The 142,738-nt window shown below is 46.4% G+C and overlaps 4 protein-coding genes, 1 long non-coding RNA gene and 2 other non-coding genes across 10 annotated transcripts; 3 read left to right on the forward strand and 4 right to left on the reverse strand.

Moving 5' to 3' along the window:
* Nucleotides 1-10,877: 10,877 nt before the first annotated feature.
* ACP7 (acid phosphatase 7, tartrate resistant (putative)) lies at nt 10,878-27,122 on the reverse strand. Of its 2 annotated transcripts, XM_043436374.1 has the most exons (14): nt 26,623-26,736; nt 25,630-25,904; nt 21,212-21,412; nt 20,731-20,913; nt 19,498-19,621; nt 19,209-19,271; nt 18,989-19,103; nt 18,793-18,900; nt 18,645-18,702; nt 18,483-18,550; nt 18,288-18,359; nt 13,848-13,988; nt 12,402-12,431; nt 10,878-11,928 (listed from the first exon to the last, which is right to left on the reverse strand). In XM_043436374.1, exons 2-14 carry the CDS (start codon nt 25,748-25,750, stop codon nt 11,536-11,538), a joined length of 1,677 nt encoding a protein of 558 aa, XP_043292309.1. In that variant the 5' UTR covers nt 25,751-25,904; nt 26,623-26,736; the 3' UTR covers nt 10,878-11,535. The 2 variants fall into 2 exon arrangements, with proteins under 2 accessions (XP_043292309.1, XP_043292310.1); XM_043436375.1 differs by lacking the exon at nt 26,623-26,736 and adding an exon at nt 26,952-27,122 and having other exon boundaries at nt 11,791-12,431; nt 13,848-13,985.
* On the forward strand, nt 25,991-81,297 carry LOC122421280. Its single transcript, XM_043437145.1, has 14 exons — nt 25,991-26,020; nt 26,491-26,557; nt 26,834-26,920; nt 27,008-27,058; nt 60,160-60,567; nt 60,704-60,812; nt 60,898-60,993; nt 64,464-64,593; nt 65,278-65,392; nt 77,002-77,382; nt 77,586-77,697; nt 77,773-77,868; nt 80,196-80,331; nt 80,905-81,297. The coding sequence occupies exons 1-14, from the start codon at nt 25,991-25,993 to the stop codon at nt 81,043-81,045; spliced, it is 1,959 nt and encodes a 652-aa protein (XP_043293080.1). The 3' UTR covers nt 81,046-81,297.
* Nucleotides 81,298-108,177: 26,880 nt separating this feature from the next.
* LOC122421884 lies at nt 108,178-108,284 on the reverse strand. The gene has a single exon (XR_006263685.1). It is a non-coding gene; the product is annotated as a U6 spliceosomal RNA (small nuclear RNA).
* A 262-nt stretch (nt 108,285-108,546) lies between these two features.
* Nucleotides 108,547-108,653, reverse strand: LOC122421878. The gene has a single exon (XR_006263679.1). It is a non-coding gene; the product is annotated as a U6 spliceosomal RNA (small nuclear RNA).
* A 3,992-nt stretch (nt 108,654-112,645) lies between these two features.
* On the forward strand, nt 112,646-116,734 carry LOC122421281 (F-box only protein 27-like). The gene is made up of 7 exons (XM_043437146.1): nt 112,646-112,725; nt 112,995-113,372; nt 113,575-113,689; nt 113,772-113,867; nt 115,124-115,259; nt 115,930-116,058; nt 116,639-116,734. The coding sequence occupies exons 1-7, from the start codon at nt 112,719-112,721 to the stop codon at nt 116,732-116,734; spliced, it is 957 nt and encodes a 318-aa protein (XP_043293081.1). The 5' UTR covers nt 112,646-112,718.
* A 9,782-nt stretch (nt 116,735-126,516) lies between these two features.
* Nucleotides 126,517-130,651, forward strand: LOC122421282 (F-box only protein 27-like). The gene is made up of 5 exons (XM_043437147.1): nt 126,517-126,532; nt 126,795-127,236; nt 127,520-127,615; nt 129,663-129,798; nt 130,466-130,651. The coding sequence occupies exons 1-5, from the start codon at nt 126,517-126,519 to the stop codon at nt 130,649-130,651; spliced, it is 876 nt and encodes a 291-aa protein (XP_043293082.1).
* Nucleotides 130,652-136,745: 6,094 nt separating this feature from the next.
* On the reverse strand, nt 136,746-140,456 carry LOC122421702. 3 transcript variants are annotated; one of them, XR_006263565.1, is made up of 4 exons: nt 140,056-140,456; nt 139,651-139,733; nt 138,559-138,654; nt 136,746-138,431 (listed from the first exon to the last, which is right to left on the reverse strand). It is a non-coding gene; the product is annotated as an uncharacterized LOC122421702 (long non-coding RNA). The 3 variants fall into 3 exon arrangements; XR_006263567.1 differs by lacking the exon at nt 139,651-139,733; XR_006263566.1 differs by lacking the exons at nt 139,651-139,733; nt 140,056-140,456 and adding an exon at nt 139,537-139,592.
* Between the last annotated feature and the right edge of the window lie 2,282 nt (nt 140,457-142,738).

Here is a 142,738-nt window from a genome sequence, read left to right on the forward strand (position 1 = left end):
TTTCTTTGTCGTCTGAGCCACCAGGGAAGCCCAGTCAGTGGGTTTGCCCTTCCCCCTCCCCGCAAAAAACTCAGGTGCTCTCCCACTTCAAGGTCATTACATTGATTATTCCTTTTTTCTGGAATAGACTTCCCCCAGGTACCCTCATTTCAAAATGGGGAAAATCAGTATGATAATGCATGCAAGGTGCTTGCTGGTACCTGGAATTTAGTAAGCACTCAATGCATATGGGGCTTCCCAGGTGGCACCAATGGTAAAGAACCTTCCTGCCAGCGCAGAAGACATGAGAGACATGGTTTCAATCCCTGGGTTGGGAAGATCCCATATTCATTTGGGATCGCCTGGTGTCTGAGACAGTAAAGAATCTGCCTGCAATGAGGGAGACCTGGGTTCGATTCTTGGGTCAGGAAGATCCCCTGGAGGAGGAAATGGCAACCCACTCCAATATTCTTTCCTGGAGAATTCCATGGACTGAGAAGCCTGGCAGGCTACAGTTCATGGGGTAGCAAAGAGTTGGACAGGACTGAGCAACTAACACATTAACACTTAACAGAGGTACCCTCATGGCTTCTTCCTCCCTTCTCTCCTTCAAGGTTTACTCAAATGTCACCTTATCAGGGGAACTGTTCCAGCCCACCCTGACTAATGCAACAAACACTCCTCTCTCATGCTACTAAACTCCTTACCTTGTCTGCTTTTATTTTCTGTTGCTCAGATCACCTTCTAACATACTATCTAATACACAGAATTAGCAATCATAGTTATCATTTTTTGGTCATCTGCCTTGCTGGCATGTCTCTCCATGAGAGCATGGAGTTTTGTTTTGTTCACTGTGCATGCCCATTTGTTGAATGGATGGTTGGATGAGTTGTAAATCCACCTCTGCAGAAGTACTCTTAAATGTTTAGTGCATATCCCTTGCCCCAGCACAGTGTCTTACAGAGTAGGCATTTAATTAATATTTGCAAAAGCAGTGAATGAATGATGCATAATTTCTTTTTTTCCTCTGTACTTTCAGTGTGCCTTCTCAGTCACGTCCAACTCTTTGCGACCCTACGGACTGTAACCTGCCAGGCTCCTTTGTCCGTGGGATTCTCTAGGCAAGAATACTGGAGTGAGTGGGTTGCCATTTCCTTCTCCAGGGGATCTTCCAGACTCAGGGATCAAACCCTTGTCTCCTGCATCTCCCACATTGGCAGGTGGATTCTTTACCACTGAACCACCTGGGAAGCCCTGTACATTCACCTACCTTTTAAAACAGAATCAGTTAAAAAAAAAAAAAAAAAGATAAAATAAAAAATAAAACAGAATCAGAAACACATTTATAAATAATTTTGTATCTTTTTAAAACAAGACTATAAATACCACTGGTATCTTTCCATGTCATTAAATATTCTTCAAGAACATTTTAATGTTCTTTGTTTTAATGGCTGCATAAGATGCCATTCTGTCAATGAACTCTAATTCGTTTGAACCATTCATTGAACATCTAAACTGTGATAAATATTTTGCTATTATAAATACCCCCCCACCCCAAATCCAAGCAGCTAAACGTTTGTGCACGTCTCTAATTATTTCCTTTGAATAGATCAGCACAAATGCATCTGCTGGGTCAAAGGAAATGTACATCTTTAAGATATAATAATAGCAGCAGTTCCCATGCCTCAAACATTTCTATGCACCATGCACGATGCTAAGCTGTGTAATTTAAACAGCAGGGACTGTGATTATATCTGCTTTGCAGAGGAGGAAACTGAGGCTTAGAGAAGTAACTTCATTTGCTCAAAATCACACACCGGGCTCATCTCCAGCTTTAACTCCCAGGCAAGGCTCTCACTAACTGCCCTCTGCTGCCTCTGTATGGCCTGGGACACACATTGCAAGTTGTGCTGTAGTTCTGTTCAGTTCAGTCGCTCAGCGTGTCCAGTTCTTTGTGACCCCATGGACTATAGCATGCCAGGCTTCCCTGTCCTTCACCATCTCCCAGAGTTTGCTCAGCTTCATGTCCATTGAGTCGGTAATGCCATCCAACCATCTCACCCTCTGTCATTTCCTTCTCCTCCTGCCTTCAATCTTTCCCAGCATCTGGGTCTTTTTCAATGAGCTGTCTCTTCACATCAGGTGGCCAAAGTATTGGAGCTTCAGCTTCAACATCAGTCCTTCCAATGAATATTCAGGATTGATTTCCTTTAGGATTGACTGGTTTGATCTCCTTGCTATCCAAGGGATTCTCAAGAGTCATCTCCAACACACAATTGGAAAGCATCAATTCTTTGTCCTCTTGATGAAAGTGAAAGAGGAGAGTGAAAACGTTCACTTAAAACTCAATATTCAAAAAACTAAGATCATGGCATCTGGTGCCATCACTTCATGGCAAATAGATAAGGAAACAATGGAAACAGTGAGATACTATTTTGGGGGGCCCCAGAATCACTGCAGATGATGATTGCAGCCATGAAATTAAAAAACACTTGCTCCTTGGGAGAAAAGATATGACCAACCCAAACAGCATGTTCAAAAAAGCAGAGACATTACTTTGCCAAAAAAAGTCTGTGTAATCAAAGCTATGGTTTTTCCAGTAGTCATGTATGGATGTGAGTTGGACTATAAAGAAAGCTGAGCACCGAAGAACTGATGCTTCTGAACTGTGGTATTGGAGAAGACTCTTGAGAGTCCCTTGGACTGCAAGGAGATCCAACCAGTCAATCCTAAAGGAAATCAGTCCTGAATATTCATTGGAAGGACTGATGCTGAAGCTGAAACTCCCATACTTTGGTCAACTGACTCATTGAAAAAGACCCTGATGCTGGGAAAGATTGAAGGCAGGAGAAGAAGGAAATGACAGAGGGTGAGATGGTTGGATGGCATCACTGACTCAATGGACCTGAGTTTGAGCAACCTCCGGGAGTTGGTGATGGACAGGGAGGCCTGGCGTGCTGCAGTCCATGGGGTTGCAAAGAGTCAGACATGACTGAGTGACTGAACTGAATTCTTTGGCGCTCAGCCTTCTTTATGATCCAATTCTCACATCTGTACATAACTACTGGAAAAATTATAGCTTTGACTATGCGAATCTTTGTCGGCAAAGTGATGTTTCTACTTTTTAATACACTGTCTAGCTTTGTCATAGCTTTTCTTCCAAGGAGCAAGTGTCTTTTAATTTATGGCTGCTGTCACCATCCACAGTGATTTTGGAGCACAAGAAAATAAAGTCTGTCACTGTTTCCATTGTTTTCTCATCTATTTTTCATGAAATGATGGGACTGGATGCCATGATCTTAATTTTTTTGAATGTTGAGTTTTCCATCCAATTAACACTTCCACCAGCACTCAGAGGGAATACCCTCTTTAAATATCCTCACCAGCATTAAACATTCCTGTTCTTCTGCTCTTTTGAAATCTTTATGCCTTACTGGGTCTCCATGTTTAATACCAAGTATTGGAAATTCCCTGGCGGTTCAATGGTTAGGACTCTGTGCTTCTAGTGCATGGGGCCCAAGTTCGATCTAATCCCTGGTTGAGGAACTAAGATCCTACAAGCCAAAAAAAAACCAACAAGTCTAGTAGCTGAGATGATGGCACTTTATTTAAGTCACAGTGACGGGAGGATGGCCAGGTGCAACCTTTGCCTTTTTTTAAAAAAATTATTTTATAATGGACTATAGTTGGTTTGGGCTTCCCTGGTGGCTCAGATGGTAAAGAATCCACCTGCCATGGGGGAGACCTGGGTTCAATCCCTGGGTTGGGAAGATACCCTGGAGGAGGGCATTTCAGCCCACTCTAGTATTCTTGCCTGGAGAATCCCCATGGACAGAGGAGTCTGTCGGGCTAGAGTCCATGGGGTTGCAGAGAGTCGGACACAACTGAGCTACTAAGCGCAGAAGAGCTCAGCATTGGTTTACAATGTTGTGTTAGTTTCAGGTATACGGCAAACTGATTCAGTTATACATATATCCAGCCTTTGCCCACACTGAAGACTGTCAGGTTCTAGAACCCATATGTGGGGAATCCCTCTTACAACTTAGTTGGGGATCCCATTAGCAATCAGAGCCCTGGAACAAGCCCAGTGGCGGATCTACTCCTAGGGTTTCCCCAGGATGGGCAATCAGGTTCCCCTACTTCAGTGTCCTCAGAGGGGAAATCAGACCCCAGTAGAGGACTCCTGGAGGGGTTAGTGAGGAGGTGACCCTCCAAGAGATCAAAACAGAGGAGAAGAGTGAAGCGGATTTGGCCTTATGAAAGTGATAAATTTCAGTACATCAAAGGAAAAAAGATTAGTGACAATATATAGATGGCAAACAAAGTTTTCTACCCTTTATATGTAAAGAGCATTTACAAATCAACAAGAAAGGTGAATATACAACAGAAAAGTAAGCAAAGAATGTGAACAAAAATTTGAAACTACAGACAATAAGGAAAAATGGAATTGGTGAACAAGAAATTAATAAAAATGGACATCAGACTCTTAAAAAGATCTTTTTTGGTCTCTCACAAAAATATTTATTTAATATTATAATCAATGCTGATGAGAATATAACAACCACTCTCATAGCCCACATGTAGAACTATGATCCTGGACAGGTTTTGACAATATTCATCCAGAGGCTTAATAAGTGGTAAGGAACCTGCCTGCCAATGCAGCAGACTCAGGTTCAGTCCCTGGGTCAGGAAGATCCCCTGGAGAAAGAAATGGCAACCTACTCCAGTATTCTTGCCGGGAGAATCCCATGGACAGTGGAGCCTGGTGGGCTACAGTCCACGGGGTCACAAAAGAGTCAGACACGACTTAGTGACTACACAACGACAAACAGCAATTTTACTTCTAGTAATTATTAAAGGAAAATGTATACACAAAGGTGTATAGGTGAAGATATTCGTCTTTAGTGTTATTTTAGAAATAATTTTGGGGGAATTCCCTGGCTATGGAGTCATTAGGACTCCGTGCTTTCACTGACAAGGGTGCAGGTCCAATCCCTGGTTGGGGAACTAAGATACTACAAGCCATGAGGTTAAAAGCCGTGCTGCTTCCCTGGTAGCTCAGCTGGTAAAGAATCCGCCTGCTATGCAGGAGACCCCGCCTCAATTTTTGGGTCAGGAAGATCCCCTGGAGAAGGGGTAGGCTACCCACTCCAGCCTTATTGGGCTTCCCTTGTGGCTCAGCTGGTAAAGAATCTGCCTTCAATGCGGGAGACCTGGGTTTGATCCCTGGGTTGGGAAGATCCCCTGGAGAAGGGAATGGCTATCCACTCCAGTATTCTGGCCTGGAAAATTCCATGGACTATATGGGGTCGCAAGGAGTCAGACATGACTGAGCAACTTTCACCGAGGTTATAAAAGGAATTTTTTATCATCATTTTAACAATATTTATTTTTATTTATGTATTTGACTGCACCTGCGTGTGGGATGCAGCATCTTCGACCCTTGTTTTGGCATGGGGAATCTATAGTTAGAGCCTATGAACTCTCAGTTGTGGCATGGGCAATCTAGTTCCTTGGCCAAGGATTGAACCTGGGTCCTCTGCATTGGGAGCTTGGACTCTTAGCCATTAAACCACCAGGGAAGTCCCTCACTATTGTTTGTTAATTGTTGATGTATCATACTGTACTGAACAGTTCCCCTATTCTTGCACATTTAAGTTGCTTCTAGTTTTTTTCACTGCTTGCTATGCCAGATGCCCTGTAGACTCTTTATCATCTTCTCTAATCCTTACCACATATCTGTAGGATGGGATCCTTAGCCCCTCTTAACAGACTTAGAAAACTGAGACATGGAGGTAGGGTAGGAAGTGGGACAAAGTTCCACCACTTGTAAGCAGCTTTGGTGGAATTTTAGACAGGATGTCTGACTTCAAAGCTGATGCTCTTAAAGACGGCTCAGATTCATTCAGTAAGTATATTCGTTGCCATCTGCGTGCCAAGCATAATGATAACTGAAAACACTTATGGAGAATTATCTGTATAGCTGGCCCTGTGCTAAACCCTTCACATATACTACTTCATTTAATCCCCACAATAACCCTATGCACTATTGCTATTTTCTTTCTACAAGCATGCAAAGTGAAGCACAGAGAAGTTAAGTAACTTCTCCAAAGTCACACAGGCAGCCTTGTTGCAGGGTCTAGGGTCCTAACCATTTTTCTTCTTTTTCAGAGAACAAATGCTTTAGAGATAGATAATAAACCCACGAACAATTAAATAATAAACATAAAATAAGATGCTGAGTAGAACACAAAATATGTCACAGGTTGCATCCAGACAGCCGTAAAAGATTGTGAAAGACACAGGTTCCTGTGATCCCACTCCTAGGTGTTTATCAAGAGAAATGAAAACATGTATTCACACAATGACTTGTGCAGGAATGTTCAGAGCAGTTTTCATCATCACCCCGAACTGGGAACAATCCCAAACATCCATCAACTGGTAAACAGATAAATATGCTGCAGTACATTCATTCCATTGAACATAGATGTACTGCGTGGTTCAGCAACGAAAAGAAAGGAATTTGTGATAAGGAGGACAGCTTGGACGAACTGCAAATGTGTTAGCCTGGGTGAAAACAGCCAGCCTCAAAAGATACCACAGTCCTCTCTCTGGATCTGTGGGGGATTGATTCCAGGAACCCTGGAAATCCCCAAATCTGTGGATGTTCAAGTCCCTTTTATAAAACAGTGTACTATTCGCATTATAATCTATATACATTTTCCTGTATGTATACCTTATTTTTAAAATTCTATTTAGAACTCTTTATGACCCCATGGACTGAGGCCCACCAGGCTCCTCTGTCCATGGGATTTCCCAGGCAACAATACTGGAGTGGCTTGCCATTTCCTCCTCCAGGGCATCTTCCTGACTCAGGGATCGAAACTGTGTCTCTGGCATTGCTGGGGGATTCTTTACCACTGAGCCATCTGGGAAACTATATTTAGGCTGCGCTGTGTCTCAGTTGTGGCCTGTGGGATCCAGTCCCCCAACCAGGATTTGAACCTGGGCCTCCTGCATGGGGAGAGTGGAGTCTTAGCCACGGGACCACTAGGGTAGTCCCCTGGTATGTATACTTTAAATCATTCCTGGATTACTTGTAGTACCTAATACAATGTAAATACTATGTAAATAGTTGTAAATGCTATGGAAATAGCTGCCAGGATCCAGCAAATTCAAGGTTTGCTTTTTGGAACTTTCTGGACTTTTTTTCTGGATATTTTCCACCCATGGTTGGTTGAATTGAAGGATGCAGGACTGTAGCCAACTGTGTACAATTCCACTCAGAGCATTCCAGGCAAAGCAAATCTGATCTACAGTGACAAAGAACAGATGAGTTGTTGCCTGAAGCTGAGAGAGAGAGGGAGGCATTAACTGCAGCTATGGGGGATGCTTTGGGGTGCAGAGATGTTCTGATTCTTGATTTTGAGGGTGGTTTCATTGGGAATACACATCTGTCAAAACTCATCATGATGGGAGGAGACCTATGGCTGATTCATGTTGATGTTTGGCAGAAACTAACACAATATTGTAGAACAATTATCCTCCCATTAAAAATAAATAAATTTAATTATTATAAAACTCGTGGCTGTTTCTCAAACACACAGGTTCAGTCCTGCCTCAGGGCCTTTGCACCTGCTGGTCCCTCTGCCTGGATCACTCTTCCAGGTCTTTACTTTGACTGACTCCCTGTCCTTTGGCTCAAATGTCTCCTCTCCAGAGAAGCCTTCCCTGGACACCACATCTAAAGCACTCATTCCATTCCCACACTTTAATTTCAGTGTATTTTCTTCACAGTGCTGAGCATCATCTGGAACTATCCTGTCATGGCATTTTGATTTTCATGATTTCTTCTCTACACCCCTCTCCCCAGTAGAAGTCAGGCTTCACAAGGGCCACCACTGTGTCTCTAGCACGTGGTCATAGTAGGCGCATAGTTGTTTTTTGGTTTTGTTCTTGTTTTTGTTTTTTTGGCTATGCCATGTGGCATGTGGAACTTCCCTGCCCAGGGACTGAACTCCCACCCTCTGCATTGGAAGTGTGGAGTCCTTACTATTGGACCACCAGAGAAGTCTCACATGGTTCTTGCCATCCACAGAAACCATGTCTGGCTGATTTAAGCAATGCAGGACTTTATTAATTAAAACATTTGTCAATGACTGAATCTAGAGACCTGCAGCTTCCTCCTTTGAATCTCTCCATAGTGCCCCACCCCCCACAACCAGACAACCCAGAAGCTTCCCAGGCCCTGCTGCTCTTTTTGGGAGCACTCACAGCCCCCTTCCCATTCAACCTCCCTACACCTCCCTCTCTGCCCCCACCTGCCAGGCAGGCATCTGTGTAGCTTGAGCCTTGCTCAAGCTTTGCCTCCTTGAAGCCTCAGGGTCTCTGGCTTGCAACCTGTCACTTCCTGTGTGGGTCACATGTCACAGGTGTTGCAATGAGCCATACATGCCTTGTCTCCTACGTACCCAGCCGTGGCAGCCCCTAGGGCTGAGCAACTTTATCTGATTCACCGAAATCACTATCATTCCTGTCATTCACCTGCTCGCTCAGCATCAGGTGCCATGATAGAATTTTGCCTGTATTTTTCCTGCCTGCTTTCCTTCCTTCAACCAATGTTTGTTGAGCAACTACTGTGAATCAGGTGCTGGGGCTACAGGGGTGAACAGAACCAGCAGAAAACCCTGCACCCTGGAAGCTCACATTCTGAAGGAGGAGGTAAAGTATAAATGATTAGGGTCTTACTTGGTGATCTGGCTAGGACTGCTCTCCCAATGCAGGAGGCCTGGGTTTGATTCCTGGTCAGGGAACTAGATACACATAGCACAACTAAGACCCAGAACAGAAAAATAGATAAACAGATATTAAAAAAAAGAAGAAGAAGAAGAAGAAATGATTAGACATCTGTCCATAGAGTAGGTCACAATGTCCGAGTGCTCTGAAGGAAAATAAAACGGAGAGTTCTCTGGTGGCCTAGTGGTTAGGACTCCAGAATTTCACTGCTGTGGCCTGGGTTCAGTTCCTAGTCAGGGAACCGAGATCTCACAAGTTGCATGGTGTGGCCAAAAAAGAAAGAAAAGAAAGCAGGGAAAAGGGATGGGAGGAGGGGGCTGAGGATGCTGGTTTTCACAAGGTGGTCCAAGAGGAACCGAAAGGGTGAGATTAGGGAAGAGACCTGAAGGAGGGCAGGGATGGAGCCATGCAGATCCCTGGGGGCAGCCTCCCAGGGAGAATAAGCAGTGCAAATGTGAGAGGGTGACCTGACATATTTGAGACCAGCCTCCGACGTGGCGCTAGTGGTAAAGAACTCGCCTGCCAATTCAGGAGACAGAAGAGGCATGGGTTTGATTCCTGGGTCAGGAAGATCTGCTGGAGGAGGGCATGGCAACCCACTCCAGTATTCTTGTCGGAGAATCCCACAGACAGAGGAGCCTGGTGGGCTATGGCCCATAGCATCGCAAAGAGTCAGACACGCCTGAAGGGACTCAGCATGCGTGCACGCACGGGGCTGGAGCAGAGTGGGCAAGGGGTGAGTGGTGGGAGCTGAGGACCGGGAGGTGATGGCGGTAGGTTGAGTGGGGTGGGCCATGGGGAGGGCTCTGGCTCCCCAACTCCAGTGACCACAGACTATGGAGTGGGGATGGTGGGGGTGGGGAAGTGGGGGAGACCAGGCGGGAGGTGGGGGACAAGGGACAGGACAAGGGTGGGAGTCTTGTAGGTGGGAGGAAAAAAACAAATTCTAGATAGATTTTAAAAGTCAAAGCCAGGGGATTTGCCTGGTGGTCCAATGGTGAAGACACCATGCTTCCAATGTGGTGGTGTGTGGGTTCAATCCCTGGTCGGGGAACTAAGATCCCACATGTTGACCGGTCAGAAAAAAAAAAAAAGCCAACAGCATTTACTACCTAATTAAACCTGGGATGAGAGAAAAAGAGGAGTCAGAGACAACACCAAGGCTTTCAACCTCATTTAATCCCAAGGACACCCCACAAAGTATGATCACCCTTTTGTTACATCTCTGTCCCTGGGATTGCCTGGCTGGAGCCTGACATGTGACAGCCTTCATTAAGGCACAAGTATTTATTAACCTCAAGAATGTATCTAGTGCTGGGCTGTGCTGGAGTGAGCCCTGAGCCTCGCCCTCGTGGGGTTGACAATTCTGGGGGGGGGGGGGGACAGACCCACCCCCAGACAGTGACAGTCCAGACGGGGCAGGGCCCCCACTCAGCCTGAGAAGGCTGAGAAGACCCCTGAGAAGGGGTCTGGGAGGGATTGGTGGAGGTGAGTGTGGAGGTAAGGGACCCATGAATAAATAAGATGGCCTTGGTCTCCACCCTCATAGACCGCCCCCAGCCCAGCGAGGCAAACTGACAATGAACAAGGTAGCCAATCAATTGATGAGAGAATGGCAGAATGCTAAGAGTTGGACATGAAGTAAAACAGGATGAGACAGAGAGTGACCGTGACCCCTCTAGCTGGGGTTGTCGGGGAAGGCCGACCCCTGAGGCTGAGCAGATGCAGCCCCGAATGAGCGGAGGGAGGGCACTCACAGGATGAAGAGCCAGTGCGCAGGGCCGAGGGCCGACAGTGAGAGAGAGCTTGTGCTCAAGAAAGTGCAAGGAGGGGATTCCCTGGCCGTCCAGGGGTTGAGACTCCATACTTCCACTGCCCAGGGTGTGGGTTCTATCCCTGGTCAGGGAACTATCCACCTGCCAATACAGGAGATATGGGTTCGATCCCTGGGTGGGGAAGATCCCCTGGAAAGGAAATGGCAACCCACTCCAGTATTCTTGCCTGGGAAATCCCATGGACAGAAGAGCCTGCCGGGCTAGTCCATGGGGTTGCAAAAGAGTCAGACACGACTTAGCGACTAAACAACAACAGGGAACTAAGATCCCACAAGCCATGCAGCCAACAAGTAAAAACTAAAATAAAGATAAATAAATAAATAGAGCCAAGATATTAAAAAAAAAAAAGACTGCAAAGAGCCTTGGGCAGAGTGGGTGCTGGGTGTGAAAAAGATCTGAGGAGGCTGAAACTGCAGAACACAATGGATGAACCAATGCGCCATCAGCCTGCAGAGCTGGGAACTCACTGGCTTCACTCAGGAGAGCCCTCATCCTTGAGGCCAGAGCCCAGCCTTTGCCTATGACTTCTGGAGTCAGATCCTGCCCATCACCAGCTCAGAACCCTCCTGTGGCTCCACGTCACTCAGGATAAAGGACAGAGACCGCCTTGTGACCCACAATGTCCCATGTGATCTGCCCTTGTCACTTCTCTGTTCTCATCCCTACTCTTCCTCTTTCTCTGGCTCCATCACACTGACCTCTCCACTGATGCTCTGATATGTTTCTGCCCCAGGGCCTTTGCACTGGCTGTCCCTCTGCCTGGACTGCTCTGCCCATGTGACTCCTCCTTCAGATCTAAACATCACCCTCTCAGCGAGGTCTCCCTGACCATCCTCGTGAAAATTGCCGCCGTCCCCTCCCATGACTTTCCATCCCCTTCCTGCCTTTGCTGTGTGCTTGATCACCATTTACCCTGTTATGTGTTTTACTTATTTATTGTGCTTGCTATCTGACACCCTGGATAGAATTTCAGCTCCATGAGGGCAGACATCTCTGTGCTGTTCACAGCGTGGAGAACAGGTCCTGGCACATAACAGGCGCTCAATAAATAACGACTGACTGCACAAAAGGTAGAAGGGAAACAGAGGGAGGGGGAAATTTTCAAAGGGAGGAAAACCGCAGGTCCGTGAGCTCCTAAGTTTGTCAGCTGTCCCAGCTGGCAGTTTGGAGTGTTAACACTTGCCCGCTTCCAGGATAACTCGGTGGCAGACTGGGAGACTGAGGCACGGACCACACTGGCTAGCTCCTCTTGGGCTGTGGGAGCCAGGCCCCTCATTGGCACAGAGGGCCGGTCTGAGAAGGTCGCCGGCGCCACCTGCTGGACAGTGCTGTCATGACCGCTGTGCCCACCCTGCTGACTTGCGGCTGGTAAGGGCCTTTGCTAGGCGGGCAGAAGGGGAGACAGCCCAGAGGGGGCCATCACCAGCAGAAGTTCAGAGTCCAGGGAGACACAGCCATAAGCCTCTTTATTCCCGAGGCCCTGTGAACATTCCGCCCAGTCACTGCTACGCAGGAGGGCTGGGTGGTGCCACCCATGACCTGTCTTGCTTCACTCTGCCTGTATATACACCTGCTCTCCCAACCCAGCAGGCTGGGACCCCCAGCTCTCTGGGAGGTGAGGGCTGCTCCAGCTCTCTCGGGGCTGCATCCACCCTACATTGTGCCAAGGACGGCAGAGGAGTCGAGGCCCGCCCTGACTCCCCTCTCGGGCCTGGCAGCAAGGTCCGGGGTTCCTGCTGAGAGCTGTCTCCATTCCTAGAGGTACATCATCCGGCCAAGCAGAGGTCTTACCACCCAGACGTCGTCCACAATCTTCCCATCCTGCAAGGGACAAAAAAAAAAAAAAAAAAGGAGGAGGAAATGAGGGCTGAAAGCCCAGATTCTGGGGCCAAGTGGCCTGGGTTCAAATCCCAGCTCTGTCGCTGATAAGCTGTGTGACCTTGAACAAGTGGCTAGACCTCTCTGAGCCTCAGTTTTCCTCATCTGGAAAGTGAGGATGATAGTACTAGTATACACATCATAGATACCGTGAGAATTAAGTGAGGTATTTGGAAAAGGCTTAAAAGGGAGCCTGGCACATGGCAAGGGCTGGGTAAGTGTAGGCTGTTACTATTAGAGCACAAACCCCAGAGGGAGACAGAATTCACTTTATATTCCAGCAAAGCCACCCTCTGTGGCCTCCAGCACATGATCCAACTCTGAGCCTGACTTCCATATTCTACTGGGTTTGGGTTGGCCAGAAAGATCATTTGTGGTTTTCATTAAGATGTTTAGAAAAATCCCAAATGAACTTTTTGGCCAACCCAATAAAAAGTGGGGAGAACTGAACAGATAATACACAAAAGCGCCTGCCCCTGTATGGGCCACACAATAAATGGTAGCTATTTATTGTAAAAAGAATATGGTCTTTGTGGTCGCATCTCAGCTCTGCAACCTCTGGCTGTGCAACCCTGGGAAAATTACTTGCCCTCTCTGAGCCTCTGTTCTCTTAGCTGTAAAATGGAAAGAAAATTTGCCCCACAGTATTACTGTGGTGATTAAAGGGACTAAATATAAGGCATTGAGCTCAGGGTTTGGTGCACAATAGGTGTTTAATCAATCATAGTTATTAGTGCTATTTTAAAACTACAATGGCAAAAATACAGAAAGGTGAGCCATGATTATATGGGTCTACCTAAGCTTAAGCCATGGGGTTTCCTAGGTGGCACAAGCGGTAAAGTTTTCACTTGCTAATGCAGGAGGCACAAGAAACTCGGGTTTGATCCCTGGGTCGGGAAGGTCCCCCGAAGTAGGAAATGGCAACCTACTCCAGTATTCTTGCCTGGGAAACCCCAGGGACAGAGGAGCCTGGCGGGCTACAGTCCATGGGGTTGCACACACATCATATTGGTTTCCCTCTGCCTGCCTCCCACCACCTACTTTTTTCTTCCCCTTCTTCATGTTGATAAATCCCTTTAGAACTGACCATGTTTTAGAAACCATTCTGAGCACTTTCTATATAATAAGTCATTCAACCCTCATTCAATCCTCTGGGGCAGAAACTACTAACATCCCCATTTTGCAGATGGGAAAATTGTGGCTCAGAGTTGCTTGAGGTTATCCAGATGGTAAGTAGCAGAGGCAAGATTTGAACCCAGGGTCTCCAGCTCTCAAGTTCACTTTTATTTTAAACCACTTGACTCCAGAACGCACTGGGCCTGCTTTCTCAAGCAGGTGATCGGGCCACTTGTCACTGACCTGGTCATCAGACACCTGCTGGATGTGGACATGGGTCCCATTGAGGATGTGCAGCCGTGTGTACCCATACTCTTTCACACGCAGGGCGCTCCAGGGCCGCGGGAAGAGGGTGAAGGGGGTGAGCAGCTCCTCACAGCCCTGCTGGAAAGAGTCTTTTAGCCCCAGGGCTGGGGCAGGTGAAGTACCCACCAGGGAGCAGAAAAGATCTGCCAGGCGGGATCCTGCCACCCCCAGGGAAGACAAAGCTGGTTAAGACTTGACCTTGGTAACGCACACAATTGAGTGTTTTGACCCAGTCAGGCTTTCTGTGTCCTGAATCTTGGACTTAGACAACAGTGCGTGGATGCACAAGACTGTCCACTGAAGCATTTTCTGTAAAAGCTCTGAGCTGGAAGTCAGCCAAATGCCCATCAGTAAGGGTCAGTTAAATAAATTAGAGCATAGCCATCACAGAGAGGGGCAGTATAGAAAGATGGCCAAGATGTATTGTTAACAGGAAAATGCAATTCACAGGACAGAAGAAATCGGTGGCTTTCAACCCTCGCTGCAGACTAGACCCTCCAAGAAAGCTTTTAAAATCATCATTGCCTGGGAGAGAGGAAGTGTTTATCCTTGCAGTAGAAAACTAGGTGATGTGAGCAGGAAGGATGAGGGAGCTTAAAAAAAAAAAAAGAAAGTCACCATGTTGCAGCCATCTCTGTAGTAACTGATGGAAGCAAGAACCATCAATGGATGGTCAAAGTAGCGGCGAAAGAATGAGGAATAGCAGGATATTTGCATAGTCTCCAGGTAGCTCCGGGAGACACTTGTTAACTTTAAAGGGGAAAATCATAAGTATGGTGTAAGAGATGCGTAAACTGAGGCTTAAAGAGATACCATGTACTTCCTCATAGGATACACTGAAAAGAACATAGTATTGGGGACTTCCCTGCTGGCCCAGTGGTTAGGAATCTGCCTAGCAATGCAGTGGATGCACGTTCAATCCCTGGTCATGGAACTAAGAGCCCCCCCCCACCCCGCCCCATGCTGCAAAGCAACTGAGCCCACACATCACAACTAGAGACAGCATGTAACAAAAGATCCTGCATGATGCAACGAAGGTCTGACTGCGGCAACTAAGAGCTGACGAGGCCAAATACGTAAATATTAAAACACACACACGGGCAAAACCAGTATCACTTTTGTGTGTTCTTATCAAAAATGTGTAACTTCAATCTAATCAAACCCACACTGAGAGTCTACCAAACAAAGTTGCTGTACTCTTCAAATGTTTCAAAGTCTTGAAGAATGCAGAAAGAAGGGGAGATGTTTCTGATTAAAGGAGGGGAGAGAAACAAGACACAAAAATAGAACGTATGATCTTAAACTAGATCCTGGACCAGAAAAAAAAAAATCTTTAAAGGACATGAATAGGACAATTGGCTAAATTTGAATGAGACTGGATGATGGTATATTATCAGTTGTTAACTACTTGAATCTATTATACTGTACTGATGTAAGAGAATGTCCTCAATTTTTTTAGGAAACACAGATGGAAGGATAAAGGGGCATCATTTCTGCAACTGAACTCTTCATTGGATCTGAAAATGATAGTAAAATTGTACACACATATACACACACACACACGCATGCACACACACATATCAATAGAGAGACAGAGACAGAAGTAGAGATTGAAACAAGCATGGTTAAATGTTCACAATGCCAAGACCGAGCCCTCAGCTTCTGGTGTTTGTCCTGGGGTTGGGCCAGGGCATCAAAGATTTAAAACCTCCCCAGGTAATTCTAACATGCATCAAGGCCGAGGACTGCTAGGGTATGAAGGATGATCCAAGATGTTTTTAAAAAGTGGGTGATGGGACTTCCCTGGTGGTCCAATGCTTAAGAATTTGCCTCCCATTGCAGGGGATGTGGGTTCGATCCCTGGTCAGGGAACTAAAATCCCACATACTGTGGGGCAACTAAGCCCATCTGACACAACTAGGGAAGCCTAGACACTGCAACTAGAGAAAGCTTTCATGCTGCAATGCTGAGCAATGCCACCCCGCCCCAGGCACTGCAACAAAAATCCAGTGTAGCCAAAAAAAATGAAAAGTGGGTGATGTAGTAATACATCTCTATTGAGACACTGACTAATTTGCATACACAGAAAATATTCCCAAATACTACCCAAGAGACGTAACCATTGAGAGTGGGACTTAGCAGTGAAGAACTTGCCTGCCACTGCAAGAGACATAAGAGACATGGCTTCGGTCCTTGGGTCTGGAAGACCCCCTGGAGGAGGACACCCACTCCAGTATTCTTGCCTGGAGAATCCCTGTGGACAGAGGAGCCTGGCAGGCCACAGTCCACGGGGTCACAAAGAGTTGAACACGACTGAAATGACTTAGCAAGAAGGATATGGATGGTTCCATCTCCTGTCCTCTGTACTGTCTGAACTTTTATCATGAGTTCTTCCTTGGATCACTAATACGTTGTTGCTTAGTCACCCAGTCGTGTCCGACTCTTTACAACCCCATGAAATGCAGCACGCCAGGTCTCCCTGTCCCTCACCATCTCCCGAAGTTTGCCCAAGTTCATGTCCATTGCATCGCTGATGCCATACAGCTGTCTCATCCTCTGATGCCCTCCTCACCTTCTGCCCTCAATCTTTCCCAGCATCAGGGACTTTTCCAATGAGTCGGCTGTTGGCATCAGATGACCAAAATACTGGAACTTCAGCTTCAGCATCAGTCCTTCCAACAAGTATTCAGGGCTGATTTCCCTTAAGATTGACAGGTTTGATCTCCTTGCAGTCCAGGGGACTCTCAAGAGTCTTCTCCAGGACCACAGTTCGAAGGCATCAATTCTCTGGTGCTCCACCTTCTTTATGGTCCAACTCTCACAGCCACATGTGGCCACTGGGAAGACCACTAATTTGTAAAATCAGCTTAAAAAATAAGCCCTCACTTCTTGCAGAAGTGATTGATTCCAAGGCTGCTGGGGGTGGGAGTGGAGGGGACGCAAGATGTCCTGGAGCACCTTGCGGTACCAAAAAGTAAGAAAGAGCCCACAAAATGACAGGGACTTTGAAAGGATGTGGGACCTGATCTGAAGAGCTCCCAGAGGCCAGAGTGAGAGCGTGTACACAGGAGCATCAGTATCAGGAGGACTGGATTATGACCCCCAGGAGGAAATAACTCCCCATGAGTCCACACTGGTGCAAATCCATAACTAACCAACCAACTAAATGGGGCAGAAGGGACAACTCTTCCCCACAGGAGGTTGCTAATTAATAAATCAGGGAGGAATGAGGGAAATAGACGATTCCCAGCCGAATGCCCCAGTGATCACGTTGCAGGCAAGACCCACTGATGGATTCAAATATTAGTAAGTGGAGACTTCCCTGGTGGTCCAGTAGCTAAGACTCTGAGCTCCCAATGCAGGGATCCTGAGTTTGATCCCTGGTCAGGGAACTAGATTCACATGCCACAACCAAGGGCTCAAATGCCGCAACTAGAAATTCCAAGTGCTGCAACTAAAAAAGAAAAAGAAAAGAAAGATTCTATGTGCCACGATTAAGACCTGGCACAGTCAAACAAATTTAAAAAAGAAAACAGTGGGTGAAAGTTGGAGGAGAAACAACTTTTGCAGGGTCTAAAAGCACCCAAGATGTTTATTAGCCAAAAAGGGAAATACAGCAACTTGATGGTGGAAGAACATCCTTAGACAGGTGATTCAGAGAAACTCCTCCAGGAATGAGACATTGTGAGGACCTGGACCCCTCGGTATGATGTGCTGAGGACACAACATTGCTTGTGACTGTCTAGCCCCAAATGCATAACCTGCATCTCGGCTTGAGAAAGTATCAGACAAACCCAGATCCAGGGGCATTCGGGAAAAACCAAACAAAAACAAACAACTGGCCAGAATGAAAGACAAGGGAAGATGGAGGAATAGTTACAGATGGGAGGAGACTAAGGAGACACAATGGAGAAGGAAATGGCAACCCATTCCAGTATTCTTGCCTGGAAAATTCCATTGACAGAGGAGCCTGGTGGGCTACCATCCATGGGGTCACAAAGAGTTGGCTGCGACTGAGCCACAAGGAGACACAATAACCAAATACAGTGGGGGATAAGCTGGTGCAACGGTGCAACATGAATAAAGTCTGGAGTCCAGTTATAAGAATAATAATAAGCCCTCTGCCCTGGATCCGACCAGCAGACCTGGGCAAGCACCCCCTGCCCTGCCACTTACTGAACCTGTGACTTCAAAGGAGTATTTTACTCTTAGCTTCTGTTTCTTCATCTGTGCAACGGGCACACTACTAGGTACATCTAACCCTCTAAGAGATACCAGCTGTATAAAGGAGGAGACACCAAGCTGGTACAGGTGCCACCCTCAATAGATCAGAGGTCAAAGGTGACATCCCACCCCGCCCCACCCTGCCCTGCTCACAGCGGATCCTGTGATGATGTGGACAGGGCCTCGAGGGTGGGTGTAGGGCATCTCTTGGCTGCCATTAAGTACCTGGAGAAGTGACAAGGTGGAGGGGGGTGCGTCACACCGGCCAGGCCCCCGGGGATCTGACTGAGAGGTCCACTGACACCACCAGCTCCATGGGTCTCAGCCCTCCCCGGGGGCCTCCCTCACCTGGTAGTTGTAAATCGGCCACAGGCGTTCATACGAGTGCTCATGGGCCCACAGCTGCAGGTCGACCCCTGAGACAAAGCAAGAGGGGTTCAGGCCTCTGAATCCAGGAGAGAAGGGAGGCGGGGCCTGGAGAGTCCTGGGGTGGAGGCGGGTGTCACTCACCATATTTGTAAAAAAGATCCTCCAACCCATAGAATTTGCCACGGAGGCCTTTGCGAACCTAAGCGAGATGAGCAAGGAGGGGAGGGGTGACTCAGGCCAGCCCCCCACCTGGATCTCAGCACCTGGCTCCTGGGGAGGGGGTGCTCACCTTGCTTTCATGCCAAGTACAGTCATCCAAATCAGCATTGGAGCAGTACATGGGCCGGTGGCCCATGGTGATGATCCACGGCCGGACCGCCCGGTTCTTATTGGCTTTCTGCAGAGAAGGGCTCAGAGTGAGGGGCGGGGGGCGGTGGTGGAGGAGGAGGTGAGGAGGCACATCCCAGGGAACATCCAAAGGTTACCTGGAGGTCGCTCTCCAGCCAGTGAAACTGTCTCTCTACCAGGTGGCGGCCGTAGTGGAGGAAGAAATATACCTCGGTGGAGAAGGAGATGATGTGTGCGGGTCCCAGATCCCAGCTGGAAGGGTCAAAGGGCAGGGGTCAGAGGTGAGGGTCTCCTCTGCATCCCCCATCCTTCAGGGGAGGGAAGCCGGTGTCCCTGCTCCCCCTTCCCCCAGATTACCTGTACCACAGGCCTTCAGTGTTCCCCGGCATGCTGAAGCGAGCTTTGTAGTTGGAGAAGTTGCTGGATAAAAGGAAGTAAAAGAGTAGGAGGGAAGGTCTGAGTGCCCACCCGCCGCCCCCACCACTTCCCACCGCCAGGCCAAGCCTGGCTCCCGGCCCAGCCCTCATCTCCTCTCCTCTCACGTCCATCAACGAGCTGCTGCAGCATGAGAGACTAAGGTGAGACACTAGGAAGGACTGGTTTTGTCGGCCAGGCCCTCGGCCACCCCAAAGCCCTCGGGCCTCACTAGCGTTCCTCGTGATTCCCAGGGCAGGTCATGTAGGGCAGGCTGGCGGCCACGGGTTCGATGAGTTTCATGAACCTGTCCCCGACACGTGCATTGTCCTGATCCATGTTGTAGGCGAAGTCTCCTGGGTGGGGGTGGGGAGGTGGGCGGTGGAGGAGAGGATGAGGACCCAGACCCAGCTCTGCTGTCGCCAGAACTGAGACCTGGTTGATCAAGTCCTGGCTCCCCCTCCCGCTCAGGCATCTTCAATCCCTACCTCACACCCAAGTGCAGGTGCACTTGGAACCGTCTCCTTCACCTCTGGTCCCTGACACGCCCACAGGACCTAGGACCTCGCTGGTCTCCTGTGCCCCAGCACCCCAGCCCCCATCTCGTCCCTTCCCAGAGTAAAGACAACATTGAGACTGACATGGTCTGCTCTGGCACTGGATTTGTACCAGGCAGGGTTTCCCAGATGCTTTACATGCTTGATCACCTGAATCCTCAAAACACCCTCTGAGATGGATGTTATTATCATCCCCTTTTCAGATGGGGAAACCGAGGCCCCAGAGGGTGGAGAGCTGACTCAAGGTCACAGAGCTGAGCTTAAGGATCCAGGAATCAAACCTCAGAAGTCTGATTCCTGCGCCTACTACAGCTTTGAATCATAGCCCCAGTTTCCATCTCCCATCTGGTTCCTGGCTCTCAGATCTCAGCAGAGATGATCATGACAACCAACACTTCTGTAGTACCCACAGCGTGCCAGGCAATGCCGACTTATTCATCATGGTGCGTGTGTGCTAAGTCTCTTCCGTCGTGTTCAACTCTTTGTGACCCATGGACTGTAGCCCGCCAGGCTCCTCTGTCCATGGGATTCTCCAGGCAAGAATACTGGAGTGGGTTGCCATGCCCTTCTCCAGGGGAATCTTCCTGACCCAGGGATCGAACCCGTGTCTCTTACATCTCCTGCATTGGTAGGCAGGTTCTTTACCACTAGCGCCCCCTGGGAAGTCCGTATCGTCATCACAACAGTTGGACGAATCTAACCTAGTCCCCGCTCTTAGAGCAGTAACACAGGGGAGAAAACCAATGCACGTAGCTGTGCGTGCCAGATTGACTTTAACCCGGTTAACCACGACGTCATCTCCATGGCCAGTCTCCTCCCCCTTCCCTTTGGAACCACGCTGGCCCCGCCCCCGGCCCCTCGAAGTCCTGGCGTACCTCCCACCCCATACCTAGCCGATGCCTCCTCACCCACATGAAGAACAGCGTCGTACATGCCCTGCTGGGTGTCCCGGCGCAGTCGGGGGAGGGCCCTCGGATTGTCGGCCCCCAGGTCCCCAAACACAGCCAGGCGCGGGCTCCAGTGGGGCCCCTTCTTCAAGGCCCGGAAGCGGAAGCGACGGCTCCAGCCCTGAGCGCTGCCACAGCGGTAAACTGAGGGGAGAGGAAAGGGTCACCGTCTGCCGGGGCTGGGGGGGTCGGGGGGAGCGCCCCAGGGTGTCTCCTCCACCCCCATCCATCTTCACCTGGTGGGGGGACTGAATGGTCTAACCCACGCCCCTTCTGACCACCTCACCCCAGGTCTCCAGCCTTCCATTTGCATCCCAGGGTCTCATACAATAGGCTTGCAGGTAAGCAGAGAGGGTACCAGCCCGCCTGAGTAGCTGTTAGCTCACCTCCCACTGCTCCTCCCATTCGCCCTTCAACGCCTGGGCCCCAGGGCCCCTCTCACCATACTGGACCCCTGGCAGCAGCCCCCGCAGGGTGACTCGGTGCATGTAGAGCTTCCGCTGGAGAATGCCCCCATCCACAAAGGGGCTGAAGGTGCCCCGAGCCTGGAAGGGCAGGGGCCCGGAAGGCTGCAGCCCATACTGCACTTCAGAGGGCACTGGGACCCATGTGGTCCAGGTTACAGTCATGGAGCCTGGCTCACCTGGAGAGAGAGAGGCGAAGGAGGTAGGCAGTGAGGCCTGGGCGGAGGTGGGGAGGGATGTGCAGAGAGTGAGAGGCTCTTGAACATTTAGGAGTTAAGGACACAGGTTCTGGAGCTTCCCAAGTTCAATCCCTACTTCACCATTTCCAAGCTGTGCTTTCCTTCGGCAAGTTCCTGCAGCTCTCTGAGCCTCAGTTTCCTTGTTGGTAAAAATGGAATAATAATAGTATCTTCCCTATAGGGTTCTTTGAGGCTTAGATGAATAAATAAGAGGAGAGCACTTGAAACAGTGTCTGGTACAGTCAGGGTTACATGAGTGGATGGATATTATTATAAATGGTGTTACTTACTGTGTGCAGGTTTGTGCCATATACTTTACACATGACACTGTTTAGGGGTTGTAAACTCAGATGTCTGGAGGCCAGTTAGGTAATATATTTGGGAACAGGGGCCAGCTGTGAGGAGGAAGGCAGCAGGGAGAGATGGAGTCTGTGACCAAGCGTAGAGCCTGCCCTTTCTCGAGCGGAAGCCATTGTTCAGCCCTAGAGGTGGCCGCCGTGCATGAAGCAGGCTCGGTACCAGCCAGTCTGTCAACTTCTAGAGCAAATGTTTATACGGTGGTTTTCATACCCCAAGAGCACATACAAACTTTTAAGTAATAGCTTCTAATTCTTGAATGTCAGCAACCAGGGACTTCCCTTGCAGTCCAGTGGTTAAAACTCCTGCTTCCAATGCAGGGGCATGGGTTCGAGGGTTCGATCCCTGGTGAGGGAACGAAGATTTCTCATGCCACAAGGCACGATCAAAAAAGTCAATTTGCTAATGAGATGGATGAAACTGGAGCCCATTATACAGAGTGAAGTAAGCCAGAAAGATAAAGAACATTACAGCATACTAACACATATATATGGAATTTAGAAAGATGGTAACGATAACCCTATATGCAAAACAGAAAAGAGACACAGAAGTACAGAACAGACTTTTGAACTCTGTGGGAGAAGGTGAGGGTGGGATGTTTCGAAAGAACAGCATGTATATTATCTATGGTGAAACAGATCACCAGCCCAGGTGGGGATGCATGAGACAAGTGCTCGGGCCTGGTGCACTGGGAAGACCCAGAGGAATCGGGTGGAGAGGGAGGTGGGAGGGGGGATCGGGATGGGGAATACGTGTAACTCTATGGCTGATTCATATCAATGTATGACAAAACCCACTGAAATGTTGTGAAGTAATTAGCCTCCAACTAATTAAAAAAAAAAGTCAATTTGCAAACAAACAAAGCCCATCAGCCACAAAATCAAGGTTTTAAAAATACCACGTGGTGTGTGTGCACGCGTGCCAAGTCGCTTCAGTCGTGTCTGACTCTCTATGACCCTACGGACTATAGCCCACCAGGCTCCCATGGGGTTCTCCAGGCAAGAATACCGGAGTGGGTTGCCATGCCCTTCTCTAGGGGATTTTCCCGACCCAGGGATTGAAATGGAGTCTCTCATGTCTCCTGCGTTGGCAGGCGGGTTCTTTACCATCAGTGCCACCTGGGAAGCCCACCAGGTGGTTCTTTTTCCTGCAACGTGTGTGCAAAAGGCCCGTGCACAGGCTATCCATGGCAGCACTGTTTGTAACTGCAAAATATGGAAACCACAGACGTGCCCATACATAGGAGCGTGACTTAAGGAGCTATGTAACATCCGTACCACGGAGCACTTCACACTATCAGAAAGGAAGAGGATGAACTCTCAGAACCAGTATAGAATGAAGTCCAGAACACAACGCTAAAAGAAACAACGTACACAAGAGTGCCTATAGTCAGCTACTCTTCATGTAAGAGGGTGTAAGGAAATACACAAGTATCTGCTCATTTATTTGTACAAGAAGAGTACACCAGACACTGAACAACTGTATTACTCACATGGGCTGGAATGGGGAAGGGGTAGAAAAAAGAGGGGATGGGAATGGAGTAGTTAGTCGGCATGCAGGTGTAGGATGCTTCTCGAGTCTGTCTTTTTCTTAAAACCCTGAGTCCTAGAGCTATAGCCCTGTTTCATATTTCCTTCACACACCCCAAGAAATGAACAATTAAAGCCTTCCTAGGTTGTAGGGGGGCTTCCCAGGTGCCGCTAGTGTTCCCTGCCAATGCAGGAAACATAAGAGGTCAGGAAGATCCCCCTGGAGGAGGGCATGGCAACCCACCCCAGTATTCTTGTCTGGGAAATCCCATGGACAGAGGAGCCTGGCTGGCTACAGTTCCTAGGGTTGCAATGAGTCAGACACAACTGAAGTGACTTAGCACACACGTAGGTTGTAGGGGGAAGTCAATACGGAATAGAAACACCAACAAAGGGCTGTAAGTATATAAAAAAACAGGGACCTCCCTGGTGGTCCAGTGGTTGAGAATCTGCCTTGCAATGCAGGGAACTCAGGTTTCATCTCTGGTCAGGGAACTAAGACCCCACATGCCACAGAGCAACCCCTTTATGCTTCCTCTGGCACTGAACAAAATGAGTAAGTCTATAGTAGATAGAGGGAGCTTGGTTTCACAATGTTGGAAAAAGAAGTTGCAAATGAGGAAAGAAGGCTAAAGTACACCCTTGTTGGTGGACTGAAATACTGTTGGTATTAGTAAGATCTCATGGTATCTAAAATTAGTACAAAATTTAGTTTGAAGACCAAATATGGTAGGCTCTTAAGCCAGCCTGCCTGGGTTCAAATCCCAGACTGTGTGACCTGAGGTGAGACTCTTCATTGCTTTGGGCTTCCGTTTACTCTTTTGTAAGATGGAACTAACAATAGCACCTACAGCTTAAGGTCAATAAGAGGTTAAATGAGTTTTCCATCTGAATCACTTCTAAGAGTATATTTGTTATTATTATCATTATTGTGTAGGCCAAACAAAGGATGGCTATGATCTCACTGGGTTTTCACAGCAGCCCTGTGAGATGGGTTTTATTTTTGTTCCATTTTACAGAGGCCTCCAGGCAAAGTGCCTTGTCCAAGGTTACTTATCCAGCAAATGCCAAAGCCCTTTCATTCATGTGGTTTCAGATTCTCAATGTGGCTAACCTTTAAGAAACTACCTTAGGACTTCCTGGTGATCCAGTAGTTAAGAATCCGCCAGCCAATGCAAGGGATGCGGGTTCAATCCCTGGTCCAGGAAGATTCCACATGCCATCGGGCAACCACAGCTTCTGAGCCCACACCTGCCCTAGAGCCCATGTTCTGAAACAAGAGGGCAGCCTCCTCGCCATGACTGGAGAAAAGCCTGAGCAGCAGCGGAGACCCAGCACAGCCAAATAAAGAAATAAATGAATAAATAACTAAATAAATGAAACTACCCTAAAAGTGTCAAGGATCCAAAAAAAAGAAGAAAAGTCTGAGACACTGTCACAGATAGAAGAGGACATTAAAGAGACCTTAAAAGATTTAATAAGTCAATGCCAATTTTCTCACTATATTGCTTTTCTTTTTTAAAGTGTAGTTACTTTTCATGAAAAATGTCATTTACCTTACCACTGAAGAGGTTTACTATTGTCCATTTTTAATGATTGAATCAATATTTTTAAATGCCTCCATTTTAGTTTCTGATATGGCGACTATTATGGATATAAGTCACATAAGCTAAAGCTCTCTGAGGTTCTCATAATTTTTTCAGCTGTGCCAAAGTGTCCTGAGACAGAAACATGTGAGAACCACTGCCATATGCCAAGTCCCCGTTTGCCACTTCACAGGTTAATATTTCACTTACTCTTCACGGGGAGGTCTCACTAATATTACCCCACTGTCCAAATGAGGAGGCTGAGGCCAGAGAGGTTAAGTCACTCGCCCAAGGTCACACGGCAGGTAAGCAGCAAAGCTGGGGTTAGAACCCAGAAGTCTGGGTGCAGAGGGTCCAGAGTCCAGCGTCTTATTACCCCTTGCGCCTCCACCCCAAGATCAAGGACCAGGAGGTAGTTTTGTGACAACACAACAAACAGTTACACAATGAGTAAGGACACCACCAGTCCTCCAAGGAGAATCTTACTACAGGCTGAGAACCAGAATCATCTCCCACACAGCCACATACCCTACTGCTTATAATCCCCATTTAACAGATGTGGACAACTGAGGCTCAGGAACACCCACCAGCCTAGACTCCCTCGGGAATCAGTGCGGAATACCTGAGCCCCCAAACCGACTGGTCCTCACTGGGAAATGCCCAGGGAGAGGTCACAGACACTTACCTGGGTAGGACAAGTGGACTTGCTCGGGGGCAGCGCTGGGAGGCTTTGGGGACCCCTGGACTTCCAGGGAGAAAAAGAGGAGCAGACAGCAGCAGGTCCAGCAGGGACGAATGGAACACATAGTAGAGGGAAGGTGGGGAGCAGGGGAAGGGGATGGGTCCTGCAGGCATCAGCAGGAGGGGCTGGGAGGGTGGGGGAAGGAGGAGGATCCCAGCAGCGGGGGGGAGGCAGCAGGGATGGCAGGGAGGTCTTCACGGGGAGTGCTTGTCCAGACGCTGGAGAGAAAACAAAAGCAAGCATCACTCACGACTGAAAGACAAATGCCCTCTGAGCCTCACTGGGTGCTAAGCACTTTGCATAGATGAACTCCTGGGAGCCCGACAACATTCCTGTGTGTGGTGGCCTCTGTGATCATCAGCCCCGTATCATGGATGAGGAAGTTGAGCAATGGAGTGATTCAGTGGCGAGGCTCAAGTGTGAGGGAGCAGAGACTGCAACCCAGGGGTCCTGGCTGCAGAACCCTCGCTCTTATCCACCGCTCGCTCCCAGTGCAAGAGGTTTGGGGATGGGATTGGGGGCGGGGCTCTCAGTGTAGGAGATTGCCTTTGGCAACCCCATCCCCAGCATTCCACCCCGCCTTCAGAGACCTCACGGTCCTCTCCTCCATCCTGCAACCTTCCGTTTCCATCTTTGTGACCCCGATACCTCCACTCCATCCCCGGACCACCCAAGCATTTCATTCCACCTGGAGCAGCCCCATCCTCCCTGCCCCCATCTCAGCATCCCATCCTGCCGTTAGTGACCCCAATTTCTCCCTATTTCCGGGCCCTGCGCTTGCATACCCATCCTCCTTCTCCCCAGCCCTTCCCCTCCCGCTCCAGTTCGGATCTCCTGCTCGTGGAGGGCCTCGCTGCCAGCTCAGAGGCAGGTGGGGACTGTCAATCCAGGGACCGGAACCTGGGGCTGGGGATTCCCTCCGGGTCTCCGGCTCACCCTCTGGGACGCCAGCTCCCAGCACGCGCGCGCGTCTCGGGGAACCAGTGCGATGGTGGTATTTATGAGCCATCCACCGCCCACGGCTAGCTGTCCCAGCCCCGGAAGAGCCTGCCTTCTCCAGGTGACAGCCTCCCCAGACAGCTGGGGCCCCGCGTCCCACTGGTCTGGCCGGTCCCAGGTGCCCCACGCCCACACGCCCCCCACCAAGGGCGGAGCGAAGGAAAGGGGACCCAGGAAGGTTTGGTAAACCACTGCCGCCACCTCCAAGCCGGCCACCAGGTGAGCGCCCGGACTGGTAAGTCTGTGCTCATCCCCAGGAGCCTCACCCCACAGCTGCGGAGCCCCCAGGGCAGACTCTGGTCCCCATCTCTGGCCTTTCCAGATCCCGAGGTACCCAGGTGTGCGGGCACCTTCATCCGCGACCTGGGTTGGGGTGGGGAGATTCCCCACCCCTTTCCCTCCTCGCGGGCTTTGTATCCTTGGCAGTTCCTTCCTCCTTCCTCTCTCCAAGCTTAGTTCCCCGGCAGCTTCCTTCGCAGCTGCCGCCCAGCCCCCCTCCGCATGCTGAAAACAGAAAATCGAAGTCCACCGACAGACTGCTGCTTCTGAGCTGGGCGACCTTGGCTGGTGACTCAACCTTGCGGGGACCTGGTTTCTTCGCCTGTGAAATGAGGGTGATAACAGTATCAACACTAGGGGCTATCGTGAGGTTTAAACCAGTTGACACATGAAATTGCATGTTGAGAACAGCGCCTGGCCCAGAGTAAGGGCTGGATAACAATCAACTGTTATTTTTATGCTTATTAATATGTGAGTTCCAGAAACTTTGCCCTGGGATGTAGGTGGGACCCTGCTTCCCTAGTGGCTCAGACGGTTAAGAATCTACCTGCAATGAAGGAGAAGAGACCTGGGTTTGATCCCTGAGTGGAGAAGATCCCCTTCAGGAGAGCATGGCAACCCACTCCAGTATTCTTGCCTGGCAAATCCCTTGGGCAGAGGAACCTGGTAGGCTACAGTCCAGGGGGGCGGACACGACTAAGCTCTAACCAACTAGGTGGGAGACAGTGAGACTTCTCTCTGTACAAAGTTTGTGACCTGTTTGAAGGTTGTGAGTGGTTTGCCACGATACCCTTGGGTATTTTCCCAGAGCCTGGCTCAGACGGTAAATAATCCACCTGCAATGTGGGCGACTTGAGTTTGATCCCTGGAGAAGGGCATGGCTACCCACTCCAGCATTCTTGCCTGGAGAATTCCATGGACAGAGGAGCCTGGCGGGCAGTCTCTGGGGTCGCAAACGACTGAGCGACTTTCATTCATTCATTTTCCCAGAGCAGCAGGGAAAGTCAGAGGGTCCAGGTTTTCTTTGTTTCTTCTCGTCTGCTGACAAAATGACTCCACAATTTGGCTTTGTAAATTCAAGCAGAGATGTGTCTGCAGACTGGGGACACCGTTTTCTGAGAATGACACTGGGGGTGTGGTTCAAGATGGGTTTTTGCACTGCTTGGATTTTTCTCCACCTCCTGGAGTCTCCATTGATAAAATGTAAAAAATGTTAAAAAAAAAAAAAAAAAGCAGCCCTTTTAGTCAAACTCAAATAACCTCAAGACCCTGCTCACCCTCAGCAATTGTTTTTGCTTTTAATTTTTTGGCCACTCAGCAGGACCTGTGTGCCAATAGTTCTCCTATCCAGGGATCAAACCCTCCCCCTCTTCATTTGATGTCTGGAGTCTTATCCAGTAGACCACCAGGGAAATCCTGCCCTTAGCAATTTTAACTTCCTCTTGAGCGTGTGTGTTTGGTCGTGTCTGACTCTTTGTGACTCCATGGACTGTAGCCCACCAGGCTTCTCAGTCCGTGGGATTTCCCAGGTGAAGAATACTGGAGCAGGTTGCAATTTCCTCCTCCAACGGATCTTCCCAACCCAGGGATCAAACCTGTGTCTCTTTCATCTCCTGGAATTGGCGGATGGGTTCTCTACCACTAGCACTACCTGAAGTATTTTTGCTAAAGTCACCTGTGGTAGGCTGGTGAAGCCCTTCCCCGAATCATGTTTTTACATGCATTTAAAAAAAATACACAGGATACAAAGGAAATGGATGCTATTACACAGATGCAGGAAATTTTTTGTATGTGTGATATAGTAATGTATGTACTTCTTTATCAATGCATTAAACTCCAAGGTCCAAAAATTATAGTAATTTAAAAGTTTTGTTGAGTGTATTGATGGTGTTTGAGTCTGGTGACGATTACAATAGGGACGACTATAATAGGGTGTAAAAACATCTGTAATTTCTTCTCATGACAAAACCAGAAATCTGCTGTGTCCTGTGGTTGGCCCTTCCAATCCCCCACCATGTTAGAAGCACCTGGTAAATTTCAATTACAGCAGCAGTTTGTAAATAACCCTCTTAAAAATTATTGAGGACCCCAAAGAGTTTTGTTATATGTGGGGTTATATCTATTAATATTTACCATGGAAGAAACCCTGAATATTTATTGGAAGGACTGCTGCTGAAGCTCCAGTATTTGGCCACCTGATGGGAAGAGCTGACTCATTAGAAAAGACCCTGATGCTGGGAAAGATTGAAGGCAGGAGGAGAAGGGGACGACAGAGGATGAGATGGTTGGATGACATCACTGACTCAGTGGACAGGAACACTATCAAACTCCGGGAGATGGTACGGGAAAGGGAAGCCTGGCATGCTGCCGTCCATGGGGTCGAAAAGAGTTGGACACGACTGAGCGACTGAACAATAACAAGAATGTAAGAAAATAAAACTGAGAATTTTTTCTTTTCTTTTCTTTCCTTTTTTTCCCTTTGGCCATGTCTCAAGGATGGTGAGATCTTAGTTTCCCAAGCCAGGCCCTCTGTAGTGAAAGCACCGAGCCCTAACCATTGGACCTCCAGGGATTCCCAGAACTAGGAAGTTTTGGAAACTCAAGAATACACATGCATACGTTTGATTAGCCATCACAGTGATGATGTCATCACAGGTCAGGTAGCTTCCAAAGAGTGAAAGGACAAACATATCCTATGAAAATTGCTTTGTTCCCAAACCGCATGCTGAGGATCATTGAGTTGAAGGGATGTCAAAGCAAAGTTGTTTTTCCAGTCCAAGTTCACCTGGCCCCTGAATTCCATCGCTGAGTCAGGTTAAAAAGCCTCACTGGGGGGTTTCTCTGGCGGCTCAGTGGTGAAGAGTCCGCCTGCCAATGCAGGAGACATGGGTTCAACCCCTGCTCTGGGAGGATCCCACAGGCCACGGAGCAACTAAGCCAGCGTGCCGCAGCTATTGAGCCTGTGCTCTAGAGCCCATAAATCGCAACTCTTGAGCCTACTTGCCCCAACTACGAAAGCCTGTGTACCCTTAGAGCCTGTGCTCCACAACATGAGAAGCCCCTGCAATGAGAAACCCACACACCACAACCAAGAGTAGCCCCCACTCGCCACAACCAAAACCCCAAAAAAGAAAGGAAAAAAAAAAACCCCACTGGGGACTTCCTTGGTAATCCAAAGGTTAGGACTCTTCACTTTGACCACTGGGAGCCTCAGGTTCCATCCCTGGTGGGGGAAATAAGATCCCACAAGCCGAGCAGCCAAAAAAGAAAAAAGCCCTACTGGAATTGTACTTTTTGGTCCCTGATGTAGCTGATGAGGGGGTCATAGCTCACTTATGACTCCTTTCCTCTGTCCTGATCATACTCAGGCCTCTTGCCTACTCTTAGGACAGCCATAGAATTATTTCTAGTTTCTTTTTTTAGATACTTTTGTGCTTTTGAGAAATAGACTCCCATTTTGCTACTTCTGATTCTCTCCTTAGAGAGAATAATCTTGTGGTGGTGAACAGAACATCTACCCTGGGGTGAGTTGGCCGGTGTTTAGATCTAGCATTGACCAGCTCAGGGAAATTATTGAACCTCACTGTGCCTCAGTTTCTCCATCTGTTAAACGGCGATACTAATAGTGGCCATCTTAGAGGGTTGTGTGACAATTAAATCAGGTAATAGATATAAACTACTTAGAACGTGCCCAGCACAGAACCAGTGCCACACACATCCCTCCCAGTTACTATGATACCCTAGACTTGCAGTCTGCCCAGTTTGTAAGGTAAGGCTATGACGAACCTACTTTTCAAAGTCATTTTTAATTATTTATCCTTCACCCCCAGCCCCCAGGCTGCTGGGTGTGCCTGTGCCTGCTCAGTGGGAATGACGGACTTGACTCTGGAGAGAATAGTCTGGATTTCTTCCTGGGGAGGGTCACCTCTCCTTGAAGAGTGATCCGCAGGCTGGTACCCTCTGGGTGCCCGTATAGGATGACTGTGGCGCTACTCCCTGGGCCAGAGATCAGGGGGGCAGCGAAACCCTCTACCTGAAGAGTCCTGCCTTCCTAGATGTCAGTTCAGTGGCCCTGACCACAAGGTAGCCCGTCTCTGTCACTCAAGGCCCTGCAGAAGTAGGTGAAGGGAAATGTTCGCCTCCATCTCCTCCCCTGGCAGACAACAGAAGTGTCTCAGTTAAAAAACCACGTGAGTCTTCCTCACTGCAGCAGTGTGATCCTTAATAAAGTGAGTAACAAATTAAAAAAAAATCTTTTGCAATCTTATTGCAAAATATGACATACATAAAAAAAGTACGTGAAACATAAATGTTCTACTGAATGAATTATGACAAACACACTTGTGTAACCACCACCCAGGTGAGGAAACAGATCTTCCCAGGTTTCTACAAATTCCCTCCAGCCTCCTCCCAGGCACGGCTTTCTCCCTCCCCGTGAAGGTGCCCACTTCACTAACTTCTACCTGATTTAGGGTACCGCACAAGTGTGTCTCTTCATGCCTCTTTCATTTTGCCTGCTTCCCACATGACATAAACAGAACTGTACACGTGAACTCTTGTGTCTCTCTTCTTTCTCTCAACATTCAGTTCAGTTGCTCAGTTGTGTCCGACTCTGTGATCCCATGGACTGCAGCGCGCCAGGCTTCCCTGTCCATCACCAACTCCCGAAACTTGCTCAAATTCATGTCCATTGAGTCAGTGATGTCATCCAACCATCTCATCCTCTGTTGTCCCCTTCTCCTCCTGCCTTCAGTCTTTCCCAACATCAGGGTCTTTTACACTGAGTCAATTCTTCACATCAGGTGACCAAAGAATTGGAGTTTCAGCTTCACCATCAGTCATTCCAATGAATATTCAGGACTGATTTTCTTTAGGATGGACTGGTTGGGTCTCCTTGCAGGCCAAGGGACTCTCAAGAGTCTTCTCTAACACCACAGTTCAAAAGTATCAATTCTTCAGTGCTCAGTTTTCTTTATGGTCCAACTCTCACATCCACACATGACTACTGGAAAAACCATTGCTTTGACTAGACGAACCTTTGTTGACAAAGTAATGTTTCTGCTTTTTAATATGCTGTCTAGGTTGGTCATAGCTTTTCTTCCAAGGAGCAAGTGTCTTTTAATTTCATGGCTGCAGTCACCATTTGAGTGATTTTGGAGCCCAAGAAAATAAAGTCTCTCACTGTTTCCATTGTTTCCCCATCTATTTGCCATGAAGTGATGGGACTGGATGCCACAATCTTAGTTTTCTGAATGTTGAGTTTTAAGCCAGCTCTCAACATTACGACTGCAAAATTTAGCCAGATTGGGTCTGTACATACAGTCCATTCCTTCTTGTGGTCAAGTATCATTCCATCCTATGAATACTCTACAGTTTATTTATTTACTAACTGTGGATGGAAATTTGAGTTCTTTCCATTTTTTGTCTCTTACAAATGGTATTTGTTCTTAACATTCTAGTACATATTTTGTTCTAGTACATTTACAATATATTGTGAACATATGTACACATTTATCTTGTATATGAATCCAGGAGTAGACTAGCTGGCTCATGGGAGAGAGAGATAGACAGACACACAGATAGATAGATAATAGAGAATTACTACCAAAGTTTTCCAAAGTGGTTGTAATAATTTATTCTCCTCCCTCCAGCCATGTTGGAGCATTTCCATTGTTCTGCATCCTCGCCAATACTTGGCCATGTCAGGCGTTTTATTTTTAGCCATTCTGGTGGATCTGTAGTGGTAGCTCACAATAGTTTTAATTTGCATTTCCCTGATGAGCAATTAAAATTTACCATCTTTTCATTTGCATACTGATCTTGTGGATATCCTTTATCTTGATGTGTTTGTTCATATGTCTTGCACAATTTTCTGTGGGTTGTTTGTTTTTAAAATGAATTTGCTCTTTGCATGTTTTGAACACCAGCCATTTGTTATATGAGCTATAACTAACATCCCTGAATATCTCCTACTTTGGCTTGCCTTTTTACACACACACTCTCTCTTTTTTTTTAATATATTTTGTTAATTATTATTTTTTTATTTTTTGTATTTTTTGTATTTTGTATTTTTGTATTTTTTGTATTTTTTTTTTTTTTTTTGGCTGTTCCAGATCTTAGTTGCGGCATGTGGTATCTAGTTCCTTGACCAGGGACTAAACCTGGGCCTACTGCATTGGGAGCATGAAGTCTTAACCACTGGACCACCTGGGAAATCACATCTTTTTACTCTCTTAATGGCACTTTTTAATGGACAGAAAGTCTTAACTTTAGCCCCACTCAATTTCTCTATCTTTTCTTTATGGATTTTTTAAAATTCTATTAAAGCTATATCCCCATGTCTCTGAAACATATTGATATTCTCTTGTTATTTTCCAAAAGCTTCATCATTTTGCATTACATTTAGGGTGGCAATCTATCTGGTACTGATTTCTGTGTATGGTGTGAGGTAGGGTTGTTAATGTTTTTAAACTAATACACATGGCTAATAAAATAAAGATAAACGAGTCTGCTTTCTTAAGGGGACTTCTTTCGAAAATATTCTTTCCTTATGAAAGTAAATCATCTTATTACTGACAAATAAGAAAGTAGAAAGAGCCAGAAAAGGATAACCAGCTCAAATTCAGCTGACAAACCTGAATTTGAATCCTGGTTTTGCCATTTCTCGGCTGGGTAACCTTGGGCTAGTTCCACTCTTCTCTTAGTCTCAGTGCCCTAATCTCTAAAATGGGTTCAGCAATGGCTACTTCCTTTTTAAGATTTTTTTTTTTTTAATGTGGGCCAGTTTTTAAAATTTTAATTCATTTTTAATTGGAGGAGAATTGCTTTACAATATTGTGTTGGTTTCTGCCATACATCAGCATGAATCAGCCATAGGTACACACATGTCCCTTCCCTCTTGAGCTTCCTTCCCACCTCCCACCCCACTCTGCCCCCTACGTTGTCACAGAGCACCGGATTTGAGCTCCCTGTCACATAGCACATTCCCACTGGCTGTCTGTGGTACATAAGGTGATATGTGTGTTTCAGCGCTGCTCTCCCAATTCGTCCCGTCTTCTCCTTCTTCCGCTGTGTCCACAAGTCTGTTCACTGTGTCTGCGTTTCATCGCTGCCCTGCAGGTAGGTTCATTAGTACCATTTTTCTAGATTACGTGTTGTTGTTGTTCGTTCCCCGAGTTGTAACCAACTCTTTGCAACCCCGTGGCCTGCAGCACGCCAGGCCTCCCTGTCCCTCACCATCTCCCCAAGTTTGCCCAAGTTCATGTCCATTCCACTGGTGATGCCATCCAGCCATGCCATCCTCTGACACCCTCTTCTCCTTCTGCCCTCAATCTTTCCCAGCATCAGTGACTTTTCCAATGAGTTGGCTCTTCACATCAGGTGGCCAAAATACTGGAGCTTCAGCTTCAGCATCAATCCTTCCAATGAGTATTCGGGGTTGATTTCCCTCAAGATTGACTGGCCAATCTTATTGCTGTCCAAGGGACTGTCAGCAGTCTAGATTCCATATATACGTATTAATATATGATATTTGTTTTTCTCTTTCTGACTTACTTTACTTTGTATAATAGACTCCATGTACATGATGTGGACCATTTTTAAAGTCTTTATTGAATGTGTTAGAACACTGCTTCTGTTTCGTGGATTTTTTTTTTTTTCGGCCTTGAGCCTTGTGGGGTCTTAGCTCCCCAAACAGGGATGGAACTATACCCCCTACAGTGGAAGGCAAAGTTTTAAGCACTGGACCACAAGGGAAGTCCTTGGCTACGTCGTAAGTGCTTGGAAAGATACAGCATGTAAAGCCTATAATACAGGGTGAGGCACAAAGAAAGAACTCAATTAATAGTAGCTGCAATGATTAACAAAGCACTTCATTTAATCACGCCGTGTTCATTTACCCTGAAGCTACTGCTGGTAACAGTGGGTGTCCCTCGTTGGAGCCTTTTTTCTTAGACACTGGATCTGGGTTGAATCACGATCATCTGACATACCAATGTTATTTTACTGGACTCTTCTAAACATTCTTTTATAATGACTGTGTGGTATTTCGTTGTGTGGTGAAATTCACCTGTTCTGCAGAGAAGAGAAATGGCATTAATGGATGAAAAACCAGGTCTTTGGAGCCAGGTGGCTAGGGTTCAAACCCAACTTCCACATCTAGTAGCTCTAAGTCCTTTGGCTCTCTGTGCCTCCGTGTCCTCATCTGTAAAACGGGGATAACATACTGCATACTTGACATGTTTTTAGAGAATTGCTGAGAATTAGACCAGTGAGTGGCTGTACTGAACTAAGAACAGTATCAAAAGTAGTGCTTGGCATAAACAGAGTCCTTAGAAATCCTAATAGAAATATTTCAGGATTTTACAATTCATTATAAAAGATAAAGTAGACTGATGGAGGTAGTCAGATGAATCAATAGATGTGTAATAAAGCAAGAGTAGTAAAATGTTAATGGTAGATCTAGGTGATGAATATGTGGGTTTCTTATAAAATTCTTTTACATTTTTTGTATGTTTGAAATTTTTCATAATAAATTTTGGGAAAGTACTTGTTGGAGATCCATGTAGCTATTGCTACTGATGATCTTGGTGAAAACAGAGCAGCAGTTGCTAGGAGCACCGCTGTGTGCCAGGTGCCCTGCCTAGGAAATAGCTCATTTGATGATCTGTAATGATTTGATACTCTGTAATGCAGACTCTAGGAGGCCCATTTTATAGATAGGAAAATTGAGGTTTGGCAAAGCTTAGCAACTCACTGTGTGGCCTTCAGGTCACTGACTTGATGGGAGGCAGAGGAGACGTATGGGATCCAGAGGAGGTGACTGATGGACGGACAGCTCCCTTCTAGGAGGGTGGCATACTCTTCAGGGACAGGGACCTGGGCAGACAGGTCTTGGGGTCCCACCTGGGGAGGGATCCTTATTATCACACCTGCCATATATAAATGGAGCACTCCCCATGTGCAAGCATCACGCTGAGTGCTTTGCATAAGCAATCTCATTGATACTGCACCCTGGTTATTAACCTCATTTAAAAATTTTTAATTTTCATTTTGGCTGTGCTGGGTCCTCAGCTTCGTTGCTCCATGGCATGTGGGATCTTAGTTCCCCAACCAAGGATCAAACCCGTATCACCTGCATTGGAGGTGGATTCTTAACCATTGGACTACTAGGGAAGTCCTCTAGCCCCATTTTATAGATGGAGAAATCGAGGCTAAGAGAGACTGAACAATTTACCCAACATCATACAGCCTGTATATCGTCAAGCTGGGACTAAGATGCTGTGTCTGATGTGATAGCCTGGAATGTGAATGCTTTCAGGAGAGACTTTTCCCCAGTTAGGATATTCTCTATTGAGAAATACTGTCAACGCCACCCTCAGTTTAATCCAGAGTCTGCCCACTTCCCTCCCTTCCCCAGCAGCTACCCATAAGCTCCTTCCTGGACTGTCCTAGCAGCCCCATCTGTGGTCTCCATGCTTCTGTCCTGTCCGTGCTGTCTTCCCCTCATGGAACTGCAGGGTCCCTGTTAACCCCTGAGCCGGGTCACTGTTCTCCCCTGCCGAGAGTGGCCCATCCCTGTGGCCCATCCCACACCGTCTGCACCAGTCACCATCTGCCCTCGTCTCCTGCTGCTCACCCCTGGCTCAGTCTCCTCCAGATACAGAGGCTTCTGTCCTGCTCCTTGAGCACAACAGACACATTCTAACCTCAGGGCCTTTGCACTGGCTACTCTCTCTGCCTTGAACATTTTTTCCTGATGCCCACATGCTGGAAAAGACTCTTGAGAGTCCCTTGGACAGCAAGGAGATCAAACCAGTCAATCCTAAATATTCATTGGAAGGACTGATGCTGAGGCTGAAGCTCCAATACTTTGGCCACCTGATGTGAAGCCAACTCATTGGAAAAGACCCTGATGCTGGGAAAGATTGAAGGCAGGAGGAGAAGGGGATGACAGAGGATGAGATGGTTGAATGGCATCACTGACTCTATGGACATGAGTTTGAGCAAACTCTGGGAGACAGTGAAGGACAGGAAAGCCTGGCGTGTTGCAGTCCATGGGGTTGCAAAGAGTTGGACAGGACTGAGTGACTGAACAACATAACTCCCTCCCTCCTGCCTTCAGACTTTACCCAAATGTCACCTTATCAATGAGGTGCTCCTTGACTTTCTAATGGAAAATAACAATCCACCTCCACACATCACCCCGAATCCCCTAAGTCAGGGGTCTGAAGACTTTCGGTAAAGGTGGTTGTGGTTGTTATTTAGTCGCTCACTCAAGTCCGACACTATTGCGACCCCGTGCACTGTAACCCACCAGTTCTCCGCTGTCCATGGGATTTCCCAGGCAAGAATACTGGAGTGGGTTGCCATTTTCTTCTCCAGGGGATCTTCCTGACCCAGGGATAGAACCCGTGCCTCCTGCTTGGCAGGCAGATTCTTCACCACTGAGCCACCTGGGAAGATATTAAATAGTTTAGGCTTCAGTAGCCGTATGCTGTCTGTCATAGCTTCTCAACTCTGGTTATAACACAAAAGCAATCACAGACAATATGTAACTGAACGGGCATGGCCATGTTGCAATAAAATTTTATTCATGGACATTGAAGCGTGAATTTCATGCAAATATTATATATCACAGGGACTTCCCTGGCGGTCCTGTGGTTAAGATTCTGAGCTTCCAATGCAGGGGGCGCAAGTTCAAACTCTGATTGGGGAACTAAGATTAAGATCCCACATGCCAAGAGGCACAACCAAAAAGAAAAACATTCTCTTTAAAAAAAAAAAAAAAGTAGTGGATTATATTTGATTTAAGTGTTGTGACAAAATATTCTCTTGATTTCATTTTCCCAAACATTAGTAGCTGTAGTGCTAGTCATTCAGTTGTGTCTGACTCTGTGCGACCCCATGGACTGTAGCCCGCCAGGCTCCCCTGTCCACGGGATTTCCCAGGCAAGAATATTGGAGTGGGTTGCCATTTCCTTCTCCAGGGGATCTTCCTGACATGGGGATCAAACCTGGGTTTGATTTGCATTGCAGGGAGATTCTTTACCTTCTGAGCCACATTAAAAGATATAAAAACCACCCTTAGCTTGGGAACTGTACAAAAGCAAATGACAGGCTAGATTGTATTTGGGTGCTACAGTTTGCTGACCCCTGTCCTAAGCCCACCCTGCCCAATGTTTTCACATGCTTTCATCACCTTCTAACAGTCTGTAATATTTACTTACGTTTATTGTCTAACTTCTCCGCTAGTCTGTCAGCTTCAAAAAGGCAGGGACTGGGGACCTTCCTGGTAGTCTAGTGGTTAAGAGTCTGCCTTGCAATGCAGGGGATACAGTTTCCATCCCCGGTTGAGGAATTAAGGTCCCACATGCCGCAGGCGCACTGCAACAAAGATTCCACACAGCTGAAATATTATCTATTTTTAAAAGACAGGGATTTTGTCTGACTGGCATACAGTAGGTGCACAATAAAGATTTGTTAAATGATTGAATACTTGAATGAATCCTATTGACTACTGAAAGCATGAACTGAATCTTTATTTCCACCACCTTCCTCACCTGGGGTAACCATGGCCAGCGCCCATCCAGGAGGACCCTGCTAAGTGATGAGTCCAAGAATTAGAGATTGGAAGGAAGAGATGAGCAGGGAACCATTTCCTCTCACCCTGACCTTTGGCCTTCATCCTGTCTGTGACGTCATGGGTCAGGCGACCTGAGAGCCATCAGAGGTGAAGGGCACGGCGAAGCCACAGCTCATCTACTCGGAGATGCCACCCCGCCTCAGATGATCACAGGAAGGAAGGGTGACTCACCCGCTCGGATGTGGAGGCTTCTCGGGACAGAGACAGGGTAACCGCCTCCTCCACCTTCTCTGCGAGCCTTCCATCTCCCGCCCACCTGGGGCTTCATCCTGGTAATCATGGCCGCAGCCAGCTAGGTACTCACTATGTGTCAGGTCCCACGAGTGTGACTATGTGAATTTCACAGCTCTCCTCATATCCCCATTTTCTTTTTTTAAAATTAAATTTTAACTTTTATTTATTTATTGTTGACTGCCCTGGGTCTTGGTTGCTTTGCATGGGCTTTCTCTAGTTGCAGAGACTGGGGGCTACCCTTCTCTGCAGCGTGTGAGCTTCTCATCGTGGTGGCCTCTCTTGTGCAGGGCATGGGCTCTAGGCACATGAGTCTCAGTACAGTTGTGGCTCGCGGGCTTAGCTGCCCCGTGGCATGTGAGATCTTCCCAGACCAGGGATCAAACCTGTGTCCCCTGCATTGGCAGGCAGGTTCCTATCCATCAGGGAAGTAAGTCCCTATCCCCATTTTCCAGAAAAGTAAGCTGAGGCTCAGAGAAGTAAGCTAGCAACTTACTTAGGGAAAGAGCTGGGGTTCATTCCCAGGGCCTTCTGCCTCCAGGGCCTTGGCCACTGAACTCCATGGTCTCAAATTCATCCCTCTACCCAAGACATCAGCCATCACATCCTGGATTTCAGGTTTCAACTCTAGGCCAGTGGCACCTCCTCACGCTGTCCAGTCCTGGGATGGGAGCGATGGTGCCGCAAGATCCAGAATGGAGGCCTGGGACAGAGTAAACTCAACAGATGGAGCTCTCATTAGTATCTGCCCAACTATTTGTCCTCCTGTTGTTTGGCTACATTTTCCATGAGAGTCATTTTGAGGGGATGGGAGGATTCTAAAGTCACTATATAAGAGCTGAAAGCATATGTTATTTAAAATTGGCTTTTAAAAAAACTCTCACATGTCTTGTAAAAAACAAAACATTTCTGGAGCACTCGGCGGGTGTCAGGACAACGTTCTAAGCACTTTACACATCCTTATAAAAAGGGCTGTGAAATTTAGGAGCTTGGGATTAACATACACACATTACTATACATAAAATAGATAACCAACAAGGACCTACTGTATAGCACAGGAAACTCTACTCAATATTCTGTAATAACCTACATGGGAAAAGAATCTGAAAAAGAATGAATATATGGATATGTGTAACTGAATCACTTTGCCGTACACCTGAAGCTAACGCAACATTGTAAATCAGCTATGCTTCAGGAAATTTTCTAAAAAGGCTGTTGAGGTAGGGATTTTATTATACCCATTTCACCAATGAGGAGAGCCAAGCATAAATTTCCTGTCTCTGAGTAAGCCACCACAGAGACATTTTGTTTTTTGGCAAACTTTGGAGTTGATCACTGAAGAGTGATTTGAATAAAGCTCACGTTGAGTTTAAAAACTCTGACTAAGGGGCTTCCCTGGTGGTTCAGGGGTTAAGAATCTGCCTTGCAACATCAGGGACACTGGTTCCATCCCTGGTCCAGGAAGATTTAGCATGCCACAGAGCAACTAAGCCCATGTTCCACAACTACTGAGCCCACACACTAGAGCCTGTGCTCCGCAACAAGAGAAGCCACTGCAATGAGAAGCCTGTGCACTGCAATGAAGAATAGCCTCCAGTTGCCTCAACTGGAGAAAGCCTGAAAGACCCAGTGTAGCTAAAATTACATCTTAAAAAAAAGAAAAAAAACCCTGAATAATGACCGAAGACCATTGAACAGAGTTAGCTTGAATTCAGGATTCACAGTATCTTACAAATCCTTATTATTATATGTTAGGATCATACTTACTATGAGAAAAACGGTCATATTATGAGAAGGAACAACAAAATCATGAAACACATGCTTATTGAGTGGAATAGCCTTTAGAGATTTGGCTTTCTTTCGAAAGGAAGGATTTTTCCTGCGAACACAGAATTGAATGCCTGTGATGTGTGGGTTCACCCTGACTAGGAGTGTCACTGGTGATAGTAGATTGTGGTCAGGTATTGTTACTGTGTTGTGTTATGCTCAGCATGGGGTCCAACTCTGCGACCCCATGGACTGTAGCCCACCAGGCTCTTCTGTCCATGAGATTCTCCAGGCAAGAATACTGGAGTGGGTTGCCATTTCCTACTCCATGGGATCTTCCCAACCCAGGGATCAAACCCTCATCTCCAGCATCTCCTGCATTGGCAGGCAGATTCTCTACCACTGAGCTACCAAGGAAGCCCTAAAATCACTTTAGATTTACAGAAAAGTTGCAAATATAGTACAACAGTTCCCATATTCCCCTTTCCCAGTTTCCCCTCAAGTTAGCATCTTATAAAACCATGGTACATTTGTCAAAAGTAAGACCTTTCTTTTGGTGTAATATTATTAATGAGACTACAGACTTTAGTTGGATTTTACCCAATTTCCCCCTCTGTATATCTAATCTAAATTTTCCACTGTATAGTTGAGTTTTTTGAAAAACATTGAGAGAGCAAGGACCACCTGTCTGTGTAAGGAAAGTGCAGACTGGCCTCTCATAAGTGGAGAAGAGGAGCTGAACTCTGTCCAGGTTGTAATCTGGTGTCAGCTTCCTGAGAGTCTATGAAAACCCCTTCTGAAGAATTCAGTGGGCGAGGACACGATACATCCTAGAAAGCACACGACTAACCATCAGTGTGTGTAGCTGTTAGGGCTGAAATGCGGTCAGCGCTGTGTTTTTGCCTTCCGAGAATGCCCCAGCCCTTCCACAAGCTCTCAGGTGCGGGAGCATTGCAGTGCATTTATCGGGGGAGGAATGAGAATTCTCAGTGGACCCAACATCCCATCACTGAGGGAGAGCAAGATATCCATCATGATGGAAACAAGTCAAGTACAGATAAGAATATGGTTTGCCTTCAGCCAGCCATTCTCTCTTCAGGTTAAAAATCAAAGCAAACAGTACAATGGCAATTGGCATGCTGGTGATGACGGTTCATCAACACAAGTGTCCCTTGAGTCACATGGTTCTATTTGGACTGGAAGATGTCTAAGCTCGATACTTAGCTGCCATTTGGGGACTTCCGTCATCCTGGGAATTCTCCTCCCTTCTGTCCTATCTCAGGTTCCTTGTGTCTTGGATCCCAATTCTTCCTCCTTCCTGGTGATGTTCTCATTTTGGTGGAGCTCATCCTGAAGCTTCATGAGGAATGTAAATTTTTGAGAGCTTGCACATGAGAAAATGTCTTCAACTTCCCATTTTAATTGACTGATATCATCATCATCTCCATCACCATCATCTGTCACCTTCCCACCCTTCCAAAGCTTATTAAATCTTTCCGTCCTGAGTTCGGAAGTTTTACAGTGACACATCCTATGTTTCCCTGGTGCCTCAGTGGTAAAGAATCAGTCTGCCAGTGCAGGAGATGCAGGTTCCATCCCGGATTCAGGAAGATCCCCTGGAGAAGGAAATGGCAATCTACTCCAGTATTCTTGCCTGGAAGATCCCATGGACAGAGGAGCCTGGTAAGCTACACAGTCCATGGGGTCATAAAGAGTTGGACGTGACTGAAGTGACTTAGCATGCATGTATCCTGGGAAGGGCCTATTTTTATCAACTCTGGTTGACACAAAGAGGGGGCAAGTAGAAGGAGGGAGACCCAGTGGGGAGGCTGTTCAGATGGTCCAGACAAAAGACAGGGGTGAATAAGACCAGGTTTCAGGGGGAGTGAAGGTGGTGAGATGTGCTCATATTTTGGATAGATTTTGAGGGTAGAGCTGAGAGAATTTGATGTCAGATTGGATAGAGGATGAGACAGAAACCGAAGAATCAAGGAAAACTCTGAGGCTTTTGGGCTTGAGCAACTGCAAAGACAGTTGCCTTTCACTGAGATAAGGAAGAGACAAAAGAACCGGGCAAGAAAATCAGGAAATTGTTTTTTAATGTGTTAATCTGGAGATGCCTCTTATTCCATTGGAGATGTTAAACAGGCAATTGGATAGAGTTTGGAGTTCATGGGGAGAAAACTGTGGGAGCCAACAGCTCATCAATGGTGTTTAAGGCCATGAAACTGGCTGTGAACATCAGTGGGAAGAGGTGAGGACCAAGGACTGAAACTCAAGAGTCTGAGAGCCAACAGACACAGTATCCTGGAAGCCAAAGGTAAAAGGAAGGATGAAGTGCTCAACCATGTCAAATGCTGCTGGTGGACCAAGGACTGAACTTTGGGTTTAGCAACATGAAAGTCATTGGTGACCATGGCGAGCTACTGATAAATTCCTTTTTCATGCTTGCATATTATGCTTTGTTAGGAGTATGGTGACTGATTTAACCAATCCCCTACTGAGGGATATTTAGACTGTTCCCTATCTTTTGCCAGGCTTCCCTGGTGCCTCAGTGATAAAGAATCCACCTGCCAATGCAGGAATGCGAGTTCGATCCCTGGGTCAAGAAGATTCCCTGGAGAAGGAAATGGCAATCCACTCCAGTATTCTTGCCAGGGAAATCGAATGAATAGAGGAGCCTGGCCGGCTATAGTCCATGGAGTCGCAAAAAAGCAAGAGAGCTGGACACCAAACGACTAAACAACCACTTGTTCAGCAACTAAACAACAACTGCTGTTCTCTTTCAAATGTATTGCGGTGAAGAACCTGGTTAAACATCTTTTTGTACCCTACACATGTGCCATTCTCCTGCACGTGAATTTCTCAGGGAAAAACAGGTGAGTTTCCAATTCTGACAGATGTTGAAACCTGTCCACCACAGAGATTATACCAGTCAACACTCTCACCAACAGCACATGCCCTTTCCCCTAGAGTCTTGTCAATATTAGGTTTTGCCAATCTTTTTGTCCTTTACCAAGGTGCTTTATTTAAAAAGGATCTCAGTGTTGGTGTTGGTTTTTTTTTAATTTTTAAAATTGAAGTATCGTTGATTTACAATGTTGTGCCCATCTCTGTTGTATAGCAAAGTGACAGTTGCACACGTATAGACATTCTTTTTTTAAAATATTCTTTTCCATTATGGTTTATCACAGGATGGTGGATATAGTTCCCTATGCTATGCAGCAGAACCTTGCTGTTTATCCACGCTAAATGTAATAGTTTACATCTGTTAACGCCACGCTCCCCGTCCTTCCCTCCCCCACCCCCCTCCCCCCGGCAGACACAGGTCTGTTCTCTGTGTCCGTGAGTCTGTTTCTGTTTTAGGACAAGTTCGTTTGTGTCCTATTTTAGGTTCCACATATAAGTGATGTCATAAGGTATTGGTCTCTCGGCCTTATTCACTTAGTACAATAACCTGTAATTGCGTTGTCTGTGTTGTTTCAATTGGCATTTATTTTGCTTCAGGTCATGTCTCATGTATCTACATATATTTTCTATTTTTTCTTCATCATTTTTAAAACTGAAGTAGAGTTGATTTACAGTGCTATGCCAATCTCTGTTGTACAGTAAAGTGACTCAGTTATACATTTATAAACATTTTTAATATTCTTTTCCATTATGGTTTATCCTAGGAGATTGGATAGAGTTCCCTGTGCTATGCCATGAGATCTTGTTTATCCATTCTAAATGCAATATTGATAATTTGCATCTACCAAGCCCAAACTACCAGCCCATCTCTCTTCCTCCCCCTCTCTCTTGGCAACCACAAGTCTGATCTCTATGTCTGTGCTTCTGTTTCTGTTTTGTAGACAGGTTTATTTGTGCCATATTTTAGATTCCACATCAAAGTGATATCATATGGATTTGTCTTTCTGTGTCTGACTTAGTTTGATCATCTCTAGTTGCATCCAATTTGCTGTAATCTTCTCATATTTTTAAGAGCCATTTTTATTTCCTTTCCTAGGAGCTATCTGTTCATATTCTCTGTGCATTTTCCCCACTATGGGACTGCTCTTTTCCTGATTGATTTGTGAGAAATCTAGATCTTCTTTGACTTATGATGGGGTTACATCCCAATAAACCCATCATAAATTGAAAATATCGTAAGTCGAAATTGCATTTAATACACCTAACCCACCAAACATCATAGCTTAAACTAGCCTGCCTTAGAAGTGCTCAGAATACTTGCATTAGCCTATAGTAGAGCAGAATTATCTAACACAAAGCCTTTTTTTTTTGGCTGCACTGCACAGATTGCAGGATCTTAGTACCCTGACCAAGGATTAAACCCGTGCCTCCTGCGGTGAAAGCTTGGAGTCCTAACCGCCGGAACACCAGGGAATTCCCACAAAGCCTGTTTCATAATAAAGTGTTGAATTTGTTGTTGTAGTTGTTTAGTCGCTAAGTCATGTCTGACTCTTTTGTGACCCCATGGACTGCAGCCTGCCACTCTCTTCTGTTCATGAGATTTCCCAGGCAAGAATACTGGAGTGGTTGCCATTTCCTTCTCCAGGGCATCTTCCTGACTCAGAGACTGAACCTACATTTCCTGCATTGGCAGGCAGATTCTTAACTACTGGGCCACCAGGGAAGCCCTAAGTGTTGAATATTTCATGTAATTTGTTGAATACTCTACTGAAAGTAGAAAACAGAATGGTTGTCTGGGGACAGAATGGTTGTAAGTGTATCAGTTGTTTACCTTCAAGAACATGGGGACTGTGGCCCACTGCCCCACCTAGCATCACCAGAAAGGATCAAACTCCATATTACTAGCCTGGGAAACAATCAAAATTCAAAATGCAATTTCTACTTAATGAATGCATATCACTTTCACATCATCTTAAAGCCAAGAAAATTGTAGGTTGGATCATGCTAAGTCAGGAATATTTGCACAATATTAGGAAAGTTAGCCCTTCATGTGACATACAATATGTATTTTTCCTATTGGTGTTAATTCTGGATTGGTCAAATTTAGACATTAACTATTAACTCCTAGTTATGAAAGATGAAAATTTATATTTCTAACCTCATCACCCCTTTCCCCACTTCCCTGTAATTTCCATGATTAGAACTCACACTACCACATGTAAGACTCTTGCAAATACCAGCTGCTAGCAAGTTTCTTGGGTAAAACCAGGATGATCTAATTACATGTGGTAAAGTTGCTGAAAAAGAATCAGAAATGATCAAGAAAACTATGTGAAACGCAGATTTTCATCCACCACCATCAGTGAAACCTTTGCCCTGAGTAGGTACTGTGCCGAAAGACAGGCCATCATTTTGAAAATCCAGCTCCTATTTTAGGGTGCGTTTTTCAAACTTTTGTAATTACAATTCAGAATAAGCAATGTATTCACATTTCATTGCAGGGGGTCCAGGTACCTTTGTTTTTAAATGCCTGTCCAAATCCACTTAATGAATTTCGAGGCCTTAGCAGATCCAATGCCTCCCTTCTGCAACAAGTATATATTTACTACTTTTTCAGTACAAGGACTTCCCTGGTGGTTCAGTGGCTAAGACTTCATGCTCCTCATTGCAGGGGGTCCAGGTTCGATCCCTCATCAGGGAACTAGACCCCACAAGCTGCAACTGAAAAAAGATACCACATGCCAAGAGGAAGATCAAAGATCTTGCATGTCGAAATTAAGACTTGGTGCAGACAAATAAATAAATAAATATTTTTTTAAAAAACAGAAAAAAATTTTTTCTGTACAATGTCTAAATTTTATGTTTTATCCAACTTGAGTGAGGTATAATTTACATAGCAATTACAATGAAATGCGCCCACTTGAAGTGCACGGTTTGATGAGTTTTGACAATTGCATACCAGCCCGATCAAGGCAGAGAACATTTCCTTCACTCTAGAAAGTTCTTTTGTGCACCTTTACAGTTCTTTCTCTCACCATCCACCACCTACCCACCCCACCCACTCCAGGTAAATGCTTTTCTGATTTTTTAATTACCATAGATTTGTGTTCTATTTCGGGGTATTTTGGGGAGGGGGAGAAGCCATGTGGATCTTAATTCCCCAACCAGGGATTGAATCCAGCTCCTCAGCAGTGAAAGCCAGGGAATTCCCTAGATTAGTGTTAAAAGAAATATTTTTATATGCTCCCTTTCCTATCCTGAAATGAAATTTTTGGATAATATAACCTACCCAAGTACAAAACCTTTTTTAAAATAAGGATATCCTTATTGTAACATAAAGGCAGATTAAGAGGACTAAGTGATCTGTAGTGGGATGCTGAGTCAGGCCTGATTAAGCTTCAAAAGATAACGATGCAGCTGTGTGTGTGCTCAGGTGTGTCCGATTCTTTGTGACCCCATGGACTGTAGCCCACGAGGCTCCTCGGTCCATGGGGATTCTCCAAGTAAGGACACTGGAGTGGGTTGCCATGCCCTCCTCCAGGGGATCTTCCTGACCCAGGGATCGAACTGGGGTCTCCCACACTGGAGGTGGATTCTTTAAGTCTGAGCCACCTGGGAAGCCCAAGAATACTGGAGTGGGTAGCCTATCCCTTCTCTGGGGGATCTTCCCAACTCAGGAATTGAACTGGGGTCTCCTGCATTGCAGGTGGATTCTTTACCAGCCGAGCTACCACGGGATCCCAATGATGCAGTTAGGGATCAGCATTAGGGGCAGAATTCTCAGGAATGCTGTCCGGAATGAAGACAGACAACAGGTGCACTCTATTTGCCATTTAAAGAACTCAACGGTACATCCACATTGCTGCAAATGGCATTATTTCATTTTTTTTTTTCATGGCTGAGTCGTAATCCATTGTATAAAACCCTAATGGAAAAGGATATGAAAAAGAATGTATGTGTAGGTATAACTGAGTCACTTTGCTGAACAGCAGTAATTAACACAACATTGTAAGTCAACTATACCTCAATTTTACAAGAGAGATGCAGTCGTAACCAGTCAATCTGGAATCTCCTGGTCAGCACTGGTGAGGTAATCCACCTGATAGCCCCTTCCATCCCTCAAAGAATGACGAGGTAATCTCTCTTTCCTGTACCTGCCCACTTCTGCCTTTAAAAGCCTCCCGTTTTGTTTAGCTCTTTGGAGCTCCTTTCTGTTTGCCAGATGGGATGCTGCCCGATTCACAAATTGATGAATAAAGCCAACTTGATTTTTAAATTTGCTCAGTTGAATTTTGTTTTGTTTTTTAACAATCTTAAATACTTAAGCCCGTACACTAAGTCACTTCAGTCATGTCCGAATCTGTGCGACCCAATGGACCATAGCCCACCAGGCTCCTCTGTCTGTGGGATTCTCCAAGCATGAAAACTGGGTTGCCATGCCCTCTTCCAAGGGATCTTCCCAACCTAGGAATTGAACTCACATCTCCTATGTCTCCTGCATTGGCAGGCGGGTTCTTTACCACTAGTGCAACTTGGGCCTGTATCGTTTAGCAATTAAAAAAAAAATTATTTATTTTTGGCTGTACTGGGTCTCCATTGCTGTGTGAGGGCTTTCTCTAGTTGCAGCGAGCGGGGTCGATCTCTGTTTGCAGTGCTCGGACTTCTCATTTGGTGGCTTCTCTTATTGTGGAGCACGGGCTCTAGGGCTTGCAGTCTCAGTAGTTGTGGCTCATGGGCTTAGTTGCTCCGCGGCATGCGGAATCTTCCCAGACCAGGGATTGAACCCATGTCCCCGGCACTGGCAGGGAGATTCTCAACCACTGGACCACCAGGGAAGTCCATCCTTTAACAATTTTAACAATCATATCCTTCTCCTGCTCAACCTCACTACCATTACCCCACCTAAATTCATAGTACTTTCTATTTGGCCCATCTCAGATTTCCCTAAATAATCTCAAAATTATGTTTTCCCTTTCCTCTACCCTTTCTCCCTCCCTGTCTCCCTCCTTTCCTTCCTTCCTTTCTTCTCCTTTCTTTTTCATTTTTTCAAATCTGGGGTGAATCAAGACCACACATGGGCAACTTCCCTGGTGGTCCAGTGGTTAAGAATCCTCCTTTCCGACATGGGTTTGCTCTCTGGTCCTGGAACTAAGATCCCACATGTGGAGGGGCACCTAAGCCATGTGCTTAACGAGAGAGAATCCCATGTGCAGAAATGAAAGATCCTGCATGCTGCAACTAAGACCTGATGCAGACTAATGAATAAATAAATAAAAAGACTCACACATGGCACACACACATTGATTGACCCTTTCAGTCTCCCAGATATACGTACTCTTCTTTTCTATGATCTTGACTTTTTAAAAGAAACATGTATTTGGCTGTGCCAGGTCTTAGTTGCAGCACTGAAATCTTCCGTCTTCATTGCGGCATTCAGGATCTTTAGCTGTGGCGTGTGGAATCTAGTTCCCTGACCAGGGACTGAACCAGGGCCCTGGGAGTGCAGAGTCTTAGCTATTGGACCACCAGGGAAGTCTCTATGATACTGTCATTTTGAAGAAACCCAATGGTTGTTCTTTACAATGTCCCACATTCTAGATTTGTCTGATGATTTCTTCATGGGGTCATTTCATTTGTCTTCCTTGTTTTGAATACTCGAAGCATTTTATATTCCTTATCTCATTTAGTTTTCATAGTACAGGAAGTAGTTTTCATTATTAGTCATTTTACAGATGAGGAAACAAAAGTCAGAGAGATTAGGTAGCTTGTCCACATCACGTGGCTAGTATGTGGTAAAGCCTAGACTTGAATCCAGGTCTCTCCATTTCAAAAGCTTAGTCCAACAGTCCACAGCCCTGTCCCCACCCAGGCAGGGGCATTAATAAACAGGAGTGTGACCATTACCGGTGCCACTTAAGTAGAGGTTTCCTACAAGTCTCAGCTGACTTTGAATCACTCTCAATATGATCTCTTTGTAACAGAGAGATGGCTGCTTAGTGATAACTATCAACCTTTACCTTGGTGCTGGACACCCATGCATATGAAGGGAAGATCCAAGAAAGAAGGGTGAATTTCAAGCAAAAACCACACAAACTAGGGCCATCACCTGGCAGGGGGCAGCAGTGCTGGGTTTCTCTAAGGTCAAATTTCCCAAACCTCAGTGGCTCAAGTACCACTTGAGAATTTTAGCCATATTCAAGGACTACTTGAACTATTATTTACTTAGCAAGCATACACGCTCAGGCCCTCAGTCGTGTCTGACTCTTTGAAACCCCATGGACTGTAGCCCGCCAGGCCCCACTGCCTGTGGGATTTTCCTGGCAAGCATACTAGAGTGGGTTGCATTTCCTCCTCCAGGGAATCTTCCTGACTCAGGGATTGAACCCAGTGCATCGCCTGCATTGGCAGGTGGATTCTTCACCATTGTGCCCCCTGGGAAAGGTAACTCTATATCACTACTGTAAAAGGAAAATCAATATCAATGAATATTTTGTCAAAGACAGTATGGATCCAGTTAGATCACAAAGGTTCATTCTGTGTCCGCCTAAAATCTCACCAGCATGTCCCAATCAGATGCTTGTCTGAGAGGAAATAAGCGACACTTTCCAGGGGGGTTGCTTTGTCAAGGGTGGGAAACTGGCTCAGAGATGTAGAAACGAAGTCAGGGGTGATTGGCTGGGTGTCTGAGGGGAGGTGACGAGGCCAGGGTTGTTACCAGGGTTGGAGACAGAAGTGTATGCTACTGTGTCAGTGGTGTTGGGGAGATGGGGCATCCATACCCCTTGTCCTTCAGGGGAGGGGGACTGGAAATGGAATTAATAATTAGTCTACATGAGGGAGCTTTATAAAATCCCCATAGCATGGTGTTTGGAGAGCTTCCAGGTTGGTGAGCAGGTGGAGGTGCTGGGAGGTGGTACACCTGGAGAGACCATGGATGCTCCGTGCCCTCTTCCCCTACCTTGCCCTGTGCATCTCTTCCACCTGGCTATTCATCTGCATCCTTTCCTTCAATAAACTGGTAAGCGTAAGAGTTTCCCTGAGTTCTGTGAGCCTCTCTAGCAACTTAATCAAACCCAAGGAAAGGTTCTTTGAAACTTCTGATCTGCAGCCATTGGTCAGAAGCCCAGTGATAACTTGGGCTCTTGACTGACATCTGGGGACCTCCCTAGAGGTTTAGTGGTTAAGACCCTGTGCTTCCCCTGCAGGGAGTATGAGTTCGATCCTTAGGCCAGGAACTAAGATTCCACATACTGTGGGGACTCGCTGAAAGAAATGGGCCTGAATGCACACCTGAAGTGTGCATGTGGGGTGGGAGGTGGGCAGTCTCTTGGGACTAAGCCCTTAACCTGTGAGATCTTATGCTATCTCTGGCTCAACAGCAAAAGAGTTGAGTTAAATTGTAGGACACACAGCTAGTATCTCAGAGAATCACCCAGCTTGTGGATAACCCTACACACATTTGGTGATTAGGAGTGTTTTGTGTAGGTCATAAAAGAGACTCACAGGATAAAGATCCACACAGTAGAGAAAAACTGGGATTTTCCTTATTCTGGAGATTGAAAACTGAATTTTTCCTTTTCAGGAAGACTTCCCTGAAAAAAAAAACAGAGCAGGTTAAGGGGCTTAGAAAGGTTGTGGTTGTAGTATTAAACACGGTGGTCAGGGTAGGTATAGCCGAAAAGGTGATACTCCAGCAAAGAGTCAAAGTGGGAGGGACTTTCCTGGTCGTCCGATGGTTAAGACTTCGCCTTCCAGTGTAGGGGGTATAGGTAGGTTCAATCCCTGGTCAGTGAGCTAAGATTCCATATGCCACACCACTCAAAAAAACCAAAACACAAAACAGAAACAATATTGTAACAAATCAAATAAATCGTTTAAAACTGTGGAAACATGTATATTATCATATGTGAAATAGATTGCCAGTCCAGGTGCGATGCATGAGACAGGGTTCTCAGAGCTGGTGCACTGGGATGACCTTGAGGGATGGGATGGGGAGGGAGGTGGGAGGGGGGTTCAGGATGGGGAACACATGTATATCCATGGCTGATTCATGTCAATGTATGGCAAAAACCACTGCAATATTGTAAAGTAATTAGCCTCCAATTAAAACAAATAAATTAATTTAAAAAATAATAAAACTGTTCCGCATTTTTTAAAAAATGTTTTAAAAAAAGAATCCAAGGAGGGGAGAGAAGTAGCCACTGGGGATACCTGGGGAAAGGTGTTCCATGGGGAGGGAACAGCCAGTGAAAGGCCCTGAGGTGGAGTACGCTTGATGCGGTCACAGAAGAGCAAAGAGGTCTGAGTGGCTGGGGCAAGGTGAGCAAGGGGGAGAATGGGGGGCCAGGGGTCAGAGAAGTTATGGGGCAGATCCTGGGCTACAGTGAGGACTTTGATCGTTTCTCATTGGGGGTGGGGGCACCTTGGTGGGCATGGAGACCCTAGTCCAGACAGGAGGTAAGGGTGGACAGGACCAGGGTGATGGCCATGGTGGGGGCAGAAGTGACTGGATTCTGGAGAGATTTTTTAGAAATATTTATTTGGCTTCACCAGGGCTTAAGTTGTGGCATGTGGAGTCTAGTTCCCTGACCAGGGATTGAACCCTGGGTCCCCTGCACAGCGACCTCAGAGTCTTAGCCACTGGGAAGTCCCAGGCTCTGGAGAGATTTTGTGAAGTGGAGCATACAGCATTTGCTGAGAAGTTGGAAGTGGGAGAGGGAGATTAAAGAGTGGAACTCTTGGCCCGGGTGCCAGGCAGGCCTCAGGCACAGTTCATGCTGAGGTCACCCATTCTGGCACCTCGGGGACCATGCTACCTGCAGGGGTGAACAATGGCTGATTCTGGGTTGCCCAAGCTGAGTGGTGCCTTCCCCTGAGCGCCTCTCCCACAGGTCTTTGCATGAAGGCCCCTACAGGGTTGGTGGCACCTGGGCTGCTCGCGCCTGGGGCCAGCTGGGTGTGAACAGTGCAAATAAAATAGCAGGAATTAGCCCCAGGCCCCCTGGGTGACTAGGGAGTCTTCCTTCCTGGAGGAAAAAGCCTTGAGAAAACCTGATCAAGGACAGAGAAAGAGAAACGGTCCAATGAACTTGGACTCAAGGCTGACTGATCTCTGCCACCTCCTCTGTCTGAGGCTGTGTGCAAGGTCTTTCTGAGCCCTGCTTGTTCCTCCTAACACAGGGTCAGAATGTCCACCGTTGGGGAACTTCCCTGCTGGTCGAGTGGTTAAGACTCTGGGCTCCCAATGCAGGGGGCCCCGGTGCGATCCCTGGTCAGGGAATTAGGCCTGCATGCCACAATGAAAAGATCCTGCATGCTGCAACAATGAGTGCTACAAGTCAGACCTGGGCCCAGACAGATAAATAAATAAAATATTGAAAAAAAAAAAAAGAATGTCCACTTTGGGAAGAGTACATGAGATCACTCATGAAATATGCAGTGCTCGGTCTGGGGCAGCATAAATGCTTGAAAAATCGTACCTCACAGGGAGTGTTACCTAGGATCTAAGAGATAAAACTGGGTTACATCTTTACTCTGTGCCTGCGTTTTTTGTTTTCCTATTTTTCTTTCCTTTTTTTTTTTTTTTTTGGCTGCACCTCTTGGCTTGCAGGATTTTAGTTCCCCAACCAGGGATCAAACTGTAACCCTAATCTGGGCCCTTGGCGGTGAAAGCTCAGAGTCCTCACCACTGGACCGCCGGGGAATTCCCTCACTGTGTGCTTTTGGACTTTCCTGAGGCTCCATTTCCCCCATATTGAGTCCTGACTTCCTTAGGCCTTTCCCCACCAGCTTTCTTCCCCATATTTCCTGTCTCAATAAATAGCAGAGAAATTTCTTCCATTTTTGGACCAGTAACCTTGAAGTCCACCTGGACTTTTCTGATTCTCGCACCCCATCAGGGGCATCCTGACACCAAGAAGTGGGGCCTTGCCCTTGGTAGCACTTTCCTGGAAATTCTCTAAGCTAGGACTGCAGGGTACCCTGACTTTGCTGGATTTTTAAAAAACCTATTTTCTTGCCCGAGTTGCACGGCTTATGGGGTCTTAGTTCCCCAACCAGGGATCGAACCTGGGCCCCTTGCAGTGGAAGTGCATAATCTTAACCACTGGATCATCAGCAAAGTCCCAAGGTACCCTGACTTTAGAACAGCACCCTTGTGGGTCCCATCCTGTTTCTTGTCCCCTTTGGAGGGCTCTGCCTCTGCCCCCACCATCAACCCTGGTGCACGGGGTGGGCTGGGAGTCCGGAGGAGCTCTAGGACTCTTGCCCTAATGGGGTCACCCTGGAGCCCTGTGGCTGGACCCCAGTCCAGGTGAGCAGCCTGGCAAGGGGCTGGCTCCCACTGGCCAGCCTCCAAAACAGTGCTGGCATGCTGACTGGGGAGGCCTCTCGCCCCCTCACCTGGACGCAGGGCAAGTTCAGGACCCTGTGCCAGGAACTGTGCCACGGTCCCTTAGCTGAAGCCCAGTAGGTGGGTCTGTGCACCAACTCTCATCGCCCTTCGGCCTCCAGTCCACAGCACCCAAGGCTGGAGTGCGGCAGCCGCAGGTGTTTTTCACCTGTGCATCCCATCCTGTGGTCTCCCTACTCCCCCTCCCCATTCTAGATCATCTAGATCTAGGTAGTCTTTACTGCTTTTTGCCCAGGGCTGTTTTTTTTTTTTTTCTTCTAAAACACATAAAGGAGTATTACATCTTATGGCTTAAAACGGAATACCATGTAGTCTGTGAGATGACAGAAAATAAATGCATTGGTCTCTACCCCTGGTTCTTGGTACAGAAATCCTGAAAGCTTTGTAATTTCCTAAGTGATAAGAACACAAATAGCGGACTTCCCTGGTGTCCAGTGGTTGAGAATCTGCCTGCCAAAGCAGGGGACATGGGCTCGATCCCTGGTCTGGGAAGATTCCACATGCTGCGGAGCGACTAAGTGGGTATACCACAACTGCTGAGCCCGTGAGAAGAGAAGTCCCCGCAATGATAAGCCCTCGCACGGCAACTAGAGAGTAGCCTTTGCTCACAGCAACTAGAGAAAGCCCGAGCACAGCAATGACGACTCAATGAAACCAAATAATAAATGACTACAATGTTCAAAAAAGAGCACTAGGAGCATGTTTTGTTCTAATGATGGGACTCTGGGTGGGCTTCTGAATACAGGGGGGGAGGGCTGGTCACCAGAAAGACCGAGACACGATTAGAAGCCCAGAATGTTTAGAAACCCCACCCCTCCGCCCCCATCATCCTCACCCTCCAGACGGGGGAGTCCGCTGACGACGGAGTTAATAACTGACTCTGCGCGCACAAGGGAGCTTCCATATAAGGGCAATAGTACAGGGCTGGGGAGCTTCCAAGTGGGTGAACACATGTACCCCGGGAGGGTGATGTACCCCGACTCCAAGAGGACAGAAGCTCCAGCACTCAGGAGCCTCTTGGACCTCATCGTGTGCATCTCTTCAACAGGCTGTTCCTCTGTATCCTTTATCTCATCCTTTAACAAAATGGTACATATTGTTTCCCGAGTTCCGTGAGCCCAAGAAGAGAGTCTTTGGAACTTCTGCTCTATAGATCTATAGGTAGTTGGTCAGAAGCACTGTTGATAACCTGGCCTTGTCATGGGGGAGGGGTGGCAGGGGCAGTCTTTTGGGACTGAACCCTTAACTTGCAGGATCTGACACCCTCTCCAGATAGTATCATGCAAGCATATTAGGTTGCTTCGGTCGTCCAACTCTGTATGACCACATGGACTGTAGCCCACTGGGATCCTCTGTCCATGGGATTCTCCAGGCAAGAATACTAGAGTGGGCTGCCAGGCCCTCCTCCAGGGGATCTTGCAGACCCAGGGATTGAACCTAGGTCTCTTATGTCTCCTGCATTAGCAGGCAGGTTCTTTACTGAGCGCAACACTTAGGAAGCCCCAGATAGAGTCAGAACTGAGTTAAATTGTAAGCCTTCCAGACTTCTAGCTGGTGGCACGGAGAAGTGTTTGTGGGGGTGTGTGGGGGGTAGCCTCCACATGGTCGGCGACCAGAGTCTCAGAAGTGCAGGGCTGTGTGTGAGAAGTCAAGGACACACACAGGGGAGAAACGCAGCAGGGGAGAACTGGATTTTTCCCTACAGAGGAAGGAAAAATCCAGATTTTTCCTTTGCACATCTAAACAAAGAATCATCAAAATCTACCATATGCTTCCTGGTCAAAACAGAGATCATAATACCAGGGTGTATTCTGGTTCTTCTGACCTAAATGGCCTATTTTCTGCGAATCATGCCTGCCAGAATATTCAAAACCTGAGGCCAATTATGTAGCCAATTTGAATTTACGAAAGGGCTATAGCCCTTCAGGGAGGAGGTAGCCACTTCTTTCTCAGCTGTCCATGAAGATCCCTTTATTTTATTTCTTTATTTTTGGCTGTGCAGGGTCTTCTTTGCTCTGCCGGCTTTTCTCTAGTTGCAGCGAGTGGGGGACACCCTAGAGGAGGTGCGTGGCCTTCTCTCGGCGGTGACTCCTCTTGTGCAGCACAGGCTCTAGGGCACGTGGGTTTCAGTAGTTGCGGCTCCCGGGCTCTAGAACACGGTCCCAGTAGGTGTGGCCCATGGGCTTCGTTGCTCCGAGGCCTGTGGGATCTTCCCAGATCAGGGATTGAACCTGTGCCTCGTGCCCTGGCAGGCGGACTCTTCACCACTGAGCCACCAGGGAAGCCCAGACCCCTTTATTTCAACCATGGAAACTATTGTTCGTGTCCTCCAAGTCCTGCTGCCGGGAAGAGAGATCAGACTTTGAAAGGACTGGCCAGTACCTCCTCCACAGTCAGCAAATAGGAAGAGTTCTCTCTTCCCGGGGCTGTCAAGACGCTGTGAGTCCTTCCAGGAGGTGGGTGACAAGATGCTCCCTTAGGTAAGTCTTACTCGGTGTGGGGCAAATCCAAGACCACTCATTTTGCTTCATTATTCTTCACTGGGGGATGGTTTATGGAAGCAAAGGCACGGTCAAGGTTGAAAGACTCTAGGAATGCAGGGACTCTTGCCTAAAGAGGGTAAGAAAGAGCTGGTTAGAAGAGGAATCCTACACCAACGCTATTAATCCCAAATAGGACCTTTTACAAGACCAGAGAAATTCCTGCTCACAGTTTCCTGCATTCTCTGATTAAGCATCACATTTGTAGGACTGCCCTGGTAGTCCAGTGGTTAAGACTTCCCCTTGCAATGCAAGGGACTTGAGTTCGATCCCTGGCCAGGGAACTAGGATCCCACATGCCTCAGGGCAACTAAGCCCTTGCACCACAACTAGAAAGTCCATGCTCTACAATTAGAAAACCTGTGTGCTGCAACGAAAGATCCTGCATGCTGCAACTAAGACCAGACACAGCCAAATAAGTAACATAAACATTTTTTTTTTAATGTTAGGACTCATTAAGAAGAAAAGAAAAGAATTGCATCTGTTGTTGTTTAGTCGCTAAGTTGTGTTGACTCTGTGACCCCATGGACTGCAGCACACCAGGCTCCTCTGTCCTTCACTATCTCCTGGAGTTTGTTCAAATTCATGTCCATTGCGTTGGTGATGCTATCCAACCATCTTATCCTTTGCCGTCCCCTTCTCCTTTTGCTTTCAATCTTTTCTAGCTTCAGGGCCTTTTCAAATGAATCAGCACTTCCCGAAGCTAGAAAAGATTGAAGGTGGTCAAAATATTGGAGCTTCAGTTTCAACGTCAGTCCTTCCAACGCATATTCTGCGTGGATTTCCTTTAGGATTGACCGGCTTGATTTCCTTGCAGTCCAAGAGAGTCTCAAGATCTTCTTCAGCACCACAATTCAAAAGCATCAGTTCTTCAGTACTGAGTCGTCTTTATGATCCAACTCTTTTGTCCATACATCCCTACTGGGAAAGCCATGGCTTTGACTATTTGGACCTTTGTCGGCAAAGTGATGTCTCTGCTTTTTAATACACTGAGTGGGTTTGTCATAGCTTTCCTTCCAAGGAGCAAGATTCTTTTAATTTCTTGGCTGCAGTCACCTCCCGCAGTGATTTTGGAGCCCAAGAAAATAAAATCTGTCACTGTTTCCAATTCTTCCCCTTCTATTTGCCAGAAAGTGATGTGACTGGATGCCGTGATTTTTTTTTTTTTAATGTTAAGTTTCAAGTCAGCTTTTTCACTCTCCTCTTTCACCCTCTTTACACTTACATGCAAACTCAATTGGGTTCTAGGCTCGGATTAACAGGCTTTCCTCCTGCAAGAAAACACCCTAGACATGGACTTTAAAGCAGGAGGAATCCGGGATGGCTCTCCCCTAGGGGACGCTGTCCTGTGCCTCGCTACCCAATGACACTCCTATTACTGTGATACCAAAATACACCCACAACTTTCTTAAGAGGCCCGGGGGTTCTTTTGTACAGCCTTGTCTCCTAGGAGCCAGTACTCTCTAATCATTAGCTTCCAGGCAGTAGGCTCTTTTGGAACCCAATTATATTTGTTTTTCTTTCTAATCAGAGTACAGCATGGGGTGTAATTCCAGGAATTAATAGAGATTGTCCCTGGAGGAGGAAATTGAAGAATGAAAATAACTTGTCAGATTCTGGTCTTTTATCCTACTTGAAGTTTTTAAACATTTTTCTAAAACCGTATTTTTGGACTCCTAATTGGATTACAATCAATTTTCATAATCTCATTACCAAATAAGATTCCCCCAGCTTTTACATTACATTAAAAAATGATGTATTGCTGGGACTTCACTGGTGGTTCAGTGATTAAGAGTCCACCTTCCACTGCAGGGGGTGCAAGTTTAAACTCTGGTCCGGGAATTAAGATCCCTTGTGCGTCACACTGCACCACAAAAATTAATAAATAAAAAAAATTTTAAATACAGTGTATTGCTGTGGACTGTGCTTTCTAAGATTTGCTTCAAATTGCCTGAGGGAGCCAGTGGGTGGGAGTAGAGATGAAAGCAAATTGGTCAGGAATTAACTGTTGGAGCTGACTGCTTCTTCCATTCTTCATCCACTTTGAGACATGTTTGAAAACCTCAATAGCAAAAAATTTTTTGACAGTGTATATATTGAAAAGAAATTTTTCCCATATAATAGTCTCCCCATCTCTTAGAATTCAGGGTCTCCCACCCAGATTGCTATGACCCCCTTCCCCCTTCCTTGCTCTATTTAGCGTAGCGTTGATCACCTTCCAACATGCGACATCATTTACACGTCACATCTACTGCTCATCATGGCCCAGTGAATCACAGTACATTTCATGCTTATTCCATAATAAAATGGAGTCTTTTCAATAATTGTGAAGACAATGTTGGGGCATTGGCAGATTCTTTTTTTAATGATTTTCCAAAAGTATCTAGTTTGCTTACACTGTCTCCCGTTCACCATGTTTCTTCTCCTAGAAGGTAAGTTCCCTGTCCAGTTTTACCAGCTGATTTGAAAAGCATGTGTAGCTTGCATTTTATTTATTTATTTACTTTTTGGATGAAGTTGGTATAGAGGTTAAAAGCAAGAATTTTAGAGCCACCCTGGTTAGGTTCAAATACTGGCTCTGTCACCTACTATCTATGTGACCTTGGGCAGGTCACTTAGCCGGTTTTCTTATCTTTGAAGTAGAGACATAGCCACGCCTACCCCAGGTTGCTAACCTGACTGGTAGTAAAAGGGTCCATGAACGCTGGCTGGATTATTACTGGTTACAGCACTCATTTAGGAAGTCAAATAGAAATGCATTTGATTTCTACTGGAGCCTGTTTTATCTTTCGTTAGTGGTGCTGGGGACTTTTCTGGCAGTCCAGTAGTTAAGACTGTGCTTCCACTGCAGGGGATGTGGGTTCAGTCCCTGGTCAGGGAACTAAGATCCCACACGCTGCCTGGTGTGGCCAAAAATTGGAAAAAAAGATAATGATGCCAGGCCCTTAAAGGTGATAGGAATTGTTCCATTAGCTAAGGGATATGAGGCCTCCAGCCCAGATGCCTGACTGAATAACAGCAGATGTTCAGCACCAAGGGTCTTACAGCCTGGTGAGGGATGCTCCAAAGGACCAATGGTGGGGATGACAGACAGACTCTGGATCCGGGCATCTCCTGCTCCTCCCTCCACTGTGGCTTTTGCGATTTGGTCCCTTAATGACCCTGCGGGTTTGAACAGAGTCTGAAGGAAGGGAAGTTTGGAGAACAGGGCCTGGAGACAGGGCTGGGAGGGGATGGCAAGCAAGCTTGGGAGGCAGAGACGGGGAGAAGGGGGAGGTAGGCAGAAATGGCTAGTCATTGGGAGAATGGAGCCAGGGCGGGGTGGAGGGGAGGAGTGGGAGGGGAGGAGGGGTTGGGCGGGGATCTGATATTGGATTTTAAGGGAGGGGCGGGCGAATAAAAAGGGCTGAAATGGCGACGGGAACAAGGGAGGCAAGGTGAAGGCCCACTGGTGAGGAACACTGGCTGAGATGCAGGGTAAGACGTGGGGCGCAGAGCCGGGTTGGCGGCGGGCGCTGGGACGTGCCGGGCGGAGAGCGGCTGCGGTGGTCGGCTGGCAAGGACCAGCTGGGACTCTGGGGACTGGAGGGGGCGGCTGCTGGGGTGTGGGGGCGACAGCCCTTGGGTGCGGGAGGCAGGGGCGTGGCCTGCGGAGGCTCCAAGTCCCTGATGTCTGGACCCTGGCTCTCCAGCAGCCGCAGCCGCGGGGCCTGGCGAGGAGACCACGAGGGCCTCAGCCTCCCGGGGCCTGCCCGCCTGTACTCCCGCTTCCGACCCCGAGCCCGAGCCCGAGCCCGAGCCCGAGGAGGCGCCCGGCTTAAGCCAATTGCCCATCGAGATGCTCCTGGAAGTGCTGAGCTACCTGCCCGCCAGCGTGCTGCTCGGCCAATGCCGCCACGTGTGCCGCTACTGGCGCTCCCTGGTGGACACCCGGGCCGTGTGGCTGAGCATCTTGCCCTACAGCCACGCCAAGCTGTGGCCCGTCTTCCGCACCTGCCTGCCCCCAGACGACGACGACGACCCCAGGCCCTGCCTCCTGGGCCGCTTCTGCGAGCGCAGACCTTTAGGACGCAATCTCTACCCGAACCCCCGTGGCATAGGTGGGGAGCCCAGGAAAGGATGCCCATGGGATGGCTTGGAGGCAGAGGGGAGAGGCTCAAGGAAACCCCTGGGACTTGTCCGTGGGCTGGGGGGGCAGGCCAGGAACTTGGGCACAAACATTTTTTCATTTAACAGACGCCTTCCTGCCTTGGAGGACAGTCAACTGTAGAAGCTGGAGAGAGGAGGAAAGCTGGGAGGAAGACCGCAGGCTAGTTCCCGAGGACTCTTTCCGGGCTTTCTACAGGTGGACGTCCCTCTTCCCCAAGGGCTGGGGTGGGCGGTGGTGAGTTCTTGCCTGGTTCGCACTAATCCTTCCCCCTTTCTCCCAGGTGGTGTTCCAAGAAGCAAGTGTTGGACCTGGAGAAGGAGGGTCTATGGCCGGAACTCCTGGATAGTGGAAAGATTGAGATTTGTGTCTCTGCCTGGTGAGTGTGATGGCAAAAACAGCTTTAAAAACAGGGCTGACCTTGGCACGGGTGACAAGGCGTGTAGGCCTCCCAACAACCCCTTAGATAAAGCAGGAAGGGAAATGACTTCATCACCATCAGAGCTTTACTACTTAGCCGTATCCACTCCCTGAACCCTCTCCTGACCCCCCAACAGACCTGGACGGGAAGATGCCAGGTTGGATCCTATGCAAAGGAGTTGGTTTAGGAGGAGGCAAGATAAGAGTTGGCTAAGAGGTCAGATTCTGGAGTCAGACTTCCCACACTCAAACCCTGGCTTCTGGGCTTTGTGGCCTTGGGCAAGTCATGGTGTGCCTACGTTTCTCTGTCTTCATAAGGCAGGGTTCTATGTCAGCCACAGAGCCAGTGCTTTGAAGTATAACCTGTTTCAGCAGCCTTCATGATCCTTGATCCTGTGGGAAAGTGTGTTTTGAAACCTCGAATTGAGAAGTTCAGAGAGGTGAGGTCACTCGGTCTGGTGGCACAGCTAGGGCTTGGCGGGACTGGCATTAGGGTCTTACTTATCTTACTCCAGAGCTTGTGCTCTGTTTGATGGTCTTGAAACCAGGATGGTCCATGAAGATCTTCCATGGGATACCTCATTTGGATTAGTTTAAGGGAGGCAAATTCCAAATCCTCTACCGTTTTTTGTACCCTCTTCTCAAATTACTCAGCTACAGATTACATCTATGGTGGGGGTATTGTATGATTATGCTTTCCCAATTTCCTGTCTCTCAGCCCTTCAGTTTTACAGAAAAAGTCATTCACTAAGGTGTATGGTCCCTGGATGTAAAGGCCTCTGGGGAAACAGGCAAAGTGAGATTGAAATTTGAAATTTTGGCCTTACCACATTCACTTTCAGTCAAAACACCATAAACTTCCCCTCTCTGAAAACCCATCTCTTTAGGAAATGTATTTACAATAAAATTCTTTATTTAACTTCATAATTTGTGCTAGTTATAAAGAATCCACCCGCCAGTGCAGGAGACACAGGAGACTTGGGTTCAGTCCCTGGGTTGTGAAGATCCCTTGGAATAGGAAATTGCACCCCACTGCAGCATTCTTGCCTGAGATATTCCAGGGGCAGAGGAGCCTGGTGAGCTACTTTCCATGGGTTCACAATAAGTCAGACACAACTGAATGACTGAGTACACACACTTAGCCGATTAACAATATTCTGAGTTTCAGGTGAGCAGCAAAGGGACTCAGCTCTGTGTATACATATATCCATTCTCCCCCAGACTTCCTCCTATCCAGGCAGCCACATAACATTGAACAGAGTTCCATGTGCTATAGTGGGTCCTCGTTGGGATCCATTTTAAATATAGCTGTGTGTACATGTCCATCTCAAACTCCCTAACTATCCCTTCCCTCCATCCTTCCCCACCCCCGGCAGCCATCAGTTCGCTCTCAAAGTCTGTGAGTCTGTTTCTGTTTTGTAAGTTCATTTGAATCATTTTCTTTTTAGATTCCACATGTAAGGGATGTCATACAATATTTCTCCTTCTCTGTCTGACTTACTTCACTCATTATGACAAACATTATTTCATTCTTTTTAATGGCTGAGTAATATTTCATTGTATATAGGGTTTTTTTTTTTTAATCAATGTTTAATATCAGCCTCCAAGTCAACTGAGACTACATAAGCCATCCTTAGTCATATTGCTGGTTTTCCTGGAATGGCTAGCCCCTGCTATAGTCTACCTCTGTGGTTGTAGCTAGCCTCCACCAAATCATATTGGCAGGCTTATCCCAGACAGAGATACTCCTATCAGACATAAAATTGCAAGGATCCAGAGATTGCCTCTCAGTGTCAGACGGCAATGACCATAACTTTGAACAGGGCGAAATTCCTTTCTACACAATATCTTTTCTGGAATCCACATGATTCCAATTTGCAGCAACGTCTGGCAGCCACTAGTAGGTAACAGTTCAGCCAAAAAGAAACAAATTTAGCTCTTAGAAAATTTAAAATTTCTACTTCAGAGCAGTATGAAAGGTAAGTCAGAAGAATATAAACATATTATATAAGGGTGAAATCTGGAAGAAGTAACATGTACATTTACACCTAAGAAGTGATATGACACCTCTGTGAAGGAAGTTACTACTTTGTGTATATACATTTCCTTCTTCAATGCATGAAAGTAAAAAGTGAAAGTGAAGTCCCTCAGTCATGTCCGACTCCTAGCGACCCCATGGACTGCAGCCTACCAGGCTCCTCCGTCCATGGGATTTTCCAAGCAAGAGTACTGGAGTGGGGTGCCATTGCCTTCTCTGGTATGTATATATATATATCAAATTAATCTTGTTTTTAAATTTTTATTTTTGACACCAAAAATGTACATATCTTGTGTGTGCAAGTCAATGAATTATTACAGAGTAAACATATTCACTTAAATCAAGAACAGAATGTTAAAAGAAAAAAACAACATTGCCAGCAAACACCACCCTCGGTATTCCTCATGCCCCATTCCCATCACTTCCAATCCAATGGTAGCACCATCTTGAATCCTGTTACCATAGGTCAGTTTTGTCCATTTTGGTGCTATGTATATATATGGAGTTATACCGTATATAGTATGTATCTGGCTTCTTTCAACCACGTGTTTGTAAGTTCACCCATAACTGTATGTAGCTGCAGTCTGCTTTCTTGGCTTCATAATTCACTGTGTGAATATACCATGTGAGCATAGGTGCTCAATCGTCTGAGTTGTGTCTTTGCAATCCCATGGACTGTGGCCCACCAGGCTCCCCTGGCCATAGGATTTCCCAGGCAAGAATACTAGGGTGGGTTGCCATTTCCTACTCCAGGGGGTCTCCCTGACCCAGGGTTCTTTACCACTACAGTCACCTGGGAAGTCCACTAATTAATTCTCTTCTCCAGTGGCTCCTAGAAGGAGAAATTCCTAAATGGAGGTGCTGGGGTTTGAACCAGGGGCCTTGTGCAAGCCAAACATGTGCTCTACCACCGAGCTACACCCCCACTTAATCTATCCGTTTACCAGTGGCGGGCATTGGGTGTTGTGTCTTTGAATGTTACTTGATATCCCATTACTAATTTACTTAGATTCCCTTGGGTCCTTTTATGTGACTAAGGAAATTGTATCTTAAACATCACCATTGTACACATTGGAGATGACATCTTTTGCCACCAGCAAAACATAGAAAGAGAAATAATATGGTTGGAGCTACCCTGTAGAGCATGGCTCTAGGTCTTTACTTCTGAAATGAATGCACATGCAGATCAACTAGAGAGGGTGTTTAGGGCAGATGGATTCCTTGGGGAAGCAGAGGGGCCAAGCTTCCACGTGACCCTGATGCTGCTAGTCCTGGGGACCACAGCACCATTTTTGATTTTTAGACATGGGAAGGCCATTCAGGTAGAGGAGGCAGATGCCCGAAGAGGTGGGGTGGCAAGTTCAACCTTCAAGATTTTCCTTCTCCCACAGGTGGGCAGACCAAGAAGCCTTGGTCTGTCTGTATGAGCTAATTGTGCGACTTCTAGATGCCAAGCAGGCCAAGCTACAACATTTCTCTCCTAGTCCAATCCATCAAGGTAGAACCAGTATCCCTTTTAAGGTGAGTCTGACAGGGGCAAAGAGAAAGAATGGTATGGCTTATGATGATCTATTGCTAAAAAATAAATTTCCCCCAAATTTAGTGGTTTCATATCAGCAGCACTCATTTTATCTCCTCTCATGGTTTCTATGAGGAAGGCTCTGCTGAGAGTTTCTGGCTCTGGTCTGTGATGTGGTTCCCTTCAGACATGGGCTGGAGCTGAAAGGCAGGGTGGGCTGTGAGTGTGTACACAGCAGCTGATAGCTGGCCAGGCAGCTCTTGGTTTAGTCTCAGAGCTTGGCCATGGGATCCCCCTGCATGGTCTAGTTGGGGCTTCCTCACAGCAGGGCGGCTTCAGGGCAGGCAGCTGCTTCCTGGTGGCTCAGGGCTCCACCATGCGGCTTCTGGAGAAACCAGCAGAAGCTGCATCGCCTTTGTGACCCCACCGTGGAAGTCACTTGGTGAAAGTCACTCAGCATCACGCCCACCACACTCTTGGTTACAGTGAAACCCGCCCAGATTCAAGGGGGTGGGAATTAGACCCCACCCCTGGGTGAGGAGTGGCATGATTCTAGAAGGACATGTGGAAGTGGAGACATTATTGCAGCCATCTAGGGAAAATACCACAGGCCAGAAGGCCCCCAACTCAGTATTTGAGGGGAAGGCCACGGCACAGTGGGACTTAACCTCTATTTCTGCCTACAGACCAACCACGTGTTCTCCAACCTCAAGAAGGGCGTCCGCTTTGTGTCTCTGGAACACTGGATTTGGGACATGGGGTTCCTGCCTGAGGACTATGGAATCACTGTGCCCAAGGCCAGTGTGATTGTACGGGTCTGTCAACTCTAGTGGAGGACTGTACTTGTTAAACCACCTACCGTGCCTTCCAGACCATTGGCTGGGCCACCTCAATAATCAACGGCTTGTAGTTCCTGGCATCCTGGGATCTCCTGGGTCCAATCAGGGGTTCTACCGGGCCCTGTCTTTAAATTCTACGAGAAGCTATGAGAAGAACGCTTTTACATCAGGTCTACTGGCTGCTGCTGCTCTAACACAGCCCCTGTTCTACGGAGTGGAGACACACGGGTGAACACCGGGAAATGGTGAGAGGGCTTCATTGGTCACTTCCAAGAAGCCCTCGCCTCACCTCTGAACTAGAAGCTCAATCCCCGTGACTGAGTAATTCCAGCCCCTAAACTGTGATTTCAAACCTGGGACCAAGACTCAAGAGCTGAAAGTAAAACTAGCTCAAAAAATGTTGTGGAGGCAGAGGGTTCTGCCCACCCTGTGAGCAATGAATTGGTCCCCCGAACCCAACCCTGCTCTGAGTTGTATAGTGTATAAAATTATTTTGTTACTTTGAAATTCTTTTTAAATATGGGGAGAGTAAATCTGATGATCATAGGTAATAAAATTTTGCCAAAGATGAGTAGAAATACAGTGTTAACAGCTTGATGACTACTCAGTTCAGAGTAAGAAGTTGTTTCAGTTGAGAGAAAACTGTACAGAAGAAAACAACTTTAGTCTGGCGTGCTGCAGTCCATTGGGTCGCAAAGAGTTGGACATATGTATATATGCCAGATTGAAATAGAATATGTATGCATCCTTATATTTATATTCTTGATTGCGTTTTGGATATATACAGGAGAACTAAAGCGTTGCAGGTTAATGGTGATAGGTGCATAGGTGTGATTTTTTGTAGTTACTGATTTTGCTTATCTAAATTTCTCATTTTCTACATGCTTATGTGTAGAAATACAATGTTATGCACTAATAAATATTCTCCAATGCAATTTCCCTTTCCAGAAATAACCACATTTAGAAATCGTCTTTGCTGACAAAGTTGTTGTGTGTGTGTGTGTGACTCTAATTCTTTTTTTTCCCCCAAAACTTTAAACTTTTTATTTTGTGTTAAGGTGCAGCCAATTAACAATGCTGTGTTCATTTCAGGTGAACACCGAAGGGACTCAGCCATACATATACACATATCCATTCTCCAGATTCTAATTATTTGTGTTAGTGATGACCCTTAGTGTGTTGAAGAGGACTCTGAGGATCTCAGTGCTTCTCATCTATTTGCATACATGAAATATAGTCCATGATGGCTACACATCCTCCGTGGCCAATCTCACCTCAAGTATTCACTTGGGCCACGGTCACATTAAAAGTGGCACACCCTTAACCAGGATGCAGTGGAATGGAGCCATAGCTTCTAGAATGCCATTTGGCCAGCTTAAAAGCTTTCATTTCTTAGTAGAGTTCTAACCATTTGTGAAACATGGTTCACCCTGAAATTTCCTTTGGAAAATTTTCACCACAGAAATAGTTGCCAGTTTTTTGGTTTTTTTTTTTTCTACAGTTCCTGTCTGTCCCTCTTGAATGGTCGTAACCGTGTGTGCCAAAGTATCTTTCCATTGAAGTGTGTTTAATTTTGCCCTTATATGTTGCTTACTTCTCTTGGGCTGGGACTTCTTTATCTTCCCAGGGACCAAGTAGCCCAAAGTCACTGCTTTTTTTATGATGATCATGATTAGCTGATGGATTATTCTATAAAATTGAATTTTTCTACTAGAAGTCATAGGAATCTTATCTTGTATTATTCTTAAATATATGGTTAATATTTTGTATGTATTGTTTAGATTTACTTAAGACAAACTAACAATTTTAAAAACTATATACGTGTGTGTGGCTGACTCTTTGCTCTACAGTAGACATTGATACAATAGGCTCCTATGTCCGTGGGGTATTTTCAGGCAAGAATACTGGAGTGGGTTGCCATTTCCTCCTCCAGGGCATCTTCCTGACCCAGAGTTTGAACCCATGTCTCTTGCATCTCCTACATCATCAGGTGGATTCTTTACCACTGCACCACCAGGGAAGCCCAAAAATTAACTCTACTTCAATAAAAAAAGACTAATGATAACAATAAACAATTTGAAATATATAAAGGGCAATAAAAATAATGTAAAGCATCCATAGATGACCATTCTTAATATTTACATGTATATTTTTATATTTAAAATGGGTAGTCAACAAGTTCCATATCGCACATGAAACGCTGCTCAATGTTATGTGACAGCCTGGATGGAAGGGGAATTGGGGGAAGAATGGATGCAGTATATGTATGGCTGAGTCCCTTCGATGTTCACTTGAAACTATCACAACATTATTAATCAGCTATACCCCAATGCAAAATAAAGTTTTTTTAAAAAGGGTTACTTATTTTGCTTATTTTGTTATGGATTCCCTGGTGGCTCAGACGGTAAAGAGTCTGCCTGCAATGTGGGAGATCTGGGTTTGATCCCTGGGTCAGAAAGATCCCCTGGGGGGAGAAACAGCAACCCACTCCAATACTCTTGCCTGGAAAATCCCATGGCCAGAGGAGCCTGGCAAGCTACAGTCCATGGATTGCAAAGAGTCAAACACAACTGGGCACCTTCCCTTCACTTAGTTTTTTAATAGGGAATTCTAAATACAAACATATGTAGAGAGAAGAGTATTTTTATTATTCTTTTTAAACATATACTTCCTTTTTGGAGGGGCAGGGAAGGGCACAGTATGCAGGATCTTCTTTCCTGACCAGGGATGGAACCCATACCCCCTGCAGTGGAAGCTCACAGCCTTAACCACTTGACGGCTAGGGAAGTTCCTCTCTCTTTAAAGAACCCACAAAACCAATGTCACCCTGAAGGAATTATTCATGTCTTTTTCAATATATGGGGTCACCTATTACTTATAGTTTCTAAATAGGCAGTTGCCAGTGAGTGATGCTACTGGGTGGGGTACACCAGAGATGCGGGCAGCTCTGCCTGAACCCTTACGAGGAATGTTCACATGGCCTGAGATTTTGGATATTCTGGCTGGACAGTTCAGTGAGCAGCAAGTAGTGGATTTCTCTGGAAGGAGGCAGGCCCTCCACACCCCCCAGGCCCATCTGCCCCTCAGGCTGGATCCCTCCTCCCACCCCTCTGCAGACCTTCCCTACCAGAGCTCTTACTCCAAGCCCTCCCTGGCTGCCCTACTCCTTGCCCCGCCCAGGACTCTCTTCTCAAATCTCCCTAGGTGTGTTTCCTCTTCAAACAGATCTTGGATCTTTAAATCTTATTTTGTTGTGTTCTACCTAGGAAACTGGCTCCAGCCAAACTTTTCTTAAGGTCTTGGTTATTTTATTCCAAGTGTAGCCTCAATAGGAGGAACCGATTCTTCAGTGTGAAAAGGTTTTGCAGCTCTTTTCTGCTCTTGACCCATGTCAATGAAATATCAGTCGATTGAAGATAGAACTGAAAAATTTTATTTGAGCCAAATTTGAGGATTATAACATGGGAAGAGCATATCAAAGAGTTCTGAGAACAGTCCTATCCATTAGTGATCAAGACACAGTTTATATAAGTTTTTTGAGACAGTAGACTGTACATTAAATGGTGTATTATTGACAGTTTACATAATCCAGTTTGAAGTGCCCAGTGTTTGTACTTGTGACCCTTTACGAGGTCAAGAAGGAATGTTATCCTTTAAGGAGTTGTCTTGTTGATGCTAGGAGAACGCTGTTTGTGGTTGAGCAGGTATTTCTGCTGGCGGGGAGGTTTGGTCAATGCATAATGCCGATGCACAATGCACGGTGCTGGGAGAGGTGAGGGAGGGCAGAGAAGAATTTTTATGTCAAATTTTTCTTGTGTTGCCGTAAATATGAATTTTATTTCACACCGACTACAGGCTGTTGGGTGGGGAGTTGAGAGGGTTTTACCTGAAATCTTATCTCCAATCCCACATTCCCCAGCCCCACTCCAGGAGACATGGGCATATCAGGATTGAAGCACCTTGAGGAAGGAGCTTGAACCCAACACCCAGGGCTGCCCCACTCAACCCTACCTCTAGGGAGTGAGGCTTTATTCAGATCCCTCCCACCCTCCCGAGAGAGATTTTATTAACTGCTTATGTCCTTCCTCTTAGGATCCTTCAGACCCTCTATCCACACAAAAGGCCCATTCCCAGTCAGGTTCCTTCCCTGGAATCAAAACACCTCCCAGCTCTACTCCTGTTAACAGGGTAGGTGAACCAGGGCCAGGAAAACCAAGTTTGTGGAACTTCTAACGACCTTGGGATATTCGTGCAGCCTGCCTCCCAGTGCTCCAAGATAAAGGAATTTTCTGCTTCTACAAACCAGACTTGCAGGTTTCCGCCTGCCCCCCCCCCCCACCATACTCCCCACTTCCCAAGCACACCTTCAGAGATGCACCTGCATGCCCACTCAACACTTCCCTATCCATTCTTGTGACTTCACTGGATCACAGCCAACTGCAACCTTCCTGCTTTTATGGAAAATAATTTCTCATGCAGCCTTTAACACCTTGAAATGAAATATTTAGGGATTTCCCTGGTGGCAGAGTGGATAAGAATCTGTGTGCCAGTAGAGGGGACATGGGTTTGATCCCTGGGTCAGGAAGACCCCCTAGAGGAGGAAATGGCAACCCACTCCAGTATTCTTGCTTGAGAAATTCCATGGACAGAGGAACCTGGCAGGCTACAGTCCATTTGGTCCCAAAGAATCGGACATGACTGAGAGATTAACACACACACACGATGTATCAAGCCAGCCTTTACCATCTTGGCATGAAATACTTAGATAATGAAACCTGTGTCCACACAGAATTCTTCTAATGTTAATAAAATGTCCCAAATATAATATATACAGGGTAAAAGTGAAATAAAAGGAGAGAAATTCATAATTATTTAAAATTCTTCTTTTTTTCCTTTTTTTTTTCTGCCACATGGCTTGCCAGGGAAAGTGTTGGACCTCCAAGAAATTCCTGAGAAATTCATAATTAAAAGAACATGTAGGGGGAGGAGAGGGTGGGACAAATTGAGAGAATAGCACTGATATATCCCTATATATACACTAACGTGTGTAAAATGGATAGCTAGTGGGAAGTTGCTGTATAATGCAGGGTGATCAGCTCCCTGCTCTATAATGACCTAGAGGGATGGAACTGGGGCCAGGGGGAGGCTCAAAAGGAATCGGATATAAGTGTTAGCACTCAGTCGTGTCTGACTCTTTGTGACCCCATACATTATAGTCCATCCGGCTCCTCTGTCCATGGGATTCTCCAGGCAAGAATACTGGAGTGGGCTTGCTGTTCAGTCTCTCGATCGTGTCCGACTCTTTGCGACCCCATGGACTGCAGCACGCCAGGCTTCCCTGTCCTTCACCATCTCCTGGAGTTTGCTCAAACTCATGTCCATTGAGTCAATGATGCCATCCAACCATCTTGTCCTCTGTCGTCCCCTTCTCCCCCTGCCTTCAATCTTCCCCAGCATCAGGGTCTTAATAATGAGTCGGCTCTTCACATCAGGTGGCCAAATTATTGGAGCTGGGTAGCCATTCCCTTCCACAGGGCATTTTTCCAACCCAAGGATCTCCTGCATAACAGGTGGATTCTTCACCATCTGAGCCATCAGGGAAGCACCTATGTATGCATAAAGCTGATACATACAGCAAAAACTAACAACACTGTCCAATTAAAAGTTAATGAACACAATACAATAAAATAAATAAATACAAAAAAACAAAAAAGAATATGTATTTCAATATGCAAATGATACTTGGGCTTGCTCCCAGTAGGATTGTATGGTCAGGCCACTCAAGATGGCTGTTCCCTTGCTCTCTGTACACCCTTTGTCCTACCAGTGCCTGCCCTACTGCACCCTATGCACATGGGCACACGGCTGACCTACCCACCTACTTGCCCCAGGCCCCATCTAGTGATTGCTCTTATCAAAGGGGCAGTGAGGAACTTGCCCTTCTGGTTTCCCTGGTACTACTGAGGCCGCCTGACATCAATTCCCCTGTAACTGGTAATCTTCCCCCCAGTCCTGACTCCCACCCTGGGAGTAAAGACAGCCACCACATCCTGCCCCCGTGTTCTGCCCACCAACCTCTGCACACAGTGGGGTGTCGCTCCAGGACCTTGCTTCCGATGTGTAAGCTTCCCCATCCATTAAACTACTTAGGTCTCTGTTGCTGACTCGGGGCTCTTTGGTCTTGAGGCTGGGCAAGCACAGACCTTGTAGACCTGTGAGGAGTGGCTCAACAAGATTTAGTTACTCAAAGTGTGGAGGGCAGTCAGCAGCATCCTTTGGGGATTTGTTACAGATGCAGATCTGATTCAGAGCTTGGATTTTAAAACCTTCCCAGGGCATGTGAAAAATCCCCAGGGTGATCAGACTTCTCTGTGGATGCCTAAGGCTCCATAAGACCCAGAGCTGGTACTGCCTACCAGGAGATTTTGTGGTTTTCTGAATAGGAGCATAATAAATAGCAAAGTACCAACAAAGTCAAGGACACTCTTCCAACTGACACAGTAATTGCATTCCTGGATTTCTCAGTGTCTATTTTTTTTTAAATTATCGTTACTTTTTTATTATAGTCGCTTTACAATGGTAAAGAATCCACCTGCATTGCAGGAGACCTGGGTTCGATCCCTGGGTTGGGAAGATCCCCTGGAGAAGGGAAAGGCTACCCACCCCAATCTTCTGGACTGGAGAATTCCATGGACTATACAATCCATCGGGTTGCAAAGAGTCGGACACGACTGAGCAACTTTCGCTTTCACTTCACTACAACAATAATATAGTTGGCTTAAATATAGCTGGGTTCGTTTCTGCTGTACAGGAAAGTGAATCAGCTACACATATACAGGTATCCCTTTTGGGGGATTTTCTTCCCACTTAGGTCACCAAAGAGCAGAGTGGAGTTCCCTGCGCTATACAGTATGCAAATGATACAAATGCAAATGAGACTTGGGCTTGCTCCCAGTAAGACTGTGTGGTCAGGTCACTCAGGATGGCTGTTCTCTTCCTCTCTGTGCACACTTTGCCCTACCAGTGCCTGCTCCACCTACACGCTATGCACATGGGCACACGGCTGACCAAAAGATCTGCGTATATTTTGGCCATCTGTATGTCTTCTTTGGAGAAATGTCTATTTGGTCTCACACCCATTTTTTGATTGCGTTTTTTTTTTTTTTTTAATTAAGCTGCAGGAGCTATTTGTATATTTTGGAGATTAACCCCTTGTCAGTTACTTCATTTGCAAATATTTTATCCCATTTTGAGGGCTGTCTTTTGCTCTTGTTTATGGTTTCCTTTGCTATGCAAAAGCTTTTAAGAATAATTAAGCCCTATTTGTTTATTTTTGTTTTTATTTTCATTACTCTAGGAAAGTGAAGTCACTCACTTGTGTCCAACTCTTTGCGACCCCAAGGACTGTAGCCTGCCAGGCTCCTCTGTCCTTGGGTTTTTTCAGGCAAGAATACTAAAGTGCTTTGCCATTTCCTTCTTCAAGCAATCTTCCCAACCCAGGGATCAAACCCAGGTCTCCTGCATTATGGGCAGACTCTTCATTGTCTGAGCTACCAGGGAAGCCCCAATTACTCTAGAAGGTGGGTCAAAAAATATCCTGCTGCAATTTATGTCAGAGTGCTCTGCCTATGTTTTCCTTTAAGAGTTTAGGCCTTACACTTATATCTTTAATCTATGTTGTTTATTTTTTGTGTATGGTGTTAAGAAGTATTCTAATTTCATTCTTTTATATGTAGCTGTCCAGTTTTCCCAGCACCACTTATCGAAGAGACAGTCTTTTCTCCATAGCATATTCTTTTTTTTTTTTAGTGTATTTTATTTTTGGCTGCACTAAGTCTTCCTCGCTGCCTGAGGCTTTCTCTAGCCGCAGTGAGCAGGGGCTACTCTCTAGTTGTAGGGTGCAGGCTTCTCATTGCAGTGACTTCTCCTGTTGCAGACCATGAGCTCTAGGCATGTGGGATCAGTTGTGGCCCACAGGCTTAGTTACCCCATGGCATGTGGGATCTTCCTGGACCAAGGATGTAACCCATGTCCCCTGCACTGGCAATTGGCTTCTTAACCACTGGACCACAAGGGAAGTCCCCATTGTATATTCTTGCCTCCTTTGTCATAGTTTAGGTGACCATAGGAGCATGGGTTTATCTCTGGATTTTCTATCCTATTCCATCCTATTTTTTTGTTTGTTTGCTTTTGTGCCAGTACCATACTGTCTTTTTTTCTCTTTTTTAGCATTTATTTATTTGGCTGTGTCAAGCCTTAGTTGTGTATGTGGGATCTTTTATTTCAGCACACAGGCTTCTCTCTAGTTGTGACATGTTGGCTCAGTAGTTGTAGCTCAAGGGCTTAGTGGCCTGACCAGGGATTGAACCTGTGTCCCCTGAATTAGAAGGTGGATTCTCAAACACTGAACCACCAGGGAAGTCCCACCATACCGTTTCGATTACTATAGCTTTGTACTATAGTCTGACATCAGGGAGCCTGATTCCTCCAGCTCCAATTTACTTTTTCAAGACGGCCATTCAGCATCTGTTAACACACTTTACATTTACATGTAAACTGAATTGGGTTATAGGCTCATATTAACAGGCTTTCTTCCTGTGTGAAAATCAGCAGGACATTGACCAAGAGGAGGAATCCAGGACGGCTCTCCCCTGGGGAGTGCTGCCCTGTGCATGGCTACCCACGGGCACCCCCACTGCTGAGACGCCAGAATGCACCCACGCCTGTGCTCAGTCGCTCAGTCCCGTCTGGTTCTTTGCAATCCCCTGGACTGAAGCCTGCCAGCCTCCTCTGTCCATGGAACTTCCAGGCAAGAATATTGGAGTGGGTCACCATTTCCTCCTTCAGGGGATCTTCCCTACCCAGGGATGGAGCCCGTATCTCCTATGTCTCCTGCATCTCAGGCAGATTCTTTAGCATTGAGCCACCTGGGAAGCCCAAATACACCCATAACTTTCCCAAAATGTTCCTGTGATCTTTGTTTACCCTCGACCCCTGAGAGCCGTTATGCTCCAATCATTTCAGGCAGTATGCCCTTGCAATCCAATCATATTTTTTCTTTTTAACTGGAGTAGAGCATGGAGTGTAATTCTAGGAATTAACAGAGATTGTGTCTGAGGAAGAAATTGAAGAATAGAATCTGGCTGGTCAGTTTCTGCCCTGTTATCCTACTTGAAGTTTTAAAACTTTTTTTTTTTAGATTTATCTCTAGTTGTGGCTGGAGAAGGAAATGGCAACCCACTCCAGTATTCTTGTCTGGAAAATCCCATGGATGGAGGAGCCTGTTCAGCTACAGTCCATGGGGTCACAAAGAGTTGGACTCAACTGAGTGACTTCTCTTTCCTTCTTTTTCTAGTTGTGGCGAACAGAGGGTACTCTTCATTGAGGTTCTCAGGCTTCTCACTACAGTCGCTTCTCTTGTTGCAGAGCGTGGGCTCTAGGCCCACCAGCTTCAGTAGCCCTTGGGCTCTGTAGTGGTGGCATACAGGTTTTGTTGCTCCACAGCACGTGGAATCTTCCTGGACCAGAGATCAAACCCATGTCCCTTGCATTGCAAGGCAAATTCTTAACCACTGGAGCACCAGGGACTTTAAACTTTTTTTAAAAACCACCTTTTGAGCTCATGATTGGGTGATAATCAATTTTCTTAAACTCTTTATCAAACAGGTTCCCACAGTTTAAACATTACATTAAAAAGTAATGTATTTCACTGGATAGAAGGGTGTGGTTTCAAAGATTTGCTTCAAGTTGTCTGGGGTAGCAAGTGGGTGGGAGTAGAGATGAAACCGGAATGGTCAGGAGTTAACTGTTGGAGCTGCTTGCTCCTTCCACTCTTCCACTTTGGGAAGTGATGGAAAACCTCAATAGGAAAAATTTTATTGACAGTGTACATATTGGAAATAAGTTTGTCCTGTATAATAGTCACCCCATCTCTCAGAATTCAAGGTCTCCACACCCAGACTGCTATGGCCCCCTATTTCCTTCCTTGATTTATGTCCCGTAGCACTGATCACCTTCCAACACATGACATGTCATTCACATGTCATGTCTACTGCTTATCATGGCCCATGGGAATCATAGTTTCATTTCATGCTTATTCCATAATAAAACCATTTTCCTCCAGTTTGAAGATGATGTTGAGGGGTAGACAGGAGATTGCCCAAAAGCATCTAATTTGCTTATTTTGTCTCCTGTTCACCATCTCTGTCTCTCTCAGAAGGTAAGTTCTATGTGGGCAAAAATCTATGATGGTTTCACTTGCTGATATTTAAAATTACATGTGTAGCTCATATTTTATTTTCATTGCATAGAGTTGGTACAGAGGTTGAAAGCAAGAATCCTAGAGCCACCCAAAAATGAAAGTGTTAGTCATTCAGTCATGTCCAATTCTTTAGGACCCCATGGATTGCAGCCCGCCAGGTTCCTCTGTCCATGGAATTCTCCAGGCAAGAATATGGGAGTGGGTAGCTGTTCCCTTCTCCAGGGGATCTTCCCAACCCAGGGATCAAACCCAAGTCTCCTGCAATGCAGGTATATTCTTTACTTTCTGAGCCATCCAGGCTAAGTTCAAAACCCAGCTCTGTCACCTACTAGCTGTGTGACCTTGTGCAGGTCACTTGACCTCAGTTTTCACAGCTGTGAAGTGGGGACATAGCCATACCTACCTCAGGGGGTTGCTAACCCGACTGGTAGTAAGAGGCTCCATGAAGTTCGGCTGGATTACTACTGGTTACAGCACTCATTTAGGTGTCAAATAGAAATGCATTTGGTTCCAGCTGGAGCCTGTTTTCTCCTGTGCAAGGATCTCCAAGATAGTGATGCTGGATCCTTAGAGGTGATGGGAACTGTTCCATTAGCTAAGGGATATGAGGCCTCCCACCCAGATGCCTGACTGAATAACAGCAGATGTTCAGTACCAAGGGTCTTACAGCCTGGTGAGGGATGCTCCAAAGGACCAATGGTGGGCATGACAGACAGCCTCTGGATCCTGGCATCTCCAGCTCCTCCCTCCACTAGTGCTTCAGTGATTTGGTCCCATAATTACCCTGCAGGTGTAACTAGAGTTCGAAGCAGGGCAAGTTTGGAGAATAGGCCAGGAGGCAGGGCAAGAGGGCCTGGCAAGTAGGCCTGGGAGGAAGACAGGGAGAAGGGAGGGGCAGGCAGATATGGCTAGTCATTGGGAGAAGGAGGCCAGGGCGGGGGTGGGGTAGGGGGTAGGGGAGTGGAGGGTGGGTGGTCTGGTTGCTGGGTATGAAGAAGGGAGGGGCGGACGAATAAAAAGGGCTGAGGTGGTGGTGGGAACAGGTGAGGCAAGGTGAAGGCCCACTGGTGAGGAACACTGGCTGAGATGCAGGGTAAGACTCGGGGCGCAGAGCGGGTTTGGCGGCGGGTGCTGGGATGCGCGGGGCGGAGAGCAGCTGCGGTGGTCGGCTGGCACGGACGGGCTGGGAGTTTGGGGACTTGAAGGGGCGGCTGCTGAGGTGTGGGGGCGACAGCTTTTGGGTGCGGGAAGCAGGGGCGTCGCCTGCGGAGGCTCCAGGTCACTGATGTCTTACGCTGGCTCTCCAACAGCAGCAGCCGCGGGGCCTGGCGAGGAGACCATGGGCGCCTCAACCTCCTGGGGCCTGCTCCCCCGCGTCCCAGCTCCGCACCACGAACCACAAGAGGTTCCGGGCCCGAACCATCTGCCCACCGAGATGCTCCGGGAGGTGCTGAGCTACCTGCCCCCGAGCACGCTGCTCCGGCAGTGCCGCCTGGTGTGCCGGCGCTGGCGAGAGGTGGTGGACGGCAGGGACCTGTGGCTGAGCATCCTGCCCTGGAAACACCCCGACCTGTGGCCCGTCATCCTCACCTGCCTGCCCCCTGCTGGCGACCCCGGGCCCTGCATCCTGGGCCGCTTCTGCGAGCTCAGACCCATAGGGCGCAAGCTCACCGTGAACCCCCCGGAGAAAGGTGAGGACTCCAGGAAAGGGGTCGATCCTCGTGCGGGTGGGTGGGAGGGAGTTTTTCCGCGGCTAAAACTTGGTGGCTGGGGCAAACATGGAGCCTGTTGGGAGGAGCGGAGGGGCAAGACCACCCTGGAAACCCCTGGGACTTAACAACGTGGGTTGGAGGGCAGGCAAGAATCTTGGTCACAAACCTTTTTCATGTAACAGAAGACCTCTGGAATTGTATGATGCTGAGCGGTAGCGATGACTCGGAGGAAGAGGAAGACTTGGGGGTCAGGCTGAAGACTTCTGGGGAGACTAGCTACAGTCCTGCCTACAGGTGAATGTCCCTAGTGCCCAGGGTCAGGGCGGTGGTGAGTTATTGCTGGGCCTCATTTATCTTGCTCTTTCATAGGTGTTGGTACAAGGGAGAAATTTTGGATCTGGAGGAGGAGGGCCTGTGGCGGGAACTCCTGGATAGTGGAAAGATTTGGATTTCTGTCTGTCGCCGGTGAGTGTGAGGCTAAAAACAGCCCTTTGTTCAGTGCTGACTTTGGCATGGATGATGTCATTTAGGTCTCCTAGCAACACCTTGGGGCTTCCCACCTCACTCAGTGGTGTGAGGAATCTGCCTGCCAATGCAGAAGATGTGGGTTCAATCCCTGGATGGGAAAGATCCCCTGGAGAAGGGGATGGCAACCCACTCCAGTATTTTTGCCTGGGAAATCCCATAGACAGAGGAGCCTGGTGGGCCGCAGTCTGTGGGGTTGCAAAGAGTGGGACATGACTTAGTAGCTAAACAACAACCCCTTAGGATAAAGTAGGAAGGGAGATGACTGGGCCACCTTCATAGAGCAAAAGTCCACTCCCTGAACCCTCTGCTAATTCCCCCCTAAAGGGACTTGGATTGGAAGATGCCTGACTGGATTCAATATAGAGGGCCTGGGCCCAACTAAATCTCATCTGTGAATGAGATGCTCCTGGGTTTAGATGGAGGCAAGATAGAGTTGGCTAAGAGGTCAGATTCTGGAGCCAGAACCTCTCACGTTCAAATCTGGCATCAGGCTCAAACTTGTTTGCCTCTTAGAGCTTGTGCTCTGTATGATGGCCTTGAAATTGGGATCCATGAAAGAACTTCCAAGGGATACCTGACCTGGATGATTTTAAGCAAGGTGCATCCCAAATCCTGTACACTTTTATGTTCTCTGTTGTAAAATGACTCAGCTGCAGATCACACCTATGGTGGGAGCATCACTGTTTATGCTTCTCAGTTCCTATCCCACAATGCTCCAGTTTTGTTTTGTTTTGTTTTCCTTAATTCATCTGTGCCGGATCTTAGTTGCAGCTCTCTAGTTGTGGCACTTGCTCCAAGGCATGTGGGATCTTAGTTCCCCAACCAGGGATCCAATCTGAGTCCCTTGCATTGAAGGGTGGATTCTTAACCACTGACTCCCAATGCTCCAGTTTTATAGAAAAGGAAAACCCCTGAACTAAGTTCTTTTGGGGCCTTATTATGTGTTTCACCTCAGCCTCCAGGTCATCCTAAGTCATGTTGGTCTTACTGGAGTGGCTCACCCCCAGTTTACACTATGCGAACGTGGACAGCCTCCACCAAATTGCATTGTAGTCTGTCCATTATGACCCAAAGTTCCCAGGTGGACAAACACTTAGCGTTTCATGGTCACAGGAAAAATTTTGAATAGGTATTTGTAACGGTATGTGGTTGGCACAGAACAGTTTGAAAGGTAAGTCAAAAGAACATATATTAGTACTATGTTAGGATACTTTGTGGGAGAAGGCAATGGCAACCTGCTCCAGTATTCTTGCCTAGAAAATCCCATGGACAGAGGAGCCTGGTAGGCTGCAGTCCATGGGGCCACTAAGAGTCGGACATGACTGAGCGACTTTCACTTTTCACTTTCATGCATTGGAGAAGGAAATGGCAACCCACTCTAGTGTTCTTGCCTGGAGAATCCCAGGGATGACAGAGCCTGGTTGGCTGCGACTTAGCAGCAGCAGCAGGATACTTCTGTGGAAGAAGTAGAATGTACATCTGAAAAGTGAAGTGATGCTAAGTCTCTGTAAAGGAAATTACCTGTTTGTGTATTTATATAGTCCCTTACTCTTAAGTGACATGAAAAACAGAATGTTGCCGGCAAACCTACCCTTAGAATCCCTCACGCCCCATTCCCCATCACTTCCAATCTAAAGATAGCACCATCCTGAATTCTACTAACATAGATCAGTTTTGCCATTTTGGTACTTAATATATATGGAGTCATGCAGAATATAGTTTGTATTTGGCCTCTTTCAATGAACATGTTTGTAAATTCATCCATAATTATAGGTAGCTGCAGTTTCTTATGACTGTGTAATATTGCATTATATGAATATACCATAATTTGTCCATTTAGCATTGACGGACATTGGATGTTTCTTTGAATGTTCCTGGGTATTCCATCACCAATTTATTTAGATTTCCCCTGGATCCTTTTAAATGACTAAGAAAAACACATTGGAAATGACATCCTTTTCCACTAGTGAAACAGAATGAGAAGCAATATGGGGAAGAAAAAATAATATAGGAGGGGGTACCCTGAACAGCACAGCTCTCGGTCATAGCATACAGACCAGCCAGGGAGCTCATTTAGTCCAAATGCATTCCTTGGGTGTGCAGAGGTTCCAAGCTCCCATGTAACAAGCACCGGCAGGTAATGATTGTACTTGTTGGGGGGACCACCATTTTGGATTTCCACATAGGAAGGCCATTGAGGTAAAGCGGGCAGACCCTCAGAAATGGGGTGGCAAGTCAGTCTTAAAGATCTTCTCCTCCGGCAGCTGGACAGAACAACAAGGCAGTGACCGGATGTATCAGCTAGTCGTCAAGCTTCTAGATGCCAACTATGCCACCTTGCATTATTTCTTCCATAAACGTTTTCCCGTCCGTCCGCGGACAGGCAGCTTCTCCTTTCGGGTGAGTCTCTGACAGGGGTGAGGGGAAAGAATGGTGGGGTCTGTAATGAACTACTGTTGCCTAACAAACTGGCCCAAGTTTACTGGTTTAATATTAACAAGGCTTATCTTATCACCTCCTATGCTTTCTATGACTAGGTCTCTGCTATGAGTTGCTGACTTTGTTCTCTCATGTAGCTCATTTCAGACATTGGCTGGAGCTGAAGGGCAGGGTGGGCTGTGAGTGTGTCTACAGCTGGCCAAGCAGCTCTTGATTTAATCTCAGAGCTTGGCCGTGGGATCTCCCTGCTGGGAGAAGTTTGGGCTTCCTCACAACATGGCGGCTTCGAGGAAACCTGCTGTTGTTTCCTGGTGGTTCAGGGTACCACACTCTTGGTTACAATGAAACCCTCCCAGATTCAAGGGGGCAGGAATTAGACCCCACCCCTGGGTGAGGAGTGGCATGATTCTAGAAGGACTGTGGAAGTAGAGACATTGTTGCAGCCATCTATGGAAAATACCACAGGCCAGAAGGCCCAACTCAGTATTTGAGGGGAAGGCCATGGCACAATGGGACTTCTTTTTCTGCCTACAGATCATGCATGCGTTCACCAACATCAAGAAGGGCGTCCGCTTTGTGTTGTTTGACCACAGTGTCGAGGGCTATGACTCGTGGCCTGAGCAGTGTGGAGTCTCCAGGCCCCAGTCCAGTGTCATCGTACGGATCCGTCCCTAGGCTGTCCTTGTGAGACAACCTGACCATGCCTTCCAGGAGCTTCGACCATTGGCCAGACCACCTCAATAATCAAGAGCTTGTAGCTCCTGGCATCCTGGGATCTATCCTGGGTCCAATCAAGGGACCTACTGGGCCTTGTCTTTAAATTCTATGAGAAACTACGAGAAGAACGTTCTTACATCAGGGTTACTGACTGAATGCAGCCCCTGTTCTATGGAGTGGAGACACACGGGTGAAAACAAGGCTCCTCACCCTCCCCCCCCCAGTGCCAGGCCCTCTGGTTCGGCCTCTGCCCTTGTCTTCTGTTTCTGCTGCAGAGACTTCATTGATCACTTCCAAGAATCCCTCTCCTCATGCCTGAACCAGAAACCCATCCCTCTGGCTGAGTAATTCCAGTCTCTAACCTTCCGTGATTTCAAGACTTTGACCAGGACTCAGAGCTGAAAGTTAAACTAACTCAAAAAATTGTTTAGAGGCAGAGGGTTCTGCCCACCCTGTGCACAATGAATTTGGTCCCCAGAGCCCAGCCCTATTCTGGATTCTACGGTGGATAGAATTATTTTGTTATTTTGAAATTCTTTTTGAATTTGGAGATAATAAATCAGGAATGTATCTTCCAATCATAGTTAATAAATATAATATTTGCCTAAAACAGCTCAGCTTTTTTCAATAGAAATATGTTACTTGACTACTTTGTTGTTCAGTCACTCAGTTGTGTCTGAATCTTCGCAACCCCATGGACTGCAGCACGCCAGGTTTTCCTGTCCTTCACCATCCCCCAGAAAATGTTCAAACTCATGTCCATTGAGTTGGTGATGCCATCCAACCATCTTGTTCTCTGTCATCCCCTTCTCCTCCTGCCTTCAATCTTTCCCAGCATCAGAGTCTTTTCCGATGAGTCAGCTCTTCCCATCAGGTGGCCAAAGTATTGGAGCTTCAGCTTCAGCATCAGTCCTTCCAATTCAGGGTTGGGTTTCCTTTAGGATTGACTGGTTTGATCTCCTTGCAGTCCAAGTGACTCTCAAAAGAATCTTCAACACCACAATTTGAAAGCATTAAATCTTCAGTGCTTAGCCTTCTTTATGGCCCAACTCTCACATCCATACATGACTACTGGAAAAACTATAGCTTTGACTAGACAGACTTTTGTCGGCAAAGTGATGTCTCTGCTTTTTAATACGCAATCTAGGTTTGTCATAGCTTTCCTTCCAAGCTTTTGATTTAATCTTTTAATTTCATATCTGCAGTGATTTTTGCAGCCCAAGAAAAGTTTGTCACTGCTTCCATTGTTTCCCCATCTATTTGCCATGAAGTGATGGGACCGAATGCCATGATCTTAGTTTTTTGAAGGTTAAGCTTTAAGTCAGCTTTTTCACTGACTTGGTTCAGAGTAAACAGTTGTTTCCTTTGAGGGAAAACTGTCCAGAGGAAAATACCAATAGAAGGTGTATTCTCCAGTCAAGAGAATGGAAGAGTTAGAAAGGAAATCATGAGGTCAAAGATTATCAACCAGGGTTAAAAGCCTTAGGCAGGTGTGGAAATGGGCCCAGTGTCACAGTGACACCACATTTGTGACTTTCTGGTCACAAGCGTGAGAGAACCTTGCAATGGCAGGATCCGGCTGTCCCCACCCCAGTCCAGGGGTCATGGCTGCCCCCTCCCAGCTGCAGGATCCCTAAGAAGCTCCAGGTGTCCGGATGGAAAGCAGATGAAGCTGCTGCTGCCTTTGATGTGTCCACCCTGAAGTGTTCCCCCACCTGCAGTAGAAGATGGGACATATATATGTGTGTGTGTGTGTGTGTATACATATGTACATATATATATACACACACATTCATATGGGCTTCCCTGATGGGTCAGATGGTAAAGAATCCGCCTGCAATGCTAATGTGGGAGGCCTGGGTTGGATCCCTGGTTTGGGAAGATCCCCTGGAGGAGGGAATGGCAACCCACTCAAGTATTCGTGCCTGGAGAATTCCATGGACAGAGGAACCTGGCAGGCTACAGTCCATGGGGCTGCAAAAAGTCGAACACGACTGAACAGCTTTCACATATGTATACACGTATATATTGTACATTATGAATATATGTAAGGTTGGTGTGTATATATATATATATATATATATATATATATATACCAAATTAAAAATGGAATATATCCTACATTGGTATTCTGGATATGTATCTCCAGAAGATAATATACACATATATATGCTTCCTGGTGGCTCAGTGGTAAAGTCTGCCTACCAATGCAGGAGATGTGGTTTCGATCCCTGGGTCAGGAAGAATCCCTGAAGAAGGAAATGGCAGCCCACCCCAGTATTCTTGCCTGGGAAATACCATGCACAGAGGTGCCTGGCATGAGGTTGCAAAGAGTCAGACGCAACTGAGCAACTGAGGACGCACACACGCCTTCAGGACTCCAAGTCCCAAGAAAAAGAGCTGGAGTAAAATTCAGAACATCATGTAAGCAGTGATGTCCGGATGTCAGAACTTGCCGAAACACCAAGGAATGCCAAGAAGCTAGCGGGGCTCAAAGTGTCAGGGGAACCTCCAGAAGGTCTCTGTTGGATGTCTCTGAGATCCTGCTGACTCTACCAAGAAAAATGTCGGTGGAAATTCCTCACCTCTCAGGAAGAGGAAAGGGGAATTTTATTAAAGTCAAACAGGATTACAGCCTAGGAAGCGGATACTCAGAAACCTCTGAGAACTGTACCATCTGTTAGAAGGTGAAGGTATAGTCATGTATTGATACATTTTCTAAACAAAGGATCGTACCACAAAATGACATATAATATTTTATGTAATGTTCACCAAAGATACATAGTCCAGGTAAGAATGTACAAAGCAAGCAGCAATGTACAAAACAAGCAGGACCCTAAGTGAGCTGGGAAAGAACACGGCTCTTCAGAAAGTCACACTGCTAACATCAGAAGAAAGAGAAAGGAAATGATCTTTACAATAGAGTGAACGCTGCTGCTTTTTAGGAGTTCTGGTGTAATGAAGTTGTACACTGTACATTAGACAGATACATAGGGAGAATTTTGTGTTTAATTTTCTCTTGTCCTGCCTCAAAATGTACATTTTATTTCACCACTCCACAATCCCACTAACACTGATTTATTCTGTTATTGGTTTTTTGTTCTTATTGTTTTTCTTTGTTACTGGTTTATTCTTGGGATTTTATTTTTTGCTTAGCCAGTTCTGATAGATGTGGGGTGGTGTTCATTTGCATTTCCCTGTTGATTAAGGAGCTAGAGCACCTCTTCATGTGTCTATTGCAATTTGTGGTCAAATTTTATTTTCTTTTTCAATAAAAATTTAAATAAATAAAAAATTTTTATTTTAATCATTCTGTATATTTATTTCCTATCTTGCAAATGGGAGGAGGCCTCCACGGAGGAGGCCACCCCTACACAATAGGTTAAGGCCATGACCTGGTTCCATGGTGAATCTTCTAACCAGTCGTAACCAGAAGTGTTCATTGAAGAAAGAAGTGAGACCTAAACTGTTTGCCATGGGGAAATTGACTTCTTGTCTTTTGGATGCGGTTTCTTCATCTGCTCGTGTTGGAGGGTCTCCTGCAGAAGTGTTGGTCAGCAGTGGCTCGCCGTGGGGATGGGGGTGCAGGTAGCAGTTGTGGGGGGTGCCCCTTGGCCTGAGCGTGGTCAATCTTTTGTAACACTTATTTTATTGAAGTAGAATTGATTTACAATATTGTGTCAATTTCTTCTGTACAGCAAAGTGATGGATTCAGTTTTACATATATATGGTACATTCATTTTCATAATCTTTCCCCTTATGGCTCATCACAGGATATTCAGTACAGTTCCCTGTGCTATACAGTAGGTTTTTATTGTTTATCCATTCTAGACACAATACTTTGTATCTCCTAATCCCAAAGCTGCAATCCATCCCTCCCCCCACACCGCCTCCTTGGCAACCACAAATCTGCTCTCAATGTCTTTGAGTCTGTTTCTACTTCATAGATAAGTACTTTTGTGTCATGTTTTAGATTCCAAATAGAAGTGATATCATATAGTATTTATCTTTTTCTTTCTGACTCACTTCACTTAGTATGATAATCTCTAGGTCCATCCTTGTTGCTGCAAATAGCATGATATCAATTTTTGTAGCTGAGTAGTATTCCCTTGTATTTATCTATGCACCATATCTTTATCCTTTCATCTGCCAATGGACATTTAGGTTGGTTCCATGTCTTGGCTATTGTAGACAGTGCTTCAGTGAACATTGTGGTGCATGTATGTTTTGGATTATATGTCCAGAAATGGTATTGTAGGACCATATGGCAACTCTATTTTTAGTTTTTGAGGAAACTCCATAGTGTTTTCCATATTGGCTGCACCAATTTATATTGGTGCAATTTAATTCCCACCAACAGTGAGGGGAGGGTTCCCTTTTCTTCACATGGTCAGTCTTTTTTGGATCTATACTCCCATCCATCCTCCCACGGGACTTAATGCCTCCCAAACATCATACTGTTTCCTCCAGAAACATTTCAGTATAGATCTCTAAAAGATAAGATCTCTCTCCTTTAAAGAAGAACTGAAATATTGGCACTTCCCTGGCAGTGCATTGAGGAAGACTCCATGCTTCCAATACAGGGGGCCGGGGTTCAAGCGCTGGTCACGGAACTAGATCTAACATGCCACAACTAAGACCCAGTGCAGCGAAATAAATTAAAAAAAAAAGTTTTTTTTAAAGAAGAAACTGCAATACTCTAGCACACTTAAGGAATTATTAACGTCTTTCGGGGAATTCCGTGGTTAGGACCCAGTGCTTTCACTGCCGTGGGTCTGGGTTCAATCCCTGGTTGGGGAACTGAGATCCAAGTTGCGTGGCGTGTCCAAAAACAAACAACAACAACAAAAAAAAAACAAAATACAAGAAACCACTTTTGGGGACTTCCTGGAGGTCCAACGGTTAAGAATCTGCGCTTCCACTGCAAGGAGCATGGATTTGATCTCTGGCCTCTGGTCAGGGAACTGAGATCCCACATGCCTCATGGCATGCCCACCCCAACCCCCCCCCCGCAAAAAAAAAAAATAAATAAATGTCTTTTGAAATATATGGGATTACCTATTACTTATATTTTCTAAATGGGCAGTTGCCTGCAAGCAGTAATGCTACCAGGTAGATGCAGGCAGCTCTGGCTGAAACTTTGTTAGGAATGTTCCCATGGTCTGCGATTAGGGAGGTTCTGGCTGGACAGTTCCAAGGACATTAGACAGGATGGATTCTTCTGGAAGAAGGCAGCCCCTCCTCATGCCCCCGGCCCATGTCCTCCTAAGGCTGGAGCAATCCTCCTCCTCCCCCTCTGCCCCTTTGCAGACCTTCCATATCAGGGCTCTCCTTTCAGTCACCTAGCCTGTCCCACTCCTTGCCCTGCCCAGAATTCTCTTTTCAAATCCCCCTCCAAACAAGCCAATGTTTTGATTATTATTCTGTTGTAGAGATTAGAAAATTAGCTCTGGGCAGAATTTTTCCTAATGTTTTGATTATTTCACTTCCAGGCTGGCTTCAGTAGAAGGAATTACTTCTTTAGGGCAAAGATGGTTTGTGAAATTTGTGGCTGTTTTCTCCTCTTGACCCCTAGAGGCTGGGTTAGGTGGGAAGCTGAGAGGATTTTATCTAAAATCCTGCCTCCTCAACCATATCTAACCCCTCACTCCAGGTGATAAGAGCATATCAGGGCTGAATAGCCTTAGGGAAGGAGCTGGCTTATCCACACCCAGGGCTGCCCCACTCAATCTTACACTTAGGGAGCTGTGCTCTTTTCTAATCCCTCCCACCCATATGAGAGAGGAGATTTTGTTAACTATTTGCTTTTCAGCAGTTCAGTGGTGCTTAGCGACCCCATGGACTGCATGCCAGGCTTCCTCGTCCTTCACCATCTCCCGGAGCCTGCTCAGACTCATGTCCACTGAGTCGGTGCTGCCATCCAACCATCTCATCCTCTGTCATCCTCTGTAGTTAACTATTAGGTTGGTGCAAATGTAATGGCAGTTTCTGACCATTAATTTTCAGTCATTATAACTAAGCTCAAACACATCTTGACCATGACAATCAACACAGTTTTGCCAACGAGAAGTAAATTTGCTTATTCCTGTAGCTTAAAACTCCGTGCCTCAGGATTCGAGGAACTCTTGGAAAGCATTCTCTGCCTCCTGCTGGTTGTGGAAACATTTTCCCTACAAAAGGTTGTTGAGATGCTTGAAGAAGTGATAGTTGGTTGGCAAGAGTTCAGGTGAATGTGGAGGATGAGGCAAAACTTCCTAGCCCAATTCTTTCAGCTTCTGAAGCGCTGGTTGTGCGACATGGGGTTGGGCATTGTCGTGGAGAACAGTTGGACCCCTCCTGTTGACCAATGGCAACCCAATCTAGTATTCTTGCCTAGAGAATTCCATGGGCAGAGGGGAACTCTCCAAGGGGTCCCAAAGAGTCGGACATGACTGAGTGACAAACAGACAAGTTGACCAATGCTGGCTGCAGGCGTTGCAGTTTTGGGTGCATCTCACTGATTTGCTGAACATGCTTCTCAGATGTAGTGGTTGGGATTCAGAAAGCTGTAGTGGATGAGTCAGGCAGCAGACCACCACAACAGTGACCATGACCATGAACCTGGCTAGGTTCAGATCCCAGCTCTCTCACCTACTAGCTGTGTGACCTTGGGCAGATCCCTTGGTCTCAGTGTTCTCAGCTGTGAAATGGGGATATAGTCATACCTGCTTCAGAGGTTGCTAATCTGACCAGTGGTAAAAGTTTCCATGAAGTTTGGCTGGATTTTGACTGGTTGCAGCACTCATTTAGGGAGTCAAACAGAAATGCATTTGGCTCCTTCTGGAACCTGTTTTCTCCTGTGCAAGGATCTCCAAGTTAGTGATGATGCTGGATCCTTAAATGTGATGGGAATTCTTCCTGGAACTAAAGAATATAAGCCCTCCTGCCTGGATACCTGACTAAGTAACCGCAGGTGTTCAACACCAAGGTCCTTACTCAGAGCCTGGTTAGGAACTCTCCAAGGGACCAGTGGTGGGGAAGAAGAGAGACAGACTCTGGATCTTGGTGACCCTACCCCCTTCCTCTTCTGCGGATTCTGTTTGATGATTAATTCACAATCTGAACACAGCCGGAAGGAGAGGGTGTCTGGAGAATACCCGAGGCGTGGATGGGAGGAGCTGGCTCGTCAGTTGGGGTCGAAGCATCAGGGAGGAGGGGGCGGGACAGTGAGAAGGGAGAGGCGGGGAGACCACAGAGTCAGAAAGAGCAAATGAGGACTGGTGGGTGGTTCTGGGTTTTAAGGAGGGAGGGCAGGAGTATGAAAAAGGCGGAGGAGGCAATCAGGGCAAGTGATGGCCTGCTGGGGAGGAGCAGCATCCCGAGATGCAAGGTAGGACTCAGCCGGGGCTCTGCGAGGCCGGAGGGGGCTGGCTGCCTGGGACTGTGGTGCAAGTAGGGGAGAGTGGAGGGGACGGGAGTCTGGCAGGACGACTTGCGAGTCTGGGGACTTGAGGATAGGGCTGCGAGGCGGCTGACGGGGTTTAGGTGGGGTGTGACAGTCTTGGGGTGTGGCTGGCAGGGGCGGAAGTGGTGGAGGCTGGAGGTCATGGATACTCTGACGTCTTGGCACTGGATCTCCAGCAGTGGCAGCCTGGCCTGGCGAGGACGACATGTGGGCCTCCGGGGGCCTGCCCGCCAGTGTCGCCACTCTGGACCCAGAACCCGAGGAGGTGCTGGACCTGAACCGACTGCCAAACGAGCTGCTCCAGGAGATGCTGAGCTACCTGCCCCCAAGCACGCTGCTCCGGCACTGCCGCCCAATGTGCCTGCGCTGGCAGACCTGGTGGACGGCTGGGACCTGTGGCGGAGCATCCTGCCCTGGAAACACCCCGACCTGTGGCCCGTCATCCGCACCTGCCTGCCCTCTGCTGATGACCCCGGGCCCTGCATCCTGGGCCGCTTCTGCGAGCGCAGACCCAAACCTGGGCACAAGTCTTTTTCACTTAACAAGTGGGTTCGGGCAGCCCACTCCAGTATTCTTGCCTGGAAAATCCCATGGACGGCAGAGCCTGGTAGGCTACCTTCCACGGGGTCACAAAGAGTGGGACACGACTGAGCGACTTCACTTTCACTTTCCAAAAAACATAGCTTAGTGATGCACTGCATGATGGAGGGAACCTATAGAGGCATTCCTGAAGTCTTTTCTCTGTTCTGCCACAGTCCTGGTAACAAGTAAATGTCCCTCCCTATTCCCCAAGGACTAGGGCGGTGGCGAGAACTTGCCTGTTCTTGACTTTTCGCCTTCTTTCTTAGATGGTTTCTAAAGAAGGAAGTATTGGACCTAGAGGAAGAGGGCCTGTGGCCAGAACTCCTGGAGAGTGGAAAGACTGAGATTTCTGTCTCTGCCCGGTGAGCATGATTATAAAAACAGCCTTTAGCTAAGTGCTGACCTTGACATGGGTGATGTCATTTAGGCCTTCTAACAACCCCTTGGTCTTCCGAGGTGGCTCCATGGTAAAGAATCTGCATGCAATGCAGGAGACCTGGGTTGGATCCCTGAGTCAGGAAGATCCCCTGGAGAAGGAAAAGTAAAGTGTCAGTTGCTCAGCTGTGTCTGACTCTGTGTGACACCATGGACTGCAGCCTGTCCATGCAGTTCTCCAGGCAAGAATATGGGAGTGGGTTGCCATGCCTTTCTCCAGGGGATCTTCCTGCCCCAGGGATCGAACCTGGGTCTCCTGCATTGCCATCAAATTCTTTACCATCTGAGCCACCTGGAAAGCCCATGTGGAGAAGGAAATGACACCCCAATCCGGTATTCTTGCCTGGGAAATCCCGTGGACAGAAGACCCTGGGGGGCTACAGTCCATAGGGTCACAAAAGAATTGGACACAACTTCAGTGACTAAATAACAACCTCTTAAGATGAAGGAATACTAATGACTTTACCACTCTCATAGCCTTAGTACTTAGCAGAGTTCACTCTCTGAACCTTAACCCCAAAAGGAAACTGGACTGGAAAATGCCTGGCTGGATTCAACACAGATTCAACACATTCACTTAAGTCAAGAACAGAATGTTAAAAAAAAGAACAGAAAGTTGCCAGCAAATACCACCCTCAGCACCCCTCAAGCCCCATTCCCAACACTTCCAACCCAAAGGTAGCGCCATCCTGAATTCTGTTACCATAGATCCGTTTTATCCATTGTGATACTATGTATATACATATATATTAATAAATATATTAATGTATTAATGTATATATGGTGTCATACATAGTGTGGATCTGGCTTCTTTCAATAATGTAATTCTTCTTTCAATATTTGTAAATTCATCCATAATTGTCTATAACTACAATTAGTTTACATTCATGACTGTATAATATCTCATTGAATATACCATAATGTATCCATTTACCACTGATGGACATTAGAGGTTGTTTTCTTTGAATGTTGCTGGGTATCTCTTCATCTGTTTATTTAGATTCTCCTGGATGCTTTTAAAACACTAAGAAAATTATACCTTAAATCATTACCACTGTTTAGTTCAGTTCAGTCACTCAGCCGTGTCCGACTCTTTGCGACCCCATGAACCACAGCACTCCAGGCCTCCCTGTCTATCACCAACTCCCGGAGTCCACCCAAACTCATGTCCATTGAGTCGGTGATGCCATCCAACCAACTCAGCCTCTGTTATCCCCTTCTCCTCCCACCTTCAATCTTTCCAGGCATCAGGGCCTTTTCAAATGAGTCAGCTCTTCACATCAGGTGGCCAAAGTATTGGAGTTTCAGCTTCACCATCAGTCCTTCCAATGAACACCCAGGACTGACCTCCTTTAGGATGGACTGGTTGGATCTCCTTGCAGTCCAAGGGACTCTCAAGTGTCTTCTCCAACACCACAGTTCAAAAGCATCAATTCTTTGGCACTCAGCTTTCTTTATAGTTCAACTCTCACATCCATACGTGACTATTGGAAAAACCATAGCCTTGACTAGACGGACCTCTGTTGACAAAGTAATGTCTCTGCTTTGTAATATGCTGTCTAGATTGGTCATAACTTTCCTTCCAAGGAGTAAGAGTCTTTTAATTTCATGGCTGCAGTCACCATCTGCAGTGATTTTGGAGCCCAGAAAAATTAAGTCAGCCACTGTTTTCACTATTTCCCCATCTATTTGCCATGAAGTGATGGGGCCAGATGCCATGATCTTAGTTTTCTGAATGTTGAGTTTCAAGCCAACTTTTTCACTCTCCTCTTTCACTTTCATCAAGAGGCTCTTTAGTTCTTCATTTTCTGCCATAAGGGTGGTATCATCTGCATATCTGAGGTTATTGATATTTCTCCTGGCAATCTTGATTCCAGCTTGTGCTTCCTCCAGCCCAGCGTTTCTCATGATGTACTCTGCATATAAGTTAAATAAGCAGGGTGATAATATACCTCCTTGACGAACTTCTTTTCCTATTTGGAACCAGTCTGTTGTTCCATGTCCAGTTCTAACTATTGCTTCCTGACCTGCATACAGGTTTCTCAAGAGGCAGATAAGGTGGTCTGGTATTCCCATCTCTTTCAGAATTTTCCACAGTTTATTGTGATCCACACAGTCAAAGGCTTTGGCATAGTCAATAAAGCAGAAATAGATGTTTTTCTGGAACTCTCTTGCTTTTTCGATGATCCAGTGGATGTTGGCAATTTGATCTTTTGTTCCTCTGCTTTTTCTAAAACCAGCTTGAACATCTGGAAGTTCGTGGTTCATGTATTGCTGAAGCCTGGCTTGGAGAATTTTGAGCATTACTTTACTAGCATGAGTGCAATTGTACAGAAGCTGGAGCATTCTTTGGCATTGCCTTTCTTTTGGATTGGAATGAAAACTGAACTTTTCCAGTCCTGTGGCCACTGCTGAGTTTTCCAAATTTGCTGACATATAAGTGAATGGACAAGTGTGTGAATTGTTGGAGAGAAGAATAGCTGAATAAAGAAGTGAGTAAAGAGATGGCTGACTGGTTGGATGAATAAAAAGAAAGATGGCTTGAGGGATCTTTAAAGATTAAACCGAGACTCAGGCTTCCTTAGTGGCACTAGTGGTGAAGAATCCACCTACCAGTGCAGGAGACCCAGGTTCCATCCCTGGATTGGGAAGAGCCCTTAGAGGAGGGCATGGCAACCCAGGCCAGTGTTAGAGTTGGACACAACTGCAGTGACGTGGTATAGTAGAGCATATATACTCTTATATGTTATGTAGAACATATGTGCATATATGGACATATCCTTATGTGCTGAGATAAATTAATGTATATTTACATAGCCTTGTGTTTGTATTCTAGATTATCTTCTGGATATGTGTATATGGAATAAGAATATGAACTAAAGTGTTACAGGGTTTACTGCAGTGGTGAACAGTGAATAGAGGTGAGTTTTGTACTTACTGATTTTGCTTATCTGAATTTCTCACTTTCTACATGTGTGTCTAGAAATATAATGTTATAGACAAATATAAAGCATCCCCCAAATGCAATTTCTCTTCCTTTCCAGAAATACCTATGCTTATTTACTTATTTATTGTTTTTTAAATTTGCCTGAGCTGCGCTGCTTGCCTGGATCTTAGTTCCTTGACCAGGTATTGAACCCATGCCCTCAGAAGTGAAAGTGCAGAATATTAACCACTGGACTACAAGGGCATTCCCCAGACATAACCACATTTAGAAGACATCTTTTTTTTTTTTCCTAAGTGAGTTGGTTGTACTGGGTCTTCCTTGTTGCACTCAGGCTTTCTCTAGTTGGAGCGATCTGAGTCTACCCTTCATTGTGGTGCGTGGGCTTCTCACTGAGGTGGCTTCTCTTGTTGGGGACCACAGGCTCTAGGTGAGCAGGCTTCAGTAGCTCTGTGTCGTGTGAAATCTTCCCAGACCAGGGATCGAACCCATGCATTGGTAGGCAGATTCTTATCCACTGTACCACCAGGGAAGTCCTAGAAGACATCTTTGCTGACTCAACTTTTTGCTTTGTTATAGAGAATTCTAAATTGTAGAGAAGAGCATTATAACTTCCATATATCTATTAGCCAGAAACGTGTATCAGCTTATGGCCAGTCTTCAATCCACACCACTATCAGTTCTCTCCTCTTATTATATAAATGTATTTAAAATATATTTTTATTTTGACAAAATCTCAAACTTAAAGAGGTATTGTAGTTATGGCACATAAACATTTTTTCCCTATGAAACATTTAGTAAATTTCCAACTTGATGCACCACCAACATCACCACAAAATCTTTTTGTGTGTATTTTCTGCAAATACGGACATACTTCTACATAACTACAATAAAACCATTGGAATAATGAAGCTCATGTTGAATAAATAACAGAAAGGCTTAACATAGCTTTTCTCTCTTCTTGGAAATACATGTTTGCAAGGTGAGCGCTGGCTGGCAGCTGGAAACTTGAATTTTGGAAGTGTTCCCAATGTTTCTTAACTGATAAGACGGCTCATTATACTTACTGTGCAACCAAGATGGTTTCTGCTTGACCTCTGCTTTCATTTGGGTAGTCCATAATTCTGTTACATCCCAGAAAGAGGGTCTTCCATGTCCAGGTCCCAGTGACACCCCAGGGTGCTGGGTCTCTCATGAGCTTCCCAGGACATCGCTCATGTGTGACTGCATTTTTGTTGCTGTGGAAAGAGTTCACTCTGCATGACCACCCACCCCCCCCCCAAGGGAAGGGGGAGGACAGAGAAAAGAGGCACATGGATTCCCCCAGTCTCTGCCTGAGTGGTTTCCCCTGAGCATCCGGCTGTGCATCCTTTCTGCCCTCAGGAGTGTGTACATTTCGGGAGTGAGTCTGAGACAGACCTGGGACCTGGGACCCTTTGCTGCAGCGCTGCAGTGTTTGCACGTGGATGTACCTCTTCTAAACGTGCATGCGTGCTAAGTGGCTTCAGTCCGTGTCCGACTCTACAACCCCATGGACTGTAGCCCGCCAGGCTCCTCTGTCCATGGGATTTCCCAGGCAAGAATACTGGCTTGGGATGCCATTTCTTCTTCCAGGAGATCTTCCTGACCCAGGGATCGAACCTACGTCTCCTGCACTGACAGGTGGATTCTTTACCACTGAGCCAGTAAGGAAGCCTGAGCCTCAGTTTACTCTTTTGTAAATGGGAGGAGCCATAGTACCCACCGCTTAAGATCCAGTAAGAGGTTAAATGAGTTTTCCATTTGATCACTTCATTATTGTTATTACTATTATTATTATTATTATTATTGTGTAGGTCAAGCAAGGGACAGTTGTGAGATTGACTTTGGGAGTGGTCCCTCCACTTCAGTCTTTTGGAAGAGTTTGAGAGGGATCAAAGTTCTACTTTGAATGTCTGCTAGAATTTCCCAGTGGTGCTGGATTTTTGTTTGTAGGGAGTTTTTATTTTTTTAAGATTTACTTATTTATGCTTGTGGACTCCATAGTTGTGGTGCATGGGCTTGGTTACTCCATGGCCTGTGGGATCTTCCCGTACCAGTGATTGAACCCGAGTCTCCGGCATTGACAGGCAGAATCTTAACCACTGGACTTCCAGGGAAGCCCCTGTAGGAAGTTTTTAAATTACAGAGTCTATTTCACTTCTGGACATAGGTTTGTTTAAAAAAAAAAAAAACTATTTCTTCATGATACAGTTTTTTTTAAGATTTATTTATGTATTTAATTTTGTCTGCACACAGACTCTCTAGTTGTGTCCTGTAGGCTCGAGAGCCCTCGGGCTCAGTAGCTGAGGCACTTGGGCTTAGTTGTTCCCAGACATGTGGGGTCTTAGTTCCCAGACCAGGGATTGAACCCACATCCCCCGTATTGCACTGCACCAGCAGGGAAGTCCCCCACATAAGGAATTATTAATGTCTTTTAAAATACATGAGATCACCCATTACTGATATTTTCTAAATGAGCAGTTGCCAGCATGGAGTAATACAACCGGGTAGGGTACACCAGAGATGCAGGCAACTTTGGCTGAACCCTTATTAGGAATGTTCACATAGTCTAAGATTTTGGATATTCCAGCTAGACAGTTTGATGAGAAGCAAGTAGTGGATTCTTCTGGAAGCAGGGAGCCCCTCCACACCCCCCAGGCCCATCTCCCCTCAGGCTGGAGCCCTCCTCCCCCTTCTCCTCCCCCTCTGCAGACCTTCCATACCAGAGCTCTCCCTCCAGACCCTACTGTCCCACTCCTTGCCCCACCAGCTCTTTCTTTCAAAAACCCCAAGGTGCATGTGTCCTCTCCAGATAGGTTGGTGCTTTGATTTTTTTTTTTTTTTTTGGCTGCACAGTGAGGCTTGTGGGATCTTAGTTCCCCAACCAGAGATCCAGGTCCTCCGCACTGAGAGCTCGGAATCCTAACCCCCGGACCACCAGGGAATTCCCAGTGCTTTGATCTTTAAAGCCTCTTATTTGATTGTAAAGCCTAGAAAATTGCCTCTAGCCTGAAATTTTCTTAAGACTTTGATTACTTCATTTCCAAGCGTGGCTTCAGTGGAAGGAATTACTTCTTGAGACAGAAGAAGTTATATGGATTTTGTGGCCCTTTTCTCCTCTTAACCACCCCCACTCCCAATTCTGGGTTGGATGGGGAGCTGAGAAGCCTTTACCAGAAATCCCATCTCCAAACCCACATCCCCCAGACCACTACTCCAGGAGACATGGGCACGTCAGGGCTGAACCACCTTGGGGAAAGGGCTTGAACCCAACACCCAGGGCTGCCCCACTCAACCCCACCTCTAGGGAGTGGGGCTCTTTTCTAATCCCTCCCACTCTCAGGAGAGAGGAGATTTTGTTAACCACTTACCCCCTTCCTCCTAGGATCCCTGGAACCCTTTATCCACACCAAGGGCCCATTCCCAGTCCAGTTTCTTCCCTGGGATCAACCCAGCTCTTTCTTTTCAAAACCACCAAGGTGCACCTGTCCTCTCCAGATAGGTTGGTGCTTTGATCTTTTTTTTTTTTTTTTTTTTTTTTTTTGGTTGCACAGTGAGGCTTGTGGGATCTTAGTTCCCCAACCAGGGATCTGGGCCCACCGCACTGAGAGCTCGGAATCCTAACCCCAGCTCACCACTCTATTCCTGTCAACAGGATAGGAGAACCAGGGCCAGGGAAGCCAAGTTGACTGAGGTTTTAACGCCTTCATTATATTCATGTAGCACGCCTGCTGGTGCTCCTCCAAGGTTCGGGAATTTTCTACTTCTGCAAACCAGACTGGCAGGTCCCCACCTCCCACTTCCCAAGCACACCTCCAGAGATGCACCTCGGTCCCTACTCAACACTTCCCTGCCCATCCTTGTGGCTTCACTGGGTCAGAGCCCACCACAACCTCCCTGCATTTATGGCAAATAGTTTCTCATGCAGCCTTGACCACCTTGAGAGGAAATACTTACGGACTTCCCTGGTGGCACCGTGGATAAGAATCCACCTGCCAGTGTAGGGGTCATGGGTTCGATCCCTGGCCTGAGAAGATTCCACATGCCGCTGAGTAACTAAGCCCGTGGACCACTACTGAGCCCACGTGCTGCAATTACTGAAGCCTGCGTGCCTAGAGCCCATGCTCCTCGACAAGAGAAGCCACTGCAATGAGAAGCCCAAGCACCACAGTGAAGAGTAGCCCCAGCTTGCCACAACTGGAGAAAGCCAGAGTACAATAATGAAGACCCAGAGCAATAGAAATAATTAATTTTTTTAAAAAAAGAAATGAAATACCTAGATAATGAAACCTACCTCCAGTGAGAATTCTTTAAATGTTAATAAAATGTCCCAAAGTCTGTATGTATAGTGGAAAGTTGAAATAAAAGGAGAGAAATTCATGAGTAAAAGAATACCTGAACTTGATTCCAGTAAGATTCAGCTACTCAAAGTGCAGTCCATGGAGGACAGCCATCAGCACCCCTTGGGAATTTGTTACAAATGCAGACCTCATTCAGAGTCAGATTTTAAAACCTCCCCAGGGTATGTGAAAAATCCCCAGGGTGTACAGACTTCTTGTGTGGGTGTGCTCAGTTGCTCAGTCTAGTCCGACTCTTTGCAACCCCATGGACTATAGCCCACCAGGCTCCTCTGTCCATGGGGATTCTCCAGGCAAGAATACTGGAGTGGGCTCCATAACCTGCACTTGCCAAGTGGCGCTAGTGGTAAAGAACCTGTCTGCCAATGCAGGAGATGTAAAAAACATGGGTTTGATCCCTGGGTGAGGAAGACCCCCTGCAGGAAGAAATGGCAACCTACTCCAGTGTTCTTGCCTGGAGAATCTGGCAAGAATCCCACGGACAGAGGAGCCTGGAGAGCTACAGTCCACGGGGTCCCAGAGAGTTGGACGTGACTGAAGCCACTGAGCCCGCAGGGCAGGCAAGGCTTCATGACACCCACAGCTGGCACTGCCTAGACAAAGAGACTTTGCCCTTTTCTGAATTGGAGCATAATGACTAGTAAAGTGCCAACAATGCCAAGAACATTCTTCCAATTGACCCAGTAATTGAACTCCTGGACCTTTCAGGGTCTATTTACACTCTCTACATTTACAGACAAACTGGAATTAGGTTCTAGGCTCAGCTTAACACGCTTTCTTCCTGCAGGAAAACACCCAGGACATTGACTAAAAGGAGGAGGAATCCAGGACGGTTCTCCCTTAAGGGGTACTGTCCTGTATTGTGATACCAAAATGCACCCATAATTTCCCCCAAAGGTCCTTGGGGTGCTTTGTACACCCTCCTCTCCTGGGAGCTATTATGCTCTAATCATTACCTTCCAGGCAGCAGGCCCCTGGAATCCAATTATTTTTTTCTTTTTAACTGCAGTACATCATGGAGTGTAATTCCAGGAATTAACAGAGACGGTGTCTGAAGAAGAAACTGAAGAATGGAAACAGACTTATCAGTTTCTGCCCTCTTATGCTACTTGAAGCTTTTAGACTGTTTTTTAAACTGCTTTTTGAACTCGTGTGCATGCGTGCTAAGTCAATTCAGCCATGTCCAACGCTTTTCGACCCTCTGGATAGTAGCCCACCAGGCTCCTCTGTCCATGGGATTCTCCAGGCAAGAATACTGGAATGAGTTGCTGTGCCCTCCTCCAGGGGATCTTCCCGACCCAGGGATGAACCCACAACTCTCCTGCATTGGTAGGCGGGTTCTTTACCACTAGCGCCACCTGGGAAGCCCAAACTCATGATTGGGTCCTAATTGATTTTCATAATCTCATTATCAAACACAGTCCCACAGTTTAAACATTACATCAAAAAATAACGTACTGCTATGGGCAGAAGGGTGTGATTTCTAAGATTTGCTTCAAATTGCCTGGGGGAGCAAGTGGGTGGGAGTAGAGATGAAATGGGATTAGTTAGGAGTAAACTGTTAGAGCCGGTGTTCCTTCCACTCTTCCACTTTGGGAAAAACTTCAGTAGGAAAAACTGCATTGAAAAATGTACACGTTGAAAAGAAATCTGCCCTGTATTACAGTCGGTCCACCTCTTAAAATTCAAGGTCTCCCTTCTAAGACTGCTACGGCCCCCTTTCCTTTTCCCTACTCTATTTCCCACGGCATTGATCACCTTCCAACACAGATGTCATTCACATGTCACGTCTATTGCTCATCATGGCCCATGTGAATCACAGTCTGATTTAACGATTACTCCATATTGAAACAGTTTTTCTACAATTGTGAAGATGTTGGGGAGCTGACAGGAGATTTCCCAAAAGTATCTGATTTGCTTATTCGGTCTGCTCATCATATCGCTCTCCCTTAGAAGGTAAGTTCCACATGGGCAAAAATCCATGATGGTTTTACTTGCTGATATTTAAAATTAAATGTGTAGCTTGCATTTCATTTTTCTTGGATAGAGTTGGTACAGAGGTTAAAAGCAAGAATTCTAGAGCCCGCCAGGCTAGGTTCAAATCCCAGCTCTGTCACCTACTAGCTATGTGACCTTGGTGAGGTCACTTGGCCTCAGTTTTCAACCTGTGAAGTGGAGACATAGCCCCTATCTCAGTGGGTTGCTCCTGTTGTTCAGTAGCTAACTCGTGTCCAACTCTTGGCGGCTCCATGAACTGCAGCAAGACGGGCTTCCCTGTCCTTCACTGTCTCCTGGAATTTGCTCAGACTCATGTCCATTGAGTCTGTGATGCTCCTCTGACTGGTAGTAAAAGGCTCCATGAAGGTTGGCTGGGGTTATTACGGGTTACAGAACTCTTTTAGGGAGTCAAATAGAGGTGCACTTGGGAGACTTCCCTGATGGTCCAGTGGCCAGGATTCCACATTCCCGATGCAGGGGGCTTGGGTTTGATCCTTGGTCAAGGAACTAAATCCCACATGCCACGACCAAAGATTCCTCAGCAAAGACAGAAGACTTGGAGTGCTGCAACTAAGACCCAGCACTGCTGCTGCTGCCGCTGCTAAGTCACATCAGTCATGTCTGACTCTGTGCAACCCCATAGACGACAGCCCACCAGGCTCCCATCCCTGGGATTCTCCAGGCAAGAATACTGGAGTGGGTTGCCATTTCCTTCTCCAGTGCATGAAAGTGAAAAGTAGACCCAGCACAGCCTAATACATAAATAAATGTTAAAAATTAAAAAGAAAAAAAGAACATTTGTCTCTTGTTGCAGCCTGCTTTCTCCTGTGCAACGATCTCTGGAATAGTGATGCTGGATCCTTCAAGGTGATGAGAATTGTTACAGGAGCTAAAGGATATGAGGCCTTCCACCCAGATGGCTGAATGAATAACAGCAAGTGTTCAGCACCAACTGAACTCAGAGCCTGGTTAGGGACACTCCAAGAGGTCACTGATGAGGATGGCAGGTGACAAGACTCTGAATACTTCCACCAACCCCTCCCTCTTCTGAGGTTTTGGCTTAGTTGAGTAGCTACCTCCAAGGTCCCAACACAGCCCAAAATAGAGTTTCTGGAGATCGCTGGAGGTGGAGATGGGAGGGAAGGGCTAGTAAGTTGAGGCAGAGGGAGGAGGGGCAGGCCAGTGAGAAGGGAAGGGTGGGCAGAGAATGTGAAGTAGAGAAGAGAGTGGGGGTGTCGCCGGGTGGTGCGGGGTATTAAGAAGAGAGGGGCCAGGGAATAAAAGGGGGGCGCCTGAAGCTAGGTGAAAGCTTGAAGAACAATGGCTGAATGCAAGGTAGGACTCAGGGGGCTGCAGAGTCCCAAGGGGTTGGCTGCGGGGGGGCTGTGCTGCAGGCGGAGGAGAGGGACAGCAGGGGTCTGCTGGAGAGGACCGATGCAGGGTCTGGGGTCTTGAGGACGGGGCTGGGGGTGGCGAGGATGGAGAGACAGCTGGCGGGATTTAGGGGCTGACAGTCTCGGGGAACGGCTGGCAGGGGTAGGGCTGGCGGAGGTTTCAGATCCCCGAAACCCTGAAGTATGACCCTGGTTTTCCCGCAGTGGTAGCCCAGCCTGGTAAAAATGAAAATGGACAGCTCGGCCTCCAGGTGGGCCTGCCCGCCTGGGTCCCGCCTCCAGATCCCAAACCCGGGGAGGCAGTGGGTGTGGACCAACTGCCCATCGAGCTGCTCCGGGAGGTGCTGAGCTACCTGCCCCCAAGCACGCTGCTCCGGCACGGCGGCGCTGGTGAGACCTGGTGGACGCCTGGTACCTGTGGCGGAGCATCCTGCCCTGGAAACACCCCGACCTGTGGCCCGTCATCCGCACCTGCCTGCCCCCTGCTGACGACCCCGGGCCTTGCATCCGGGGCCGCTTCAGCGAGCGCAGACCCATAGGGCGCAAGCTCCTCTGGAACCCCAGGGTCGAAGGTGGGGAGCCCAGTAAAGGGGTCCTCAAGGATGCGGATGGGAGGTCTTGAAAGGTGTAGCCTTATGGGAAACCTATGGGACTTCTCCGTGGGCTGGAGGGCTGGTCGGGAACTTGATCACAAATCTCTTTTTTAAAAAACTTTTTTATTTTGTATTGGGGTATAGCCGATTAATAATATTGTGATAGTTGCAGGGGAACAAGGAAGGGACTAAGCCATACATATCCGTGCAAACGCCCTCCCATCCAGGCTGCCGCATATTGAGCAGAGTTCCATACAAACAGTCCTTGTTGGTTATCCATTTTAAATATAGCTGTATATACATGCCCACCCCAAACTCCCTAACTATCCCTCCTCCCCACCATCACACACCTTTTTTATTTTACACAAGACCTCCAGAAATCCATGGTTCAGCAAAGTTGGGACCCCCTGGCAACAGAGGGTCATGCCTAGGGTCCCTTCACAGATGAGCTTCCAAGGCACCTACCAGTGAAATATCCTTATTCCCCAAGGGCCAGGACAGTGGTGAGTTCTTGTTATGGGTTCTCATTGATTTATGTTCTGCTTTCTTAGTTGGAGTCATAAAATGAAGCAAGTGTTGGACCTGGAGGAGGAGGGTCTATGGCCGGAACTCCTGGATAGTGGGAAGATTGAGATTTATGTCTCTGACTGGGGAGTGTGACAAAAACAGCTTTAAAAACAAGGCTGACCTTGGCATGGGTGACAAAGCATGTAGGCCTCCCAACAACCCCTTAGATAAAGCAGGAAGGGAAATGACTTCACCACCATCAGAGCTTTACTACTTAGCCGTGTCCACTCCCTGAACCCTCTCCTAGCCCCCAAAATGGACCTGGACGGGAAGATGCCCGCTTGGATCCTATACAGAGGACTTGGTTTAGGAGGAGGCAAGATAGAGTTAGCTAAGCGATCCGATTCTGGAGCCAGACCCCCCACCCTCAAACAGTGGCTTCCTGGTTTTGTGGCCTTGGGCAAGTCACAGGGTGTAAGGCAGGGTTCCACGTCAGCCACAGAGCCAGTGCTTTGAACTGTGACCTGTTTCAGCACCCTTCATGATCCTTGATCCTGTGGGTTAATGTGTGTTTTGAAATCTCAAATTGAGTAGTTCAGAAAGGGGAGATGACTTCCCCTAGTGGCATAGCAGAACCTGGCATTAAGTTCATGCTTGTCTGACTCCAGAGCTTGCGCTCTGTATGATGGTTTTGAAACCATGATGGTCCATGAGCACCTTCCGTGGGATACCTGACTCAGACAATTTTAAGGGAGGCAAATTCCAAACCTCTACACCTCTGTTCCCTGTTTTAAAATAACTCAGCTACAGGTCACATGTATGGTGGGAGAATCATATAGTTATTCTTCCCAATTGCCATCTCATAGTCCTCCAGTTTTACAGAAAAAGAAAGTCCCTTACTGTGTTATATGGTCCCCAGATGTAAAGACTACTTCAGAGATAGGCAGAGTGACCAGCTGAAATTTTGGCCTTACCAAATTTCTTTCTTTTTTTTTTTTTTTTAAATGGTACATTCTGTGCACAGCCTGATGATGAAGGTTGGGGATTTCAGAAACTCGGGAGCTTTTTAAAAATTGTTTTTAAATTTATTTATTTGTCTGCACTGAGTCTTAGTTTCCAGCATGCGGGATCTTTGACCTTGCAGCATGTGACCCCTCAGGTATGGCACGTGGGATCTAGTTCCCCGATCAGGGATTGAACCCTAGCCCCCTACATTGGTAGTGCAGAGTCTTAGCCACTGGGCCACCAGGGAAGTCCTGTGCTTATTTTATTTTTTTATTTTTAAATTTTTTTGGCCATGCTGCACCAAAATATAAACATCTTAGTTCCCTGAGCAGGGACAGAATTTGTGCCCCTTCCAGTGGAATCATGGAGCCCTAACCAGTAGACCACCAGGCAAGTCCCCCAAACTTATTTTCAATCAAGGCACCATAAACTGCCCCTTCTGCAAATCCATCTCATTAGAAGATGTATTTACAGTCAACTTCTGTTTTTAATTCTTTATCAAACTATTATAGCATATTTGTAAGGCGTTGAGCAATGGTGTACCAGTGGATTGTAATAATCAGTGACTCCTCAGTTTCGCCAAAAATCACCCAGAAACCCTGAAAACTCCCAATGCCTGGGTCACACTCTATACCAATTAGATAGGAGTGTCTAGGATGAGAGAGCCAGGTGTCAAGATCCTTGAAGTTTAGAGCCAACTACAAGGTTAGAGGTCACAACATCAAGAGAACCTTTCAACTACCAGGTAGGGGGATTCTCAAAGCCACCCTCAGCCTCAGTAATTGACTAGAAAGACATAGACTTGAATGAAAACTCTATAACATTAGTTTATTAGAGGGAAAAAAATACAGATAAAATTAGCCAATCACAGGGCAGCATCCAGAAGAAGTATCCAACCCCAGACTTCCATTGCCCTCTCCTCCCTGTGGAGTCAGGATGCATCACTGTCCTGGCCTCCGTGGGTGACAGTATGCAGGGAGTGATGCCAACCAGGGAAGCTCACCTGAGTTTATAGGGGGTTTATCATGTGTTTAATCTTAGCCTCCAGGTCAACTAACACTGCCTGAAGCACCTAAGTCACATTGCTGGTCTTCATGAAATGACTAGCCTCCATTATAGACTATCCATGTGGACATGACCAGCACATGACAATCACATTGGCAGGCTGTTATGGTCTAAGGTCCCCAGGCAAACAAGGTTACTCCTGTCAGACATAACATCCCAAGTGTCCAGAGATTACATCCCAGAAGCAGGGAGCAAAGACCATACATTGGGACCTGCCTATGGGAGGAGGTGCTTCCCAGGTGGTTCAGTGGTAGAGAATCCACCTGCCGACGTCAGAGACTCAGGTTCGATCCCTGGGTCAGGAAGATCCCCTGGAAAAGGGAATGGCAACCCACTCCAGTATTCTTGCCTGAGACATCCCATGGATAGAAGAGCCTGGCGGGCTACAGTCCATGGGGTTGCAAAAAAATAAAAGAAGAGTCAAGACAGGACTTAGTAACTAAACAACAACAGTGGGTGGGGGTACCTTGAAGCCCACGAATCCAGTTAATTACTTCCGAAATGAATGTGCATGCAGACCAGCTGGGGGCTTTTTTTTTTTTTTTTAATGGGCTCATTGTGGGATCTTAGTTCCCCCTTCAGGGATCAAACCCATTCCTGTTGAATTGGAAGCATGGGGTCTGGACTGCCAGGAAAGTCCCTGGGGAGCTTATTTAGTGCAATTCATTGGGATTTGTTGGATATAGGCAGGGTCCAAGCTGCCAAAAGACCCTGATGGTGCTTGTCATTGGAATCACATTTTGGATTTGCATACATGCAAAGGCCATACACGTGAAGCAGGCAGACATCCAAAAAGATGAAGCAGCAAGTCCAGCCTTCAAGGTCTCCCTTCTCCCATAGGTGAACCAGCCAATGTGACTCTGACAGTTTGTATCATCTCATTGTCCAACTTCTAAATGCCAACCAGTCCATCCTGGGTCATTTCTCTTTTATGCCTGTTCCTTTCAGCAATGGACAGTGTCTCCTAGGGGGTGAGTCTCTGACAGGGGTGAGGGGAAAGGATGGTGGAGTTTCTGATGAACTAATGTTGCATAACAAATTGCCCGCAAATTTAGTGTCTCAGTATCAACAGCAGTCATTTTATCTCCTCTCATGGTTTCTATGAGGAGGGCTCTGCTGAGAGTTTCCGGCTCTGGTCTGTCGTGTAGTTCCCTTCAGACATGGGCTGGAGCTAAAGGGCAGAGTGGGCTGTGAGTGTGTACACAGCAGCTGGTGGCTGGCCAAGCAGCTCTTGGTTTAGTCTCAGAGCCTGGCCGTGGGATCCCCCTGTTTGCTCTCGCTGGGGCTTCCTCACAACATGGCGGCTTCGAGGCAGGCAGCTGCTTCCTGGTGGCTCAGGCTCCACCATGCGGCTTCTGGAGAAACCAGCAGAAGCTGCATCGCCTTTGTGACCCTGCCATGGAAGTCACTTGGTGAAAGTCACTCAGCATCACTCCCACCGCACTCTTGGTTACAAAGAACCCGCCTGGATTCATGGGGGTGGGAATTAGACCCCACCCCTGGGTGAGGAGTGGTATGATTCTAGAAGGATGTAGAACTGGAGACATTATGGCAGCCATCTGTGGAAAACATCACCTGCCAGAAGGCCTGCAACTCAGCTTCTGAAGGCTCAAGGAGAATTACTTCTTCCTTTCTATAGGTCAGCCATGTGTTTTCCAACTTCAACGTGTGCCTAGATTGAAGGGGGACTTCCCCGGTGGTCCAGTGATTGGGACTCCATGATTTCACTCCAGTGTGATCACGTGGGTTCGTCTGCCCTAGTCCAGGGCTGACCTTAAAGACTACCCTACCTGCCCGTACCTTCCAGGAGCTGGGACCATTGGCCGGGCCATCTCAGTCATCAGTGGCTTGTAGCTCCCTGGCCTCCTAGGATCTCCTGGGTCTATTCAAGGGTCTGGAATCTTCTACATGTGCTGCTGAATGGTGACAGTTATGGGCAGAACATCTGATCCAGCAGTGACTGGGGTGGGGGTGGAGGCAGGTGTCTAAGCCCCTGACCCTTCTGTACCAGCCATCCATGAACTTGGCACAGAGCCTAGAGGAATCATTAGCATCACTTCTGAAGACAAGACTAGAGAGAAGCCTAGAGGAATCATTAGCATCACTTCTGAAGACAAGACTGTGCTTGGTCACTCAGTCATGTCCGACTCTTTGCGACCCCAGGGACTGTAGCCCGCCAGGCTCCTCTGTCCATGGGGATTCTCCAAGCAAGAATACTGAAGTGGGTTGCCATGCCCTCCTCCAGGGGATCTTCCCAACCTAGGGATCAAACCCAGGTCTCCTGCATTGCAAGTGGATTCTTTACCATCTGAGCTGCCAGGGAAGCCAAGACTGCCAGGTTTCAAATTCCAGCTGTGACAAACCAGATACTCCATATCTGCCCCATCCCTCCAGTCCCACTTCCCACTTCCAACCACTATCCTGGGAAGGCACACACTTTGGGTTACTTTCTCCTTTTTCTACCTATGTTTGTCCCACAGTTATCATACGGCATTGTTCTGTTTTTAAGTCATGTGGAAATATTGTACTCACCAACCCACAACTTCACGTTTACCCTGAGGACCTGCTTTTGAATTAGTCCATATTATTACCTAGAAATCTTGCCCTTTTTGTGTGTCAGTATTTAACTCTTTTTTTAGTGCCCTTCCATGGTGTTTCATAAATTTTTTATAGAATACTGCATATCTTTTGTTATATTTGTTCTGAGCTACCTTAGGCTTTTGTAAATGGAATTTAAAATTTTTAACTTTATATATTTATCTTTGGTTGTGCTGGATCTCCATTGCCGCGCACGGGTTTTCTCTACTTGTAGCAGGCAGAGACTCCTCAGTGCTTGGTCTTCTCATTGTGGTGACTTCTCTTGTTGCAGATCATGAGCTCTGGAGGCTTGGGCTTCAGTAGTTGTGGAACATGGGCTTTGTTGCTCCGAGGCATGTGGGATCTTCCTAGACAACGGATAGAGCCTGTGTCCCCTGCATTGGCAGGAGGATTCTTAACTACTGGACCACCAGGGAAGTCCCTAAAATTTGTTTAACAAAATAATTCTTAATTATAAAAAGTTCCGAAAAAAAAAAAAAAGTTCCACCTTTACCTTTTTTACATTCAGTAATATTAAGTATGGGCTTCCCACAGGGTCGCACAGAGTTGGACACAACTGAAGCAACTTAGCATGTGCGAAATATTAAGTATAGTCACATTGTGGTGGGGCCAATTTCCAGAACACTTTTCATCTTGTAAAACTGAAACTTTTTACCCGTTAATCAACAATTCTCCATTCTTTCCCCCTCACCCCCCAGCAAACACCATTCCGCTTGTTCTCTATGAATTTCCCTACTCTAGGAACCTTGTATAAGTGGCATCATACAGTTTTTGTCTTTTTGTGTCTGGCTTATTTCTCTAGAGTAATGTCCACAAAGTTCGTATTGTAGAATATATCAGAATTTCTTTTTTAAGGTTGAATAACATTCAGCCTCAAAAGCACCACATTCTGCTTATCCAGGCATCTGTCAAGGGACACGTGGGTTACTTCCACCTATGGCTGTTGTGAATATTTCTATAAACATGGGTGTACAAATATCTCTTCAAGATTCTGCTTTCAATTCTTTTAGGTATTTATCCAGAAGTGGAATTTCTGGATCATTTATGGAATTAATTTTTTTTTAACTTTGAGCTTTCACACACACACACACAAAAGGAAAGAAAATAGCATAATAAAACCTCATATCCCCATCACCCAGATTCAACAGTTATCAAGCTCACTTCTTGTTTTATGTTTCAAGTTTGTATTGAAATTATAAGGTACGCACAGAGAAGTGTAATCTAAGCCCATCTGGAACCAGCTAATGACTAAGAAATCAGACACGGTCTCTTGTGCCTCCAGAGTTGTGCCACATCTTAGTTGCAGCTTGTGGGATCCTTGCTGGGCCATGCAGGATCTTTCTTTGCACCTCTCAAGCTGTGGTGTGCAGGCTCCAGAGCTTGTGGGCTCTGGAGTTGTGATGCAGGCATAGTTGCTCCACAGCATGTGGGATCTTAGTTCCCTAACCAGGGATCAAATCCAGGTCCCCTGGATTGCAAGGCACATTCTTAACCAGTGGACCACCAGAGAAGTCTCTTATGTTTAATTTTTTCTCTTTCTGTTCAAATATAAATTTTATGTCATCACTTCCCCCTTTTGAATATTATTATTTCAATAGAAAGCATTAGGTGATCAAATATCTGGCCCCCAATGCCAGGGTGGTTGCTCACCTGCCCTGAATTCATCATGTTCTTTGATACCAGTCTTAAGAGCCCAGTTTTTCCTCTCCTTTTAGGGGGTTATGCTAGAGAATATTTCACAAGGACTGATAGTCGATTCAAGGTTGTTCAATAGGACTTATGCCAATTTCACCCTGTATGTGCCTTATGCATGGCCTTTATAGAGAACAGTAGATAAAATCAATAGTTTCAGGTCATTTTTTTTTCATTTATTTTTATTAGTTGGAGGCTAATTACTTTACAATATTGTAATGGTTTTTGTCATACAATGACATGAATCAGCCATGGATTTACATGTATTCCCCATCCTGATCCCCCTTCCCACTTCCCTCTCTACCCGATCCCTCTGGGTCTTCCCAGTGCACCAGGCCCGAGCACTTGTCTCATGCATCCAACCTGGGCTGGTGATCTGTTTCACCCTAGATAATATACATGTTTCGATGCTGTTCTCTCGAAACATCCCACCCTCGCCTTCTCCCACAGAGTCAAAAATATGGAACACTTCACGAATTTGCATGTCATCCTTGCGCAAGGGCCATGCTAATCTTCTCTGTATCGTTCCAATTTTAGTATATGTGCTGCCGAAGCGAGCACAGTTTCAGGTCATTTAGACATCCTTATTTTATTTTATTTTTTTTAAATTTAGATACATATATATTTTTTTCATTTATTTTTATTAGTTGGAGGCTAATTACTTTACAATACTGTAGTGGTTTTTGCCATACATTGACATGAATCAGCCACGGATTTACATGTGCTCCCCATCCCAATCCCTCCCTCCCACCTCCCTCCCCATCCCATCCCTCTGGGTCTTCCCAGTGCACCAGCCCTGAGCACTTGTCTCATGCATCCAACCAAAAATATGGAATTCTTCATGAATTTGTGTGTCATCCTTGTGCAGGGGCCATGCTAATCTTCTCTGTATCATTCCAATTTTAGTATATGTGCTGCCGAAGTGAGCACTAGACATCCTTATTTTAGCTGGAGTTTTGAATATATACTGCGATGTGCAAGACTTTATTACTGTATAAATGATATAGAAATAAATCAACAGAGCCAACAACAATAACAAAGTCATAAGCAGATATTTAAGCCAACCAGAACTGAACCATTTACCAAAGATTTCATTTAGACTAAAAAGTGCGTCCTTTGAAGGACTTTTTACTTTGTATGTGAGTCATTAGATAGTTATATTAGAGTACTCATCTGAAGTGAAAATACAACATTGTCTGAATTATCGCACAAGTTTCTCCTTGCAAAGTAGTTTTATTTTTTTATTTTTTTTTTCACTTTTTAGTCAAGGATGTTTATTTTACTTTGCATGACTTTCAAGCACCCTGGTTTAATTTCAGAGAACCTAAAGTTATGGCTTGTGAGGTATTTAATGACGGCTGGTTTGATGCGAGCAACTCCTCCCTGGCTGTGGTTTCCTCTCCCCGTTATCACAGAGAGATAGGGCTTACCACCATTCTGCTTAAATTCTTCAGTTTTCTGCTGTAAAACTGTCGTCAAATGTTCTATAGCCTCATCCACATGCAGCCCATGGAGGTCTAGAACATTCTGTGGCAGTAGGGAGGCATTGACTTTCTCAAATATCTCCACGGCAGCAAGGTGATTTAGCTGCTTTCATCTTCTGCTCATGGAGACTACCCTGCTGGGCATAAAATGTGGCCACGTTCTTCCTCCCCATCCAATACGCTTCTTTGGCCTTGCTGTAGCATTCCATCCTCTTCTGCTGGTGCAGGAAAGCCTCTGCCCTGTAGTCATCATACTCTGGGTACTCAAAGTCCTGGAAAGATGGTTCACTTGGTATATCTTCAGTCTCTTTCAATTTCTTTGCCTTTTTCTCCTTAGATTTCTGTGCAGCATGAGAAGTGATATTCTCATTTTGGTGAACAAATTCTTGTGCTACCACTGTTTTTACAGGGTCTCCCTCAAGAACACAGTTTAGATACTGCACTGTGTGTTCTAATGAATAGTTGTGGTCCTTGAAAATGTCCACCAGGAAATTTTGGTTAATGGCTGGAAATATCTTAAAGAGTTGCTTCTCCTTTAGCTTAGTGGCACAATCTTTCTCAAACAAAAGCATCTCCCTTTTCATATCATGCTTTTCCTGTAAGGCAATTTCTTCTGACATTATTTCTCTGAGTGATACTTTTTTAGTTTGAGTGTTCCAATGATCCAATAAGGGTAGCATTTCAGGTGCTGCTAAAGTCTTCAGTAATTTTTTGCCTGTTCTCTGAGATGATTTTTGTTCTGAATTATCAAGACCAACATGCCCAACCAGGGAAGGATCTTGCATTAGCTTGCCACAAGATCAAAGTAGTTTTAAAAATCAAGAGCCATTGCTTTGCAGCATCAGCTTTTCATCATAGAAACTTCAGAATCGTATAAATTAATTGACTGTAGTAAACAAACATGGGGCTATATGCTAATGGGAATACTTTAATAGCTTATAGGAACATCTGAAAAATCAGTGATGAGAATTACAAGGGGCTTCTATTAGTCTTATTGACTGATGAATTTGATGACAAAATCCAGTGATTGGTTAAATCGCCCCCAGTAGTGATAGTATTACTAAAGAGTTTAATAACTTTTAATTTTGATTGCAAGATAGACATTTGGCAACAGTACCTTTGAACTGGTACAATGTGTCTTTCAGGTGTGGCCCAGACTCTTCAGTCAGCTATCTGCTACTCTTGTCATTTTCTTCTCTTCTGAGCTTGGTGATGCTTGTCTGAGTTTAAATCAAGTGCTAGAAATAGCCATCAGAGTCCATTAAGGTGGAGAATGAGAGATGTGAATCCATGAATTAATGTCTCTCAGTTTGTCAGTGCATGGATTAGGTAATAATATCTGATAAGTTTCTTTCTACGGTGGCTGCAAAGAATCATTTTTTAATGTCCTTTCCAATAAGCAAAATTTCTGGACTGTAATCCATGATCCTTCCCATCTCCTGGGAGCTCTTTGTAAAAGTAGTTCCCAATTTTTTAAAAGTATCTCAATAATGTAATGTGTTTCCTTTGAGCCATCTTGGGTGAAAATTTTCAAAATATTGTTTTCCCCATAAAACTACTTTCTCAGATGTCCAATGTTCGTGATGAAGTATCAGCAATTGGGTTTCAATAGACACTAATGTTTGGTTTGGTTTGGTTTTCTTAGAGCTAAACCATATTTGTGTGCTGGGGTCAAAATTCCTCCTTTTTGTTGCTGTATCTGTTTCTCTTCATTAGTAGCGATTTCTTGAACCTGTAGGAAAAAAACCTTTTATTGGGTTAGCAGGGTTAATGGAGAAAAGTGGACATTTTCACAGCTGGACAGAATAAATATTTAAAGCTGCCTGTTTGACTGCAGCATCAACAAGTGATTCCTTTTAGCTTCCATAGTGTCAGATTTGGAATGCCCTGGTGTCTTAATAACTGATAACTGCTTTAGCAGTTGTATAGTAGCTATATAGCAATTAATAACTTGTCAATAGGTTTTCTTTCTTTTTTTTTTTTTTTTTGTTGCCCTGAAGCTGTTAAAAACTTTATTGTTGGGATATCTCTGGTGATCCAGTGACTAGACTCCACATGCCTAATGCAGGCGGCTGGGTTCGATCCCTGGTCAGGGAACTAGATCCCACATACTGGGCAATGAAGATTGAAAATCCCAATTGCCAAAACCTAGATTGGACACAATCAAATAAATAATCTTTTAAAAGTACTCAATGTTTTTATGGCATTCAAAAGTTGTGTACCACTCCAAAAACATAATGACTGTCAGTATAAATATTTGTTACCTGGTCTTTAAGACAAGCTAAAAAATTAAGGCAATTAATTTCGCATGTTGTGCTACCTTTGTTTCTGGTAAATAAGAGCTTTCAAATTATGTTCACTGTGGGTGTCATTGCTCAATAATGTCCCGGCTCATCCTTTACGTAGGACCCATCCATAAAACTAATTATATCACTTTTATCAATAGGGGTTTCTTGTGTTAACAGGTCCTTCCTGGGAGCAAGAAGTTAATCCAATCTGTTAACAAAATGCAATCATTTTTTTTTCCCTTGTTGTGATGCTGGAAGTTGCAAGACTAGAGTAGATCAAGCCAGAATAGTGTTGGGAATTCCCTGGCCACCCAGTGGTTAGGATTGGGTGCTTTCACTGGGGGCCATCTAGGTCTGATCCCTGGTCAGAGAACTAAGATCCTGTAAGCTATACCACAGTGGCCAAACAAAACAAAACAAAACAAACCCACAAAAACCACAGTATTGAAGCAACAATACTTCATAAGAAGTCTGTTGGCTTGCAGAACTGTGTGGCGTGTTTTGAAAGTATAGAAGAGACTCGATTGACTGTGAGACATAGTTAAAGGAGACCCCATTACTACGTCTTCAGTAGCCTTCCATAAGAGAGTCGTTTCTGAAATAACCATCACACAAAGTCAAAGTCCCTTTGCTACCAAGTCTAATGTAGTTTTGTAGCATAAAAGCAAGTCATCGACAAGCATTTTTGTAAAAGCATTGGAGTAAGACAATAATTGTCTACGAGGGCAAAAGACAGGCATGGTTAAAGACCTGATAACAATGCAGTCGTCAAAGAAATTTGGCTATTTCTGAGACATACAAATTTTAAGACATTAATAATAGCTAGAAGCATGACTGCATCATGGAATACTTAAAATTTGGGGAACTTCATATAATTTCTAGAACATTTGTATTAATAAATGTCCGACAACATTGTCCGTGTCACATTTGGCTCCATATTAACTCCCCTAGTCAACCTGATGAAGGGGTTCTGGAGAATATGAGGGGCGGGGCCAGAGGGGTTGGCTAGTAAATTGGTTCAAGGCCGAGGGAGGAGGGGGCCTGACAGTGAGAAGGGAGCGGAGGGGTAGAGATTGGATGGTCGGTGGGAAGGTGGGGCAGGGGGCGGGGCCGGGTGGGCGGTGCCAGTCTTAGGGAGGGGCGGGCCTATAAAAAGGGCAGACTTGGCGATGGAGGTCCAGAACGCAAGGTGACAGGCTAGCCCACCAGGAGCACTGGCTGAGATGCAGGGTATGACTCTGGGGTCTGCGAGGCCACGGGGGTGGGCTGGGTGGGGGTCGGCTGCGCTGTGCTGTGCTGCCTGTGGAGGAGAGGGTCTGCAGTAGTCGGCTGGCAAAGCATGGGTTGAGAGTTTGGGGACTTGAGGATGGGGCTGGTGGGGATGGTGAGGATGGAGAGGCAGCTGACAGGGTTTGGAAATGGCACTTTGGAGTGCAGCTGGCGGAGGCTGGCCGTCGAAGCTGCAGGTCCCTGATGTTTGGACACTGACTCTCCCGCAGCGGCAACCACGCCTGGAGAGGAGACCATGTGTACCTCAGCTTCCAGAAACTGGGCAGTCGGTGTTTGCGCTCTGAAGCCCGAGCCCAAGGAGGCGCCGGGCCCGAACCAACTGCCCACCGAGATGCTCCGGGAGGTGCTGAGCTACCTGCCCCCACGCACGCTGCTCCGGCACTGCCGCCCGGTGTGCCGGCGCTGGCGAGACCTGGTGGACGCCTGGTACCTGTGGCGGAGCATCCTGCCCTGGAAACACCCCGACCTGTGGCCCGTCATCCGCACCTGCTTGCCCCCTGCTGACGACCCCGGGCCCTGCATCCTGGGCCGCTTCTGCGAGCGCCGACCCATAGGACGCAACCTCCTCCGGAACCCTCGTGGCCTAGGTGGGGAGCCCAGGAAAGAGGTCTTACTCCAGGGAGAAGGTGGGAGGGGCCAGACGCATGGGGCGCTTGGACTCCGTGACCCGGGTGGAAATGGATCCCAAGAGAAGAGCGGGAGTTCCCCCAAGGGAAACCCCCGGGGAGACTTATCCCTGGGCGGGTGGGTTGGCAAGGAACTTGGGCACTAACTGTTTTCATTTAACAGGAGGCTTCCAGAAATGGACTGTGCTGAGCCGTGAAGATGACTGGGCGGAGGAGAAGGAAAACTTGGAGGTCATGCCGAGGGCCTATATGCAAACCAGCTTCCTGTCTTCCTACAGGTGAACGTCCCTCTTCCCCAAGGGCCAGGGCGGTTGTTGGGTACTTGCCTGGTTCTCATTGACCTTTCCCCCTCTTTCCTAGGAGGTATCGCAAGAAGCAGGTGTTGGACCTGGAGAAGGAGGGTCTGTGGCGCGAACTCCTGGATAGTGGAAACATTGAGATCTGTGTCTCTGACTGGTGAGTGTCATGACAAAAATGGCCCTTCAGCTGAGCACTGATCTTGGCTTGAAATTTTTTAAATTTCTAATTATATTCTTTGTATGTACCTGTGTGGGGCTGGCACAGAACAGTATGAATGGCAAATGAGAAGAACATAAAAATACATGAATATGAAATTAGGACAAATTTCTCTGGGAGAAGTAGAATGGACTTCTACATCTAAGAAGTAGGGTGATGGCAAGTCTCTGTAAAAAGACATAACTGTGTATTTACACCAGTTACTACTCTTATTATTTTTTTTTTACTACTCTTATTTTTAAATTTTTAATTTCTATCACCAAAAAAGCACGTATCTTGGTTGTGCAATGCAGTGAATTATTACAAAGTGAACACATTCATTTCAATCAAGAACAGAACATTGCTAGCAAACCCCACCCTCATCATCCCTCATGCTCTGTTCCCCATCACTTTCAACCCATGGGTAGTACCATCCTGAATTCTGTTGCCATAGATCAGTTTTGTTCATTTGGACATTTAATATATATGGAGTTGTACAGTATATAGTGTATATCTTCTTTTAATCAATAACATGTTTGTAAATTCATCCATAATTGTATGGAGCTGCTGTTACTTTACTTTCACTGGTTTAGAATATTCCATTACGGGAATATACCATAATTTATCTATTTACCACTGAAGGACATTGGATGTTCTGTCTTTGAATCTTGTTGGATATCCCATCACTGATTTATGTAGATTTCTCTAGGCTGTGCTGTTCTCAGTCACTTCAGTTGTGACCCCATGGACTATAGCCCACCAGACTCCTCTGTCCATGGGATTCTCCAGACAAGAATACTGGAGTGAATTGCCATGCTCTTCTCCAGTAGATTTCCCTGGATCTTTTTAAATGATTGAAAAGAAAATTGTATCTTAAAAACATCACCATTGTACACATTGGAAGTCACATCTTTCGCCACCAGTGGAACACAGAATGAGAAATAATATGTGAGGAAGTACCTTGAAGAGCATGGTTCTAGTTCATTACTTCTGAAATGAATGTGCATGCAGACTGGCTGGGGAGCTTCTTTAGTGTAGACTGATTCATTGGGGATGCAGAGGGGCCAAGCTCCAACGTGACACTGATGGTAGAAGTCCTGGGGACCACAGAACTATTTTGCACTTGCATGCATGAGAAGGCCATTGAGATGAAGCAGGTAGACCCCCAGCGAGATGGGAAGGCAAGTTTAACCTTCAGGTTTTCCCTTCTCCCACAGGCGGAACGACCGACAAGGAATTGACTGTATATATCAGCTAACTGTCCATCTTCTAGATGCCAACCAGGCCATCCTGGACCATTTCTCTCCGCTGCCTTTTCCCATCCGGCGTGGTAGAAACAGTGTCTCTTCTCGGGTGAGTCTCTGCAGGGGTGTGGGAAAGGACAGTGGGGCTTATGATGATCTATGGCTGTATAACAAACTGCCCTCAAATATAGTGACTTAATAACAACAGCACTCATTTTATCATGTTTCATGGGTTCTATGAGGAGGGCTCTGCTGGGAGTTTCTGGCTCCAGTCTCTCAGGTAGTTGCCTTCACACACTGGCTGGAGCTAAAGGGCAGGGTGGGCTGTGAGTGTGTACACAGCAGCTGGTGGCTGGTCAAGCAGCTCTTGGTTTAGAATCAAAGCCTGGCCACAGGACCTCCCTGTTTGCTCTCGTTGGGGCTTCCTCACAGCATGGCGGCTTCGGAGCAGGCAGCTGCTTCCTGGTGGCTCAGGCTCCACCATGAACCTTCTGCAGAAACCAGCAGAAGCTGCATCGCCTTTGTGATCCCATCATGGTAGTCACTTCGTGAAAGTCACTCAGCATCACTCCCACCACACTCTTGGTTACAAGCAAACCCCCCAGATTCAAGGGGATAGAAATTAGACTCCACCCCTGGGTGAGGAGTGGCAGGATTCTAGAAGGACATGTGGAAGTAGAGACATTGTTGCAGCCATCTAGGGAAAATACCACCTGCCAGAAGCTCTCAACTCAGCTTTTGAAGCCACACTGAGAAATAACCTCTGTTTCTGTCTACAGTCCAGCCACGTGTTCTCCAGCATCAAGAAGGGCGTCCGCTTTGTATCTTTTGAACGCCACATCTGGGACTTGGCGTTCAGAAATGAGCAGTATGGAGTCTCTCTGATGAACTCTAGTGTCATCGTGCGGGTCTGTCTACCCTAATCAAGGGTTGTCCTTGAAGACCACCTGACCTTCCTTCCAGGAGCTGGGACCATTGGCTGAGCCATCTCAGTATTTGTATTGTATTGATTGTATTGTATGTAAAATTACTTTGTAATTTTGAAATTCTTTTCAAATATGGAGAGAATAATTAAGGAACATCTTTCCAGTCATAGGTAATACATATAATACGATTTTGCCAAAAGTGTCTCACCTCTTTTTTAATAGAAATACATTGTTACTGCCTTGGTGACTACTTGGTTCAGAGTAAGGAGTTGTTTCAGTTGAGGAAAAACTGTGCAGAAGAAAACATCAAGAGAAGGTGTTCTCCAGTGGAGAGAATGGAAGAGTCAGAACCCTGTGTCCCAAGTCCTAAGGAAATCATGGGATCAAAAGTTATCAATCAGGGTTAAAAGCCTCGGGCAGGCGGTGGATGTGGGCACAATGTCACAGTGACACCACATTTGTGACATTCTGGTCATGAGGGTGAGAGAAAACTGTGCAACAGCAGGATCCGGCTGTCCCCACCCCAGTCCAGGGGTCATGGCTGCCCCCTCCCTGCTGCAAGATCCCTAAGGAGCTCCAGGTCTCCAGACGGAAAGCAGATGAAGCTGCTACTGCCTTTGACGTGTCCACCCTGAAGTCTCCCCCCAACCTGCAGTAGAATATGGGACACACCCTGAGGGGAGGGTGTTTTGTCAGTTTCATCCAAAGGGGAGTTGACAGGTCGAAACAGACCTAAGAGTTGTGACCACATGTAATGTGGGTCCTGAAGGAACCTGTGTGGTCCTTCCTCCTGACCTAATGAGCTCTATTGCTCTGGCGTGGGTTGTAGTTTGGACAGTTTAGCTCTGGAGGATATTTTGGGGTCAACTGGAGGAATTTGGATATGAGGAATGAGTCAGGCATTTACAGAAAGTTAATGGTGGAGACATCTGCCCTAAAGAAAAAGCAATCACTGGTCCAGTGGTTAAGAGTCTGCCTACCAATGCAGGGGACATGGGTTCGATCCCTGGTCCAGGAAGATTCCACATGCAGAGGAGCAACTAAGCCTGTGGGCCACGACTACTGAGCACAGGCTCCAGAACCTGTGCTCCGCGAGAGAAGCCACCATAATGAGAAGCCCATGTGCCACAACTAGAGAAAACCTGCACACAGCAACAAAGACCCAGTACAGACAAAAATCGATGAATAAGAAAAAGTAAAGGCAACCATATAATTTAATTTGGACATATATATGCACTTCTATTTTTATTGTACATATATGCATATGTGTAAGTATGTATGGGCTTCCCAGGTGGCGCTAGTGGGAAAGAACCCACCTGCCGATGCATGAGTTGTAAGACTGGGTCTGGAATATCACCTGCAGGATGGCATGGCAACTTATTCCAGTATTCTTGCCTGGAGAATCCCATGGACAGAGGCGCCATCTGGGCTACAGTCCATTGACTACTCAGAGTCAGACACAACTGAAGTGACTTAGCACACACCCATGTATGTAGGTATGTGTGTTTACAGAAAGTTACAAAAGTTTTGTAACAGTTACAAAAACTGTGTTATATATACATATATATATATGTATGTGTGTGTGTATATATATGTATGTGTATATATATATACACAAACATACACCTTTTTAGGCCACAACAACATGAAACTAGAAATCAACTACAGGAAAAATAATTATTCCATGGAAGCTAAAAAACATGCTAGTAAAAAAAAACAATGGGTCAATGATGAAATCAAAGGGAAAATTAAAAAATATCTTGAGACAAATGACATTGAAAACATAACCATGCAAAATCTATGGGATGCAGCAAAAGCAGTTCTAAGAGGAGCATTCATAGTGACACAGGCTTTCCCAAAAAACAAACAACCAACAAGCTCTGACATAAACAACCTAACCCACCACCTAAAGAACTAAGAAAAAAGAAGAATAAAGAAAGCCTAAAGTCAGCAGATGGAAAGAAATAATAAAGCTCAGAGAGGAAATAAATAAAATAAAATAAATAAAATAAAATATTCTTTCTCAAAGAATAAAAAAAAATAAAATCAAGAGCTAGTTTTTTGAAAGGGTAAACAAAATAGACAAAGCTCTGGCCTGCTCTCCAAGGAGAAAAGAGAGAGGACACAAGTAAATAATATAAGAATTCAACAAGAAGAAATGGGGGGAAAAAAAGGGAATTCCCTCATGGTCCAGCGGTTAGAATTCTGTGCTTCCATTTCAGGGGCACCAGTTCGATTCCTGGTCCAGGTACTAAGATCCCACATGCTGGACTTCCCTGGTGATCCAGTGGTTAAGAATCCATCTGCTAATGCAGAGAACATAGATTCAATCCCTGGTCCAGGAAGATCCCACATGCCACAGAGCAACCAAGCCCAAGAACCACAATTACTAAGTCCATGTGTTGCAACTACTAAAGCCTCCTCTCCTAGAGCCCGCGCTCCGCAACAAGAGAAGCCACCGCTTTGAGAAGCCCACGCACTGCAAAGAGTAGCTCCTGCTCTCCCCAACTAGACAAAGCCAAGTCACAGCACATAGGACTCAGCACAGCCAAAAAATAAATAAAGTGAATACATTTTAAAAGAAAGAGGAGAAATAGCAACAGATATTACAGAAATTTTTTAAAAATTAAGGGAATTCTATGAACAGTTATATGCCAACAGATTAGACAACCTAGAAGAAATAGACAAGTTTCTAGAAACATACAACCCATACAACAAAACTGCATCAGGAAGAAATAGATAATTTGAATAAACCTATCACTAGAAGTGAAATAGATTTTGCAATTTTAAAACTCCCTGCAAACAAAAGTCCAGGACTGATGGCTTCACTGGGGAATTCTACCAAACATAAGGAGAACTTTTACTGATTGCTCTCACACTCTTCCAAAAAACTGAAGGGGAGAGAACACTCCCAAAGTCATTCTATGAACCACCATCGCCCTGATACCAAAACCAGACAAAACCACTCCAAAGAGGAAAACTACAGACCAATATCTTTGAATATAGATGCAAAAATTCTCAACAAAATACTAGTAAACCAAATCCAACAAAGAGCATACACCATTGTCAAGCTGAATTCATCCCAGCATCACAACAATGATTCAACATATGCAAGTCAATCAATGTGATACACCACATCAACAAAGGACAAAAACCACATGATCATCTCAATAGATGCAGAAAAAGCATTTGATAAAATTCAACATCCACCCACAATAAAAACTCTTGTCAAAGTGAGTATAGAGGGATCACATCTCAACATAATTATAGCTATTTATGACAAATCTACAGTCAACATAATGCACAACAGTGAAAAACTGAAAGCCTTCCCACTAACCTGAAACAAGACATAGAGGCCCACTCCCACCACTTCTATACTACATTATATTGGGAGTCCTAGCAACCAGGATGAGACAAGAAAGGAAATAAAAGTTATCCAAATTGGAAGAGAAGAGGTGAAGTTGCCATAAATGCAGATAACATGGTACTATACAGAGAAAGCATTAAAGACTTTACACAAAAATACTGGAACTGACAAATGACTTCCAGTGAGGCAGCAGAATACAAGATTAACACAAAGAAATCTGTTGCATTTCTTTACCCTGACAATGAAATATCTGAAAGTGGAAAAAAAAAAAAAGCCCTTTTAAAATTTCAACACACACATCCTTTGTGATCCAGGGGTTAAGAATTCACCTTGCAATGCAGGGGACGAGGGTCTGATCCCTGGTCAGGGAGCTAAGATCCCACATGCCTCAGAGCAACCCACACACCACAAGTACTGAGCCCTTGCCCTCTGGAGCCTGTGAGCCACAACTAGAAAGCCGCAGCAGAGATTCTGCATGCCACAACTAAGACTCAACACAGCCAAATACATAAATATTTAAACAAACAAAACATTCCTTCAAAAGATAAATACCTTAGAAATAAATTTGACAAAGGAGGTGAAAAACTTATATGCTGAGAACTATAAAATATTGATAAAGGAAATTGAAGGTGGTTTAAAGAAATGGAAAGATATCCCATACTTTTAGATGGGAAAAATGAATATTGTTAACAATATTAATGTTATAATATTTTGATAGCACTATCCAGAGATAAGGACATGTATTTTTAATGTACACACAGACATTGGGCATCCCTGGTGGCTCAGACGGTAAAAAATCTGCCTGACAATACAGGAGACCTGGGTTCGATCCCCGGGTTAGGAAGATCCCCTGGAGAAAGGCATGGCAACCTTTCTTGCCTGGAGAATTCCATGGACAGAGGAGCCTGGTGGGCTAAATCCAGGAGGTCGCAAAGAGTCAGATACGACTGAGTGACTAATACTTTCACTTTTCACACAGTTATTCAGACGTCTAGATAGACACAGACAGAGATGTCATACCTTCCCTGCTTACGTTTCAGAAAGTCTCTGTCCCTCCCCCACTTTTTTCTCTCCCTTTCTGTTTTAAACTCTGCTAATTGAGCTAAGGCTGTAGTCTCAGATGATGTGGGCTGTTTTACCTTTCAAGGACATACCAAAAGTTATAACTTTAAGGTTTCTCCTAGGAAATCGTTTACTCTCTCAGGGTCAGAATTTTGAAAAGCTGTTTGTTATCAAACTGACTTTCTCTAAATGTCAAAAGAGCTCCCTCTTGGCCATTTAAGAGTTAAGATAAGTGTTCATGAGCACTGGCTCTGTTCCAAATGTACATGAAGCCAGATGGAGTTGGAATGAGTGACTGCCCATCTGGGAGCTTTCCTCCTACAGGAATGCACGCGCAGCACTGACCAGAAGGAGGAATCCAGGACGACTCTCCCCTAGGAGGCACTGTCCCGGGCCCGGCTTCCGAAAAGCACTCCCATTACTGTGACACCAAAAGCGGAGCCCTAACTTTCTCAAAAGGTCCCTGGGGTGCCTTATACACCTTCCCCTCCTGGAAGCCATTACTCTCAAATCATTATCTTCTAGGTGGAAAACCCTTTTGGAACTCAATTTTATTTGTTTTTCTTCTTAATCAGCATACTCCATGGGATATGATTCCAAAAATTAACAGTGATTGTCTCTCAGGAGGAAATTGAAGAATGGAGACACAAACTTGCTTGTCAGTATTTCCCCTTTGAGCTTTACTTGAAGACTTTTACCTATTTTTTTACACCACTCTTTAAACCCCTGATTGGATCCAACCAATTTTCATAATCTCATTAGCAAACAGATTACATTACATCAAAAAAATAATGTATTGCTATGGACAGAAGGGTGTGGTTTCTAAAGTATGAAAGAGTGAGTTGCTCGGCCTTGTCCAACTCTTTGCGACCCCCGGGACTGAAGTGGTTTCTAAGATTTGCTTCAAATTGCCCCAGGGGAGCAAGTGAGAGGGTGTACAGATGAAAACAGATTGGCCTGGAGTGAACTGTTAGAGCAGGGTGCTCCTTCCATTCTTCCAATTTGGGACATGTTAGAAAACCTCGACAGTAAAAATCGCATTGAAAATGTACACATTGAAAAGAAATTTGTCCTGTATAAGAGTCAATCCATGTCTCAGAATTCAGCGTCTCCCACCCAGACTGCTGATCACCTCCTTTCCCCTTTCCTGCTCGATTTCCCAAAGTACTGATCACCTTCCAACACACAAGATCATTTCCATGTTAAGTTTATGTTCATGATGGCCTATGTGAATCACAGTCTAATTTCATGCTTATTTCATTTTTAAAAAATGTTTTATTCTCTTCTACATTTGTGGAGAGGATTGGAGGGGAAGGGTGGCAGGGGGATTTTTTTTTTTTTTCTTGGCCACAATCCTTGGCATGCAGGGATCTTAGTTCCCTGTTCAGTTCAGTTCAATCGCTCAGTTATATCCGACTCTTTTGACCCCATGAATCGCAGCACGCCAGGCCTCCCTGTCCATCACAAACTCCCGGAGTTTACTCAAACTCAAGTCCATCGAGTCGGTGATGCCATCCAGCCATCTCATCCTCTGTCGTCCCCTTCTCCTCCTGCCCCCAATCCCTCCCAGCATCAGGGTCTTTTCCAATGAGTCAACTCTTCACATGAGGTGGCCAAAGTAATGGAGTTTCAGCTTCAGCGTCAGTCCTTCCAATGAACACCCAGGACTGATCTCCTTTAGGATGGACTGGTTGGATCTCCTTGCAGTCCAAGGGACTCTCAAGAGTCTTCTCCAACACCACAGTTCAAAAGCATCAACTTTTCAGTGCTCAGCTTTCTTCACAGTCCAACTCTCACATCCATACATGACTACTGGAAAAACCATAGCCTTGACCAGACGGACCTTTGTTGACAAAGTAATGTCTCTGCTTTTTATTTTATTTTATTTTATTTTAATATATGACTGTTTATTGCAGCACTAATTTTAAATGGAAAAGAGACAATCTGAAATATCACAACTGGGGAAATACTGCAGTTGAATAGGTATCAGTACAAGCAGAGTGTGGAATATACTCCAACCACTAAAACAACTAAGTTCAGTCATCATTTACTGACTCAAAAGAAAATCCAAAATGTACAGTTGTATGTAAAAAAGAAAATTACAGAGAAATGTATAAGGTATCATCTGCTTTTTGGGCAAAAAATATACTAAAATAATTTGTGTTAATGCTTAAGCATGAAGAAATATACGGGGGAGATACACGAGGTGCAAACATTACTCAAAAGGAAATGGACACAGAAAGAGGGAGTGAGGAATGGAGAGAAGCAGAGATACTAAGGTTTTTTTTTTTTTTTTTTGGCATTGGTTTCAGTGCAAACGCATTACTTCTGTAATTTTACTAGTAGAAGAGGAACTAATAAATGACTTAAAATATGCACGCTAAAGAATATAAAATTTCACTTACTTCTCATTTTTTGTTGTTGTTTAGTCACTTAGTTGTGTCAGACTCTTGGCTAACTTTTGGACTGTAGCCCCAGGCTCCTCTGTCCATGGGATTTCCCAGGCAGGAATACTGGAGTGTGTTGCCATTTCCTTCTCCAGATGTCTCTGCTTTTTAATATGCTATCTAGGTTGGTCATAACTTTCCTTCCAAGGAGTAAGCGTCTTTTAATTTCATGGCTGCAGTCACCATCTGCAGTGATTTTGGAGCCCAGAAAAATAACTGACACTGTTTCCACTGTCTCCCCATCTATTTGCCGTGAAGTGATGGGACCAGATGCCATGATCTTAGTTTTCTGAATGTTAAGCTTTAAGCCAACTTTTTCACTCTCCTCTTTCACTTTCCCTCTTCACTTTCTGCCATAAGGGTGGTGTCATCTGCATATCTGAGGTTATTGATATTTCTCCCGGCAATCTTGATTCCAGCTTGTGCTTCTTCCAGCCCAGCGTTTCTCATGATGTACTCTGCATATAAGTTAAATAAGCAGGGTGACAATATACAGCCTTGACGTACTCCTTTTCCTATTTGGAACCAGTCTGTTGTTCCATGTCCAGTTCTAACTGTTGCTTCCTGACCTGCATACAGGTTTCTCAAGAGGCAGGTCAGGTGGTCTGGTATTCCCATCTCTTTCAGAATTTTCCACAGTTTACTGTGATCCACACAGTCAAAGGCTTTGGCGTAGTCAATAAAGCAGAAATAGATGTTTTTCTGGAACTCTCTTGTGTTTTTGATGATCCAGCGGATATTGGCAATTTGATCTCTGGTTCCTCTGCCTTTTCCAAAACCAGCTTGACTATCTGGAAGTTCTCGGTTCACGTATTGCTGAAGCCTGGCTTGGAGAATTTTGAGCATTGCTTTACTAGCATGTGAAATGGGTGCAATTGTGCGGTAGTTTGAGCATTCTTTGGCATTGCCTTTCTTAGGGACTGGAATGAAAACTGAACTTTTCCAGTCCTGTGGCCACTGCTGAGTTTTCCAAATTTGCTGGCATATTGAGTACAGCACTTCCACAGTGTCATCTTTCAGGATTTGAAACAGCTCAACTGGAATTCCATAATATCCACTAGCTTAGTTCCCTGACCAGGGGATCAATCTCACCTCCGCTATAGTGGAAGCTCAGAGTCTTAACCCCTGGACTGCTAGGGAAATCCCAAGGGATTTTATTTTTTACTGATTTCCCAAAAGTTTCTAATTTGTTTGTCATGCCTCCTATTCACCATGTCTCTTCCCCTAGAAGGTAAGTTCCATGTGGGCAAGAATCCAAGTCTAGTTTTACTTGCTGATATTGAAAATTATATGTGTAACTCCCCTTTTATTTTTATTGGATAGAGTCAGCATACAGATTAAAACCAAGGATTCTTGAGCCAGCCTGAGTGAAAGTCGCTCAGTCATGCCTGACTCCTTGTGACTCCATGGACTATACAGTCCATGGAATTCTCCAGGCTAGAATACTGGAGCCTTCCCTTCTCCAGGGGATCTTCCCAACCCAGGGATTGAACCCAGATGTCCTGCATTGTGGGTGGATTCTTTTACCAGCTGAGCCACCATGGAAACCCAAGAATACTGGAGTGGGTAGCCTATCCCTTCTCCAGCAGATCTTCCTGACCCAGGAATTGAACCAAAGTCTCCCGCATTGCAGACGGATTCTTTACCAGCTGAGCTACCAGGGAAGTCCTCTGAGGCAGCCTGCTGCTGCTAAGTCTGGTTAGGTTCAAATCCCAGCTCTGCCACCTACTAGCTGTGTGACCTTGGGCAAGTCACTTGGCCTCAGTTTTCTGAGCTGTGAAGTGGGGACATAGCCATATCTATTATTACCCTGATTGGGAATGAAAGACTCCATGAAGGTTGACTGGGGCTTCCCCCGTGGCTCAGTGGTAAAGAATCCACGTGCCAACCAGGAGATACAGGCTCCATTCCTGGGTCGAGAAGATTCCCCTGGAGAAGGGAATGGCGGCCCACTTCAGTATTTTTGCCTGGGAAATCCCGTGGACAGAGGAACCTGGCAGGCTGTAGTCCATGAGGTCACAGAAGAGTCGGATACGGCTTACAACAACAACAGCACTTATTTAGGGAGTCAGATAGAAATGCATTTGCTTCCTGCTGGAACCTGTTTTCTCCTGTGCAATGAGATCTCTGAGTTAGTGATGTTGGATTCTTGAAGGTGATAAGAATTTTATGCGACCTAATGAATAGGGAGCCTCCGACTCAAATGTCTGACCCAAATAACAACAATTGCTCAGCACCAAAGGTCTTTTTTTTCTTTTTAATACCAAAGACCTAGCAGAAGCAGAAGAGATTAAGAAGAGATGGCAAGAATACACAGAAGAATGATACAAAAAAGCTCTTGATGGCCCAGATAACCATGATGATGTGGTCCCTCACCTAGAGCCAGACATCCTGAAGTGTGAAGTAAAGTGGACCTTAGAAAGCATTGCTATGAACAAAGCTAGTGGAGGTGATGGAATTCCAGCTGAGCTATTTCAAATCCTAAAAGATGATGCTGTTAAAGTGCTGCACTCAATATGTCAGCAAATTTGGAAAACTCAGCTGTGGCCACAGGACTGGAAAAGGTCAGTTTTCATTCCAATCCCAAAGAAAGGCAATGCCAAAGAATGCTCAAACTACCATACAGTTGCACTCATTTCACATGCCAGCAAGATTATGCTCAAGTCCTTCAAACTAAGCTTCAGCAGTACATGAACCAAGAACTTCCAGATGTACAAACTGGATTTAGAAAAGGCAGAGGAACCAGAGATCAAATTGCCAACATACACTGGATAGAGTTGATATACAGATTAAAAGCAAGGATTCAAACTCAGGGAGATAGTGAAGGACAGGGAAGCCTGGCAGCTCATGGGGTCACAAAGAGTTGGACGCAACTGAATGACAACAATGTATTTATTTATTTTTGGTGGTGCTGGTTCTTCCTTGCTGCATATGGGCTTTCTCTAGTTTCAGTTTGCAGTTTTCAGCTTCCTCATTGCAGTGGTCTCTCTTGTTAGGGTGTGTGGGCTCTAGGGCACACGCAGACCTCAGTAGTTACTACACGTGGGCTCAGTAGTAGTGGCGCTCGGGCTTAGTCGTGCTTCGGCACGTGGGATCTTTCTAGACCAGGGATCAAACCGGTGTCCCCTGCATTGGTAGGTGTATTCATAACCACCGGACCACTGGGGAAGCCCAGCACCAAGGGTCTTGCAACCTGGTTAGGGACACTCCAAGGGGTCACTGGTGGGGACGACAATGACAAGACTGAATACTTCAGCCAATTCCTCCCTCCTCCAAGGCTTTTCTTCAGTTGAGTAGCTACCCCGAGGTCCCAATGCAGCCCAATGGAGGGATTTTCTGGAGATCACCCAGGGAGGAAAGGGAGGGGCAGGCTTGTAAATTGAGGCAGAGGGAGGATGGACAGGACCTTGAGAAGGGAAGGGCGGGAAAAGAATGTAGAATCAGAAAGGGAGTGGCAGTGAGTGGTGGAGGGTGGTGCTGGGTAGGAAGAAGGGAGGGGCCAGAGTATTAAAAGGGCAGATGTAGAGCTGGGGGCATCAGAAGCTTGGTTACCTGCAAGGGGCAATGAGTGAGATGCAGGGTAGGGCTCGGGGGCTGCAGGCCACAGAGGGGACTGGTTGCGGGGTGGCTGTGGGGTGCATGGTGGAGGGTGGAGGGGATGGGAGCCTGGCAAGGACAGCTTGGGAGTCTGGGGACTTGAGGACAGGGTTGGGGGTGATGAAGATAGGGAGGCATCTGGTGGGGTTTGGGGGAATGACAGCCTTGGGTTGTGGCTGGCAGGGCCGGAACTGGTGGAGGCTGGAGGTCATGGATACTCTGACGTCTTGGCACTGGGTCTCCAGCAGCAGCAGCCTGGCCTGGCGAGGACGACCTGTGGGCCTCCGGGGGCCTGCCCGCCAGTGTCGCCAGTCCGGACACGGACCCCGAGGAGGTGCTGGGCCTGAACCGACTGCCAAACGAGCTGCTCCAAGAGGTGCTGAGCTACCTGCCCCCAAGCACGCTGCTCCGGAACTGCCGCCCGGTGTGCCGGCGCTGGCGAGACCTGGTGGACGCCTGGTACCTGTGGCGGAGCATCCTGCCCTGGAAACACCCCGACCTGTGGCCCGTCATCCGCACCTGCCTGCCCTCTGCTGACGACCCCGGGCCCTGCATCCTGGGCCGCTTCTGTGAGCGCAGACCCATAGGACGCAACCTCCTCCGGAACCCTCGGAACTCTCGTGGCCTAGGTGGGGAGCCCAGGAAAGGGTCCTTGTGCCAGCATGTGGGAGGACGCGAAAGGGGCAGGTACAGGAAAGACGAGAGGCCTGTACCTGGGCAAGTAGGCTGGCTGGGAACTCGGTCACCAAGATTTTTTTTTTTTTTTTTTTATGGAAGGATTCTTGAACCGGATTGTGCTGAGCGCAGGGGCTGCCCGGGGTGCAGAGGAAAACGCGAGGGTGGGCCCGCTGATGGCCTATAGACAGAGATGGCTCCTGTCTACCTACAGGTGATGTCCGTAGTTCCTAAGAGTCAGGGCGGTTGTTGAGTACTTGTTTGGTTCTCACTGACCTTGCTCCCTCTTTCCTAGGTGGTGTCAACAGAAGCAGGTGTTGGACCTGGAGAAGGAGGGTCTGTGGCGGGAACTCCTAGATAGTGGAAACATTGAGATCTGTGTCTCCGACTGGTGAGTGTGATGACAAAAACAGCCCTTTAGCTGAGCATTGGCCTTAGTTGGGGTGACTTCATGTAGGTCTCCTAACAACTTCATAGATAAGCAGGAAAGGAAATGACTTCATCACCATCAGAGCTTTAGTACTCAGCAACATCCTCTCCCTGAACCCTCTCTCAGCCCCCAAAGGGACCTGGATTGGAAGATGCCTGGTTGGATCCTAGCAGAGGACTTGGGTCCAACTAAGTCTTGTCTGTGAATCAGAGGCTCCTTGGTTCAGGAGGGGACAAGATAGAAGAGTTGTCTAAGAGGTCAGATTCTGGAACCAGACCTCTCACTCTCAAATCCCAGCTTCCTGGCTTTGTGGCCTTGGGCAACTCACAGTGTGCCTCCATCTCCCTGTCTTCATAAGACAGGGTTATACATCGGCCGCAAAGCCGGTTGTTTCAGTGGAGAAAAAGCTATACAGAAGAGTGGGGATTTTAAAAATATTTACTTGCTTTACTGTGCTGGGTCTTAATTCCAGCATGAGGGGCTGGCATGTAGGATCTAGTTCCCTGACCAGGGATCAAGCCCGCCCCCCCCCAACCCCCACCTCCCCACTCCCCCACCCCTCCACCCCGCCCACCCCCCCCACCCCCCACCCCCCGCCCCTGCCTTAAGAATCCAGAGTCTTAGCCAATGGACCACAAGGGAAGTCCCTGAGTATTTATTTGATTGTATTATCTACTTATTTATAGGGTGTGCTGGGTCCTTAATACTGTACGAGGTTTATCTAGCTGTGGCCAGCAGGGGCTACTCTCTAGTTGCAGCGCACAGGCTGCCCATTGTGGTGGCTTTCTCTTGGTGCAGAGCACGGGGTCTAGGGCAGAGGCTCAGCAGTGGTGCCCAGGCTTAGCTCCTCTGTGGCATGTGGGCTCTTCCTGGATCAGGGAGCAATCCCCTGTCTCCTGCATTGGCAGGCTGGTTCCTTACACACAGCCACCAGGGAAGCCCTCACCCAAGTTTTCACTAGGGCTTCATCATGTGTTAACCTCCAGGTCAGTTCTTATCCCATACTTCATCCTAAGTCACATTGTTGATCTTCTGGAGTGGCTAGCCTCCATTATGTGACTATAATGGAGGATGTGGTCAGCCCCAACCATTTCATATTGACAGGCCATTTGTGTGTGTGTGTGTGACTGACACAGAACAGTATAAAAGGTAAGTCAGAAGAACACAAAAATATATTAATACAAAATTAGGACAAAATACTGTGGGGAGAAGTAGAATGGACATCTGTTTTAAGAAGTGGAGTGATATGAAGTCTCAGTGAAAGATAGTTTGTGTGTTTGTACAGCCCATGACTTAATTCTTTACATTTTAATTTCTCACATCAAAACGTAGCTGTCTATTTGGAGGCTGTTTCTTTGAATGTTGCTGGATAGCCCATCACCAATTTACTTAGGAGCCCCTGGATCCTGTTACATGACTGATAAAAAAAATTGTACCTTAGAACATCACCATTGTATACATTGGAAATGACATCCTGGCCACCACTGAAATATATTATAGGATGAGAAATAAGACAATGGAAGGAGGTACCCTCAGGCTTCCCAGGTGGTGCCTGTGGTAAAGAACCTGTCTGCCAATGCAGGAGATGTGAGACACGGGTTTGATCCCTGCGTCAGGATGATCCCCTGGAGGAGGGCATGGCAACCCACTCCTGTGCTCTTGTGGTTCAGAATCCCATGGGCAGAGGAGCCTGGAGGGCTACCGTCCACAGGGTCACAAAAGAGTCGGACACAACTGAGCAACTTAGCACACACATGCACCTTTAAGCCTGGGATTCTAGGTCATTCCTTCTGAAATGAATGTGCAGACCAGCTGGGGAGTATGTTTAGTGCAGATGGATTCAGTTAGATATGCCATGGGGTCCAGCTCCCCCGTGACACTAACGGTGCTAGTTCCCATGACAACATTGGTGCTTGTATGCAGGGCAAAGCCTTTCAGGTGAAGGCAGGCAGACCCCCAAAGAGATGGGGTGACCAATTCAGGCTTCACAGTCTCCCTTCTGCCACAGGTGGTTCGATGACCGAGACGCTGACTGTTTATATCGGCTAATTGTCCAACTTTTAGATGCCAACCAGGTCGTCCTGCATCACTTCTCTCCTTTGCCTTTTCCCAGCGATCGGTTGCGCAACGGTTTCTTCTTTGAGGTGAGTCTCTGAGAGGGCTCTGGGAAAGGACAGTGGAAACTATGATGACCTATGGCTGTATTAACAAATTGCCCCAGAATTTAGTTGCTTAATATCAATAGCAGTCATCTCATCTCCTCTCATAGTTTCTATAAGGACGATTTTTCTGGGAGTTTCTGGCTCTGGTCTCATGTCGTTCCCTTCAGACACAGGCTGGAGCTGAAGGGCAGGGTGGGCTGTGAGTGTGTACACGGCAGCTGGTGGCTGGCTAAGCAGCTCTTGGTTTAGTCTCAGAGCTTGGCCATGGAATCCCCCTGCATGGTCTAGTTGGGGCTTCCTCACAGCAGGGCGGCTTCGAGGCAGGCAGCTGCTTCCTGGTGGCTCAAGCTCCACCATGCAGCTTCTGGAGAAACCAGCAGAAGCTGCATCGCCTTTGTGACCCCGCCATGGAAGTCACTTGGTCAAAGTCACTCAGCATCACTCCCGCCACACTCTTGGTTACAATGAAACCCCCCCAGATTCAAGGGGGTGGGAATTAGACCCCACCCCTGGGTGAGGAGTGGCATGATTCTAGAAGGACATGTGGAAGTGGAGACATTGTTGCAGCCACCTGCCAGAAGGCCCCCAACTCAGCTTTTGAGGGGAAGACCATGGCACAGTGGGACTCAATCTCTTTTTCTGGCTACAGGTCAGCCATCTGTTCTCCAACCTCAAGAAAGGTGTTCGCTTTGTGTCTTTTGAACACTGGGTCCGCGACTCTGAGTTCTCACGTGAGCAGCACAGAGACTATCCATTACACCCCAGCGTGACCGTGCGGGTCCGTCAGGCACTACCCGACCATGCCTTTCATTCAGGCTCTGGGACCATTGACTGAACCATCTCAGTATTAAGGACTTGTAGCTCCTGGCCTCTGGGAATCTCATGAATCCAGTTGAAGTTTCTAATGGGCCCTGTCTTCAGGTTCTGGAAGCTACAGGAAGAACGTTCTTACATCAGATCTACTGGTTGCTGCTGCTCTAAGGCAGGCACTGTTCTAGTAAGTGGAGACGCACAGGTGAAGACAGAGAAATGGTGAGAGGGCTCCTCACCCTCCCCCCACGCCAGGCCCTCTGGTTCAGCCCCTGTGCCCTCTGCCCCAGTTTCCTTCTGGTTCTGCTGCAGAGGCTTCATTGGTCTTGTGCAGAAGGCCCTCTCCTCATGTCTGAACTAGAAGCTCATCCCTATGGCTAAGAAAATCCCAGCCCCCCTTGGTGGTAAACTTAACCTCATGGGGTTTCAAGACTGGGACCAGGACTCAGAGCAGGAAGTCAAACTGCCTCAAAAACTGTTTGGAGACAGAGGGTTCTGCCCACCCTGTGACCAATGATGTGGTCCCCTGAGCCCAACCCTACCCTGGATCCTACAGTGTATAAAATTATTTTGTTACATTTTGAAATTCTTTTCAAATATGGAGATAATAAATCAGGAACATATCTGCCATTCATAGGTAATAAATGTAATATAATCTTGCCAAAGTGTCTCAGCAGTTTTTAATAGCAATACGATGTTACAGCCTTGGTGACTACTGGATTCAGAGTAAGGAGCTGTTTCAGTTGAGGAAAAACTGTACAGAAGGAAACATCTAGTGAAGGTGTTCTCCAGTGGAGAGAATGGAGGAGTCAGAACCCTATTTCCCAAGTCCTAAGGAAATCATGGGGTTATCATGATTTCAAATATCATCATTTCAAATCAAAGGTTATCAACCAGGGTTAGAAGCCTTAGGCAGGCCGTGGACATGGGCACAGTGTTACAGTAACACCACATTTGTGACATTCCGGTCACAAGGGTGAGAGAGAACCATGCAATGGCAGGATCCAGCTGTCCCCACCCCAGTCCAGGGGTCATGGCTGTCCTCTCCCTTCTGCAGGATCCCTAAGGAGCTCCAGGTCTCCAGATGGAAAGCAGATGAAGCTGCTGCTGCCTTTGACGTGTCCACCCTGAAGTCTCCCCCCACCTGCAGTAGAAGATGGGACACACCCTGAGGGGAGGGTGTTTTGTCAGTTTCATCCAAAGGAGTTGACAGGTTGAAACGGACCCAAGAGTCGTGACCACATGCAGTGTGTGGTCCTGGAGTAGATACTGGTTCAGATTCAACTCTGGAAGATATTTTTGGGTCAACCGGAGGACTTTGGATAGAAGGAATATGAGACAGGCATTTACAGGAAGGGAAAGATGGAGACCATTGGCTGAAAAACAAACATATTACTTAACTTTCACATATATACACCTATGTGTTGTATTATACCTGTATGCATATTTGTAGGTGTGTATACATATATGCCAAATTTAATATATGTGTATGTGCATGCTAAGTCATTTCAGTCATGTCTGATTCTGTGTGACCCCATGAACTGTAGCCCACCAGGCTCCTCTCTTCATGAGATTCTCCAGGCAAGAATACTGGAGTGGGTTACCATGCCCTCCTCCAGGGGATCTTCCCAAACCAGACACTGAACTAGCATCTCTTAGGTCTCCTGCATTGGCAGGCGGGTTCTTTACCACTAGTGCCATCTGGGAAGCCTCAGTTAGACTTATACACATGCTTATTTAAATATATATATATATATTTCCTTGTATTTGTATTATGGATTACCTTCTGGATATCCTGAAGAAGGAAATGGCAACCGACTCAAGTACTCTTGCCTGGAAAATTCCATGGACAGAGGAGCCTGACAGGCTACAGTCCAAGGGGTTGAAAAGAGTCGGATACGACTGAGCAACTTCAGTTCACTTCACTTCTGGATGTATCTATTCATAATAAGAATATGAACCAAAGCATTACAGGTAATGGTAAACAGTGGATAGAAACTGTATTTACTCATTTTGCATATCTGAATTTCACATTTTCTGTATGCATGTGTAGGAATACTATGTTACAGACAAATATGAAGCATCCTCCAATGCAATTTCCCTTCACTTTCAGATATAACCACTTTTACAAGACATCTTTGCTGACAGGGTTTTAAACTTTTGTTTGGAGAATTCTGTATATAAGCAAATGTAGAGAGAAGAGTATTGTTACTTCCATGTCACTTTCTATTACCCAGAAACAGTTTCAACTTAGGGCCAGTCCTCAAGTCACACCCTCCTCTTTTTATTTTTAATGTATATTTCAATATTTTATTTTATTTGTTTTTAATTAAGAGAAAATTGCTTTACAATGTTGTGTTGGTTTCCGCCATAAACAATACAAATCAGCCATAATTATACATATATCTCCTCCCTCTTGATCCTCCCTCTCCTCCCCCATCCCACCCCTCTAGGTCATCACAGAGCAGCAGACTGGGCCCCCTGTGTTAGACAGCAACTTCTCACCAGCCATCTATGTTACGCATGGTTGTGTACATATGTCAGTGCTATTTTTTCCATTCGCCCCACTCTTTCCTTCCCCTACTGTGTGCACAATTCCATTCTATCTGCATCTCCATTCCTTCTCTGCAAATAGGTTCATTAATACCATTTTTCTAGATACTAATATATATATATATATATATATATGCATCACTATATAATACTTGCTTTTCTCTTTCTAACGTACTTCACTCCATATAACAGGTTCTAGGTTCATCCACTTCACCAACACTGCCTCAATTTTGTGTATATATATATGTGTGTGTGTGTGTGTATATATACAGACCATTTTTTAGGTCTTTATTGAATTTGTTATAATATTGTTTTTATTCTGTGTTTTGGGTTTTTGGCCAAGAGGCATATGGGATCTTAGTTCCCTGACCAGGGATCAACCCTGCACCCTCTGTGTTGGAAAGTGAATGTTAACCACTGGACCATCAGGGACGTCCAAATTCATTTTTTTTTTTTTTTGGCACAATCTCAAACTTAAAGAGAAGTCGTAGTTACAGAAGAGGATTTTTCCACCCAAAATATTTAGCACATTTCCAACTGGATGCTCTATCACCACCTTTAAGTGTGTATTTTCTGCAACCATTAGACTCACGAGGTCACATTTATTAAATAACTGCTTGATGAAATAACAGAAAAGGGTTAACATAGCTTGGCCTCTCCTTCTAAAGGAGTGTGTCTCAGGAGTGAGTCCAGCTGTATGCTGAGGCCCCCAAGCCCTTCTGGCAAATATGCAGCCATGGGGGTAGTCTTGGGGACACAAACACACGCACAGTGGTGGCAGGGGCGGCATTGCTAGAAAGATCCTGGCTACCTAAACTATGGCCTTTCTATCTGCCGGGGAGGGGGGCGGGTGGGATGGGGAAACCCCGTGCCTAGAGGCCATGGAGTTGCTCATGGTTTGAAACAGCTGAGCTGCTCTGTTTGATCTGAGTCCCCGTAAAACCAAGTTCCCCTAACAAGTCTATGATTGACCTCTCTATCCAAAACTTGATTTCTTTTCTTGTCCCACAGCTATTCCCCCCAAGATTGAGGGGTGTCAAAGAAAAGGGGGAATTGAAATGGAGTAGGATCCTCCTGGGTACAAAAGCCTCTCCAAGACCCCCATTTCTTGTTTTTAGGAAACAGGCTTCAGTCTCTTAGACTGTCCCTGAGTTCCAACGAAAGAAATTTCACATATTTCCATCTAGGGAAGACATTCTGGCTTACATATGATGCAAGTGAGACTTGAACCCAGCCAAAACCCAGATTGAATCCATGGTCTTTTAACAGATCACGCCTGGTCTCAGGAGTTAATGAAGCTCAGGTCCTTGATATCTCATTGCAGAAAGAATTCAGTCAGAAACTAAGTAATAGGTAAGAAGTAGATTTATTTAGAGAGAAACACATTCCACAGACAGAACATGGGTCATCTTAGAAGGGGAGAGGCCCCCAAATATGGTGTGGTTAGGTTTTATGGGCTGGGTAATTTCATAGGCTGATGGGCGGGAGATTTTTGGCGGGAAGAGGTGGAGATTTCCAGGAACTAGACTACCACTCACTTTTTGACCTTTTGTGGTTAGCCTCAGAACTGTCAGGGTTTCCCTGGTGGCTCAGAGAGTAAAGAATCCGCTTGCAATGCAGGAGACCCGCGTTCGATCCCTGGGTCAGGAAGATCCCCTGAAGGAGGGCATGGCAACCCACTCCAGTATTCTTGCCTGGAGAATCCCATGGACAGAGGACCCTGGCAGACTACAGTCATGGGGTCGCAAAGAGGCGGACATGAGTGAGCAACTAAGCTCAACAGACACAGAAGAGAATAGCTCTATCGCTTTGCTGGGCAAGGGGGGCCACAGCAGGCTGTGGTCGTGTGTCGGTCCACTTCCCAGAATCCCTCTCGCCAGCATCCTTCTTGGCTGAGCGATCCACCAGGAAAGACTCCGAATTAGAATGATTGGCCAAAGACCACCCGGAAACTAATCCCATCACCATAAAACCTGAGACTACGAGCCACATGGCAGAGCCGTTCTCCTGGGTTCCCTTCCCCTGCGGCTCTCCACCCGGGTGCCCTTTCCCAAGAAAATCTCCTGCTTTGTCAGCACGTGTCTCCTCGGACAATTCTTTTCCAAGTGTTATTTAAGAGCCTGCTCCTGAGGCCCTGAAGAGGGGGTCTCCCCCTTCCTACAACAAACAGTATGGGTTGCCATTTCCTCCTCCAGGGTATCTTCCTAACCCAGGGATCAAACGCGTGTTTCTTGTGTCTCCTGCATTGCAGGCGGATTCTTTACCTGCTGAGCCATCAGGGAAGCCCATCATTCCTGAGGAAACCCCAGTAAAGGTCATGATCTAAGCCTTTCCCTGGTCCTATCTCCTACCCCTTGACCACACTGTGTCCTTCCCAAGTGGCCCTGTGTGACACACCTCCAGTTTCTAGGACCTGTGAGTACAATAAACTTGCTTTTCCTGAGCCTCTCCTCTGTCTCCTCTTGTGGCTTCAAAGGACTGACCATCTCATGAAAGGACACAAAACAATAAAATACTGTTAAGGTAGTTAGAATAGGAAACAGGAGTCCAAAATGGCAGTGGCTGAAAGACAAGGAAGGGAAAAGGCCATGAAAATAGAACAAAGGAAGGTTAAAGAAAGGTCTGAGGACCGGAGTGAGGACCTCATGTAGAATAAACAGCACTCCTGGCTAGCCCGATTTACATAGGGCAGGCCCAGGGGAAGGAAAAAACATAAAAAGAGGAGCCAAAGTGCTCTCTCTCTCCCTCTCTCCCTCTCTCTCTCCCTCTCCCCCCTCCCCTCCCAGCCGCCCCGCAGTGGCACACCCCCCACCCCCAACTCTCTTCTCTTCATGTCTTTGGGTCCGCATGCCCTCACGCCTCGAGGATGGATTCTCCTGCTATTTTCTAAATAAAATAGAGCTGTAACACGGAGCTGTAACACTGAATTGGTTAAGAGCTATAACACAGTCTGTTCGAGACCGGAGAGCTATAACACGGTCTGTCCGAGACCGGAGAGCTGTGACGTGCCAAGAGCTTTAATGTCCGTCACTCCAAATCTTTGTTGTGACGAGACAGAACCGAGGAGCATACACGCGCCTGACAATAACATAGGCTTGTAATGTACACTAAAGAACCCTTCTAGATCAAGGAAAACAGCAAAAACAAGTGTGTGTGGTGGGGGTGGTGTAGGAGGGGCGGCAGCGGGGGGCGGAACTTCCTCATGGTCCAGTGGTTAAGAATTCACCTTCCAATGCAGAGGACATGGATTCAATTCCTGGTAGCAAAACTAAGATCCCACATGCCACCCCGTGGGCCACAAAAGCTAGAGACGCCCACACACCACAGTTAAGACCAGTGCAGCCAAATCAAAATTTGTGCGACACTCCCTTGTTTTAATCACTAACAGGAGGATTGAAATTTAAACTGTTTGAGTATCTCCATAAATTATTTTTGCTATGCGTGTAGGCTAAGTCACTTCAGTTGTGCCCGACTCTTTTGAGCCCCATGGACTATAGCCCGCCAGGCTCCTTTGCCCATGGGATTCTCCAGGCAATAACACTGGAGTGGGTTGCCATGACCTCTTCCAGGGGATCGTCCCGCCCTCGGATCAAACCCACATCTCTCATGTCTCCTGCATTGGCAGGTAGGTTCTTTACCACTAGCGCCACCTGGGAAGCCCGAAAGTGTCTTCAAATACTGCCAAATGTCTCCTGGGAGGGCAAAGTCACTCCAGTAGAGAACTATTGTCCTGGGTGAACCGCTTAACTTCTAAGAGCTTCCTCCTCTACATAATATTGCCAATAACAGTATTTACCTGGTATATCTTCACTATGTACCATATCTACCCATATAACAGCATGCACCTGCATGTTAAAGTGTGTGTTAACATGTGTGTTATGCTTGGAATAAGGCCTGGTATAGAGGGACAGCTGTCAGATGATTGTAATTAGTATCATTATGTTGTTATTATACATAATTAGAGGCACACCCTTAGTGCTTAGAAGCTACTTTAATGCCTCTCAGCCATCTTGAATTAGTTCCTGTCTCCAAGCCTGTTTCCTTATGTGCAAGACTCTATTCTGCTTTCTTGAGCATCCCCAGGGCTTTCCCTCATAGTTCAGTGGTTAAAGAATCCATCTGCAATGCAGGAGACCCGGGTTCCATCCCTTGGTCGGAAAGATCCCCTGGAGAAGAGATTGGCCACCCATTCTCTTCAGTATTCTTGCCTGGGGAATCCCAAGGATGGAGGAGCCTGGTGGGCTACAGTTCATGGGGTCACATACAGTCAGACACGACCTACCTCTGTTAGTCAAACGGATTGTTTAAATATTAAAATATTCCACCCAGGTTGGTGAATATCAACTGCCAAGCCCCCTCCTCTCTTCTGCCCTTCTCAAGACTTCCTCACCACCTCCCGTAATCAAAGGGACACACAGGGTGCTTCTGAGGCCGCGCCCCAGTGCTCAGCAATGACTGGGGTGCTATTAAAAAATGCAGATGTCATCTTAGTCCTGCTGTGGCAGCTCTGTTACTTGCCAACCATCCCCTTTCCTCACTAACAGAACCACACACTATATATATATAATTTTTATTATTTATTTATTTTTGGCTGCACTGGACCTTTGTTGCCGTGCTCTGGCTTTCTCTAGTCGTGGCAAGTAGGGTCTACTCTCTAGCCACGGTGCACGGGCTTCTCATTGCAGTGACTTCTTTTGTTGTGGTGTGCAGGTTTCACTAGATGCAGCTCGTTGGCTTACTGGGATTTTTCTGCACATGGGATTTTCCTAGATCAGGGATCGAACCGGTGTCCCCTGCATTGCAAGGCAGATTCTTTTAACCAGTGGACCACCAGGGAAACCCAGAACTGCTATTTTAAAAAATACTTATTTTTATTTCTTTGGCTGTGCTTGGCCTCATTTGTGGCACATAGGATCTTTGATCGTAGTCGCAGTATGCAGGCTCTTTAGTTGGGGCATGAGAACTCTTAGTTGCGTGCTGTGGGATCTAGTTCCCCAACCACGGATGGAACCTGAGCCCCCTGCTTTGGAAGGGCAGGATCTCAGCCCACTGGACCACCAGGAAAGTCCCCGTGATATTTTTTTAGATGCAGCCATGGGCCAGTCTCAGGAGGCAGACATATTTCTCTTTGTTGGATGCTGGCTCCTGCAGGAAGGTGGCCATGTGGCCCCGTTCTCTGCAGGGGAGGCCCTCCATTCCCATTCCTTCCTGCCTCCGTGTGTAGTTATAGCACCTGCAACTGAGGCCACCACCTTGAAGAATAAAAGCCAATGTACTGAGGATGGTGAAGGGGAAGGAGAGACAGCCAGGCTCCTTGAGGACATAATTAAATTACTGGACCCACCCTGGGGCTGGTGAGGGCAGGGGGTAGGCACTCACTGGCAGCAAGAAGCAGAGCGGGTCCCAGAAGCTGGATCGGAGGGGCTGTTCTCCACCAAGTGTCATTTCCATGGTGCCTCAGATCCTGGCCATCGTCTGCAGGAGTAGGGGTGGGGAGGTGCCTGCCTGCAGCCACCCAGCAGCCTATTCACCCCTGCTCCATGCTTGCATACCCTTGCTGCCCTCATTGCCTGTCTGTGCCAGTTTTCCATGCTGTGTCAGCAGACTTGAACTTTTCCCTAACCCAGCATAGCCATCCCTGGAGGGATCTGCAGGAGTCCCACCTCCCCGTGGTCTCCCCAGTCGTCAGCATCTCCCCCCTCCAGTCACCTAAGCCATTTTTGACTGCCCCGTGGTCAGCCCAGCCTGAGCTCCCCGACTTCTCCAGGGCAGTAATAAGCCCAAAACAAGTTTCAAAGAGGCAGAACCCAGAATAGTGGTTTACAAATTTCTGGCCATGACCTATTGACAAGTCATAATTAGCACTTTGTTTTTAAATGGAATACAATAAAAAATTGATTTTTCCAGAGTACATGACATATTTGTTGTTGTTCAGTCACCAAATCATGTCTGACTTGGCATATAGTAAGGGTAAATAGCTGCAAGAAATTCTGTGTACTGATTGCTATGGAAAATGTATTTCATACTCAGATTGTGGTTACAACATTTGGAAGGATATTGTGCCTTGAGGTCCGCAGCACATGCCTGGAAAGAATTAATATCAGGCCCCTCTAAACCTTTTGCTCAGGCCAACCTCAGGAAAAGTTCCTTTTGTTTAACCAGACGCTCAAATCAGAGACCCTGGCCTCATTCTGGATTCCTCTCTCTCTTGTCTCTCCACCCAGCCCAACAGAAAATCCTGTTTCTTCCCTTCAAAATACATGTAGAGTACAGTAAAAACTACTACTATTTTGCAAAGCAATTATATTCCAATAAAATTTTTAATAATAGTAATACATACATTTAATTGTTTATTACCATTTAAATTGATGTTTTCGAACTGTGGTGCTGGAGAAGACTCTTGAGAGTTCTTTGGCCAGCAAGGAGATCAAACCAGTCAATTCTAAAGGAAACCCAACCCTGAATATTCACCGGAAGAACTAATGCTGAAACTGAAGCTCCAATACTTTGGCCACCTGATGTGATGAGCCGACTCATTAGAAAAGATCCTGATGCTGGAAAAGATTGAGGGTAGGAGGAGAAGGGGACGGCAGAGGATCAGATGGTTGGATAGCATCACCAACTCAATGGACATGAGTCTGAGCAAATTCTGAGGGATAGTGAAGGACAGAGAAGCCTGGTGTGCTACAATCCATTGGGTCACAAAGGGTCAGACATGACTTAGCAACTGAACAACAACCATTTAAACACACTTGAAAAAAATAAAAATAAAAAAATAAACACACTTGAGATGAATAACTTTAAGAAATATATATGCAGAATCAGCCCCACCTCTGCCACCACCTGGCTCTAGTCCTGGGCAGGATTGCCTCTTACCTTGGTTATGATTCATCTAGTTCGGGGACAGCAGGATCCAGGAAGGCACTCCGCACATAGGTGCTGCATGCTGTAGGTGCTCATGTCTGGGCTGAGTGAACCACCTCCTCACCCCTACTCAGGGAGGGTGGGAGGAGCAGGGCTGGGCTGTGAGGTTGCTTGGCCAGCATCCTTCCACTGTCCCTCTCCACCATCACCCCCCGCAAGAGCCTGTTCTCTGATCTTCCTCCCTGTTGGCCCTTTGCATCCCCCTCCAATTTGAGCCCAGAGAATTCCTTGGCAGTCCGGTGGTTAGGACTCAGCACTTTCACTGGCCACAGCCCAGACTCAGTCCCCCGTCCCAGAGTTAAGATTCTGCAAGCCACGTGGCATGGCCAGAAAAAAAAGAAGAAAAAAAAACCATAGAATTTGAGCCCAGCTGCTCCCTCCACACCCAGGCTGGTTAATTCCAGGCCAGTTGCACCCTCCCCACATTCCCATTCTATAGATCTGAGAGTTGATCTATCCCAGGGATAGCCTCCAAATTCCTGATCCCCGATCCCTGGGGGACCTTAAGACATCCTTGTTCATCTCTGCGTCACAACCCGGACTTCAGCCTGGCCAGGAGCGGAGCCAGGCAAAAGGATGCTGAGTGATACCATTAACACACTGGACAGCATTTAGCTCCCTGCAGGGGCTGAGGCCAGGCCGGACAGCAAGACTCAGGAAAGAATGCAGAATAGACAGCTGGGCAGTAGACAGACCAGCTGACGCCAATCCAGCTGTGAGCAACCCCAGGTAGCCTTGCAGACTTCCTCTGATTTCACTGGCTGTGAACTGGTACTCATGCTAGGGAACGGTACACCCTGACCTGGGACACAAGCCAGGGAACCAGAACTTGGTAGCCTGTGAAGCCACTTTGTTTTGGTAACTACTTAAAAAGGACCCTGTGGATTTTTTCATAACCAATAAGTCAGAGCTCTTGTTCTTATTCCTCCCCAAACTTCTGGCTACGAATCAATCTCACCACGCTAATAAAATTTTCCTTAAGAATGTTTTTTAATGCCCAGTTGTAAGAAGGCTTACAATTACATAGAGAAAGCCAATGGCACCCACAGAATTAATACTTTCATGTTATGTTTAAGAATCATCTGGGATATTCAGTATTTAATATATTTGAAATGTTTAAGAGAATTTGGCATAAAAATGGGACAAACGTGTCCTGTAAATGTCAGTCTTCCTACGTAACGTGTATAATTGAGTAATTCATTATTTCAGACTTGTAATTTTTCACTGAAACGTGAAAGGGAATTTTTCAAAGTGAGTAAATGGTACTAGAATATTTAAAAGATCTTGATATGCTTGTAATTTATTATACGAGTTAAGAACCTGGGGAGGGTGTGCTTTTTAGAAGCTTCTGTTGAGTGGTCAAAGAAAATTGAGATGTGTTAAAATGTGTGAAAGCAGAGCACTTAAGGAAATTTAATTAACTAAAATTCTAAATAGGATGTGAAGCTGTTGTAACTGGACTTGATTGAACATTAATCAAAGACCTCCCTGAAAGTACCCGTTAAAATGATTGGATTTAAATAAGGACCTACTCTGGAGCACAGGGACCTCTATTCAATACTCTGTAAATACCTTGTGGGAAAAGAATCCTAAACAAGAGTGGGTATGTGTATATGTATAACAGATTCACTTTGCCGCATACCTGAAACTAACACAATATTGTAAATCAACTATACTCCAAAAAAAAGTTTAAATAAATAAAAATTAAAATTTACTGCATTTTTAAATAGCATAATTTTTGGAAGTAAATTTTGAAGCTGAAGAGGAGTATATTTTTAATTGGTAGTGTTAATGTACTGAAGATTAACATAAAACATGAAGTCATTCATCTTTTCCATCCACAGACGTCTTCCCAGTGACACCAGAACACTTCTGGACCCTCTGTCCTCTGTTGGTAAGAAGCCTCCCCACCTCACTGGCTGTTATTGTTGTTTTAGTTGCTCAGTGGTGTCTGACTCTGTGACCCCATGGACTGCAGCCCACCAGGCTCCTCTGTCTGTGGGATTTCCCAGGCAAGAATACTGGGAGTGGGTTGCCATTTCCTTCTACAGGGCCCCTCACTGGTGTAAGTTACTAATTTTCACTTAGAGAAATGGTGCAAGACACAGCTACTTTGTCCCCCAACCCACCTCCCTTTGGTCCACAGGAGGCCTCTGAGATGACCTCCAGTGATCCCCAACTCCGCTTGTTTATCCTCGGCACTGTCCCCTCCTCTGGGCATGTGCACTGGATTTAAATGGCTCACCTTGAACAAACAGAAAATGGCCAAAGTAGTGAGATGTCACTTCTGAGATCTGTGGCTGTGACTTCTCTCTTGCTTGCCCTCTCTGCCTCTCTCACTTGCTTGCTCGCTTTTTTTTTTTAATTAATTAATTTTTATTTTGGGCTTCACTGGGTCTTCACTGCTGCGCATGCAGGCTTTCTCTGCTTGCAGAGAGCAGAGGCTACTCTCTAGTTGCAGTGTGCAAGCTTCTCATGGCAGTTTCTCTTGTTGCAGAGCATGGGTTCTAGGTTTCCAGGCCTCAGTAGTTGTGTGAGCTCAGTAATTGTGGCACAGAGGCTTAGTTGTTTCATGGCACGAGTGATCCTTCCAGACTAGGGATTGAACCCGTGTCTCCTGCATTGGCAGGGAGAT

This window comes from Cervus canadensis, chromosome 18 (genome assembly GCF_019320065.1).
Source record: "Cervus canadensis isolate Bull #8, Minnesota chromosome 18, ASM1932006v1, whole genome shotgun sequence".
Taxonomy (NCBI): domain Eukaryota; kingdom Metazoa; phylum Chordata; class Mammalia; order Artiodactyla; family Cervidae; genus Cervus; species Cervus canadensis.

Excerpts from the sequence above, each read along its gene's own strand:
- ACP7 (XM_043436374.1), bottom strand. The coding sequence starts at position 25,750 with ATGTGTTCCATTCGTCCCTGCTGGACCTGCTGCTGTCTGCTCCTCTTT. Across the intron at positions 20,914-21,211 it reads GCTGCCAGGGGTCCAGTATG|TTTACCGCTGTGGCAGCGCT; the intron begins GTGAGAGGGGCC and ends CTCTCCCCTCAG. Across the intron at positions 19,104-19,208 it reads ACTGAAGGCCTGTGGTACAG|CTGGGATCTGGGACCCGCAC; the intron begins GTAATCTGGGGG and ends TGACCCTTCCAG.
- LOC122421280 (XM_043437145.1), top strand. The coding sequence starts at position 25,991 with ATGAACTCCTGGGAGCCCGACAACATTCCT. Across the intron at positions 60,568-60,703 it reads CCCGAACCCCCGTGGCATAG|ACGCCTTCCTGCCTTGGAGG; the intron begins GTGGGGAGCCCA and ends TTCATTTAACAG. Across the intron at positions 60,813-60,897 it reads TCTTTCCGGGCTTTCTACAG|GTGGTGTTCCAAGAAGCAAG; the intron begins GTGGACGTCCCT and ends CCTTTCTCCCAG.
- LOC122421281 (XM_043437146.1), top strand. Across the intron at positions 113,690-113,771 it reads AGCTTCCTGTCTTCCTACAG|GAGGTATCGCAAGAAGCAGG; the intron begins GTGAACGTCCCT and ends CCTCTTTCCTAG. Across the intron at positions 115,260-115,929 it reads GAAACAGTGTCTCTTCTCGG|TCCAGCCACGTGTTCTCCAG; the intron begins GTGAGTCTCTGC and ends TTCTGTCTACAG.
- LOC122421282 (XM_043437147.1), top strand. Across the intron at positions 127,237-127,519 it reads GGAGGACGCGAAAGGGGCAG|GTGGTGTCAACAGAAGCAGG; the intron begins GTACAGGAAAGA and ends CCTCTTTCCTAG. Across the intron at positions 129,799-130,465 it reads GCAACGGTTTCTTCTTTGAG|GTCAGCCATCTGTTCTCCAA; the intron begins GTGAGTCTCTGA and ends TTCTGGCTACAG.